The sequence below is a fragment of the Spinacia oleracea genome, chromosome 5, assembly GCF_020520425.1.
Source record: "Spinacia oleracea cultivar Varoflay chromosome 5, BTI_SOV_V1, whole genome shotgun sequence".
In the NCBI taxonomy this organism is placed as follows: domain Eukaryota; kingdom Viridiplantae; phylum Streptophyta; class Magnoliopsida; order Caryophyllales; family Amaranthaceae; genus Spinacia; species Spinacia oleracea.
This window is the reverse complement of record NC_079491.1, coordinates 55,486,769-55,630,947: the sequence shown is the minus strand read 5'-3', so window position 1 is coordinate 55,630,947 and position 144,179 is coordinate 55,486,769. Positions and strand designations below refer to the sequence as shown.

Sequence of the window (144,179 nt, the reverse complement as noted above, 5' to 3'; positions counted from 1 at the left end):
GTATCCTTGTTAAATAACTTTAACTTAGAATCAGGTCGCGCGTAGTTCTAGCTAGAATGAATTTTAGGATGTCGGATTCGATAAGTATGTTCTGAGATGGAAACATATTATTTGAAACGGTAGAATAGGCGATGTTTATTTTGATCTGCTGCTTTGCCGTAAGTCGAAATTTGCTTTATGATTTTTTTGAGTACCTTTGTTTTGCGCATTGTTGTTTTTTTTCATGTTTTTTTTTTGGTATATAAACCTGAATACGTGAACACGTGTTGTACCCCCCACGTGTTTGTTATTTTTCCGTGTATGTGCGGATAAAATGTCGAGCACTTCTGGGTAAACTTTGGCAAGCAGAGAGTTTCAACGCCCAGACTAGGGCGATAATGATTTCGGCGCCCAGCTCTGGGCGCTGAAAATGATTTCTGTGGTGATTTTTGGGCGTGTTGCTTCTTTTCTTTCACATATTTCTTGCTTTTATTTCTTTTTTGTTCTTACTTTTTATTCGTTAGAAATCAATTTTGACACTATTTCGGAAGCTTTTTGGACTGTTAGCGTGAGATGCATTTTCGTCCGGATTAATTTTATCTATTCGTGACTCAAAACGGTTTTGAAAACGGAGTTAGGGTTTGAAAGATGTGAAGATATTTGTGTAGGGTTTTTGGGTGGGTTGAGGCGCGTGTTGTTAATGGTGGGAATGATGGGTTCATGTTTTATGAAATTTTTTTGTTGAGCAACATTTGCATTGTTTGATTTCTTTTCTTTTTGATTTCTTCGGGTTGCATGGGTTGACTTTTATGATTGCACGGATTGACCTTTATGTCTTGGAAGTACGGTTTATTTTGTGGATTTCGAGAATTGGTTTTGATGTCACGATTCAAGACCGAGTGGGCCTTGCTATTGGGCCTAAAGTGGGCCGCTTCCTTATATTTTTTGTTTTTGTTTTTGCGAATATGACTAGTGCTTGTTTAGTGTTAGAGCAATTTTTAGGAGAAATCTTACGCCTTTATTAATTTGGAAAGTAAGGAAAACACACTGAAAATAAATTAACCTATATTCTAAGGGGTCCTAGGACCATCTCTAGAGTTTTATTATTTCTATCATCTAAAGAACTACTAGGCGTTTTGCTAAAGTGCTCTCTATGGCTCAAGCCTTGGGTTTAGTCTCGTAGAACTTTGGTCCTTCGCCTGTACTCATCTTGAATTCTATTCCCTTTGCATTGACCCACTGATATGTCTTCACCCATCCGTTCTCGGTCTCTTCTGGTGGCGATGTAGGAGTGATTAACCGGGTTGGATTGAAACCTTCATCTTGCAGGGCTAGGGTGGTTATTACAGTCTCGTCCTCCATAGGCCTCGATTCGTTAAACAATGTCCATAGATCTTGGTTGTCTAATATTTCAGCTGTTTCGGTCTTGGTGAGGTGGGGTGCCTCATCCATAGTATGACAGTCATGGAAAATCTCAAATCCGGGTTTTAACAGGCCATTCTGAACAAAGGGCTCTGGGAAGTCGCAGCATGGGTGTTATTCTCCTTCTCGGACAAACATACCGTTAAGGGTTCTTTGGTATGGGGGAAGAAGGGTGGTTTGTTTTGTCTTGGCTGGCTTAAGGCGTAGCCTAGACAAGTGGTCAGCAATATCTTCCTCCGTTGGTGTATAGCCTAGACCAAAGGGAGTAGTTTTGTTGGGTGGGGGATGGAACATGTTGTCCTTCTTCCTTATTCCCAATGGAGTTCCCGGGAAATAGCCTTGAGCCAGCAACATTTTAGGGATGACCCTGGACGCTCGCGGATCTAGAAATGCTAAATTGTAGTCCTCAATTACTTGGATGACTTCATCCACTTGAAAACCGTAAAGGTCTTCTGCAGCATCGGTCGTTCCGACCATAGTACAACTGACATCAAGAGGAGGGGCGCGTATTTCCAGAATTATCCCGTTATGGTTAAGTTTAACCATCTGGTGCAAGGTAGAAGCCACACCTCCTAAGTCATGGAGCCAAGGGCGCCCTAAGAGGAGGTTGAAAGTGGGCTTGATGTCAATTATCTGAAACTCCGTGGTGCGTGCCACAGGCCCGGTTTGTATTGTGAGGTTGATTTTTCCCAACACAGGCCTTCGAGAGTTATCATAGGCTCGCACCCCTTGCGTGGAGGTTTGGAAGTCATCATTTCCTAGCCCCAAGCAATGGGCGGTTCGCAATGGGCAAACATTTACCGCTAAACCGTTATCTACGAGTGCTAGGGGGATGTTTTGTCCTTTGCATCCAACCACTAGATAGAGAGCCTTATTGTGGACGCCTCCTTCTTTAGGTAAGTCTTTGTCAGTAAAAACTATTGCTTTTTCCACAACGTCTCTCGTGACGTGGCTAACCAGCGAGTCAGGTGTGATGTCCGTAGGGACTGAGATGAGGTCAAGTGAGCGAATAAGTTTTTCACGATGTTCCTTTGAAGTGCACATGAGATCCCAGATGGTAATCTCGGCTTTGGTTCTTTTTAGTTGCTTCAAGAGAGGATTTTCGATGACTTCTGCGACGGTGATGTGCCGTACGTTTTCAGGAGTCTGTCTGACTGGGATGTCGTCCATAAGGAACGGGCAAATATCCTGTTGGTATACCCTTTCGGACCGAGTGAGATTGTCAACTTCGGGCTCTTGAGGGGTGGTATCAATGGGAGCATGCCCGGGCCAAGTTTCGGTAAAGAGGTCCTGGCCCGATACTTGGGATAGGTAGATATCTTCAGCATCATCATCCCACACACCGCACACTTCTCTCTCGATTTGACCTATAGGGACCATGGCGAGTGGTGCACCTTGGGGCGTAATATACACCGTAGGGTCAAAGTTCATATTTTCCGGTTGATCGAGAGAGATGTGACAAGAGCCGAGTGGGATCTTGTTGTTGTTGGGTTTGCCAACGTTAGGGAGGGGTATTATTTCATCCTCTATCATATCCTGGATCGTGTTTTTTAGATTCCAGCAGTTTTCAGTATCATGCCCATTTCCTTGATGCAACTCGTAGTGGGCGCCCTCGACCAAGTATTTACTTTTGAATGGAGGGTCGGGTGTGGGGCCTATGGGCCTTAGTTTTCCTTGTTTGGTTAGTCTTTGGAAGGCTTGTACTAGATTCGACCCGAGTGGGGCAAACTTTCGGTCTCGGGTCCACCTCCCGGGGCTCCTTCGGGTTGGGGTTTCTTCTACGGCGTGGACCTCTTGGGCTTGAGGCGTGTGGCCCCTGTTGTAGGTATTACTTTTGTATGCAGGCTTGCTTTGTAATGTTTTTGTGAGGTCATCCTCGATCTTTATTCCTACATCGTAAACCCTCTTGAAGGTATCAAGGCCCAAGTATCTAAGATGTTGTTTATAAGCTGGGTCTAGGTTGTCAATGAATTTTTGGACCAATTCAGTTTCGGGAGGCCTATTGATTAGTTGGGCCGCTTGGTCCCTCCATCTAGCAAAGTAGGTCGTGAAACCTTCATTTTTCTTTTGGAAGAGGACTTCCAGCTCGCGTATGGTGACTTAAAAATCCATGTTCGACGAGTATTGCTTGATGAAGACATTGACAAAGTCCTCCCAAGTGGGGAAGAGCTTAGGGTCCTGGTGGTAGTACCATTTGAGTGGCACAGGTTCCAAGGACAAAGGAATGGCAGGCAGATACATGGACTTGTCCACACCTTTCAAGTTCATGGCATTCACAAAGCTCAAGAGATGATCACGGGGATTGTCCGTGGCTTTAAACTTCGGTAAGTCGGATGAACTAAACTTTTCCGGTAGTTTGCCGGGAAAAGGTTCAGGATCGAGGGAGAAATACTTGCTCCCCATAGTTTGCTGCAGAACCATTTTTTCGATCTTCTTCTCGTTATCGAGGTCATGTTTGGCTTGCGCAGCCGCTAAGGATTCGTTTTCCATTTTCAGTTGATTCATAAGTAGGGTCATTTGGGCCATTTGGTCCCGCATCTCTTCCATGGACATGTTTGAGGGTGCGAATCGAGGTTGGGGAATCGGAGATCCTTGAAAGGGGGAGTGACAGATGGAGCTTGGAGTTGCTAAACCTTGTGTTGGTGATGTATCTATGAGACGTACTAACCTTTGATTTTCAGATCGACACCAAGTGGCAGAACCAACCCTATGCATAAGACAAGCTAAAGTTTAGGCCCAAAGTTAAGCATTACTTAGTTTAGACTTTTGACTCTTCCTATCAGTTTTCTATTCTCACTCTTGTTGGTATATTTTGGCTTTTCTTTTGGTCATTCTTTAGATTTTCGAAACACTTGCCCGCGTGACATTCAAGGTCATATTAATTGGCATGTTTGGTTTTGGTGCCGAACATTGTCGTCATAGGAGGCCTAATGACGACGTAAGGAGTTATTTATTTTGTAAGTCGTTTTTAGAATTGAGTGCCTTTTCCATACGCCCTCTTAGAAAATTTGTTACGAATTTTTTTATTGCTACGTATATTTTGTGCGCGGGTACCGAGGCTGCGGTGCCTGACCAAGAGGCCAGGCAGCAACTTCAGCGCCCAGCGGAGGGCGTGGAAATGTTTGGCGCCCAGCCAGGGGCGCTGAAAATGCGTCCCTGGCTGGTACTCGTATTCTGTTCGTGTATCTTTTTTGTACATGTGACTTAATTTTGCGTGCTTGCCTAATAACTGAAGGAAATAATGCCCTTGGTCCAAGTATGCATTCTATGTTAAGTCTAATAAATGCGGTTCAGTATTAATTAACAAGTTAATAATTCAGTGAGATCAAGTGAGCTGAATGCCTAGCTAGAGGCCGCTTTAGTTCAAGTGGAATAAATGATATTAATCCACAGCTTACTCTTGACTGAACCCGTAGGGTCACACAAATAGTACGTAAACGGATCAAGTATTTAATAGCATTAAATACTCCATCTATGAATATTCGGAACCGACGGATCTTGGTTTCAGTGGGAGCTAAGATCGTCACAGGCAAGGAATGAATACTCCGGAAACGAGGATATTGCCGGAAACGGAAATATGGATCGTATCGGAAATATAAATATTATCCAAGTCGTGTAAGGTTATGATTCATATGACAGTTCATAAATCATGCGGAAAAACCATAAAGCCAGGAAACATATTATTTACACATAATCATTTAGCATAGTTTAGATGCATACTCTTTGTTGCGTGCCTTCCCTAGCTGCGCCCGAACCGAACAAGAACAAGTCTTTAGGACTCCAAGTGTCGTCCCTCCGTAGATAGTCCACAGCACGTCCGGATCCGCCTTAAGATTGACCAACTAGAATCGCCCTTAAGGTTCTAATATTTTCGGTTAGGTAGGCAAGAATATTGGCTGATTTTTCTGCTTAAAAATCTTAGTTTTGAATACTTAAAACTTGTGTGTAAATAATGACCCCTAGGCCTTTATTTATAGAGTTATGGAAAAGGAATCGTAATCCTAGTAGGATACGAATTAATTGAAATTAGAATCCTACATGAATTCTATTTAATTAATTTATCCAATTAGGAATAGGAATTTAATCATACACTAACTCTTGTAGATTTAGGAATCACGCATGAGCACAAACTCACACACACACGGCAGCCACAAGGGCTGCCCATGCGCGTGCGAGCAGCAGCCCACGCAGCGCGGCCCACGCATCCGTGGCCTTGGCGCGCGCTGGGCCTGCCTTGCGGTAGGCCTGGGCGCTGCCTTGGCTGGGCTTGTGGCGCGCGTGCTTGCTGGGCGATGGCCCGGCTTCGTGCTGGGCCTTCGTCCGGCAGGCCTCGTCCGATGCTAATTCGTACGATACGCTTCCGATTAAATTTCCAGTTCCGGAATTTATTTCCGATACGAACAATATTTAATATTTCCGATTCCGGAATTAATTTCCGTTTCGAACAAATATTTAATATTTCCGTTTCCGGAATTATTTTCCGATTCCGGTAATATTTCCGATTTTGACAATATTTCCGTTTCCGGCAATATTTCCGATTCTGGTAATATTTCCATTTCCAATAATATTTTCCGATACGTACCATGTTTCCGTTTCCGGTAACATCTACGACTTGGATAATATTCATATTTCCGATACGATCCATATTTCCGTTTCCGGCAATATCATCGTTTCCGGAGTATTCATTTCTTGCCTGTGACGATCTTAGCTCCCACTGAAACCAAGATCCGTCGGTTCCGAATATTCATAGATGGAGTATTTAATGCCATTAAATACTTGATCCGTTTACGTACTATTTGTGTGACCCTACGGGTTCAGTCAAGAGTAAGCTGTGGATTAATATCATTAATTCCACTTGAACTGAAGCGGCCTCTAGCTAGGCATTCAGCTCACTTGATCTCACTGAATTATTAACTTGTTAATTAATACTGAACCGCATTTATTAGACTTAACATAGAATGCATACTTGGACCAAGGGCATTATTTCCTTCAGTCTCCCACTTGTCCTTAGGGACAAGTGTGCATTTCCTAATTCCTTTGTCGCTCGATACTTGCTCTTGAACATAAGGTAAGAGTTGTCATCCTTATTATGTCCAGAGGTGTTCCTCGGTTTCAGAGTTCAACTGATCAAATAAACAGATAATCATAGCCTATGATTCATCCGAGCACGGCCATGCATTTCACAGTTTCTAGCTCTCCGAGTGGCCTTGTACAACTTTTAAGCATCTCATCCCGATTTATGGGAGGACAATCCCAATCTTGCGATCTTGAGATTAGACTTCCTTTTATAGGTGATTACCTGAGCGTTGCCTTTATAGCCTCCTTTTACGGTGCGACGGTTGGTCAACGTCAAAGCAACCAGTTCTCAAACAAGTAATCTCAAATCACTCAGGTATTGAGGATTTAGTGTCTAATAATTTAATGAAATTTACTTATGACAGACTTTCATCTCTTACAGTAAAGTTTCATAGGTCTCGTCCGATACTAGTCTTCCCAAAGTAAGTATCTATGCAAATGATTATGACATTGCCATGTCCACATAGTTCAAGAAACAGAACTACTAGTCATCTTGCATTCTAATCGTCTAACGTTTTCTATGCGTCCAATTTTATAGAAAACTCCGATTAGGGACCATTTTCAACCTTTGACATTCAAGTTCACTTGATAGACATTTCTTAGTCACAGGACTGGTCCTGACAGTCTATCTTGAATATATCGTCAGGTTGAAGGGACTCATCATTTAATAAACCACAAATTAAATGGAAAAATGAATTCCTTTCATTTATTGTGAATGATTAACCAATAATGTTTTACAAAGATTTAAACTCTAAAACTTTAAAACATTAAACAGAGACATCAAAGCCATTCTCCAATATGCTTGATTCCCATAGCTGCAGTGTGCGAGTTGTGCTTCGCTTGCGGCAGAGGTTTAGTTAATGGATCTGATATGTTGTCATCAGTTCCAATTTTGCTTATCTCGACTTCTTTTCTTTCAACGAACTCTCGTAGAAGGTGAAATCTACGAAGTACATGCTTGACTCTCTGGTGGTGTCTCGGCTCTTTTGCCTGTGCAATAGCTCCGTTATTATCACAATACAGGGCTATTGGTCCTTTAATGGAGGGGACTACACCTAGTTCTCCTATGAACTTCCTTAGCCATATAGCTTCCTTTGCTGCTTCATGTGCAGCAATGTACTCCGCTTCAGTTGTAGAATCCGCAATGGTGCTTTGCTTAGCACTTTTCCAGCTTACTGCTCCTCCGTTGAGGCAGAAGACAAACCCAGACTGTGATCTGAAATCATCTTTGTCGGTTTGGAAACTTGCGTCCGTATAGCCTTTAACAATTAATTCATCATCTCCACCATAGACCAGGAAGTCATCTTTGTGCCTTTTCAGGTACTTCAGAATGTTCTTGGCAGCAGTCCAATGCGCCTCTCCTGGGTCTGACTGGTATCTGCTCGTAGCACTGAGTGCGTACGCAACATCCGGGCGTGTACATATCATAGCATACATTATTGAACCAATCAATGATGCATATGGAATCCCATTCATTCGTCTACGCTCATCAAGTGTTTTTGGGCACTGAGTCTTGCTTAGAGTCATTCCATGAGACATGGGTAGGTAGCCTCGCTTGGAGTCCGCCATCTTGAACCTATCAAGCACCTTATTGATATAAGTGCTTTGACTAAGTCCAATCATCTTTTTAGATCTATCTCTGTAAATCTTGATGCCCAATATGTACTGTGCTTCTCCTAGATCCTTCATCGAAAAACATTTCCCAAGCCAAATCTTGACAGAGTTCAACATAGGAATGTCATTTCCGATAAGCAATATGTCGTCGACATATAATACTAGGAAAGCAATTTTGCTCCCACTGACCTTCTTGTATACACAAGATTCGTCCGCGTTCTTGATGAAACCAAAGTCACTGACTGCTTCATCAAAACGTATATTCCAGCTCCTGGATGCCTGCTTCAATCCGTAGATTGACTTCTTTAGCTTGCATACCTTTTTAGCATTCTTTGGATCCTCAAAACCTTCAGGCTGTGTCATAAACACAGTTTCTGTTAAAACGCCGTTTAAGAAAGCAGTTTTGACATCCATCTGCCATATTTCGTAATCGTAATATGCAGCGATTGCTAACATTATTCGAATAGACTTTAGCATTGCAACTGGTGAAAAGGTTTCATCGTAATCCACACCGTGGACTTGCCTGTAACCTTTTGCAACCAATCTAGCTTTGAAAACTTCAAGTTTCCCATCCTTGTCCTTTTTCAGTTTGAAAACCCATTTGCTTCCAATGGCTTGGTAGCCATCTGGCAAATCGACCAAATCCCATACTTGGTTTTCAGACATGGAGTCTAATTCAGATTGCATGGCTTCTTGCCATTGCTTGGAGCTAGGGCTCGTCATAGCTTGCTTGTAAGTCGCAGGTTCATCACTTTCAAGTAATAGAACGTCATAGCTCTCGTTCGTCAAAATACCTAAGTACCTTTCCGGTTGAGATCTATATCTTTGCGATCTACGCGGGGTAACATTTCTAGATTGACCATGATTCTCACCAGATTCTTCTAAAGATCTCTGAGTTTCATCTTGAATGTCATCTTGAGCATTCTCTAGAGTTTGTTGTTCGACTCGAATTTCTTCGAGGTCTACTTTTCTCCCACTTGTCATTTTGGAAATGTGATCTTTCTCCAAAAAGACACCATCTCGAGCAACAAACACTTTGTTCTCAGATGTATTGTAGAAGTAATACCCCTTTGTTTCCTTTGGATAGCCCACAAGGATACATTTGTCAGATTTTGGATGAAGTTTGTCTGAAATTAATCGTTTGACGTATACTTCACATCCCCAAATCTTAAGAAAAGACACATTTGGAGGCTTTCCAAACCATAATTCGTATGGAGTCTTTTCGACAGCTTTAGACGGAGCTCTATTTATAGTGAGTGCAGCTGTATTTAGTGCATGTCCCCAAAATTCTAATGGAAGTTCGGCCTGACCCATCATTGACCTGACCATGTCTAGCAAGGTTCTGTTCCTCCGTTCTGACACACCGTTCCATTGTGGTGTTCCAGGAGGAGTCAATTCTGATAGAATTCCACATTCTTTCAGATGGTCATCAAATTCATAGCTCAGATATTCACCGCCTCTATCAGACCGCAGTGCCTTAATCTTCTTGCCTAATTGATTCTCTACTTCACTCTGAAATTCCTTGAATTTGTCAAAGGATTCAGACTTATGCTTCATTAGGTAGACATAACCATACCTACTGAAGTCATCAGTGAAAGTGATAAAGTAGTGAAACCACCTCTAGCATTTGTACTCATTGGTCCACATACATCTGTATGGATTAAACCCAATAGTTCATTTGCTCTTTCTCCAACTTTAGAGAAAGGTTGCTTTGTCATTTTGCCAAGTAAACATGATTCGCATTTACCATAATCCTCTAAGTCAAATGGTTCTAGAATTCCTTCCCTTTGAAGTCTTTCTAAGCGTTTCAAGTTTATATGGCCTAATCGACAATGCCACAGATAGGTGAGATCTGAATCATCCTTTTTGGCCTTTTTGGTATTTATGTTATATACTTGTTTGTCGTGATCTAATAAATAAAGTCCATTGACTAATCTAGCAGATCCATAAAACATCTCTTTAAAATAAAACGAACAACTATTGTCTTTTATTATAAAGGAAAATCCCTTAGCATCTAAGCAAGAAACTGAAATGATGTTTTTAGTAAGACTTGGAACATGGAAACATTCTTCCAGTTCCAAAACTAGCCCGGAGGGCAACGACAAATAGTAAGTTCCTACAGCTAATGCAGCAATCCGTGCTCCATTTCCCACTCGTAGGTCGACTTCACCCTTGCTTAACTTTCTACTTCTTCTTAGTCCCTGTGGATTGGAACATAAGTGTGAGCCACAACCTGTATCTAATACCCAAGAAGTTGAATTAGCAAGTATACAGTCTATAACGAAAATACCTGAAGATGGAACGACTGTTCCGTTCTTCTGATCTTCCTTTAGCTTCAAGCAATCTCTCTTCCAATGCCCCTTCTTCTTGCAGTAGAAGCATTCGGATTCAGAAGTGGGTTGACTGACCTTCCTCTTTGCAGATTTGGCGCCAGTTTGCTTAGTTGGGCTGGCCTTGTTGCCACCTTTCTTAGCATTCCTCTTCTTTCCAGATTTCTTGAACTTGCCCCCACGCACCATAAGCACATCCTGCTTATCACTTTTGAGCGTCTTTTCAGCGGTCTTCAGCATACCGTGAAGCTCAGTGAGCGTTTTGTCCAGACTATTCATACTGTAGTTCAGTTTGAACTGATCATACCCGCTATGAAGAGAATGGAGGATGGTGTCTATAGCCATTTCCTGAGAAAATTGCTGATCCAGCCGACTCATATTCTCAATGAGTCCAATCATTTTGAGAACATGTGGACTTACGGGCTCGCCTTTCTTAAGCTTGGTCTCAAGAATTTGCCTATGAGTCTCGAATCTTTCGACTCGAGCCAGATCTTGGAACATGTTCTTCAACTCACTGATGATTGTGAAAGCATCTGAGTTGATGAACGTTTTCTGCAGATCCGCACTCATGGTGGCGAGCATTAGACATTTCACATCCTTGTTGGCATCAATCCAACGATTGAGGGCTGCTTGAGTGACCCCGTCGCCTGGAGCTTCGGGCATCGCCTCATCTAGGACATACTCCTTTTCTTCCTGCATAAGAACTATTTGCAAGTTCCTTTGCCAGTCAAGGAAGTTTTTCCCGTTCAACTTCTCCTTTTCGAGAATTGATCGAATGTTGAATGAATTGTTGTTTGCCATATTAAAAACTACAATTGAAAAGAATAAACAAATAAATAACCATTCACAGTTTCTCTTAATAAACTTAAATTCTAGCATACATGCATAATTCAATGTTTATTAAGCATTTTATTCAAGTTATGTGTTCCGGCAGGTGTGAATAAAATGATTCCAAGATCCTAAAATCATTGAAGAACTAAGCACAGTTTGTCGACTTAATCCTAGAACATCTTAGGTAAGCAAAAGCCTTTTGCTAATAGTCTAGAAACTATTCTTGGTTGATAGGTACGTCTAAGAACTTATTAGGTAAACCTATCGAATTTGCCACGACATAAAAGGACTCCTTACTTATATCGTTGAGTTTCACCAAAACTAACATGTACTCACAATTATTTGTGTACCTTGCCCCTTTAGGACCAATAAGTAACACCTCGCTGAGCGAAAACTATTACTAGATTGATGTAAAGGATATCCAAGCAAGTGTATATTTTGGCATGGCACCTTTTAACTCAATTTTTTAAGTTTGGAACTTAAGGCTCTTACTATGTTGGTTAGATTTTAAGTGAACTAAAATCCTTAATCATGCAACATAATTAAGCTTTTGATCTCATGCATTTTAAGACATATTTAAAGCAATAAATAACTTAAAACATGCATAAGATATTTGTGATCTAGTATGGCCCGACTTCATCTTGAAGCTTTGACTTCAAAGTCCGTCTTGAAAATCTCCGTGGGAGGCACCATTTTCTTCAAATAGGATAAGCTATGACTAATTACAACTATTTGATGGTTCGCAGACCATATTTGAATTGAAAAATAACTTTGGTACTTTAGACCAATTACATTCAAATTAATGGTACGCAGACCATATTTTCTATCCTATTTGGGCCATACTAGTCACTTCATAACCTGCAAAACAGTACATATACAATATATACCATTCACCCATTCATTATCATGAATGGCCCACATAGCTGGTTAGTAAAACACATTATGCATCACGTAAACATTTGCAGCAATTAATCAAGGGCACCAATAATCTACCAATTATTCAGTCCTTATTAATTCTAATCAAGTTGTTTTAACCTTAAGGATTTGTAGACCTAATCAAGAGTTTATGACTAAAAAGCGCTCCCACTTAAACCAATAAATTCATATGCTTTACCAATTTTAAACATAAAAATGTATTTCTAGTCCAACCGGAAACATACAAATTTAATTAAAATTTAAAGCTCATATCAATTTATAATTGAATCCAAAAATTTAATTTAATTTCAGTCGTATTTAAATTAATTCATGATTTTAATTTTAGTAAAATAATTAGAATAAATAACATTTATTATAATTATAATATTCAAAATTAAAATCCAAGAAAATAATTCAAATTATTAATTTTAAAATCAATTAAAATTACGTGAACTGAAATTTTCAAATTAAACATTCAAAACGATCTAATCGTAACGCAAACACCCTACGCGTTGCACGCCCATGGGCCGTACGCACACAGCCATTGCTGGCCATGTGCGCGCAGCCCATGCGCTCGTCGCATAGCTGCTGCTTCCCTATCGCAAGCCTCCGCACGCATTGGTGCTCGCTGCGTGCGCCAGCGCTCATCGCACGCGAGCTATCGCTCGCAGTGCGCGCACGCGACATCGCTCGCTGGGCGCGCGACATCGCTCGCTGGGCGCGCGAGCCATCGCTCGCTGGGCGCGCGACATCGCTCGCTGTGCGCGCGAGTCATCGCTCGCTGGCGCGAGCCATCGCTCGCTGGGGCGCGACATCGCTCGCTGGGCGGGCGACATCGCGCGCTGTGCGCGCGAGTAATGCTGGGCGCAGCGCTCGTGGCACGCGAGCTTGCGCTCGCTGCGCGCGAGGCTGCGCGCTCTTGTGCGAGGCAGCGCGCGTTGTGGCGCAGCTCGCTTGCTGCCCACACGCGACTGCCTTGGCTCGCCCTTCGCCCATGCCCATTCGTTCATTGCTCGTGGCACACGACACAAGGCAGGGCTGCTGCCTTGTGCTCGTGCACTACGCCCTTGCTCATTGCATTCGTGCCGCACGGGCGACGAGCTCCCTTGCTCGTCGTCGCATGCCCGCATTATACAACACCCCTTAAGGGTAACACGAAGCGTCCATTGCTTCGTGCGTGCAAGTTATATGAACGAATCGCATAAAAATTTAAAATTTATATTTAAAATTAATGACAAATTAATAAATATTATTAATTTCATAATTTTAGGGCGAAAAAATCGAAAATTTATTATCCAATTGATTTCCGATTGTTATGGATTCAAGTCTAGGTCATAAAAATTTAAAATTTATCGTAAATTTACAATTTTTATGGTGGTTTTTAATCATAGGTTTCTAATTAAATTACAATTAATTATGAAAATCAAATTAATTCTAAATTATTCTAATTTTCAACAAATTAATCATAATTACAAATTAGATTGCATAATTAACAAGACTAGGCATTCAAACTTGTTAAACATATGCAGTAGGTCAATCAAAAATTCAAGATTTATCAACAAGAATCGCAAATATTTAATTTAACATCTTAAATTTACGAAATTTTGCATTCGAAAAATTAAAACCTTCGAAAAGTCATAGTTAGGCTTCGAATTTGAGAATTCTGGGTTCGGCAGAAAAATATTATTTTTGTCAAAATTTTAGAATGCCTTTTACATGCGGAATTGACACAAAAATCACTCGATTTGGATGAGTAACGAAGAAACTGCCGAAAAACTGCGTACGTATAATTAAATAAACGCAATTTGCAATTAATTAACAATTACGAAAATTAATCACCCCTTTTAATTCTTGCAAATTTGTAATATTTAACCATGTTCATGCAATTTAGATTATGAAAATAATAAGGGGCTCGTGATACCACTGTAAGGTTATGATTCATATGACAGTTCATAAATCATGCGGAAAAACCATAAAGCCAGGAAACATATTATTTACACATAATCATTTAGCATAGTTTAGATGCATACTCTTTGTTGCGTGCCTTCCCTAGCTGCGCCCGAACCGAACAAGAACAAGTCTTTAGGACTCCAAGTGTCGTCCCTCCGTAGATAGTCCACAGCACGTCCGGATCCGCCTTAAGATTGACCAACTAGAATCGCCCTTAAGGTTCTAATATTTTCGGTTAGGTAGGCAAGAATATTGGCTGATTTTTCTGCTTAAAAATCTTAGTTTTGAATACTTAAAACTTGTGTGTAAATAATGACCCCTAGGCCTTTATTTATAGAGTTATGGAAAAGGAATCGTAATCCTAGTAGGATACGAATTAATTGAAATTAGAATCCTACATGAATTCTATTTAATTAATTTATCCAATTAGGAATAGGAATTTAATCATACACTAACTCTTGTAGATTTAGGAATCACGCATGAGCACAAACTCACACACACACGGCAGCCACAAGGGCTGCCCATGCGCGTGCGAGCAGCAGCCCACGCAGCGCGGCCCACGCATCCGTGGCCTTGGCGCGCGCTGGGCCTGCCTTGCGGTAGGCCTGGGCGCTGCCTTGGCTGGGCTTGTGGCGCGCGTGCTTGCTGGGCGATGGCCCGGCTTCGTGCTGGGCCTTCGTCCGGCAGGCCTCGTCCGATGCTAATTCGTACGATACGCTTCCGATTAAATTTCCAGTTCCGGAATTTATTTCCGATACGAACAATATTTAATATTTCCGATTCCGGAATTAATTTCCGTTTCGAACAAATATTTAATATTTCCGTTTCCGGAATTATTTTCCGATTCCGGTAATATTTCCGATTCTGACAATATTTCCGTTTCCGGCAATATTTCCGATTCTGGTAATATTTCCATTTCCAATAATATTTTCCGATACGTACCATGTTTCCGTTTCCGGTAACATCTACGACTTGGATAATATTCATATTTCCGATACGATCCATATTTCCGTTTCCGGCAATATCATCGTTTCCGGAGTATTCATTTCTTGCCTGTGACGATCTTAGCTCCCACTGAAACCAAGATCTGTCGGTTCCGAATATTCATAGATGGAGTATTTAATGCCATTAAATACTTGATCCGTTTACGTACTATTTGTGTGACCCTACGGGTTCAGTCAAGAGTAAGCTGTGGATTAATATCATTAATTCCACTTGAACTGAAGCGGCCTCTAGCTAGGCATTCAGCTCACTTGATCTCACTGAATTATTAACTTGTTAATTAATACTGAACCGCATTTATTAGACTTAACATAGAATGCATACTTGGACCAAGGGCATTATTTCCTTCTAGTCGTAGATGTTGCCGGAAACGGAAACTTGGTACGTGTCGGAAAATATTATCGGAAATGGAAATATTGCCAGAATCGGAAATATTGCCGGAAACGGAAATATTGTCAGAATCGGAAATATTACCGGAATCGGAAAATAATTCCGGAAACGGAAATATTAAATATTTGTTCGAAACGGAAATTAATTCCGGAATCGGAAATATTAAATATTGTTCGTATCGGAAATGAATTCCGGAATCGGAAAATTTAATCGGAAGCGCATCGTACGAATAAGCATCGGACGAGGCCTGCCGGACGAGGCCCAGCACGAAGCCAGGCCATCGCCCAGCAAGCCAAGCGCGCCGCACAAACAGCCACGCCAGGCCCAGCGCAAGGCCAGGCCCAGCAGGCTGCGCGCAGCGCGCAGCGCGCACAGCGCGCACAGCACGCGCAGCGCACAGCGCGCACAGCACGCGCAGCGCGCAGCGCGCGCGGGCGCTGAGTGGGCTGCTGCTCGCGCGCACGCATGGGGCCCATCGTGGCTGCCGTGCGTGTGTGTGCAAGTGTTTGTGTTCGTGCACGTTTCCTAAAACATGCAGAGTTCGGTTAATGATTAAATTCCTAATTCTATTTGATAAATTAATTAAATTAGAGTTCTTGTAGGATTCTAGGTTTAATTAATTTGTATCTGAATAGGATTTCGATTCCCTTTCCATACCGCTATAAATATGAGGCTAGGGCTCACAATTTATAACACAAGTTTCAAAGTATTCAAAGTGAGTTTTTGAGAGAAAAATTCAGTCACACATTTGCCTATAAAGTGCCGAAAATAATAGTACCTTAAGGGCGATTCTAGTTGGTCAATCTTAAGGCGGATCCGGACGTGCTGTGGACTATCTACGGAGGGACGACACTTGGAGTCCTAAAGACTTGTTCTTGTTCGGTTCGGGCGCAGCTAGGGAAGGCACGCAACAAAGAGTATGCATCTAATCTATGCTAAATGATTATGTGTAAATAATATGTTTTCCTGGGTTTATGGTTTTTCCGCATGATTTATGAATTGTCATATGTATCATAACCTAACAGTGGTATCACTAGCCCCTTATTATTTTCATAATCTAAATTGCATGAACATGGTTAAATATTACAAATTTGCAAGAATTAAAAGGGGTGATTAATTTTCGTAATTGTTAATTAATTGCAAATTGCGTTTATTTAATTATACGTACGCAGTTTTTCGGCAGTTTCTTCGTTACTCATCCGAATTGAGTGATTTTTGTGTTAATTCCGCATGTAAAAGGCATTCTAAAATTTTGACAAAAAAAGTATTTTTCTGCCGAACCCAGAATTCTCAAATTCGAAGCCTAACTATGACTTTTCGAAGGTTTTAGTTTTTCGAATGCAAAATTTCGTAAATTTAAGATGTTAAATTAAATATTTGCGATTCTTGTTGATAAATCTTGAATTTTTGATTGACCTACTGCATATGTTTAACAAGTTTGAATGCCTAGTCTTGTTAATTATGCAATCTAATTATTAATTATGATTAATTTGTTGAAAATTAGAATAATTTAGAATTAATTTGATTTTCATAATTAATTGTAATTTAATTAGAAACCTATGATTAAAAACCACCATAAAAATTGTAAATTTACGATAAATTTTAAATTTTTATGACCTAGACTTGAATCCATAACAATCGGAAATCAATTGGATAATAAATTTTCGATTTTTCGCCCTAAAATTATGAAATTAATATTATTTATTAATTTGTCATTAATTTTAAATATAAATTTTAAATTTTTATGCGATTCGTTCATATAACTTGCACGCACGAAGCAATGGACGCTTCGTGTTACCCTTAAGGGGTGTTGTATAATGCGGGCATGCGACGACGAGCAAGGGAGCTCGTCGCCCGTGCGGCACGAATGCAATGAGCAAGGGCGTAGTGCACGAGCACAAGGCAGCAGCCCTGCCTTGTGTCGTGTGCCACGACCAATGGACGAATGGGCATGGGCGTAGGGCAAGCCAAGGCAGTCGCGTGTGGGCAGCAAGCGAGCTGCGCCACAACGCGCGCTGCCTCGCACAAGAGCGCGCAGCCTCGCGCGCAGCGAGCGCAAGCTCGCGTGCCACGAGCGCTGCGCCTAGCATTGCTCGCGCGCACAGCGAGTGATGGCTCGCGCGCCCAGCGAGCGATGTCGCGCGCCCAGCGAGCGATGGCTCGCGCGCCCAGCGAGCGATGTCGCGCGCCCAGCGAGCGATGGCTCGCGCGCCCAGCGAGCGATGTCGCGCGCCCAGCGAGCGATGTCGCGCGCCCAGCGAGCGATGTCGCGCGCGCACTGCGAGCGATAGCCCGCGTGCGATGAGCGCTGGCGCGCGCAGCGAGCACCAATGCGTGCGGAGGCTTGCGATAGGGATGCAGCAGCTATGCGACGAGCGCATGGGCTGCGCGCGCATGGCCAGCGATGGCTGTGTGCGTGCGGCCCATGGGCGTGCAACGCGTAGGGTGTTTGCGTTACGATTAGATCGTTTTGAATGTTTAATTTGAAAATTTCAGTTCACGTAATTTTAATTAATTTTAAAATTAATAATTTAAATTATTTTCTTGGATTTTAATTTTGAATATTATAATTATAATAAATGTTATTTATTCTAATTATTTTACTAAAATTAAAATCATGAATTAATTTAAATGCGACTGAAATTAAATTAAACTTTTTGGATTCAATTATAAATTTATATGAGCTTTAAATTTTAATTAAATTTGTATGTTTCCGGTTAGACTAGAAATATATTTTTATGTTTAAAATTGGTAAAGCATATGAATTTATTGGTTTAAGTGGGAGCGCTTTTTAGTCATAAACTCTTGATTAGGTCTACAAATCCTTAAGGTTAAATCAACTTGATTAGAATTAATAAGGACTGAATAATTGGTAGATTATTGGTGCCCTTGATTAATTGTTGCAAATGTTTACGTGATGCATAATGTGTTTTACTAACCAGCTATGTGGGCCATTCATGATAATCAATGGGTGAATGGTATATATTGTATATGTACTGTTTTGCAGGTTATGAAGTGACTAGTATGGCCCAAATAGGATAGAAAATATGGTCTGCGTACCATTAATTTGAATGTAATTGGTCTAAAGTACCAAAGTTATTTTTCAATTCAAATATGGTCTGCGAACCATCAAATAGTTGTAATTAGTTATAGCTTATCCTATTTGAAGAAAATGGTGCCTCCCACGGAGATTTTCAAGACGGACTTTGAAGTCAAAGCTTCAAGATGAAGTCGGGCCATACTAGATCACAAATATCTTATGCATGTTTTAAGTTATTTATTGTTTTAAATATGTCTTAAAATGCATGAGATCAAAAGCTTGATTATGTTGCATGATTAAGGATTTTAGTTCACTTAAAATCTAACCAACATAGTAAGAGCCTTAAGTTCCAAACTTAAAAATTGAGTTAAAAGGTGCCATGCCAAAATATACACTTGCTTGGATATCCTTTACATCAATCTAGTAATAGTTTTCGCTCAGCGAGGTGTTACTTATTGGTCCTAAAGGGGCAAGGTACACAAATAATTGTGAGTACATGTTAGTTTTGGTGAAACTCAACGATATAAGTAAGGAGTCCTTTTATGTCGTGGCAAATTCGATAGGTTTACCTAATAAGTTCTTAGACGTACCTATCAACCAAGAATAGTTTCTAGACTATTAGCAAAAGGCTTTTGCTTACCTAAGATGTTCTAGGATTAAGTCGACAAACTGTGCTTAGTTCTTCAATGATTTTAGGATCTTGGAATCATTTTATTCACACCTGCCGGAACACATAATTTGAATAAAATGCTTAATAAACATTGAATTATGCATGTATGCTAGAATTTAAGTTTATTAAGAGAAACTGTGAATGGTTATTTATTTGTTTATTCTTTTCAATTGTAGTTTTAATATGGCAAACAACAATCAAAACATCATCATGGGTTCTGAGCTTATGGTCAAGCTGAACCTGACAAATTTTCTTGAATGGGAAGCTAAGCTAGTTGAAATAGTCAAACTCAATGGGCTTGAGTATGTACTGTCACATCCCATGCCATGCTACTATGCCAGAGACATGACCCCTGAGAGATTTTACGCCTGGGATGCGGATCTCAAAAAGGTTATGAGTCTCATGCTGAACAATATCCCTGATGATTGGGCTAGAAGGTTTGTAGCCTATGAACCTTTTACGCTCATCAAAAATCTGAGGGATATCTGTCGTGGAAGTACGGAGGACAGGGACCTGAACGTCCATGAGTTGATTGAATCAATGTCTGGTCTAAAGGTTAGTTCTCCCAACAGGTGTTATAGGATGGAGGTCCAAGAAACACATGTTCAGCTCCTTCGCACTAAACAAAGGGTAGGCGTCCCACTGAGGTTCCATGTGGATCTTATGTGTTCATATTTTGATCGCCTAAGTCTACTAGGAACACCAATAAGCGAAAGGATGGCAGTCTCTGTCTTGCTCAATTCACTACACAGTGGGTTTGGTCGCTTCAAGCAACTATACCTAAGTGAACCAAGAGAAGAAACAGTTGCAGAATTTATTCACCTTGTCAGAAAGGCTGAAATAGTACTGGACTGTGAAGCCAAAGATTTACTCAAGGCTAGAAAGAGACCATTCAAGAAAGGTGGAAAGTCCAAGGGCAATGCTAAATCAAAGCAGGACAAGTCCACATCAAGCTGTCTTTATTGTGATGGAATAGGCCATTACAAAAGAGAATGTCCAAAGCTAAAGGAAGATCAGAAGAACGGAACAGTCGTTCCATCTTCGGGTATTTTCGTTATAGACTGTATACTTGCTAATTCAACTTCTTGGGTATTAGATACAGGTTGTGGCTCACACTTATGTTCCAATCCACAGGGACTAAGAAGAAGTAGAAAGTTAAGCAAGGGTGAAGTCGACCTACGAGTGGGAAATGGAGCACGGATTGCTGCATTAGCTGTAGGAACTTACTATTTATCGTTGCCCTCCGGGCTAGTTTTGGAACTGGAAGAATGTTTCCATGTTCCAAGTCTTACTAAAAACATCATTTCAATTTCTTGCTTAGATGCTAAGGGATTTTCCTTTATAATAAAAGACAATAGTTGTTCGTTTTATTTTAAAGAGATGTTTTATGGATCTGCTAGATTAGTCAATGGACTTTATTTATTAGATCACGACAAACAAGTATATAACATAAATACCAAAAAGGCCAAAAAGAATGATTCAGATCTCACCTATCTGTGGCATTGTCGATTAGGCCATATAAACTTGAAACGCTTAGAAAGACTTCAAAGAGAAGGAATTCTAGAACCATTTGACTTAGAGGATTATGGTAAATGCGAATCATGTTTACTTGGCAAAATGACAAAGCAACCTTTCTCTAAAGTTGGAGAAAGAGCAAATGAACTATTGGGTTTAATCCATACAGATGTATGTGGACCAATGAGTACAAATGCTAGAGGTGGTTTCAGCTACTTTATCACTTTCACTGATGACTTCAGTAGGTATGGTTATGTCTACCTAATGAAGCATAAGTCTGAATCCTTTGACAAATTCAAGGAATTTCAGAGTGAAGTAGAGAATCAATTAGGCAAGAAGATTAAGGCACTGCGGTCTGATAGAGGCGGTGAATATCTGAGCTATGAATTTGATGACCATCTGAAAGAATGTGGAATTCTATCAGAATTGACTCCTCCTGGAACACCACAATGGAACGGTGTGTCAGAACGGAGGAACAGAACCTTGCTAGACATGGTCAGGTCAATGATGGGTCAGGCCGAACTTCCATTAGAATTTTGGGGACATGCACTAAATACAGCTGCACTCACTATAAATAGAGCTCCGTCTAAAGCTGTCGAAAAGACTCCATACGAATTATGGTTTGGAAAGCCTCCAAATGTGTCTTTTCTTAAGATTTGGGGATGTGAAGTATACGTCAAACGATTAATTTCAGACAAACTTCATCCAAAATCTGACAAATGTATCCTTGTGGGCTATCCAAAGGAAACAAAGGGGTATTACTTCTACAATACATCTGAGAACAAAGTGTTTGTTGCTCGAGATGGTGTCTTTTTGGAGAAGGATCACATTTCCAAAATGACAAGTGGGAGAAAAGTAGACCTCGAAGAAATTCGAGTCGAACAACTAACTCTAGAGAATGCTCAAGATGACATTCAGGATGAAACTCAGAGATCTTTAGAAGAATCTGGTGAGAATCATGGTCAATCTAGAAATGTTACCCCGCGTAGATCGCAAAGATATAGATCTCAACCGGAAAGATACTTAGGTATTTTGACGAACGAGAGCTATGACGTTCTATTACTTGAAAGTGATGAACCTGCGACTTACAAGCAAGCTATGACGAGCCCTAGCTCCAAGCAATGGCAAGAAGCCATGCAATCTGAATTAGACTCCATGTCTGAAAACCAAGTATGGGATTTGGTCGATTTGCCAGATGGCTACCAAGCCATTGGAAGCAAATGGGTTTTCAAATTGAAAAGGGACAAGGATGGGAAACTTGAAGTTTTCAAAGCTAGATTGGTTGCAAAAGGTTACAGGCAAGTCCACGGTGTGGATTACGATGAAACCTTTTCACCAGTTGCAATGCTAAAGTCTATTCGAATAATGTTAGCAATCGCTGCATATTACGATTACGAAATATGGCAGATGGATGTCAAAACTGCTTTCTTAAACGGCGTTTTAACAGAAACTGTGTTTATGACACAGCCTGAAGGTTTTGAGGATCCAAAGAATGCTAAAAAGGTATGCAAGCTAAAGAAGTCAATCTACGGATTGAAGCAGGCATCCAGGAGCTGGAATATACGTTTTGATGAAGCAGTCAGTGACTTTGGTTTCATCAAGAACGCGGACGAATCTTGTGTATACAAGAAGGTCAGTGGGAGCAAAATTGATTTCCTAGTATTATATGTCGACGACATATTGCTTATCGGAAATGACATTCCTATGTTGAACTCTGTCAAGATTTGGCTTGGGAAATGTTTTTCGATGAAGGATCTAGGAGAAGCACAGTACATATTGGGCATCAAGATTTACAGAGATAGATCTAAAAAGATGATTGGACTTAGTCAAAGCACTTATATCAATAAGGTGCTTGATAGGTTCAAGATGGCGGACTCCAAGCGAGGCTACCTACCCATGTCTCATGGAATGACTCTAAGCAAGACTCAGTGCCCAAAAACACTTGATGAGCGTAGACGAATGAATGGGATTCCATATGCATCATTGATTGGTTCAATAATGTATGCTATGATATGTACACGCCCGGATGTTACGTACGCACTCAGTGCTACTAGAAGATACCAGTCAGACCCAGGAGAGGCGCATTGGACTGCTGCCAAGAATATTCTGAAGTACCTGAAAAGGCGCAAAGATGACTTCCTGGTCTATGGTGGAGATGATGAATTAATTGTTAAAGGCTATACGGACGCAAGTTTCCAAACCGACAAAGATGATTTCAGATCACAGTCTGGGTTTGTCTTCTGCCTCAACGGAGGAGCAGTAAGCTGGAAAAGTGCTAAGCAAAGCACCATTGCGGATTCTACAACTGAAGCGGAGTACATTGCTGCACATGAAGCAGCAAAGGAAGCTATATGGCTAAGGAAGTTCATAGGAGAACTTGGTGTAGTCCCCTCCATTAAAGGACCAATAGCCCTGTATTGTGATAATAACGGAGCTATTGCACAGGCAAAAAGAGCCTAGACACCACCAGAGAGTCAAGCATGTACTTCGTAGATTTCACCTTCTACGAGAGTTCGTTGAAAGAAAAGAAGTCGAGATAAGCAAAATTGGAACTGATGACAACATATCAGATCCATTAACTAAACCTCTGCCGCAGGCGAAGCACAACTCGCACACTGCAGCTATGGGAATCAAGCATATTGGAGAATGGCTTTGATGTCTCTGTTTAATGTTTTAAAGTTTTAGAGTTTAAATCTTTGTAAAACATTATCGGTTAATCATTCACAATAAATGAAAAGAATTCATTTTTCCATTTAATTTGTGGTTTATTAAATGATGAGTCCCTTCAATTTGACGATATATTCAAGATAGACTGTCAGGACCAGTCCTGTGACTAAGAAATGTCTATCAAGTGAACTTGAATGTCAAAGGTTGAAAATGGTCCCTAATCGGAGTTTTCTATAAAATTGGACGCATAGAAAACGTTAGACGATTAGAATGCAAGATGACTAGTAGTTCTGTTTCTTGAACTATGTGGACATGGCAATGTCATAATCATTTGCATAGATACTTACTTTGGGAAGACTAGTATCGGACGAGACCTATGAAACTTTACTGTAAGAGATGAAAGTCTGTCATAAGTAAATTTCATTAAATTATTAGACACTAAATCCTCAATACCTGAGTGATTTGAAGATTACTTGTTTGAGAACTGGTTGCTTTGACGTTGACCAACCGTCGCACCGTAAAAGGAGGCTATAAAGGCAACGCTCAGGTAATCACCTATCAAACGAAGTCTAATCTCAAGATCGCAAGATTGGGATTGTCCTCCCATAAATCGGGATGAGATGCTTAAAAGTTGTACAAGGCCACTCGGAGAGCTAGAAACTGTGAAATGCATGGCCGTGCTCGGATGAATCATAGGCTATGATTATCTGTTTATTTGATCAGTTGAACTCTGAAACCGAGGAACACCTCTGGACATAATAAGGATGACAACTCTTACCTTATGTTCAAGAGCAAGCATCGAGCGACAAAGGAATTAGGAAATGCACACTTGTCCCTAAGGACAAGTGGAGACTGAAGGAAATAATGCCCTTGGTCCAAGTATGCATTCTATGTTAAGTCTAATAAATGCGGTTCAGTATTAATTAACAAGTTAATAATTCAGTGAGATCAAGTGAGCTGAATGCCTAGCTAGAGGCCGCTTTAGTTCAAGTGGAATTAATGATATTAATCCACAGCTTACTCTTGACTGAACCCGTAGGGTCACACAAATAGTACGTAAACGGATCAAGTATTTAATAGCATTAAATACTCCATCTATGAATATTCGGAACCGACGGATCTTGGTTTCAGTGGGAGCTAAGATCGTCACAGGCAAGGAATGAATACTCCGGAAACGATGATATTGCCGGAAACGGAAATATGGATCGTATCGGAAATATAAATATTATCCAAGTCGTAGATGTTGCCGGAAACGGAAACTTGGTACGTGTCGGAAAATATTATCGGAAATGGAAATATTGCCAGAATCGGAAATATTGCCGGAAACGGAAATATTGTCAGAATCGGAAATATTACCGGAATCGGAAAATAATTCCGGAAACGGAAATATTAAATATTTGTTCGAAACGGAAATTAATTCCGGAATCGGAAATATTAAATATTGTTCGTATCGGAAATGAATTCCGGAATCGGAAAATTTAATCGGAAGCGCATCGTACGAATAAGCATCGGACGAGGCCTGCCGGACGAGGCCCAGCACGAAGCCAGGCCATCGCCCAGCAAGCCAAGCGCGCCGCACAAACAGCCACGCCAGGCCCAGCAGGCTGCGCGCAGCGCGCAGCGCGCACAGCGCGCACAGCACGCGCAGCGCACAGCGCGCGCAGCGCGCAGCGCGCGCGGGCGCTGAGTGGGCTGCTGCTCGCGCGCACGCATGGGGCCCATCGTGGCTGCCGTGCGTGTGTGTGCAAGTGTTTGTGTTCGTGCACGTTTCCTAAAACGTGCAGAGTTCGGTTAATGATTAAATTCCTAATTCTATTTGATAAATTAATTAAATTAGAGTTCTTGTAGGATTCTAGGTTTAATTAATTTGTATCTGAATAGGATTTCGATTCCCTTTCCATACCGCTATAAATATGAGGCTAGGGCTCACAATTTATAACACAAGTTTCAAAGTATTCAAAGTGAGTTTTTGAGAGAAAAATTCAGTCACACATTTGCCTATAAAGTGCCGAAAATAATAGTACCTTAAGGGCGATTCTAGTTGGTCAATCTTAAGGCGGATCCGGACGTGCTGTGGACTATCTACGGAGGGACGACACTTGGAGTCCTAAAGACTTGTTCTTGTTCGGTTCGGGCGCAGCTAGGGAAGGCACGCAACAAAGAGTATGCATCTAATCTATGCTAAATGATTATGTGTAAATAATATGTTTTCCTGGGTTTATGGTTTTTCCGCATGATTTATGAATTGTCATATGTATCATAACCTAACAATAACGTCCTTTACGCGTTGTGCAGCGTTGTGGGATCCGTTACGGGCCATCCTAGGCTTCGCTTATTTCTGTGGCGATCGCCCGGGGTTGCGAAACACGTATTTTGGTATAACTCTTTGGCCAATCGGTGTGTATGAATGTTTGGGTAATTTTTAGGGTCGTTGGTTTTCTAGCGTTATTTGTCACACACAATCACAACATAATCACATAATTCGCTACACATAACTAGCATTGCAACATGAAGCAAAAAAATAATAATATGTCACGTAGTTTATGATAGGCTTCTATGGGTAATATTTGCGCCTGGCTTGGTACCGCTTCTATCGTAGATCCAACACATGCCCCGGTCGAGGTAGTGCATCCAACAGACGAATTTCGTCCCAAGAGGCCAATCACGATGTAAGCCAAGGGGGCATGCACCAATGAGAGGGACCTTAGTGGGCGAGCGATTGGGTTTGGGATGGGTGTACTACTAGCGACAAGTGCCGAGTGGACAACATTCGAAGCGTATGCACCCCCCGGTTGGCGATGGGTATCCTTAGTCCCAACTCCCGAGATGAAACATGCCAAGGGAGTCGAGATTCGTTATGCGGTTCTGTCCGTTCACATTAATATACTGATTTTCAGGTCGTCCCAACTTGATAAGGAAATAAACGCGGAGTAGGATCGTTTCACCCTTCGGCTATTTTGATTACCTACGAGCACGAGTATTTCATTAACGTTCCCCAGCGGAGTCGCCACTGTGAGGGGGTCGAAAAAGCACGAGGCTAATGCATGACCTCGTCCCTCGTGGGCGTGACGTCGTCAGATCAAGTGTAGTTAGATTTCCTGTGAGTTTACACCCAATCGACTAGTAATATAGGAGTCGCCATTCAGTTTTTAACGACAATGAGAAAAACTGACAAAACCCGGTTATCGTGACATAAAGGGAGTGCAATTATGTTCGACCACGACGGCCATAGGTTCCCTTGTGATCCCTGGTGTGGGGATCGCCCAACGTACACCCGCAAGGCAGAGATTGAGAGTTCGAGGAACTGTAACTACCGAGAGGAGTGCTCATCGATAACTCCAGAGGCAGGTTATCCTTACTAGCTCAGCATAAATAATTGAAGGGACATGTGTTTAAACTATTAAACTACTCTGAATTGATTTTAGCAATATGCAACACATAATACTAAATCGATCGTGATTATCTTATTTAGATTGATTTAAGGTGCCTAGCATGATAGTTCAATTGTCCAAGGTATTATCTTTATTAGGCGTGATAGATCAATCAAATTAATAGTTTAACAATTTTATAAAAGGGTGATGAAAGCGATTAAATCATGCGAAGGGACACATTACAACGCACCCTTGAGAGGTGCGTCACGGTTCTCAGAAAACTAACCACTTGGCTTTGCTATTTCTCCTTTTATTTAACGAATATCGGGTTTCTGAGCAGTGTTCCAGTATTTAGGCTTAATTCATCAGCTATAAGGGACAGGATACGTTCTGTTCGACTTTTGGGTCGATTGCGAAAGAACGCGGGATCAATTTCGCAGCGTGAGGCTTAGGCTTAGGGTTGGAGTGAAGGAAATAATGCCCTTGGTCCAAGTATGCATTCTATGTTAAGTCTAATAAGTGCGGTTCAGTATTAATTAAGAAGTTAATAATTCAGTGACATCAAGTGAGCTGAATGCCTAGCTAGAGGCCGCTTCAGTTCAAGTGGAATTAATGATATTAATCCACAGCTTACTCTTGACTGACCCGTAGGGTCACACAAATAGTACGTAAACGGATCAAGTATTTAATGGCATTAAATACTCCGTCTATGGATATTCGGAATCGACGGATCTTGGTTTCAGTGGGAGCTGAGATCGTCACAGGCAAGAAAAGAATACTCCGGAAACGATGATATTGCCGGAAACGGAAATATGGATCGTATCGGAAATATAAATATTATCCAAGTCGTAGATGTTGCCGGAAACGGAATCATGGTACGTATCGGAAAATATTATCGGAAATGGAAATATTGCCGGAATCGGAAATATTGCCGGAAACGGAAATATTGTCAGAAACGGAAATATTATCGGAATCGGAAAATAATTCCGGAAACGGAAATATTAAATATTTGTTCGAAACGGAAATTAATTCCGGAATCGGAAATATTAAATATTGTTCGTATCGGAAATGAATTCCGGAATCGAGAATTTAATCGGAAGCGTATCGTACGAGTTAGCATCGGACGAGGCCTGCCAGACGAAGGCCCAGCACGAAGCCGGGCCATCGCCTAGCAAGCCAAGCGCAACAACCACACGCCAAGCATACGACCAGGCCCAGCGCAAAAGCCAGGCCCAGCCGTAGCTTGGGCGCGCGCGCGGGCAAGGCTGCGACAGTGGGCCTTGCGCGGTGCGCTCGGCGTGGGCCGCAAGGCCTGCGTGCGGGCGTGCGGTGCTTGTGCGCCACTCGTGTGTGTTACTCGGAATCCTAAGGCTACCAGGATTCGTAATATGATTAAATCTAATCCTAATAGATAAACTTTGTTTAATTAGAATCCTAGTAGGATTATAATTAAATAGATTTGTATTCTAATAGGATTATAATTCCTTTCCATAAACTCTATAAATAAGTACCTAGGGTCACACATTTAAAATGAGTTTTTTAAGTATTCAAAGTGAGTTTTTGAGAGAAAAATTCAGTCACATAATTGCCTAAAAGTGCCGAAAATAATAGTATCTTAAGGGCGATTCTAGTTGGTCAATCTTAAGGCGGATCCGGACGTGCTGTGGACTATCTACGGAGGGACGACACTTGGAGTCCTAAAGACTTGTTCTTGTTCGGTTCGGGCGCAGCTAGGGAAGGCACGCAACAAAGAGTATGCATCTAAATTGTGCTAAATGATTATGTGTAAATAATATGTATTCCTGCCTTAATGGTTGTTTCCGCATGATTTATGAATTGTCATATGTATCATAACCTAACAGTGGTATCACGAGCCTCTTATTATTTTCATAATCTAAATTGCATGAACATGGTTAAATATTACAAATTTGCAAGAATTAAAAGGGGTGATTAATTTTCGTAATTGTTAATTAATTGCAAATTGCATTTATTTAATTATACGTACGCAGTTTTTCGGCAGTTTCTTGGTTACTCATCCAAATCGAGTGATTTTTGTGTCAATTCCGCATGTAAAAGGCATTCTAAAATTTTGACAAAAATATTCTTTTTCGGCCGAACCCAGAATTCTCAAATTCGAAGCCTAACTATGACTTTTCGGAGGTTTTAGTTTTTCGAATGCAAAATTTCGTAAATTTAAGATGTTAAATTAAATATTTGCGATTCTTGTTGATAAATCTTGAATTTTTGATTGACCTACTGTATATGTTTAACAAGTTTGAATGCCTAGCCTTGTTAATTATGCAATCTAATTTGTAATTATGATTAATTTGTTGAAAATTGGAATAATTTAGAATTAATTTGATTTTCATAATTAGTTATAATTTAATTAGATACCTATGATTAAAAACCACCATAAAAATTGTAAATTTATGTTAAATTTTAAATTTTTATGACCTAGACTTGAATCCATTTAATCAAGATGCAATTATGGTTTCTCTTGGTATTTCTAAAGGCAGTCTTCCTTTTAAATACTTAGGAGTTCCACTTTCTAGTGCCAAACTTACCATTAACCAGTGTAAACCTCTCATTGATAAATTCTACTCTAGAGTTTCTTCTTGGGTTGCTAAGAAATTGTCCTATGCTGGAAGGTTACAGTTGGTGAAGGTGATCTTGTTTAGCCTTCAAACCTACTGGAGCCAAATATTTATGCTCCCTAAAAAGGTTCTCGGAGAGATAGAAAGAATTTGTAGGACCTATCTGTGGACTGGTGACACCAAAACCTCTAGGAAAGCTCCCATTGCTTGGGATTCAGTGTGTAAACCTAGAGTTGCTGGTGGGCAAAATGTGAAAAACTTCTATCTTTGGAACAAAGCTGCTATTCTGAAGCTTTTGTGGGCTTTGGCTTTCAAACCTGATGCTCTATGGGTTAAATGGGTCAATGCATACTATATCAAGGGCAAGGATTTGTTCACCATGGCTCTGCCAGGTTCTGCTTCTTGGGTTCTTAAGAAGATTTGGGGGTGTAGAGATTTGCTGGATAGGGATCCTATGTGCAAGCAACTGTTTTTTGCTACTGGTGGTTACTCTATCAAGAAGATGTACCTATGTTTGTTGGGTCAGTTTCCTAAAGTTCAGTGGAGGAGAGTGGTTTGTAATAACTTTGCTAGCCCTAAAAGTCTTTTCATTTTGTGGCTTGCTGTTCATGGGAGGCTTTCTACCAAAGACAGACTCATGCAGTGGGGCATAGCTACTGATGGTGTTTGCAGTTTATGTGGTGTTGATCCAGAATCAGTGCAGCACTTGTTCTTTCAGTGTTCTTATGCTAGACAAGTCTGGCAGAAATTCCTACAGATTCTGAATATCAATAGGAGCAGCCAAGCTTTTGATCAGGAGCTCCAATTTTCTATGAGAATGAGTAAAAAATGTACTGCTGTGAGCAAACTTCTCCTTGCTGGTTTTGCTGAAGCAGTTTATTGCCTGTGGATTCAAAGGAATCAAAGAGTCTTTGCTGGTCATGTTCAATCAGCTGAGCAAATTGTTAAAGAAATTGTGTTTAAGGTTGCTTGCAGATGTAGAGATTCAGACATTGCTTTGTTGCTGTATTAGGCCTGTTGCTGTCAGGTTCTAGTTTAGGTGGTTTTGTTTTGTTCCTGTTGGGGAACTAGTGCTCCAGTTGTTCTGGTGCTTGTAATCTTTGAGCTGTTGCTCTTTCCTTTTGGTTTATAAAATTTTTATTTGCCAAAAAAAAATCAATTAAATGATAAATTTTTGATTTTTCGCCCTAAAATTATGAAATTAATATTATTTATTAATTTGTCATTAATTTTGAATATAAATTTTAAATTTTTATGCGATTCACTCATATAACTTGCACGCACAAAGCAATGGACGCTACGTGTTACCCTTAAGGGGTGTTGTATAGTGCGGGCATGTGACGACGAGCAAGGGAGCTCGTCGCCCATGCGGTACGAATGCAATGAGCAAGGCCATGGTGCACGAGCACAAGGCAGCAGCCCTGCCTTGTGTCGTGGGCTGTGTGCGATGGGCGAATGGGCGAGGGCGAGAGCAAGGCACGAGCAGTCGCGTGTGGGCAGCAAGCGAGCTGCGCCACAGCGCGCACTGCCTCGCGCAAGTGTGCGGAGCCTCACGCGCAGCGAGCGCAAGCTCGCGTGCCACGAGTGCTACGCCCAGCATCGATCGCTCGCGCGCAGCGAGCGCTATTGTGCGTGCGACAAGCGCTGCGCCCAGCGATGGCGTGCAGCGTGCTTGTTGCGACGTGCGACGAGCGCTGCGCCCAGCGATGGCAAGCAGCTTGCTTGTTGCGATGTGCGACGAGCGCTGCGCCCAGCGATGGCTGTGTGCGTGTGGCCCATGGGCGTGCGTTGCGTAGGATTGTTGCGTTGCGATTAAATCGTTTTGAAATTTTAATTTGAAATTTTCAGTTTACGTAATTTTAATTAATTTTAAAATTAATAATTTAAATTATTTTCTTGGATTTTAATTTTGAATATTGTAATTATAATAAATTTTATTTATTCTAATTATTTTACTAAAATTAAAATCATGAATTAATTTAAATACGACTGAAATTAAATTAAACTTTTTGGATTCAATTATAAATTTATATGAGCTTTAAATTTTAATTAAATTTGTATGTTTCCGGTTAGACTAGAAATACATTTTTATGTTTAAAATTAGTAAAGCATATGAATTTATTGGTTTAAGTGGGAGCCCTTTTTAGTCACAAACTCTTGATTAGGTCTACAAATCCTTAAGGTTAAAACAACTTGATTAGAATTAATAAGGACTGAATAATTTGTAGATTATTGGTGCCCTTGATTAATTGCTGCAAATGTTTATGTGATGCATAATGTGTTTTATTAACCAGCTATGTGGGCCATTCATGATAATGAATGGGTGAATGGTATATATTGTATATGTACTGTTTTGCAGGTTATGAAGTGACTAGTATGGCCCAAATAGGATAGAAAATATGGTCTGCGTACCATTAATTTGAATGTAATTGGTCTAAAGTACCAAAGTTGTTTTTCAATTCAAATATGGTCTGCGTACCATCAAATAGTTGTAATTAGTTTTAATTATAGCTTATCCTATTTGAAGAAAATGGTGCCTCCCATGGAGATTTTCAAGACGGACTTTGAAGTTAAAGCTTCAAGATGAAGTCGGGCCATACTAGATCACATTTATCTTATGCATGTTTTAAGTTATTTATTGCTTTTAAATAGGTCTTAAAATGCATGAGATCAAAGCTTGATTATGTTGCATGATTAAGGATTTTAGTTCACTTAAAATCTAACCAACATAGTAAGAGCCTTAAGTTCCAAACTTAAAAATTGAGTTAAAAGGTGCCATGCCAAAATATACACTTGCTTGGATATCCTTTACATCAATCTAGTAATAGTTTTCGCTCAGCGAGGTGTTACTTATTGGTCCTAAAGGGGCAAGGTACACAAATAATTGTGAGTACATGTTAGTTTTGGTGAAACTCAACGATATAAGTAAGGAGTCCTTTTATGTCGTGGCAAAATCGATAGGTTTACCTAATAAGTTCTTAGACGTACCTATCAACCAAGAGTAGTTTCTAGACTATTAGCAAAAGGCTTTTGCTTACCTAAAATGTTTTAGAATTGAGTCGACAAACTGTGCTTAATTCTTCAATGGTTTTAGGGTCTTGGAATCATTTTATTCACACCTGCCGGAACACATAATTCGAATAAAATGCTAATGACTTGTTTAAATTGCATGATTGCTTTCATTTTCAAGTTATTATTCATGATAAATGTTTAGACTTTGCATGCTTCAATGTATGTTTTAATTATTGTTTATAATTAAATATCTTGCACTGCAATAAATCCTTTTAGAAAGGTAACAGTAAATTTCCTCGATTGGTAGTGAATCCAAGAACGATTCACGGAAATGAGAGAAAGTGAGCAATTTAAAATGTACGTTTCTTATAGCGACTTTTATGGTTGTTTTCGAACATCAAAGTCGAATGGCAAACCAATTGGTGCTTGTGAATTCAAAATACACTGTAGTTTTGAGATCATAAAGCATTGAGTTTAATACGCTCAGCTTTACCAATGGTTAACAACCTAATATCTTTGTCCATTTAATTCTCGAATGAGTCTAGTCCCTAGACATTCGAATAGATCGATGCTTAGAGAACTTTAGAAGCTTCTGGTAAGATCATCTAGTTGAAACTTAATATTCAACATAAATTAAATGGTAAGAACCTTGTTGGGGTGACATTGGACATGTCTAACAAAGTATAAAAGTCAACACTAAAGAATTCAATTCTTAAGACTATAAGAAAGGGTACAAGAAATAGGAAAACAAGGAACAAATGAAAGGAATTTACGATTCCATTTCTACCTATAAGTTTATGTTTAAAGAGAAGTGACCTAGCAATCAAACTTCCTTGGTATCATATACCGCTTGAGGTTCTTACTTCGGTAATAACTCAAACAATGGAAGCTAGGATACACTAATGGCCTACAAGTGGGGAAATGAATCATGGCAATGCTAGATTAGTTGTAGGGTCATCTAGTTTGTTTTAAGTCCTTTCAAAGGCTGGAACTTAATGGCTATTTTGTTCCACAATCAACATACCTAAATTTCTGTTTTCAAACACAGAAAGACTCACATTCAAGAAAAACAAAAATAATGTTTGTTTGTTTATTTGAATGAAATGGTCAATTACAGGTTGAGTCAATATGCTTGATTAAAACAAACAACTCTTTAAAGAACTTTACTAGGTTCAAATCAACCCCTTGATTTGAGTTCCACTAATCTTTGGCATTGTTGCTTAGACCATATCAACAAGTTAAAATTCAAAAGCTCTATTTTGATGGAATTTTAAAAGTTGATTGATTTCTTGATCAATTTAAGACAACTAGTCTTACTTGTTGAAAGTAACAAAAGATATGAACTATTGTTAGAACGCCTAGACAATAGAGTTCAAAGCTAAAGAAAGATTTTATGACTTTATTATTTCACATTTGAGTGAATATAGGTTTATTTACTCAAATGTGATATAAGTTGAATCTGTTTGGCTAGTTCAAAGATTCAGAAGTATAAAATCCACTTGGCAAGAAATCATAAAGATCTAGGTTAGATCATGTTGATGATTACTTGAGACCAAATATGATCATCAATAATTGTGTGTTGTAATTTCACAATCTAGGTCCATAAGATATGGCATATCTTAGTTGGAATAATCGAAGTCAATTAGTACTTGATTCGATCAATGATGAATCATAAAGACTTTTCCTATAATTTCTAAAACAAAATGCTCAACTACCACCAAACTAAACCAAATTCGTCAAAGCTATTGAAAAGTAATTTCAGGATATCTTTTCAATTATATATATCTAAAGAGTTGCTAAACTCAGTGGGAGCTTAGTGTTTGTTATTCAACAAACTAAGGCCCAAGTCTAGATATATGTTTCATTGTGATTTATTCAAATGAGACACAAGGGTATTGTTTCTACCAAGAATTTTTGAGAACATAATGTTTGTTTGCTCGAAATAATGTCCTTTTGGAGATTCGTTTCCAAAATGACAAGTGGGAGAAAATAGACCTCGAAAGTCTTCGAGGCGAACAACAAACATAGACGGACATTCCGGAGGATTTTCGAAGTTCTTTAGAAAATCCGAACACGTATTCTTTAAGGACTTTAGAAGTGGCTTTAAAGAATAGACATCTCTTAGAAGACTTTACAAGTGCTTCAAGGAGAACAGAATATTCAAAGGACCCTCAAAGTGCCTGTTGATATTCTATTGTTTGATACCCAAGTAGGCATAGAGTTCAGGTCAATGAAACTATGAGATTCTTCTATTAATAGTGAAGAAACCTACAACTTGCAGTCAAACTATTAATGAGTTTGTGACCTGTAAGAAAGCTATGACGAAACCCAGATTCCCTAAAATGGTTAGAGGCCATATATAGACTCAAATGTTTTAGATGGTTAAAGGCCATAAAACATAACCAATGTTTTGATGACAAAATTGAAATTTTGTTGATTTGCAAGAATAATTTCACACCTATTGGTTGCAAGTTTGTTTTAAGGATAAAAACCATCAAACATGGAATTGTGTTCACACACAAAGCTAGATTAGTTGCTAAAGGTTACAAGCAAATTCATGGCATGAATTGTGTTGAAACCTCATGCATAATCGTAATGCTCAAGTCTATAACTCAAGCAATGATTGCATATTGGTACATATGACAATTGGATGACAAAATGTATTCCTCAATCAAATGTTGGAAGAAAACTATGTACATGGCATGTCATAGGATTTGTGGATCCAAATAAATGCTTGAAAAGGAATGCTAACTTATGAAATTTAAGTACAGATTTAAGCAAGCAATTGGGAATTGGAACTGTATTTTAGTGAAGCTAATAAGCATTTTAGTTTCATAAAATATACATGATTCTTATAGATATATAAGAAGTTTAGTGGGAGTACGTAAAACTTATTTGGTCCTATGTGTATCACACATATCTCTCTATTGTGAAATAACATTCAAATGCTAATGACTTAGGTTTGAAATTATTCATCAATGATGGACCAAGGCGAAACTTAGTACATACTGGGTATTAAGATCTATTTACAAAGATCTTATGATATTGTTTCGTAATGGCATTTACTAAATCAAACACGAAAGACTCCATTGGAGATATTCGATCCATATGAATAAATCTAAGTAATGAATGTTTGAACTATGTATAAGCATTTACTAAGTTAAACATCAAAGAATCTAATGAGATTCTTCACCTATATTATATGTCAAAAATTTAGTTGGATTCAGTATCTACTGTAACTGAATGAGCTAAAGTTACATGAATAGAATTCAATTGGGAATTATTCTGCAAAATAATTTATCATGTATATAATATAATATGAGGATCGCCAAAAACGTATCGTATGACTTTAGGCATGACGAACATATACCAATCTCTATTGATCTAAGTGAAGATCAACTAGATTGAGATCAAGAACACTTATGGTACTTGAAAAGGTACATAGGAATAGTTCTTGATTCAAGGAAATAAAGATATGCTAAATATTGATGCTACATGCATAAACACTGGCAAAGGATCAAGCAAGACCCTTTGGAGTTAACCATTGACAAGGACGAGCTAAAGAGCATCGTGTTTTGAAATGGCAACATGGATTGAAGACCATGAGTTGTTGCGTGGGAAATTAAAATAATAATTTCTATGTTCTAAGATATAGTTGGAGAGTCTTCCACATATCTGTGAACTGCTTGGATAAGTAGATCCAAACAAAGCATCACTAGCAACCTATACAGTTGAAGTAAAAGTAATTATTGCCTAAGAAGCAATAAAATAGAGTTGTTTATATGAGTTCTTCATTGAACTTGGGAAGATCACATGTCTGTTGACTTAATGGTTCTTCATTACAAAATGCGTAGAACCACTAATGTAGCAAGAAAGACTAGATCACAAAATAAACATACTCAAAAGTTCTTATCATCATATCTCGAAGAACATTCGATGAAAAGGATGTTAAGATTGGCAAAGCGTGATAATTAAACCTATGCAACAAGTGAGAAGCAACACTCACGTTGTAGCACTGGAAATCAAGCATAGCTTTGAATTCCATGAACTGTTTTAAAGATGAGTTTGAGGCCCATGGTTGTAAAACAATGGGGTTGAACATTTATCATATATGAAATGTATTTTCATATTCCATTTAATCTTGGTTTAGTATTAAATGATGAGTCCCTTCAATTTGACGATATATTCAAGATAGACTGTCAGGACCAGTCCTGTGACTAAGAAATGTCTATCAAGTGAACTTGAATGTCAAAGGTTGAAAATGGTCCCTAGTCGGAGTTTTCTATAAAATTGCACGCATAGAAAACGTTAGACGATTAGAATGCAAGATGACTAGTAGATCTGTTTCTTGAACTATGTGGACATGGCAATGTCATAATCATTTGCATAGATACTTACTTTGGGAAGACTAGTATCGGACAAGACCTATGAAACTTTACTGTAAGAGATGAAAATCTGTCATAAGTAAATTTCATTAAAATTATTAGACATTAAATCCTCAATACCTGAGTGATTTGAGATTACTTGTTTGAGAACTGGTTGCTTTGACGTTGACCAACCGTCGCACCGTAAAAGGAGGCTATAAAGGCAACGCTCAGGTAATCACCTATCAAACGAAGTCTAATCTCAAGATCGCAAGATTGGGATTGTCCTCCCATAAATCGGGATGAGATGCTTAAAAGTTGTACAAGGCCACTCGGAGAGCTAGAAACTGTGAAATGCATGGCCGTGCTCGGATGAATCATAGGCTATGATTATCTGTTTATTTGATCAGTTGAACTCTGAAACCGAGGAACACCTCTGGACATAATAAGGATGACAACTCTTACCTTATGTTCAAGAGCAAGCATCGAGTGACAAAGGAATTAGGAAATGCACACTTTTCCCTTGGTCCAAGTATGCATTCTATGTTAAGTCTAATAAGTGCGGTTCAGTATTAATTAAGAAGTTAATAATTCAGTGACATCAAGTGAGCTGAATGCCTAGCTAGAGGCCGCTTCAGTTCAAGTGGAATTAATGATATTAATCCACAGCTTACTCTTGACTGAACCCGTAGGGTCACACAAATAGTACGTAAACGGATCAAGTATTTAATGGCATTAAATACTCCATCTATGGATATTCGGAATCGACGGATCTTGGTTTCAGTGGGAGCTGAGATCGTCACAGGCAAGAAAAGAATACTCCGGAAACTATGATATTGCCGGAAACGGAAATATGGATCGTATCGGAAATATAAATATTATCCAAGTCGTAGATGTTGCCGGAAACGGAATCATGGTATGTATCGGAAAATATTATCGGAAATGGAAATATTGCCGGAATCGAAAATATTGCCGGAAACGGAAATATTGTCAGAAACGGAAATATTATCGGAATCGGAAAATAATTCCGGAAACGGAAATATTAAATATTTGTTCGAAACGGAAATTAATTCCGGAATCGGAAATATTAAATATTGTTCGTATCGGAAATGAATTCCGAAATCGAGAATTTAATCGGAAGCGTATCGTACGAGTTAGCATCAGACGAGGCCTGCCAGACGAAGGCCCAGCACGAAGCCGGGCCATCGCCTAGCAAGCCAAGCGCAACAACCACACGCCAAGCATACGACCAGGCCCAGCGCAAAAGCCAGGCCCAGCCGTGAAGGAAATAATGCCCTTGGTCCAAGTATGCATTCTATGTTAAGTCTAATAAATGCGGTTCAGTATTAATTAACAAGTTAATAATTCAGTGAGATCAAGTGAGCTGAATGCCTAGCTAGAGGCCGCTTCAGTTCAAGTGGAATTAATGATATTAATCCACAGCTTACTCTTGACTGAACCCGTAGGGTCACACAAATAGTACGTAAACGGATCAAGTATTTAATGGCATTAAATACTCCATCTATGAATATTCGGAACCGACGGATCTTGGTTTCAGTGGGAGCTAAGATCGTCACAGGCAAGAAATGAATACTCCGGAAACGATGATATTGCCGGAAACGGAAATATGGATCGTATCGGAAATATGAATATTATCCAAGTCGTAGATGTTGCCGGAAACGGAAACATGGTACGTATCGGAAAATATTATTGGAAATGGAAATATTACCAGAATCGGAAATATTGCCGGAAACGGAAATATTGTCAGAATCGGAAATATTACCGGAATCGGAAAATAATTCCGGAAACGGAAATATTAAATATTTGTTCGAAACGGAAATAAATTCCGGAATCGGAAATATTAAATATTGTTCGTATCGGAAATAAATTCCGGAACTGGAAATTTAATCGGAAGCGTATCGTACGAATTAGCATCGGACGAGGCCTGCCGGACGAAGGCCCAGCACGAAGCCGGGCCATCGCCCAGCAAGCACGCGCGCCACAAGCCCAGCCAAGGCAGCGCCCAGGCCTACCGCAAGGCAGGCCCAGCGCGCGCCAAGGCCACGGATGCGTGGGCCGCGCTGCGTGGGCTGCTGCTCGCACGCGCATGGGCAGCCCTTGTGGCTGCCGTGTGTGTGTGAGTTTGTGCTCATGCGTGATTCCTAAATCTACAAGAGTCAGTGTATGATTAAATTTCTATTCCTAATTGGATAAATTAATTAAATAGAATTCATGTAGGATTCTAATTTCAATTAATTCGTATCCTACTAGGATTACGATTCCTTTTCCATAACTCTATAAATAAAGGCCTAGGGGTCATTATTTATACACAAGTTTTAAGTATTCAAAACTAAGATTTTTAAGCAGAAAAATCAGCCAATATTCTTGCCTACCTAACCGAAAATATTAGAACCTTAAGGGCGATTCTAGTTGGTCAATCTTAAGGCGGATCCGGACGTGCTGTGGACTATCTACGGAGGGACGACACTTGGAGTCCTAAAGACTTGTTCTTGTTCGGTTCGGGCGCAGCTAGGGAAGGCACGCAACAAAGAGTATGCATCTAAACTATGCTAAATGATTATGTGTAAATAATATGTTTCCTGGCTTTATGGTTTTTCCGCATGATTTATGAACTGTCATATGAATCATAACCTTACAGTGGTATCAGAGCCCCTTATTATTTTCATAATCTAAATTGCATGAACATGGTTAAATATTACAAATTTGCAAGAATTAAAAGGGGTGATTAATTTTCGAAATTGTTAATTAATTGCAAATTGCGTTTATTTAATTATACGTACGCAGTTTTTCGGAAGTTTCTTCGTTACTCATCCAAATCGAGTGATTTTTGTGTCAATTCCGCATGTAAAAGGCATTCTAAAATTTTGACAAAAATAATATTTTTCTGCCGAACCCAGAATTCTCAAATTCGAAGCCTAACTATGACTTTTCGAAGGTTTTAGTTTTTCGAATGCAAAATTTTGTAAATTTAAGATGTTAAATTAAATATTTGCGATTCTTGTTGATAAATCTTGAATTTTTGATTGACCTACTGCATATGTTTAACAAGTTTGAATGCCTAGTCTTGTTAATTATGCAATCTAATTTGTAATTATGATTAATTTGTTAAAAATTAGAATAATTTAGAATTAATTTGATTTTCATAATTAATTGTAATTTAATTAGAAACCTATGATTAAAAACCACCATAAAAAATTGTAAATTTACGATAAATTTTAAATTTTTATGACCTAGACTTGAATCCATAACAATCGGAAATCAATTGGATAATAAATTTTCGATTTTTCGCCCTAAAATTATGAAATTAATAATATTTATTAATTTGTCATTAATTTTAAATATAAATTTTAAATTTTTATGCGATTCGTTCATATAACTTGCACGCACGAAGCAATGGATGCTTCGTGTTACCCTTAAGGGGTGTTGTATAATGCGGGCATGCGACGACGAGCAAGGGAGCTCGTCGCCCGTGCGGCACAAATGCAATGAGCAAGGGCGTAGTGCACGAGCACAAGGCAGCAGCCCTGCCTTGTGTCGTGTGCCACAAGCAATGAACGAATGGGCATGGGCGAAGGGCGAGCCAAGGCAATCGCGTGTGGGCAGCAAGCGAGCTGCGCCACAGCGCGCGCTGCCTCGCACAAGAGCGCGCAGCCTCGCGCGCAGCGAGCGCAAGCTCGCGTGCCACGAGCGCTGCGCCCAGCATTACTCGCGCGCACAGCGCGCGATGTCGCGCGCACAGCGAGCGATGTCGCGCGCCCAGCGAGCGATGGCTCGCGCGCCCAGCGAGCGATGTCGCGCGCCCAGCGAGCGATGTCGCGCGCGCGCACTGCGAGCGATAGCTCGCGTGCGATGAGCGCTGGCGCGCGCAGCGAGCACCAATGCGTGCGGAGGCTTGCGATAGGGCAGCAGCAGCTATGCGACGAGCGCATGGGCTGCGCGCACATGGCCAGCAATGGCTGTGTGCGTACGGCCCATGGGCGTGCAACGCGTAGGGTGTTTGCGTTACGATTAGATCGTTTTGAATGTTTAATTTGAAAATTTCAGTTCACGTAATTTTAATTGATTTTAAAATTAATAATTTGAATTATTTTCTTGGATTTTAATTTTGAATATTATAATTATAATAAATGTTATTTATTCTAATTATTTTATTAAAATTAAAATCATGAATTAATTTAAATACGACTGAAATTAAATTAAATTTTGGATTCAATTATAAATTGATATGAGCTTTAAATTTTAATTAAATTTGTATGTTTCCGGTTGGACTAGAAATAAATTTTTATGTTTAAAATTGGTAAAGCATATGAATTTATTGGTTTAAGTGGGAGCGCTTTTTAGTCATAAACTCTTGATTAGGTCTACAAATCCTTAAGGTTAAAACAACTTGATTAGAATTAATAAGGACTGAATAATTGGTAGATTATTGGTGCCCTTGATTAATTGCTGCAAATGTTTACGTGATGCATAATGTGTTTTACTAACCAGCTATGTGGGCCATTCATGATAATGAATGGATGAATGGTATATATTGTATATGTACTGTTTTGCAGGTTATGAAGTGACTAGTATGGCCCAAATAGGATAGAAAATATGGTCTGCGTACCATTAATTTGAATGTAATTGGTCTAAAGTACCAAAGTTATTTTTCAATTCAAATATGGTCTGCGAACCATCAAATAGTTGTAATTAGTTATAGCTTATCCTATTTGAAGAAAATGGTGCCTCCCACGGAGATTTTCAAGACGGACTTTGAAGTCAAAGCTTCAAGATGAAGTCGGGCCATACTAGATCACAAATATCTTATGCATGTTTTAAGTTATTTATTGCTTTAAATATGTCTTAAAATGCATGAGATCAAAAGCTTGATTATGTTGCATGATTAAGGATTTTAGTTCACTTAAAATCTAACCAACATAGTAAGAGCCTTAAGTTCCAAACTTAAAAATTGAGTTAAAAGGTGCCATGCCAAAATATACACTTGCTTGGATATCCTTTACATCAATCTAGTAATAGTTTTCGCTCAGCGAGGTGTTACTTATTGGTCCTAAAGGGGCAAGGTACACAAATAATTGTGAGTACATGTTAGTTTTGGTGAAACTCAACGATATAAGTAAGGAGTCCTTTTATGTCGTGGCAAATTCGATAGGTTTACCTAATAAGTTCTTAGACGTACCTATCAACCAAGAGTAGTTTCTAGACTATTAGCAAAAGGCTTTTGCTTACCTAAGATGTTTTAGGATTAAGTCGACAAACTGTGCTTAGTTCTTCAATGATTTTAGGGTCTTGGAATCATTTTATTCACACCTGCCGGAACAATAAAATCGAATAAAATGCTAATAACTTGTTTGAATTGCATGGTTGCTTTAATTTCAAGTTATTATTCATGATAAATGTTTAGACTTTGCATGCTTCAATGTATGTTTTAATTATTGTTTATAATTAAATATCTTGCACTGCAATAAATCCTTTTAGAAAGGTAACAGTAAATTTCCTCGATTGGTAGTGAATCCAAGAACGATTCACGGAAATGAGAGAAAATGAGCAATTTAAAATGTACGTTTCTTATATCGACTTTTATGGTTGTTTTCGAGAATCAAAATCGAATGGCAAACCGATTGGTGATTGTGAATTCAAAATACAATGTAGTTTTGAGATCATAAAGCATTGAGTTTAATACGCTCAGCTTTACCAATGGTTAACAACCTAATATCTTTGTCCATTTAATTCTCGAATGAGTCTAGTCCCTAGACATTCGAATAGATCGATGCTTAGAGAACTTTAGAAGCTTCTGGTAAGATCATCTAGTTGAAACAAAATATTCAACATAAATTAAAATGGTAAAGAACCTTGTTGGTGACATTGGACATGTCTAACAAAGTATAAAAGTCAACACTAAAGAATTCAATTCTTAAGACTATAAGAAAGGGTACAAGAAATAGGAAAACAAAGGAACACATGAAAGGAATTTACGATTCCGTTTCTACCTATAAGTTTATGTTTAAAGAGAAGTAACCTAGCAATCAAACTTCCTTGGTATCATATACCGCTTGAGGTTCTTACTTCGATAATAACTCAAACAATGGAAGCTAGGATACACTAATGACCTACAAGTGGAAAATGAAGCATGGCAATGCTACATTAGTTGTAGGGTCATCTAGTTTGTTTTAAGTCCTTTCAAAGAATGAACTTAATGGCTATTTTGTTCCATAATCAGCATACCTAAATTTCTGCTTCAAACACAGAAAGACTCACATTCAGAAGAACAAAAACAATGCTTGATTGTTTGTTCATTTGAATGAAATGGTCATTTACAGAATGAGTCAATATGCTTGATTAAAACAAACAACTCTTTAAAGAACTTTACTAGGTTCAAATCAACCCCTTGATTTGAGTTCCACTAATCTTTGGCATTGTTGCTTAGACCATATCAACAAGTTAACATTCAAAAGCTCTATTTTAACGGACTTTTAAAAGTTGGTTGATTTCTAGATCAACTTAAGACAAGCAAGTCTTACTTGTTGAAAGTAACAAAAGATATGAACTATTGTTAGAACGCCTAGACGATAGAGTTCAAAGCTAAAGAAAGATTTTATGACTTTATTATTTCACATGGATTTGAGTGAATATAGGTTTATTTACTCAAATGTGATATAAGTTGAATCTGTTTGGCTAGTTCAAAGATTCAGAAGTATAAAATCCACTTGGCAAGAAATCATAAAGATCTAGGTTAGATCATGTTGATGATTACTTGAGACCAAATATGATCATCAATGATTGTGTGTTGTAATTTCACAATCTAGCTCCATAAGATATGGCATATCTAAGTTGGAATGATCGAAGTCGATTAGTACTTGATTCAATCAATGATGGATCATAAAGACTTTTCCTATAATTTCTAAAACAAAATGCTCAACTACCACCAAACTAAACCAAATTCGTCAAAGCTATTGAAAAGTAATTTCAGAATATCTTTTCATAATATATCTAAAGAGTTCTTAAACTCAGTGGGAGCTTAGTGTTTGTTATTCAACAAACTAAGGTCCAAGTATAGATATATGTTTCATTGTGATTTATTCAAATGAGACACAAGGGTATTGTTTCTACCACGAATTTTTGAGAACATAATGTTTGTTTGCTCGAAATAATGTCCTTTTGGAGATTCGTTTCCAAAATGACAAGTGGGAGAAAATAGACCTCGAAAGTCTTCGAGGCGAACAACAAACATAAACGGACATTCCGGAGGCTTTTCGAAGTGCTTCAGAAAATCCGAACTTATTCTTTAAGGACTTTAGAAGTGGCTTTAAAGAATAGATATCTCTTAGAAGACTTTACAAGTGCTTCAAGGAGAACAGAATATTCAAAGGACTTTCAAGTGGCTATTGATATTCTATTGTTTGATGTTCTATACCCAAGTAGGCATAGAATTCAAGTCACTGAAACTATGAGATTCTTCTATTAGATAGTGAAGAAACATAGAGATCAGGTCAATGAAACTATGAGATTCTTCTATTAAATAGTGAAGAAACCTACAACTTGCAGTCAAACTATTATCATGTAGATTAATGAGTTTGTGACTTGTAAGAAAGCTATGACGAAACCCAGATTCCCTAAAATGGTTAGAGGCCATATATAGACTCAAATGTTTTAAATGGTTAGAGGCCATAAAACATACTCAATGTTTTGATGACAAAATTGAAATTTTGTTGATTTGCAAGAATAGTTTCACACCTATTGGTTGCAAGTTTGTTTTAAGGATAAAAACCATCAAACATGGAATTGTGTTCACACACAAAGCTAGATTAGTTGCTAAAGGTTACAAGAAAATTCATGGCATGGATTGTGTTGAAACCTCATGCAAAATCGTAATGCTTAAGTCTATAATTCAAGCAATGTTTGCATATTGGTACATATGGCAATTGGATGACAAAACGTATTCCTCAATCAAATGATGGAATACAATATGTACATGGTATGTCATAGAGTTTGTGGATCCAAATAAATGCTTGAAAAGGAAAGCTAGCTTATAAAATCTAAGTACAGATTTAAGCAAGCAATTGGGAATTGGAACTGTATTTTAGTGAAACTAATAAGTATTTTAGTTTCATAAAATATACATGATTCTTATAGATATATAAGAAGTTTAGTGGGAGTACTTAAAACTTAATTGGTCCTATGTGTATCACACACATATCTCTCTATTGTGAAATAACATTCAAATGCTAATGACTTAGATTTGAAATTATTCATCAATAATGGACCATGGCGAAACTTAGTACATACTGGGTATTAAGATCTATTTACAAAGATCTTATGATATTATTTTGGATTAAGTAATGGCATTTACTAAATCAAACACGAAAGTCTCCATTGGAGATATTCGACCCATGTGAATAAATCTAAGTAAAGAATGTTTGAACTATGTATAAGCATTTACTAAGTTAACATCAAAGAATCTAATGAGATTCTTCACCTATATTATATGTCAAAGAATTTAGTTGGATTCAGTATCTACTGAAATTGAATGAGCTAAAGTTACATGAATAGAATTCAATTGGGAATTATTCTACAAAAGAATTTATCATGTATGATATAATATGAGGATCGCCAAAAACGTATCGTATGACTTTAGGCATGACGAACATATACCAATCTCTATTGATCTAAGTGAAGATCAACTAGATTGAGATCAAGAATACTTATGGTACTTGAAAAGGTACATAGGAATAGTTCTTGATTCAAGGAAATAAAGATATGCTAAATATTGATGCTACACGCATAAACACTGGCAAAGGATCAAGCAAGACCCTTTGGAGTTAACCATTGATAAGGACGAGCTATAGAGCATCGTGTTTTGAAATGGCAACATGGATTGGAGACCATGAGTTGTTGCGTGGGAAATTAAAATAATAATTTCTATGTTCTAAGATATAGTTGGAGAGTCTTCCACATATCTATGAACTGCTTGGATAGGTAAATCCAAACAAAGCATCACTAGCAACCTATACAGTTGAAGTAAAAGTGATTATTGCCTAAGAAGCAATAAAACAGGGTTGTTTAAAGTTCTTCACTGAACTTGGGTAGATCACCTATCTGCTGGCTTGATGGTTCTTCATTGAAAAATGCGTAGAACCACTCTTGAAGCAAGAAAAACGTCTGCTAACTTGATGGTTCTTCATTGCAAAATGAGTAAAACCACCATCGAAGTAAGAAAGACTAGATCACATAATAAACAAACTCGAAAAGATCTTATCATCATATCTCGAAGAACATTCGATGAAAAGGATATTAAGATTGGCAAAGCATGATAACTAAACCTATGCAACAAGTGAGAAGCAACACTCACGTTGTAGCACTAGAAATCAAGCATAGCTTTGAATTCCATGAATTGTTTTAGAAGATGGGTTTGAGGCCCATGGTTATAAAACATTGGGGTTGAACATTTATCATATATGAAATGTGTTTTCATATTCCATTTAATCTTGGTTTAGTATTAAATGATGAGTCCCTTCAATTTGATAATATATTCAAGATAGACTGTCAGGACCAGTCCTGTGACTAAGAAATGTCTATCAAGTGAACTTGAATGTCAAAGGTTGAAAATGGTCCCTAGTCGGAGTTTTCTATAAAATTGGACGCATAGAAAACGTTAGACGATTAGAATGCAAGATGACTAGTAGTTCTGTTTCTTGAACTATGTGGACATGGCAATGTCATAATCATTTGCATAGATACTTACTTTGGGAAGACTAGTATCGGACAAGACCTATGAAACTTTACTGTAAGAGATGAAAGTCTGTCATAAGTAAATTTCATTAAATTATTAGACACTAAATCCTCAATACCTGAGTGATTTGAGATTACTTGTTTGAGAACTGGTTGCTTTGACGTTGACCAACCGTCGCACCGTAAAAGGAGGCTATAAAGGCAACGCTCAGGTAATCACCTATCAAACGAAGTCTAATCTCAAGATCGCAAGATTGGGATTGTCCTCCCATAAATCGGGAAGAGATGCTTAAAAGTTGTACAAGGCCACTCGGAGAGCTAGAAACTGTGAAATGCATGGCCGTGCTCGGATGAATCATAGGCTATGATTATCTGTTTATTTGATCAGTTGAACTCTGAAACCGAGGAACACCTCTGGACATAATAAGGATGACAACTCTTACCTTATGTTCAAGAGCAAGCATCGAGCGACAAAGGAATTAGGAAATGCACACTTGTCCCTAAGGACAAGTGGGAGACTGAAGGAAATAATGCCCTTGGTCCAAGTATGCATTCTATGTTAAGTCTAATAAATGCGGTTCAGTATTAATTAACAAGTTAATAATTCAGTGAGATCAAGTGAGCTGAATGCCTAGCTAGAGGCCGCTTCAGTTCAAGTGGAATTAATGATATTAATCCACAGCTTACTCTTGACTGAACCCGTAGGGTCACACAAATAGTACGTAAACGGATCAAGTATTTAATGGCATTAAATACTCCATCTATGAATATTCGGAACCGACGGATCTTGGTTTCAGTGGGAGCTAAGATCGTCACAGGCAAGAAATGAATACTCCGGAAACGATGATATTGCCGGAAACGGAAATATGGATCGTATCGGAAATATGAATATTATCCAAGTCGTAGATGTTGCCGGAAACGGAAACATGGTACGTATCGGAAAATATTATTGGAAATGGAAATATTACCAGAATCGGAAATATTGCCGGAAACGGAAATATTGTCAGAATCGGAAATATTACCGGAATCGGAAAATAATTCCGGAAACGGAAATATTAAATATTTGTTCGAAACGGAAATAAATTCCGGAATCGGAAATATTAAATATTGTTCGTATCGGAAATAAATTCCGGAACTGGAAATTTAATCGGAAGCGTATCGTACGAATTAGCATCGGACGAGGCCTGCCGGACGAAGGCCCAGCACGAAGCCGGGCCATCGCCCAGCAAGCACGCGCGCCACAAGCCCAGCCAAGGCAGCGCCCAGGCCTACCGCAAGGCAGGCCCAGCGCGCGCCAAGGCCACGGATGCGTGGGCCGCGCTGCGTGGGCTGCTGCTCGCACGCGCATGGGCAGCCCTTGTGGCTGCCGTGTGTGTGTGAGTTTGTGCTCATGCGTGATTCCTAAATCTACAAGAGTCAGTGTATGATTAAATTTCTATTCCTAATTGGATAAATTAATTAAATAGAATTCATGTAGGATTCTAATTTCAATTAATTCGTATCCTACTAGGATTACGATTCCTTTTCCATAACTCTATAAATAAAGGCCTAGGGGTCATTATTTATACACAAGTTTTAAGTATTCAAAACTAAGATTTTTAAGCAGAAAAATCAGCCAATATTCTTGCCTACCTAACCGAAAATATTAGAACCTTAAGGGCGATTCTAGTTGGTCAATCTTAAGGCGGATCCGGACGTGCTGTGGACTATCTACGGAGGGACGACACTTGGAGTCCTAAAGACTTGTTCTTGTTCGGTTCGGGCGCAGCTAGGGAAGGCACGCAACAAAGAGTATGCATCTAAACTATGCTAAATGATTATGTGTAAATAATATGTTTCCTGGCTTTATGGTTTTTCCGCATGATTTATGAACTGTCATATGAATCATAACCTTACAAGCTGTAGCTTGGGCGCGCGCGCGGGCAAGGCTGCGACAGTGGGCCTTGCGCTGTGCGCTCGGCGTGGGCCGCAAGGCCTGCGTGCGGGCGTGCGGTGCTTGTGCGCCACTCGTGTGTGTTACTCGGAATCCTAAGGCTACCAGGATTCGTAATATGATTAAATCTAATCCTAATAGATAAAATTTGTTTAATTAGAATCCTAGTAGGATTATAATTAAATAGATTTGTATTCTAATAGGATTATAATTCCTTTCCATAAAATCTATAAATAAGTACCTAGGGTCACATATTTAAAATGAGTTTTTTTAAGTATTCAAAGTGAGTTTTTGAGAGAAAAATTCAGTCACATAATTGCCTAAAAGTGCCGAAAATAATAGTACCTTAAGGGCGATTCTAGTTGGTCAATCTTAAGGCGGATCCGGACGTGCTGTGGACTATCTACGGAGGGACGACACTTGGAGTCCTAAAGACTTGTTCTTGTTCGGTTCGGGCGCAGCTAGGGAAGGCACGCAACAAAGAGTATGCATCTAAATTGTGCTAAATGATTATGTGTAAATAATATGTATTCCTGGCTTAATGGTTGTTTCCGCATGATTTATGAATTGTCATATGTATCATAACCTAACATGGAGTCAATACTCAGATTATGAATTGTGTGTCCTCTTCACGTTGGTTTTTAGGCTATATTTATAGGGAAGGAGTTTGTGGAAAGATAGATCTTTAGAATACGAATCCAAAGAGAATTCGAAGACGACACGGCCCCAGGTATTTTCAGCGACCAAGGCTGGGCGCCGAAGATTTCGGCGCCCAGACCCAGGCGTTGAAAATAGGATCTGAGCCGAGCTTTTTGTCAGATTTGGACTCTTAATCACGGAGCTTTTGAGACTTATCCGAGTTTCTTAGTGCGTATCAACTTATGACGGAATGCGTCTGGGCCCGTTACGGACTCTAGGTTCGCTAGGATTTAATTAATACGTAACTCTTTATTTTCGAATTGTATTAGGAATATAATCCCTATGTAAATTCTATCTCTTTTAGGATTTACGTTGGAGTGCAACACCTAATTCTGACAGGTTTCTATCTTTTATGATTTGCCACTTTTAACAACTACCCGTTATGGCAGTTACTATTTTTAGAAGGTTTCTATAAATAGCAGGTTTGGCCGAAATGAAAAGGGTATTTTAGATTCGTCATTTTATAGGAGATGCGTTGCCAAGTGGAGATTTATGTTCTCATCATCGAACCTCCCCTTTCGTGAATGGGGACAAAAGTAGGTGTCTACAATAGTCAATACCAATGCGATTGCAGTAATGTATACTTCATATTAATTTTGAAGACCCACAAATGAAGGGAAGGAAAAGATATATGCAAGGTGGCTGTTGCAGATGGTGGACAAAGCCCAAAAGATGTGGTAGATGGCGGAAGGGATGGAAAATGGCGGCAGAAAATGTGGTTGTTGCAGAGGTGCCGCAAAGGAGAGAGAAAAGCAGGACATGAGGGGTAAAAGGGAAGAAGGAACGAGGAGGAAAAACTACAATGTAAAGGGAAGGATAGAAGGTGGGCTGAACAATAGGTGGTGTCTTGTCACCGGTTGGGACTTGGGAGGCAGTGGTGGTTTTCCGGCAGACGGCAGTAGTTCCATGGTGGCGGTGGTTTAAATCCAAAACGAAAGGAACGTAAGGGAGGAAGGAAAGATAAAATATCCAGAAATAAGAAAAAAAAAAAGAAAGAAAAAAAAGAATTTTTTATTTTAAAAAAGTTATAACGAATGACTAAATGACACGTGTTCAAGTTACTTGTTTTATTGGTTTGGTGACCGGTTAGGTGCAATAAAAGTTAATGGTATGCAAAGGTTGGATTATTAGATAATAATCCATAGGTTGGATTAATAACGGAAAATCGTCGAAAGGTTGGATTATTTAAAGTAATTTTCCTTCATTTACTATGCGATTGGATTTGCGCAAGTCTAACTGTATTAGTCTAGCAATATCAAGTTAAGATTCGAGAGATGCAATTTGATGTTTAGGCTTGTTTCAATAGGTAGGATTGGGATTAATACGTAGCTAGAGCCCGTTAATTCTAAGTCTATGATTAGTATCGATTCGAGCATGCTAGTCTAATTAACTGTTTTATTGATTATTAATATTGTTTATCATCCGGGATTGTTGTTCATTAGTGAACCTATGCCCTAGACCTTTTAATATCTGAATTCTTAGTTGCATAATACTCGTCGTAGTTTAATATTCAACTCAAACCATTTTCTTGATTCCCAATAGTCTATACCTTAGTTTTAATAATAGAAAGAACGCCTGGTTCCGTGTGGATACGTACGATCCCTAATTCCCTTACTATCTTGATGGTGGACTTAAGTTTATCTTAGATTAGGTGATACGACTTTAAATCGCGCATCTGGGTCTTTGTATGTAACTTCCAATTTATTTTTTCATGAGTTGGTTAATGGTGCGGTACTTTTGAAAGAGTTACACTACTACAAAAACACCTTTATAAGTCGCCCTTTTAGAGTCGCCTCAAATTATTGTACGACACCAAAACATTTAGAGTCCCATTTTATAAAACAGGCGACACATAAAGTTGCTAGCAGATATTTCAAAGAGACTAGCGTGTCGCCTGGGTTTTAAAATGAGACTCTAAAAGTTTTGGTGTCGCACATTAGTAACAGGCGACACCTATTTCTTCTGAATTTTCTTTTCAATATTTCTTTCAAAATCAAATTAAATACTTTCAGTGTCGCATGTGATAAAAAGTTGGACTTTAAAAGTTTTGGTGTCGCACATTGATAACAGGCGACACCTATTTTATTTTTTTTAAAATGAAATGAAACACTTTTGGTGTCGCCTGTGATATAAAATGGGACTCTAAAAGAGTTGGTGTCGCACATTAAAATAGGCGACACCTATCCCCCTTAATTTTATTTTATTGTTTTCTTAAAAATCATGCGAAATAGTTTTAGTGTCAGCTGTTAATTATTTTACGAAATAATAAGAGACACTATATCATAACTAATAGCATACATTACATCAGACAAAACAATTAAAAAATAAAATTGCATAATTAAACCTAAAAAACTAATTAAAAAAAATAAATTCACGGGACGAATATTTTCTAAAGATTTTCCCATAAAAAAAATAAAAATTACCCTAAACATTTCCCAGGAATTGAACCCGCTTAAGTGCTTAACCTATTCTCAATCTGTCAGGCCTCTCGTAATCTCTTGTGTCCATGTGGACACAAGTGATCCAAATACAATTATCTTGAGTACCAATACATAATATGTCAGTAACAAAATGAAAAATTGCTTAGAAATACCACCAATATAAGTCATATGTGTTATTATTTGTATTCACATAATTTGTATTGGTACTAACATATTCTGTATTGGTACTCCAAATTCTGTATTGGTACTCACTTGTGTCCAATATGGACACAAGTCACTTGTGACAAAGACTTCCTCGTCATCATCATCCCCCCACCCCAATAATCTTCTTCTCGTAAGTCATCATCTCACTACAATTTTCCTCCCCTAAAACCTCTCGTAATCTTCGGTTCTCACAAGTCACCATCAATCATCCTCTCTCAAGATCAATTCGAGTAGTACGTTCATCATCTCCAGTAATTCATCATCTCACAAGCGCGCAATAACTGCTGGTTTACTACGCAAAGCGAACACAGCAAACAAGGTAAGGGATTTCTTTGATTCGTGAAACTTCTGCAAAATTGAAGTATTAATCTTAATTTTTTGTGTTTATGTTATTATTTTTGTTATCTCTTATCAGTTTAGGCGTTTTTTTTATCTTAAAGTTATTGAATTGATATGATTAAATTGATCGTTCTTTTATCAAAAAATTATTGAATTGATACGATTAAATTGGGCGTTTTTTTTCATTGAAGAATTATTGAATTGATATGATTATGATTATGATTATTGAATTGGGAGTTTGTAGTGTTTTAAATTGAATTGAATTGAATTGAATTCATATGATTACGATTATTGAATTATTGAATTGATATGATTAAATTGGGCGTTTTTTTAATTAAAGAATTATTGAATTGATATGATTGTTAAATTGGGCGTCTGTAGTGTTTTAAGTTGAGCGTTTTTTTCATCAAAACATTATTGAATTGTAGTATTTTCAGTTTTGCCTCTGTTTTTTGTAATCCACAAAGTCAGAAATCAGTTTATTACAAGTTCTTAGTGTGTGTGTGGGGGGTGGAAGGGGCGTTTATGGGACAGCAGGACCTCTGTTGGCTCTTGTTGGATGCTAATTTTACCCCTTCATATGGAGTGTGCCTCAGGTTATGTGGTTTGGGTGGGTTTGTTGCTTTAGGGGGATTCTGGGGTTGGGCGGAACTAGCATAGATGCAACACATAAAGTTGCTAGAAGATGATGGGTTGTTGAGCAAGATTGATGAGCAAGTACTTTGGGACCAGAACTCTGAAAAGTGAATAAGATTTCAGTTACTGAAGCTCCTTATTGCACCATGCATCCATATTGTTTCCCTCCATTGTCGATGTATATTGTGAACGTGGGCTTCAGTTTTGTCTACTTTCTACACCATTATAATGTGTGTATTGAGATAAGACATTTCTCCTTCACTCTACTCTATGAGTTTGCTGTGCAATATTATAGAGTATGGTCCTTGCCTCCTTGCTGTTGAGTTACGCGGTTTCTTTTACATTATTGTTCTTTTTTGTTTAAAACTGTTTTTGGTGGCTGAACAACTGATGCACCTTTGTTTTGTTGATAGCTTTCTCACTGAACAGATTGTTATAATGTTATACTGCGAGTAATATGTTTGTTGTGTTGTGAGAGACTTCTATGGAGCGAGCTTAATGTGCTACACTGATACTTGACGACTGGGTTTTTTATACCTTTGCGAATTTTGAAACTGAAAACCCAATTGGAAGTTTGTAATAGGTGTCCCGAGTGTCTGTCCGGTATGACATTGTGTCTCTTTTGTTGTTGATCCTCCTTATTTGTGTTAGGTTTATAAAAGATATAAACTGTACTGCCAACAAATGCAATCAGTTGTTACATCATTTGAATCTGTCGCGAGCCTTGGAAATGCTGCCCCATTTTTATGCTTTGTTGTTAGAGCCATGTTTAGGCAGTTCCAGTGCTTAAAGAATGCCATTCTGGATCAAATTCGCGTCACTAGTAAAGCTTTTGGTAATGTAGACGCCAGGAGATATTCTACTCCAAGTTCCTGCTCAGACGACAAAGGTCTAACTTCTAACTTTCTTCAACATCCTGTGTGGCGATCCCAAAGAGGATTTCCTGATAAGACAGTTATTGTTTTGAGAAATTGGCTATTGTGCACTTTCAACTTTGTTCCTCAATACTGCATTTACTTCGGGAGACAAGAAGCTTCAAGTTATTTAGACTATTGTCACTAGTTTATGTTCATGAATCATGTTTTCTGAAGCTGTTGACCTCTTGATTTCAGTAATCTTACTGATTCTGACAAACAAATGTTGGCGGAGAAGACCGGCCTATCAAGAAGTCAGGTAAGCTCTTGTTCAAGTATTGCCTTGTTTTAAGCTGTGTAATTTTATACACTCTATCATATACATTGATCATACAAGTTACAATACTTTCTTTCAAACATTAAACTATCCTTTTGTTAATAAAAGATACACGAGCCTTTAGTACTCGGAATACTGGTTCAAGTTCACAAATTTCTCGATTATAATATCTAATTAGCATGATAATGATATGTTATTCAGAGTTGTCAAGTGTGCCATATAGTGTTAGTGAGTTCAGTTAAATCCAGATAAAGGTTTTTCAGGTAAAAAGTAGGTTGCATATAAACAGTAGCATCATATTCAAAAGGTCTTCATTTTTCCTATGGACGTACAGGTATCTAACTGGATCACCAGTGCAAGAGTGAGGCTGTGGAAGTCGTTGGTGGATGAAATGCACGCGCTTGAGAGACTGAAACTATTTGGTTTAATTTCATGTCTTTAACTTATATTTTGTAATAATGCATCTCCAATCGTTACTTATCTCTCTTGATAAAAAAAAACTTAATTAAAAAATAAGTAAGTAAATGAAGTAAATATGTTGTGTGACCTGCAGCAAGTAAACAGGAGAATCCAAAGCTCCATTGTGCAGCAGCTCAAAGTGAAGATGATCCTGAAACAGAAACGGGATATCCAGAATCATATCACTTTGAGCTCAAAGTGAACAGGAGAATCCAGAGCTCCATTGTGCAGCAGCTCACAGTGAAGATGATCCTGAAACAGAAACGAGATATCCAGAAACAGATCACTTTGAATTTCAGAATGACGCGGAACTAAAAACTGGTGATGATGACTATATTTTATTAGATATTTCATTGCACCCTAGCACATTGTCAGAGCATAGTTTGAAGTTCTTTTGTTTTTTCTTCTTTCTTGTGTGACTTGCAGAAAGTAAACAGGAGAATGGCATCGTGTCACTTGTCAAAGGAGAAGAGTTACGTTCTGCAACAGCTCAAACTGAAGATGATCGTGATACAGAAAAGAACAATCAAGGATCGGATAACTTTGAATATCAATATGATGTGAAACTAAAAACTGGGATGCAGACCACTGATTTAGGCAATAATCACGAGAGGGAGAAGAAGAAAAACGGTGCACATATCCTTAATTTAAGTGATGATGAGAGAGTGAAGAAGAGAGTCAGAAGATATGCACCTGTAGAAACAGAACAAAATGAATGGTATTGTATGGGTGCACTTGGAGACATCAGGGGACCCTATAAAATGTCAATGCTCAAGCAATAGAATGAATTAGCTGCTCCATTTGCTAACAAGTTCAAAGTTTGGAAGATAGGCCAGTGTGAAAAAGATAGAGTGCCGTTGCCAGATGCTTGTCGCTTAGTCTCCACAAGTAAGTAATCGTATCTTTCCAATCTGTACAGAGAAAGTAGATAATTGTTCTTGCTGGCTTAACTACTTGATGCAAGTTTTTGCTCTAACTCTAATTTTTTGACCATTCAAAAGTCAGAACATTACAACGTAGGTAAGAAGAAGTCGCCATTCCTTTAAATACCTAATTTATCTAATGAGCTTACTACTCACATAAGGTTATTTTGGATTCTCCTATTTCTTCCGAGATTGTGACTTGTGTGTTCCTTTAGTTACTTTCCTGCGATCAAGTCATGTAAAATCTCTTCAATCAAGTGAAAACAGGTCTAGAGATCCCAAATGAAGTCTCTGTGGTGGCTTTGAGGAAGCCTTCCACCATATACATGAGATTTCTCAAAAGCGAAGGGGCATATCTGTACTTGTTGGCATATCTGTACCTGTTAGCATATCTGTACCTATTAGCATATCTGTACCTGTTGGCATAGTTGTACCTGTTGGCATACCAGCCTATTACTACTCTTTTACACAAGTAGTGCCTGTTGGAAGACCTATTTTCTTTCTTTCTTAAAGTAGAAGAAGTTAGCACTAGCCTGCTTTCTTTCTTTCTTCAAGCAAAGTAGTTAGCACTAGCCTGATTTCTTTCTTTCTTCAAGCAGTTAGCACTAGCCTGCTTTCTCTCTTTCTTCAAGCACAAGAAGTTCGCACTAGCCCTTCTTTCAGAAGCAGAAGCAATTGGCAGAATATGGAGTACATGTATCAAATAGTTTTACTTGGATTACAAAGTATTAGAAATATGGAAGAGGTATGTGTATGTGTATTTTTGTTATTATAGATTTATCTCATTTTTTACTATATATGCGCTATGTTTTATCCAAACTTTACTAATTAATACATTATTTTGTTGATGTACAGATATTTTCTCCAAACCCGTACACTCAAGAGAAGATCGATGATGTTCGAGAAAAATGGCGTAGATACTTTATTAGTAGTTGTTTGTAGTCATTTTCTAGTTTTCAGAGATAAAAATTAAACTATAACAAATTGTAGGTTATTTTTTGGAATACAATTATTTATACTTGTTGAACCAACTTTCTTGTTTGAATTAATACAAATATATTTTCGCAATTCTACAAATCTCAGCTCTATTTATTATTTTTGTGAATTTATTATTTATTTTATTACGTACGTAGAAATAATTTAAATTAGCAAGAACAAAAATAAAAAAAAAATTTAAAACATAACACACACTTTAGGCGTCGCCTCCTATAATTACATGCGACTCCATATGATTTAATTAATATATTTTTTAAAAAAAAAGTACTTTTCGTGTTGCCTTTTGGTATAACAGGCGACTCAAATGGGTAAAAAACGTTAAAAAAATAATTCGGAAAATACTTTTTGTGTCGCCTGTAACATTAAGAGGCGACTTTAAAGGTAATTAGCTTAATAAAAATAATTGTGCAAAACATCTTTCGTGTCGCCTCTTAGTATGTTAGGCGACTCGATTATTAATAAATTTAATAAAAATGTCCAGAAATATTTTTTCGTGTCGCCTATAAACTTTAGAGTCGACTCGTATAATTAAAAAATTATAAAAATAATTCCGGATAATATTTTCCGTGTCGCCTATAGAGATTAGAAGCGACGTTAAAGGTTAATTAATTCTTTTAAAATAATTAAAAAGTACTTTTCGTGTCGCCTCTTCGTATAATAGGCGACTCGAAATGATTAATTAATAAATTAATTTTTTTGCAAAACATATCTTCAGTGTCGCCTCTTCCATAACAGGCGACATGTATAATAATATTCGTGTCGCCTCAAAGGGGCGACTCCAAAACACCAAAAAGTTTTAGAGTCCCTAGCTTCAGAGTCGCACCATAGGCGACACTAAAGGCAATTTAGAGGCGACTCGCAAAGGTGTTTTTGTAGTAGTGTTAACATCGAGTGATGATCTAAATATGTGTCTTATGGCTTGTAAAATGAAGGAGAAGTATGAGAAATATTAGGGGGATCCTGAAAAAATTAACTTCCTCATTTTTGTTGTTGTTGTCTTTGATCCTCGATATAAATTTGATTATGTTGAGTGGATGTTGACTGAAATTGATGATGTTCTTATTGCATCTGTGTTGGTAAGAAATGTGAAAGATACATTGAGTGCTTTATTTGAGGAATATCGTATTTTGCCTCCAACTAATGTTGTTAGGGAGGAAGTATCATCCACTAAGGATGATACACAGTCAACTACCTCACATAAGAAGGTTGAGGTTTTGAAAAGTAAGTATAAGAAGCATAAGTGTGAGCTTAGTGGAGAGGCAAAAATTGAGTTAGATAAGTAATTGGATGAGGATATGGAGGAGGAAGATAATGACTTTGATATTTTGGGGTGGTGGAAGTTCAATAGTGCAATGTTTCCTACTATGGGAAGAGTTGCTCGTGATATACTTGTTGTTCCAACATCAATTGTGGCCTCCGAGAGTGCATTTTGTTAGGTTATGACAAATATAAATCATATATTTCATGCAGAAAAACCATAAAGCCAGGAATCCAAATTAGTTGCCACATAGTCAATTAGCATAATTTAGGATACATACATGTGATGCGTGCCTTCCCTAGTTGCTCCCGAACCGAACAAGAACAAGTTTAGGACTCCAAATGTCGCCCCTGCGTAGATAGTCCACAACACGTTCGGATCCTCCTTAGATTCAACCAACTAGGATATTCTCTAAGGTATTATGTTTCTTCGGAAAGGTTAATTATTAATTTAGACAAATTATTAAATTTCCACTTGAACTTAATCTATGTGAATACTTATGGAATTTTTGTCTATAAATTGTGATTATGAACCACGTATTTATAGGGTGGAAATAACGGACTTAGATTTCTACTAGGATTCAAATAACTAAATCCATTAGGATTCTAGTTAAATTAGTCCATTAGAATTTAATGTTTAATCAAACACCTAAGTGTTTCAGATTTAACAAAACATTCAAATCGAGTAGGATTAGGAAAACGATTGGTCGTATGTAGCGTCGCAGCCACGCAGCCCACAAGGGCGCTGGTGCTCGGCCCGGCCCAAGGCTGGGAGTTGGTGTAACACCTCGTATTTTTATAATATTTATAAGTATATTTTATTATATTTATAAAGCATTTTACGATTTTTGGAATTTATTTCGCATTTAAATATTATTTAAAGGAATTTTATTTAATTAGAATATTTATTATTTAAATAATTACGAAACGAAATTAAATTTTGAGTCGGAAAATTAAATGGGTCGCAAATAATTTTTAAAGGTTCGGGTTTTAAATGAAAAGTCCAATTCGTTTTATCAAACGAGCCCAATCAAAATAATTTAATTCAAGTCCTAAGCTAGCCCAATCATTTAATTCCCTAAGCCCAATTTTATTTTCCTAAGCCTAGCCCATTAAAAATAGGGAGCCTATAAATAGAACTCCTCATCATTAAATGAGCCCCTAAAACTAATAAACCCTCTTTTGCTTTTCTTACCCCTCACTCCAACTCCCTCTCCTCTCTCTTTGCTCGGCAGTCTCGCACGCCCAGCACCACACTCGGCCTCGAGTGTTGCGTGCCTTCGTGCCGTGTGCCCGCTCGTCGCCCACACTCTCTCTCGCCCTCCCTATTTTCTCGCAGCCCGCCCAGCCAGCACGCATCGATGCTGGTGTCGTGCTGCTGTGTTGTTGTTGCTTCGTGCGCAGCGCACACCCCAGCTCTCGTCTCTCACTCGCACGCTGCGCCCAGCCCGCGCACGCTGCCCTGTCGCTGCCCCTTGCTCGTCGCCCTTTGATGTGCGCGCACACACACGCGCGTGTGTGTGTGTGTGTTTGTGTTTGTTCGTTATTCAATTCTTTCGCCCAATCACAATTAATTCGTGGTTGTTCCGTGCTATAGGCCGGATTGGTATAATTCTCTTCTTCATTGCCTATTTTATTTCAATTCCGTATTTTAAATTATATCATTATTATTGTTTTGAATGATTAAAATGCTGGGAATCGGTTGTGAACACCGTGCTTTGAGGATTTACGTGTTGTGATTCATTAGGCTTGTTTTAATTATTAAAGTATGAATTTTCAGATTTGTTTATTTAATAAAGAATTGATTTTTATGATGATAAATTGGTTTTATTGGGATTTTCAAGTTAGAGTTTTAACCTAGACCTAATGAGTCAATTGATTAGCATAATTAGGTGATGATTTTAATTATGATAATCAATTATATTTTCAGATTTGAATAAAGGCTTAAAGTGTTGATTTTTATTGATTTTAAAGACGGAAAAAGTATGTTTTCGTACTAGGGATTGGTTTTACAAATTGAGACGATTACATTATTGAAAAACGATTGAATTCTAAAGTTTAAATGAGGTTTTAGATTTTATGAAGTTGCTGGAAATTTAATGAACATGGAAATAATTTAAGTTTCATTATTTTGTTAATAGGAGGTGATTTCTAAGTGAGTGCTCGTATTGCAAAGTGGCCCCTACGCTTAGGTATTCAAGGTACGTACAAGTCTAGGGCGACCACACCATTTGTCAAAGACATTACATGATTGTTGTTGATGTGAATTATATTATGTGGATTCATATTTGGTTTGGTGAACGATCATGTGGATTATTATATTGGAGTGTTAAATTGTTGGTTGAACAAGCGTGTTGAGATTATTATGAGTATGAATTTCATTGTCAATCATGTTGTTCAATATTTATGCATGTATGGTTTGTTTCACATGCAAGGGATGGATTATTTATTTGTATGCTATTGTACGGGGTGTCTAGCATACTTTGAGTCAATTATTCGTACTTCGTTGTACTATTTATTTTACCACATGTGAAGGGTTAGCTCACGTAAGCCACCGCACATGTAGGGTTCAGTTGGGGATATTTTGTATGAAATGAATTAGGATTTGTCGTGCAAGGGCACAACCCTCATGTTAATGGGCATGATGTGGAATCTCACTTTTGTGAGGAGGAACCTGGTAGTAATTTCACAAGTGTCTTGCTTTGTTGATCACAAGTCCTAAAGCATTAAAATAAGATTGTTTTGGTTGTTGTTTATTAATTGTATGTGTGTACGTTGTTGAGTCTTGAGTTCACCTTTAATAAAATATTAATAAACGTAAAGTGCAACCAGAACAAACTTCAAAACTCTTGGAACGTATATACCTTGAGTATGAGCAATGGGGGGAGTCTTGCCGGAAAGTTCGTACTCCTACTAATGATACAAGACGTTGTTTCATTTATATTATGCGCAGGAATTCCGTCGGTATGGCCCGACACTCGGTATGGCCCGATTTTATTATTTGGTGTATGGTTGGCTCCCATCACCTTTCCTTTATGGAATATTCTTTTGCCCCGTTCGAAGCTTATTCTAATTAAATTGTGAGTCAAGAGTCGAGTCTTGTATTCATGATTGGTTGTTAATTATTATATGGCTTTTGCATGTTGATTAGTACTTAGTGAGTGATGCATGTTTTTAGTTTTATTTCACTCTATTCTTGTAAGTATTCAGCTTTTGCTGACTACGTGCTTTGTGTTTCTTTGGTCATGGCCTTTGCCTTAATGACGCTATGATGATCTATCATATGCACTTGCATTGATGGGGAGTAGAATAATATAGCAGGTTGGTAGATCGGAATCATGTGGCTTGGGATGATCGAGAGAGTTGCATGTTTTCGTATTTTGAACTATTTATTTATACTTTAATTATGTTTGAGATCGTTGAACTTTTATACTTTGGTTTTTGGGCCGTCATGGTTCCAAATTGTAGGAGGCCTTGATATTTATCAATTATGTTTTTAAAAGTTAGTTGACATTAAATTCCGCTGCGTAATTCTGGTAATTGCCTTAACCGTTATCACAGTGGGGTAATACTTTAGTAATTCCTTTATTTTAAGTTGGAAAATGGTTTTATAAAAGCAAGGCATTATTAGGGTGTTACAGTTGGCAGCACGCGGCCCATCGTGGGTGCTGCTGCTAGGCCTGCCTTGCGCGCTTGCGCTGGGCTTGCCTTGCCGCTCGCTTGCGCGCGCGGGCTTCGCTAGGCGCGGGCCTGGCTTCGTGTTGGGCCTTGCGTCTAGCAAGCTCGTCCGTCAATCGTTTCGTACGTCGCGCTTCCGATTCGTTTTTCGATTCCGGAATTCATTTCCGATTCGAACAATATTTAATATTTCCGATTCCGGAATTTATTTCCGATTCGAACAAATATTTAATATTTCCGTTTCCAGAATTTATTTCCGATTCCGACAATATTTCCGATTCCGGTAATATTTTCCATTCCGGCAATATTTCCGATACCGGCAATATTTCTATTTCCGATAATATTTTCCGATACGTACCATGTTTCCGTTTCCTGCAACATCTACGACTTGGATAATATTTATATTTCCGTTATGATCCATATTTCCGTTTTCGGCAATATCATCATTTCCGGAGTATTCATATTTTGCCTTTTGACGATTTCAGCTCCCACTGGAACCGAGATCCGTCGATTCCAAATATTCATAAATAGAGTATTTGATTCACTTAAATACTTGATCCGTTCACGTACTATTTGTGTGACCATACGGGTTCAGTCTAGAGTAAGTTGTGGATTAATATTATTAATTCCACTCGAACTGAAGCGGCCTCTAGCTAGGCATACAGCTCACTTGATCTCACTGAATTATTAACTTGTATAATTAATTAATACTGAACCGCATTTATTAGACTTAGCATTGAATGCATACTTAGACCAAGGGCATTATTTCCTTCACATGTAGCACCGAAGGAAGGGTTCTTGATAATTTTAGAAGCAAGTCTGGTGGTCGTTCAAGGTCTTGTTGTTAGGTTATGATACATATGACAATTCATAAATCATGCGGAAAAACCATTTAGCCAGGAATACATATTATTTACACATAATCATATAGCATAATTTAGATGCATACTCTTTGTTGCGTGCCTTCCCTAGCTGTGCCCGAACCGAACAAGAACTTTAGGACTCCAAGTGTCGTCCCTCCGTAGATAGTCCACAGCACGTCCGGATCCGCCTTAAGATTGACCAACTAGAATCGCCCTTAAGGTACTAGAATTTTCGGCACTCTTAGGTAAGAAATATGGCTGAATTTTTCTCTCAAAACTCACTTTGAATACTTGAATTAATCTCTAAAAATATGTGACCCTAGGCACGTATTTATAGAGTTATGGAAAGGGAATTGGAATCCTAGTAGGATACGAATTAATTAAACTTAGAATCCTACAAGAACTCTAATTAATTAATTTATCCTTTTAGGAATAGGAATTTAATCATATACTAATTCTAATAGTTTTAGGAATCGTGCATGAACACAAACTCACACACACACGGCAGCCACGATGGGCCGCCCATGCGTGTGCGTGCGAGCAGCAGCCCACGCAGCGAGGCCATGGCCTTGGCGCGCGCTGGGCCTGCCTTGCGGTGGGCCTGGGCGCTGCCTTGGCTGGGCGCGCGTTTGGCTTGCTGGGCGATGGCCCGACTTCGTGCTGGGCCTTCGTCCGGCAGGCCTCGTCCGATGCTAATTCGTACGATACGATTCCGATTAAATTCCCGGTTCCGGAATTCATTTCCGATACGAACAATATTTAATATTTCCGATTCCGGAATCAATTTCCGTTTCGAACAAATATTTAATATTTCCGTTTCGGAATTATTTTCCGATTCCGATAATATTTCCGATTCTGACAATATTTCCGTTTCCGGCAATATTTCCGATTCTGGTAATATTTCCATTTCCGATAATATTTTCCGATACGTACCATGTTTCCGTTTCCGGCAACATCTACGACTTGGATAATATTTATATTTCCGATACGATCCATATTTTCGTTTCCGGCAATATCATCGTTTCCGGAGTATTCATTTCTTGCCTGTGACGATCTCAGCTCCCACTGAAACCAAGATCCGTCGATTCCGAATATCCATAGATGGAGTATCTAATGCCATTAAATACTTGATCCGTTTACGTACTATTTGTGTGACCCTACGGGTTCAGTCAAGAGTAAGCTGTGGATTAATATCATTAATTCCACTTGAACTGAAGCGGCCTCTAGCTAGGGATTCAGCTCACTTGATCTCACTGAATTATTAACTTGTTAATTAATACTGAACCGCATTTATTAGACTTAACATAGAATGCATACTTGGACCAAGGGCATTATTTCCTTCAGTCTCCCACTTGTCCTTAGGGACAAGTGTGCATTTCCTAATTCCTTTGTCGCTCGATGCTTGCTCTTGAACATAAGGTAAGAGTTGTCATCCTTATTATGTCCAGAGGTGTTCCTCGGTTTCAGAGTTCAACTGATCAAATAAACAGATAATCATAGCCTATGATTCATCCGAGCACGGCCATGCATTTCACAGTTTCTAGCTCTCCGAGTGGCCTTGTACAACTTTTAAGGATCTCATCCCGATTTATGGGAGGACAATCCCAATCTTGCGATCTTGAGATTAGACTTCGTTTGATAGGTGATTACCTGAGCGTTGCCTTTATAGCCTCCTTTTATGGTGCGAAGGTTGGTCAACGTCAAAGCAACCAGTTCTCAAACAAGTAATCTCAAATCACTCAGGTATTGAGGATTTAGTGTCTAATAATTTTAATGAAATTTACTTATGACAGATTTTCATCTCTTACAGTAAAGTTTCATAGGTCTTGTCCGATACTAGTCTTCCCAAAGTAAGTATCTATGCAAATGATTCTGACATTGCCATGTCCACATAGTTCAAGAAACAGAACTACTAGTCATCTTGCATTCTAATCGTCTAACGTTTTCTATGCGTCCAATTTTATAGAAAACTCCGAGTAGGGACCATTTTCAACCTTTGACATTCAAGTTCACTTGATAGACATTTCTTAGTCACAGGACTGGTCCTGACAGTCTATCTTGAATATATCGTCAAATTTGAAGGGACTCATCATTTAATACTAAACCAAGATTAAATGGAATATGAAAATACATTTCATATATGATAAATGTTCAACCCCAATGTTTTATAACCATGGGCCTCAAACCCATCTTCTAAAACAATTCATGGAATTCAAAGCTATGCTTGATTTCCAGTGCTACAACGTGAGTGTTGCTTCTCATTTGTTGCATAGGTTTAGTTATCATGCTTTGCCAATCTTAATATCCTTTTCATCGAATGTTCTTCGAGATATGATGATAAGATCTTTTCGAGTTTGTTTATTATGTGATCTAGTCTTTCTTACTTTGATGGTGGTTTTACTCATTTTGCAATGAAGAACCATCAAGTTAGCAGACGTTTTTCTTGCTTCAAGAGTGGTTCTACGCATTTTTCAATGAAGAACCATCAAGCCAGCAGATAGGTGATCTACCCAAGTTCAGTGAAGAACTTTAAACAACCCTGTTTTATTTGCTTCTTAGGCAATAATTACTTTTACTTCAACTGTATAGGTTGCTAGTGATGCTTTATTTGGATTTACCTATCCAGGCAGTTCATAGATATGTGGAAGATTCTCCAACTATATCTTAGAACATAGAAATTATTATTTTAATTTCCCACGCAACAACTCATGGTCTCCAACCCATGTTGCCATTTTCAAAACACGATGCTCTATAGCTCGTCCTTATCAATGGTTAACTCCAAAGGGTCTTGCTTGATCCTTTGCCAGTGTTTATGCGTGTAGCATCAATATTTAGCATATCTTTATTTCCTTGAATCAAGAACTATTCCTATGTACCATTTCAAGTACCATAAGTATTCTTGATCTCAATCTAGTTGATCTTCACTTAGGTCAATAGAGATTGGTATATGTTCGTCATGCCTAAAGTCATACGATACGTTTTTGGCGATCCTCATATTATATTATACATGATAAATTCTTTTGCAGAATAATTCCCAATTGAATTCTATTCATGTAACTTTAGCTTATCTAGTTTCAGTAGATACTAAATTCAGCTAAATTCTTTGACATATAATATAGGTTAAGAATCTCATTTAGACTCTTTGATGTTTAACTTAGTAAATGCTTATACATAGTTCAAACATCCTTTACTTAGATTTATTCACATGGGTCAAATATCTCCAATGGAGACTTTCGTGTTTGATTTAGTAAATGCCATTACTTAATCTAAAACAATATTATGAGATCTTTGTAACCAGATCTTAATACCCAGTATGTACTAAGTTTCGCCATGGTCCATCATTGATGAATAATTTCAAATCTAAGTCATTAGCATTTGAATGTTATTTCACAATAGAGAGATATGTGTGTAATACACATAGGACCAATTAAGTTTTACGTACTCCCACTAAACTTCTTATATATTTATAAGAATCATGTATATTTTATGAAACTAAAATGCTTATTAGCTTCACTAAAATACAGTTCCAATTCCCAACTGCTTGCTTAAATCTGTACTTAGATTTCATAAGTTAGCATTCCTTTTCAAGCATTTATTTGGATCCACAAATCCTATGACATACCATGTACATAGTTTATTCCAACATTTGATTGAGGAATAAGTTTTGTCATCCAATTGCTATATGTACCAATATGCAATCATTGCTTGAATATAGACTTGAGCATTACGATTATGCATGAGGTTTCAACACAATCCACACCGTGAATTTGCTTGTAACTTTTAGCAACTAATCTAGCTTTGTGTGTGAACACAATTCAATGTTTGATGGTTTTTATCCTTTAAAACAAACTTGCCACCAATAGGTGTGAAACTATTCTTGCAAATCAACAAAATTTCAATTTTGTCATCAAAACATTGAGTATGTTTTATGGCCTCTAACCATTTAAAACATTTGAGTCTATAAATGGCCTCTAACCATTTTAGGGAATCTGGGTTTCGTCATAGCTTTCTTACAGGTCACAAACTCATTAATCTACATGATAATAGTTTGACTGCAAGTTGTAGGTTTCTTCACTATCTAATAGAAGAATCTCATAGTTTCATTGACCTGATCTCTATGTTTCTTCACTATCTAATAGAAGAATCTCATAGTTTCAGTGATCTGAATTCTATGCCTACTTGGGTATAGAACATCAAACAATAGAATATCAATAGCCACTTGAAAGTCCTTTGAATATTCTGTTCTCCTTGAAGCACTTGTAAAGTTTTCTAAGAGATGTCTATTCTTTAAAGCCACTTCTAAAGTCTTCAAAGAATAAGTTCGGATTTTCTGAAGCACTTCGAAAAGCCTCCGAAATGTCCGTTTATGTTTGTTGTTCGCCTCGAAGACTTTCGAGGTCTATTTTCTCCCACTTGTCATTTTGGAAACGAATCTCCAAAAGGACATTATTTCGAGCAAACAAACATTATGTTCTCAAAAATTCGTGGTAGAAACAATACCCTTGTGTCTCATTTGAATAAATCATAATGAAACATATATCTAGACTTGGGCCTTAGTTTGTTGAATAACAAACACTAAGCTCCCACTGAGTTTAGCAACTCTTTAGATATATATAATTGAAAAGATATCCTGAAATTACTTTTCAATAGCTTTGACGAATTTGGTTTAGTTTGGTGGTAGTTGAGCATTTTGTTTTAGAAATTATAGGAAAAGTTTTTATGATTCATCATTAATCGAATCAAGTACCAATTGACTTTGATTATTCCAACTAAGATATGCCATATCTTATGGACCTAGATTGTGAAATTACAACACACAATCATTGATGATCATATTTGGTCTCAAGTAATCATCAACATGATCTAACCTAGATCTTTATGATTTCTTGCCAAGTGGATTTTATACTTCTGAATCTTTGAACTAGCCAAACAGATTCAACTTATATCACATTTGAGTAAATAAACCTATATTCACTCAAATCCATGTGAAATAATAAAGTCATAAAATCTTTCTTTAGCTTTGAACTCTATTGTCTAGGCGTTCTAACAATAGTTCATATCTTTTGTTACTTTCAACAAGTAAGACTAGTCGTCTTAAATTGATCTAGAAATCAATGAACTTTCAAAAGTCCATCAAAATAGAGCTTTTGAATGTTAATTTGTTGATATGGTCTAAGCAACAATGCCAAAGATTAGTGGAACTCAAATCAAGGGGTTGATTTGAACCTAGTAAAGTTCTTTAAAGAGTTGTTTGTTTTAATCAAGCATATTGACTCAACCTGTAATTGACCATTTCATTCAAATAAACAAACAAACATTGTTTTTGTTTTTCTTGAATGTGAGTCTTTTTGTGTTTGAAGACAGAAATTTAGGTATGTTGATTATGGAACAAAATAGCCATTAAGTTCCAACCTTTGAAAGGACTTAAAACAAACTAGATGACCCTACAACTAATGTAGCATTGCCATGCTTCATTTCCCACTTGTAGGTCATTAGTGTATCCTAGCTTCCATTGTTTGAGTTATTACCGAAGTAAGAACCTCAAGCGGTATATGATACCAAGTAAGTTTGATTGCTAGGTCACTTCTCTTTAAACATAAACTTATAGGTAGAAACGGAATCGTAAATTCCTTTCATTTGTTCCCCGTTTTCCTATTTCTTGTACCCTTTCTTATAGTCTTAAGAATCGATTTCTTTAGTGTTGACTTTTATAATTTGTTAGACATGTCCAATGTCACCAACAAGGTTTTTACCATTTTAATTTATGTTGAATATTTTGCTTCAACTAGATGATCTTACCAGAAGCTTCTAAAGTTCTCTAAGCATCGATCTATTCGAATGTCTAGGGACTAGACTCATTCGAGAATTAAATGGACAAGGATGTTTAGGTTGTTAACCATTGGTAAAGCTGAGCGTTTAAGCTCAATGCTTTATGATCTCAAAACTACAGTGTAGTTTGAATTCACAAGCACCAATTGGTTTGCCATTCGATTTTGATACTCGAAAACAACCATAAAATTCCCTATAAGAAACGTACATTTTAAATTGCTCATTTTCTCTCATTTCCGTGAATCGTTCTTGGATTCACTACCAATCGAGGAAATTTACTGTTACCTTTCTAAAAGGATTTACTGCAGTGCAAGATATTTAATTATAAACAATAATTAAAACATACATTGAAGCATGCAAAGTCTAAACATTTATCATGAGTAATAACTTGAAAATTAAAGCAATCATGCAATTTCAACAAGTTATTAGCATTTTATTCGAATTTATTGTTCCGGCAGGTGTGAATAAAATGATTCCAAGATCCTAAAATCATCGAAGAATTAAGCACAGTTTGTCGACTTAATTCTAAAACATCTTAGGTAAGCAAAAACCTTTTTCTAATAGTCTAGAAACTATTCTTGGTTGATAGGTACGTCTAAGAACTTATTAGGTAAACCTATCGATTTTGCCACGACATAAAAGGACTCCTTACTTATATCGTTGAGTTTCACCAAAACTAACATGTACTCACAATTATTTGTGTACCTTGCCCCTTTAGGACCAATAAGTAACACCTCGCTGAGCGAAAACTATTACTAGATTGATGTAAAGGATATCCAAGCAAGTGTATATTTTGGCATGGCACCTTATAACTCAATTTTTAAGTTTGGAACTTAAGGCTCTTACTATGTTGGTTAGATTTTAAGTGAACTAAAATCCTTAATCATGCAACATAATCAAGCCACAATCTCATGCATAATTAAGACATATTTAAAGCAATAAATAACTTAAAGCATGCATAAGATAAATGTGATCTAGTATGGCCCGACTTCATCTTGAAGCTTTAACTTCAAAGTCCGTCTTGAAAATCTCCGTGGGAGGCACCATTTTCTTCAAATAGGATAAGCTATAATTAAAACTAATTACAACTATTTGATGGTACGCAGACCATATTTGAATTGAAAAACAACTTTGGTACTTTAGACCAATTACATTCAAATTAATGGTACGCAGACCATATTTTCTATCCTATTTGGGCCATACTAGTCACTTCATAACCTGCAAAACAGTACATATACAATTTATACCATTCACCCATTCATTATCATGAATGGCCCACATAGCTGGTTAGTAAAACACATTATGCATCACGTAAACATTTGCAGCAATTAATCAAGGGCACCAATAATCTACCAATTATTCAGTCCTTATTAATTCTAATCAAGTTGTTTTAACCTTAAGGATTTGTAGACCTAATCAAGAGTTTATGACTAAAAAGGGCTCCCACTTAAACCAATAAATTCATATGCTTTACTAATTTTAAACATAAAAATGTATTTCAAGTCTAACCGGAAACATACAAATTTAATTAAAATTTAAAGCTCATATAAATTTATAATTGAATCCAAAAAGTTTAATTTAATTTCAGTCGTATTTAAATTAATTCATGATTTTAATTTTAGTAAAATAATTAGAATAAATAAAATTTATTATAATTACAATATTCAAAATTAAAATCCAAGAAAATAATTTAAATTATTAATTTTAAAATTAATTAAAATTACGTAAACTGAAAAATTTCAAATTAAACATTCAAAACGATCTAATCGCAACGCAAACACCCTACGCATCGCACTCCCATGGGCCGCACGCACACAGCCATCGCTGGCCATGTGCGCGCAGCCCATGCGCTCGTCGCATAGCTGCTGCATCTTCCATCGCAAGCCATCGCACGCTATGTTGCTCGCTGCGCGCGCGCCAGCGCTCGACGCACGCGAGCCATCGCTCGCTGTGCGCGCTCGCCAGCGCTCGCTGCGCGCGAGCCATCGCTCGCTGTGCGCGCGAGCCATCGCTCGCTGTGCGCGCGAGCCATCGCTCGCTGTGCGCGCGAGCCATCGCTCGCTGTGCGCGCGAGCCATCGCTCGCTGTGCGCACGAGCAATTGCGCGCGATCAATCGCTGGGCGCAGCGCTCGTGGCACGCGAGCTTGCGCTCGCTGCGCGCGAGGCTGCGCGCGCTTGCGCGAGGCAGTGCGCGTCGTGGCGCAGCTCGCTTGCTGCCCACACGCGACTGCCTTGGCTTGCCTTTCGCCCATGCCCATTTGTTCATAGCTCGTGGCCCACGACACAAGGCAGGGCTGCTGCCTTGTGCTCGTGCACCATGCCCTTGCTCATTGCATTCGTGCCGCACGGGCGACGAGCTCCCTTACTCGTCGTCGCATGCCCGCACTATACAACACCCCTTAAGGGTAACACGAAGCGTCCATTGCTTTGTGCGTGCAAGTTATATGAACGAATCGCATAAAAAATTAAAATTTATATTTAAAATTAATGACAAATTAATAAATAATATTAATTTCATAATTTTAGGGCGAAAAAATCGAAAATTTATTATTCAATTGATTTCCGATTATTATGGATTCAAGCCTAGGTCATAAAAATTTAAAATTTATCATAAATTTACAATTTTTATGGTGGTTTTTAATCATAGGTTTCTAATTAAATTATAATTAATTATGAAAATCAAATTAATTCTAAATTATTCTAATTTTCAACAAATTAATCATAATTACAAATTAGATTGCATAATTAACAAGGCTAGGAATTCAAACTTGTTAAACATATACAGTAGGTCAATCAAAAATTCAAGATTTATCAACAAGAATCGCAAATATTTAATTTAACATCTTAAATTTACGAAATTTTGCATTCGAAAAACTAAAACCTTCGAAAAGTCATAGTTAGGCTTCGAATTTGAGAATTCTGGGTTCGGCAGAAAAAGACTATTTTTGTCAAAATTTTAGAATGCCTTTTACATGCGGAATTGACACAAAAATCACTCGATTTGGATGAGTAACGAAGAAACTGCCGAAAAACTGCGTACGTATAATTAAATAAACGCAATTTGCAATTAATTAACAATTACGAAAATTAATCACCCCTTTTAATTCTTGCAAATTTGTAATATTTAACCATGTTCATGCAATTTAGATTATGAAAATAATAAGAGGCTCGTGATACCACTGTTAGGTTATGATACATATGACAATTCATAAATCATGCGGAAAAACCATTTAGCCAGGAATACATATTATTTACACAAAATCATATAGCATAATTTAGATGCATACTCTTTGTTGCGTGCCTTCCCTAGCTGCGCCCGAACCGAACAAGAACAAGTCTTTAGGACTCCAAGTGTCGTCCCTCCGTAGATAGTCCACAGCACGTCCGGATCCGCCTTAAGATTGACCAACTAGAATCGCCCTTAAGGTACTAGAATTTTCGGCACTCTTAGGTAAGAAATATGGCTGAATTTTTCTCTCAAAACTCACTTTGAATACTTGAATTAATCTCTAAAAATATGTGACCCTAGGCACGTATTTATAGAGTTATGGAAAGGGAATTGGAATCCTAGTAGGATACGAATTAATTAAACTTAGAATCCTACAAGAACTCTAATTAATTAATTTATCCTTTTAGGAATAGGAATTTAATCATATACTAATTCTAATAGTTTTAGGAATCGTGCATGAACACAAACTCACACACACACGGCAGCCACGATGGGCCGCCCATGCGTGTGCGTGCAAGCAGCAGCCCACGCAGCGAGGCCATGGCCTTGGCGCGTGTTGGGCCTGCCTTGCGGTGGGCCTGGGCGCTGCCTTGGCTGGGCGCGCGTTTGGCTTGCTGGGCGATGGCCCGACTTCGTGCTGGGCCTTCGTCCGGCAGGCCTCGTCCGATGCTTATTCGTACGATACGATTCCGATTAAATTCCCGGTTCCGGAATTCATTTCCGATACGAACAATATTTAATATTTCCGATTCCGGAATCAATTTCCGTTTCGAACAAATATTTAATATTTCCGTTTCCGGAATTATTTTCCGATTCCAATAATATTTCCGATTCTGACAATATTTCCGTTTCCGGCAATATTTCCGATTCTGGTAATATTTCCATTTCCGATAATATTTTCCGATACGTACCTTGTTTCCGTTTCCGGCAACATCTACGACTTGGATAATATTTATATTTCCGATACGATCCATATTTCCGTTTCCGGCAATATCATCGTTTCCGGAGTATTCATTTCTTGCCTGTGACGATCTCAGCTCCCACTGAAACCAAGATCCGTCGATTCCGAATATCCATAGATGGAGTATCTAATGCCATTAAATACTTGATCCGTTTACGTACTATTTGTGTGACCCTACGGGTTCAGTCAAGAGTAAGCTGTGGATTAATATCATTAATTCCACTTGAACTGAAGCGGCCTCTAGCTAGGCATTCAGCTCACTTGATCTCACTGAATTATTAACTTGTTAATTAATACTGAACCGCATTTATTAGACTTAACATAAAATGCATACTTGGACCAAGGGCATTATTTCCTTCACTTGTTTGTAATCAAAAGTGGTTACGTGCTGGTCCATTCCAAGGTGTTGAAGAGTGTTTGGAGGAACTGGAGCTTCTTGAAGAAGGTAACTTTTATTTTTATGTTATATTTTTTACTATTTTTTCTCCTTTTCAGTTTGTTTCATTCCATTTTCATATATGGATTCTTCTTTTATTGCAAGACTTAAATAAAATGTCCATAAACGATGTTGTCGATCATATGAAACAATTGAGATTGACGAGTAGGAATGTTGTTTGGTGTTACTGGCCTGCTGCTGCTATCTTGTTGTGTTGCTGACCTGCTGCTTGGTGTTTGATGTGCTGCTGATGCAATCTTTTGATGTTATGAATCTAAATTTAATTAAATTTCAGACTTTTCATTTGGTATTTTATGTATTTTTGTCATTCACACTTTAAATTTTAGTCTTTCAGAGTCATTTGGTATTTTGATGTAATTCAGTCATTCAGACTTTTAGTTTCAGTCTTTTAGACTTTTCGTTTAGTATTTTGATGTAATTTAGTCATTCAGAATTTTAATTTCACACTTTCAGACTTTTCATTTGGTATTTTGATGTAATTCAGTTATTCGGACTTTGGTGATTGGTATTTTGTTGAACTTCGAAGACATTTAACTTGTAAGGATTAATTTCAGACATTTGATTTGTGTTTGTTGTGGACTTGTGGGTAAACAGATAAAAAATTATAATGATGGCCTCGAAAGTTGGCTAAAAACAGGTATATTAGGCCCAAAAACAGACCCAAGTAAAAGGTCCATAAAAAATTCGATTTTACGATGTAGATTGGACTGAAAATTAAAAAGCCGGTTTGATTTGGTTTGGATTTGGTTTCAAAAATTAAAAACCGAATAAGTTCAGTTTGGATTCAATTTGGACCTTAATCCGAACCGAAAACCGAACTTTAACCCCTGGCTGTTCAGCATCACCCCATCAATTTATGAAGTGACCCGTAAAATTAATGAGTCATGACGACACAAAAATACCTATTTTTTCTGTAAAATATCAACCGCACATCCACAAACTCATTTGTCACATTTCCAAAAACGTTCGTTACCAGCAACATCCTCCTCCCTTAGAAGTCTTTCACATACAAATGGGGGCGGTGACGGCGGCGATCATAGCGGTGGTGGGTCTAGGATTGGGCTGGATAGCAATCGAGATGGCCTGCAAACCATGCCTTGAGAAAGGCCGTGAAGCCATCGATCGTAGCCTCAATCCCGATTACGACCCTGATGACAACGACAACATCCACACTCCTCTCAACCCTGCCTCTGATTCCTCCACCTCGCCACCGTCTCAGGCCGCCTGATTTGTTAACCTCCCTCAATTTTCTCTTACCTGATCTAAATCCAATCTTGTTGCTTCTTTTTACTTTGTGGGTCGAATTTGAGTTGTTTGTTACAGATGGGTGTTGTAATTTTGTTGTTCTGATGTAAATTTTCTTATCACAATGTCATCATGTCAACGGTTCTTTTTTCGATTGATAAATTATATACTTCTACGTTGTATTGTTGGTTTATTCTACTTACTATTTTATTTCTCAAATGTAGCATAACTTCGAAATCCTTGATCATAGTTTGAATTAAATAAATAAAATGGAATGTTTAACATCTCAATTTACATTGAATTTTATTGCTAAAAAAAAAAGCTGTTAAAGCATAGAAATTATTTTTCCCTGTTTCGGTATCTTCAAGTATTGCAAAAGTTCCCCTCAAAAAAAAAAAAATATTGCATAAGTTGAGCTTTGAGAGAGATAGCCTGATGCTCGTAGAATTACAAAGAGGTGACAGAATTTTTAGGACAAAAAATGTGATCGGTCAGGCTGGAAGGTGGTCAAGGGGAAGACAGTAATATTGTTTAGATAAGGCAAAGGATTGCTAAACCTCAAGTGACTTAGTGACCTAAAAATAACTATTTTTAGTACCAACACAACATATGTCAGTACCAATAATACAAATAATTTGTATTGGTACTTCTTAGCAATTAGGGATGTCAATGGGGCGGGGCGGGGCGGGGCGGATGCTGATGTAGGTCCCTCTATCCCCATCCCCGCCTAAAATTTTCATCTCCATCACCGCCCCATCACCCATGGCGGGTACAAAATCCATCCCCATCCCCGCCCCAACGGATATAAACTAAAATCCATTCCCGCCTCACCACCCAAATGGATATCCATCCCCTTCTTATCCCCACCCCATACCCGCGTCAACACCCGCGTCAATTTTCTTATTTAGCAAATATTTGTCATATATACGGAGTAATGAAAGTTAACTTTAGGGAAAAAAATACCTTAGGACTAAAGTAACAAATATAGTAAAAAAAAATACCCGTCATAACAATCCCAACAAAAAACTTAAAAATCTCACCTAAATTCATATTATCTCCTAGAAATGCAAATAAATTCACACTTACCCCCATCACCCATGGTGGGTATGAAGCGGGGAGAGTGGGGATGGGGCGGGGCGGATGGGGATGGGGCAGGTGTGGATTTTGTGTTGAACCCGACCCGCCCCATCACCCATGGCGGGTACGATTTTTATACCCATCCCCGCCCCATCACCCGCCAAATCTACCTCCATCCCCGCCTACTTGGAGCGGATGCGGGGCGGGTCTCCCACGAAATCCGCCCCACTGACATCCCTATTAGCAATGTATTGGTATAACAATACCATATTAGTCTTTACCAACACAACATATGTCAGTACCAATAACACAAATAATTTGTATTGGTACTTCTTAGCAATGTATTGGTATACCAATACCATATTAGTCTTAGTACCAATACCAAATTAGCAGGTACCAATTAAAAGCCACTTGTGTCCATATGGACACAAGTCCCTTGAGGCCAAGACTTCCTCAGATAAGGTACTTGGGGAGGAAGAAGCCGCAACGCAAATACAGGTTGAGAAGGTGTTTGGAAAATCTTTTCTCTCCAAGAACTTTGCTTTACTAATCTTTACTGATGTAAACGACAGAAACACCCCTCCAACAACTCTGCGTATTCGACAAATCTGGCTCACTTGCAAACTCGATACGTTGTATTTGAACTTTGGACTATTTTACGGTTTTTTCATAAAATGTCCTGAGGCTTCACGGAACGCACCGAATACACTTGTGTGTTTCAAATAACATAATATTTCCCTCTTTAAATTTATTTGCACCAAATATCCCTAGGCTTAACGGAAGTCTAACATTGTGTTGCCGAATTGTGACCATTTTTTTCACTTGTGTTGTCTGGATGCGTGGCTTAAGCTCAACGAGGCAAGAGCAGTTGCCCGCAAAGAGAACCGGGAGGGAGAGGAGGATAGAGAAGAGAACAAAAAAACCGAGAAAAAAGAAAATAAAAGTTAATTAAATGAAAATTAGATAATTAAATAATGATTAAATTTGGGGTTTATTGGGTTAGTTTAGGATTAATTATGTTGATTAAGGGTTAATCATGTTAATTAAGGGCTAATTCAAACTAAAGACTAACGGTGTTAGACTTCCGTTAAATCTAGGGGCATTTGGTCAAATAAATTTTAATGTGGGTATATTATGTTATTTGAAACACGCATGTGTATTTGGTGCATCCCGTGAAACATCATGGACATTTCACGAAAAAACTGTGCTTTTTACGGTGCACCAACACTTATATTGAGTTGATTCTGTACGGGGTGTCCTACCGGCACCACCTGGTACCGGCAGAACTCCCCGTATGTAAACTTAACCTGCAGGTAACCTGGTCATCTTAGGTAAATATCCTCTACCGGCATTTTTGCAAGACAGCCTACCGGCATTATCATGAAGACAACCAACCAAGGGTCACTATCAACAGGTCGCTATCTAACCACAAGGGACCTACCAGATCGTACCCTTGGATTGGTCTATATAAGGAGCACCTCATTTATTGCTATGAGGTACACAAAAACACTTAAACACACTTCTTTCTTACTCCCTAATCATCTCTTAATCTCTCAGTAATCTTACTTAAGCATCGGAGGGGGGATCCTCGAACCACCCCCGAGGCTAGTTAATCCATTCTGTTGTGCAGATATCAACCGGCAATCTCGACAGGAATCCAGTATCCCACAGTCAGCTGTTCTCATTCCACACCGGAACAATTGGCGCTAGAAGGAGGGGACCTTATCCCTTGAAACGGTAGAACAGTCAGCATGGATTTCTCACAGAAAGACGGTAAAAAATCAAAGAAAAGTCAAGAAAAAGCAACAACCCCACAACCGGCGACAACCTCCAAGTTTCAACCCTCACTTCTAAACCCCGTCCATCCGTCACAAGCACAATCAGTTATCAGCCCAATAACAAAAAACACCTCGATACCGGCACAAAGGGAATTCGCAGTGGAGGATGATGATGAGTTAGAAATAGAAAGCCCTGCCAGAGAGCAACCGAAAACTCCGCTGGAGCAGACGCTGCAGGAGCGCCTGTCTCCCCTGTCGGAAGTATTCACGGGAGAGCAATTGAAAACACTGTCAGCGGTGATGGCCGCTTTGTCAGAGCTACCAGCTTCGCAGCAGCCAGGGTCAATCGGCAGTCTAAGAAAGACCAGGTCGGCGGTCCCCCAGTTACCTGTTAGGGATCTCCTAACCGCCCTGAATCAAGAGAACACCCCAGAAAAAAGAAAGCGCTCGGATCCGGCGGAAACAGAATGGCCTGAAACAGAGCAAGTCCCCACCGCGGAATATGAACGAAGAGCGCCGGTTCTACAGATAGCTAGACGGCAGACAATCCAGCCAAAGGATTCTCCCCTGTGCCGAGAAATCCTAGAAGAAAGGATGGAAAGGATAAAAATCCCGACAGGAAGATACGATGGGACGACAGATCCGGAGGATCACTGCACCACATTCGAACAGCACATGATGCTGTACACTGATTCTGATGCCATGTGGTGCAAAGTATTCCCATCCACACTCCTAGGAGTGGCAGCGAGCTGGTATAAGGGCATAGAGGCACACTCCATATACAGTTTCCGACAGCTACAGGCGTCGTTTTTGTCACGATTTGTGAGCAAACAGAAGAGAAAGAAATCATCGGGAGAGTTGATGTCGTTCGCTCAAAGAGATAGAGAGCCGTTAAGGGATTATCTCACCCGCTTTAACAACGAGTCAATCACTATTCCCAATTTGCAGCAGGAGGTTGCTGTTCTGGCTCTTATGAGGGGAATGCAAGAGTGCGAATTCAAGAAATATCTCAGCCGGAAGTCATACACCAATCTGGGTGACGTCCTGCACAAGGCCAACGAGTACATCAGGGGGGAGGAAATGATGAAGATCTCCAATGTGGTAGTGGCAACCGGCGGAAATGTCGGGTACAATCCAGGCTATAACCCACAGACGGGAAAAGGAGGAAACAATTTTCATCAGAGCAATAATCAGCAAGGGGCAGGCCAGAGAAACCAGAATAACAGAAATGCCAATCCACAAGGGCAGAGAAGCCGGCAAGACAGAAGGGAGTCCAGAGGACTCTTTGATAACTACACTCCGCTGAACACACCGCGGACGGCAATTTATAACATAAACAACAAGATGGATGGCTGGAGAAGGCCGCCACCAATGCAGAGTAGGGAAAGGAATGTCAAGAAATTCTGTGACTTCCATAATGAGCACGGCCACCTAACAGAGGACTGCAGAGACCTCAAAGACAACATTGAGGATATGGTCAGAAAGGGGTATTTCTCACAGTATAGGGCAAGGCAGGGAAATGGTAACAACAACTCGGTGGGAGGAAACCCTAATTCATACCGGCCACAACAGCAAAATCAACAACAATACCCTAGAATCGAGCAACCATATCAGCCGCCTAGAATCGAGCAAAAACAGCCGGAAACCAGTGCCAGAGCAGAACAGAGGGATGGCGGGAAAAAACCACCCGTGTATGTAATTTCTGGCGGCCCAGTCCACGGAGGGACAATAAGCGGCGCCAGTAGAAGCTTGGAGGAACACAGGCACATGGTAAACTTACATAACACAAGAGTGTGGCCTAACCCACCCAGCATACCAGTGATGACATTCTCGGAATCGGATTGCAGAGGCATCATTTTCCCGCATGATGACCCACTAGTTCTTACAATTGATATAGCAAATGCCGATGTGAACAGAGTACTGGTAGACGGCGGCAGCTCAGCAAACATCATCTTCTGGGAAGCTTTCAAACAATTGCACATACCAGAGGACGAACTTCAAAGGGTAAACTACCCAGTAATCGGTTTCTCAAGATCTACAGTGTACCCAGAGGGTAGTATAAGGCTGCCGGTGAAAATCGGAGAAGGATCCGAAATGCGAGATCTCATGGTGGATTTCCTAATCATTAAAGTGCCAGCGGCCTACAATGTGATCATCGGTCGCCCATTCATACATGACGTGCAGGCGGTAGTCTCCACCTATCACTTGACAATGATATATATGTCGAACCTGGAAAGGCCGGCAAAGATAAGGGGAAGTCAGTTGGCGGCAAGGTCCTGTTACTTGACTGCTTTGAGAACACCGGGAAGAATGGTCCCAGAAGTGAACTTGACTACTGAGCCGGCAAGGCAAGAGATACACTTGACTACTAAGCCGGCAAGACAAGAACAACTGTCAAAAAGAAAGAGCTGCACAAAAAGGGGTCGAACCGACCTAAACATGGAACACTTTGATGAAAGGCCGGTATCAGCACCAAGACCAATGCCAGATGGTCTGACAGAAAATATCGAGCTGGAGGCTGGAAACATGGATAGAACAGTCGTGATCGGTACGGAAATGGGGAGTGACATGAAGGTCAACCTCATAAGCTTGCTGAGAGAGCACGCTGACATCTTCGCATTCTCGGCGGATGAGATGCCTGGTATCGATCCAGAGATAATGGTTCACCGATTAAACGCCGACAGAAATGTTAGGCCTGTACGGCAGAAAAAACGTAATTTCTCCACGGAAAAAATGACAGCAATACAAGAAGAGGTGGATAAACTTCTGGCGGCAGGTTTCATTGAGCCATGTGACTACCCCGAATGGTTGGCAAACGTGGTAATGGTAAAAAAGTCAAGTGGGTCATGGAGAATGTGCGTAGATTTCACCAACCTTAACAGAGCATGTCCGAAAGATTTCTACCCCCTGCCACGGATTGATAGGCTGGTAGACTCCACTAGCGGTCACGCAATGCTCAGTTTCCTAGATGCTTTCTCAGGGTATCATCAGGTCAGCCTGCATAAATCAGATAGGAAGAAGGCGGCCTTTATCACAGATGCAGGAGTTTTCTGTTATAAGGCGATGCCGTTCGGGTTGAAAAATGCAGGGGCAACATATCAAAGGCTGGTTGACAAGGTGTTCGCCGACCAAAAAGGCAGAAACGTGGAGGTCTATGTAGATGACTCTATCGTAAAAAGCCGGAAGGAGGAGGATCATGTTAGCGACCTCCGAGAAACTTTTGAAACTTTGAGAAAATACAGGATGAAATTAAACCCAAAAAAATGCGTCTTCGGAGTAAGGTCGGGAAAATTCCTGGGTTTCTTGGTCAGCGAGCGTGGCATAGACGCCAACCCTGAAAAAGTAGAAGCAATCATCAGTCTGCCGCAACCCAAGAGCGTAAAAGACATACAGCGGCTGACAGGAAAAATGGCCGCCTTAAACAGATTTGTGAGCAAGTCGGCAGATAAGCAAATGCCCTTCTTCACAACCCTGAGGCAAAACAAGAAGTTCAAATGGGGGCCGGCAGAGCAAGAGGCCTTTGAAGCTCTAAAAAGTCACTTAAAAAACCTGCCAACAATAGCAAGGGCAAAAGAGGGCGGCAAATTACAACTGTACATATCGGCGTCGCCAAAGACAGTTGCAGCAGTACTGGTAGCCGAAACAGAAAACAAAGGGCAGCAGCCGGTATATTTTGTGAGCCATGTGCTAAACGGCCCAGAAACAAGGTACACGTTGGTGGAAAAAATGGCATATGCAGTCCTCATCGCGGCTAGAAAGTTAAGACCATACTTTGATGCGCATACAATCGAAGTGCTAACAAACTTTCCTCTCGAAAAAGCCATCAGCAAGCTAGATACATCAGGCCGGTTGCTAAAATGGGCAATAGAGTTGTCCGAGTTTGACTTGGAATTCCGGCCAAGAACTGCAATCAAAGCCCAGGCATTGGCGGACTTCATAGTTGAAGCGTCATACCAAGAGGATGAAGTACAAGCTGAAGTATGGGATGTGTCAGTGGATGGTTCAGCTGCACAGACAGGCAGTGGGGCTGGAATAATCATGAAATCGCCAGCAGGAGACATTTTTGAGTATGCTATAAAGTTTACGTTCAACGCGTCAAATAACGAGGCAGAATACGAGGCAGCAATTGCCGGCATCCAAATGTGCCTCGCAGCAGATGCCAAAAGAGTAATACTGACAACAGACTCCCAGCTGGTAGCAAGTCAATTCAGCGGAGAATATGAGGCCAAAGAACCTTCGATGGTCAAATACCTGGAGAAGTTGAGGTCGGTGTCGGCTCAGCTAGAGAAATTCAGCATTAATCTGGTACCCCGAGCAGAGAACACACTGGCAGACGCCCTATCAAAGTTAGCAAGTTCAAATGTCGCCGACTTGAAAAGAACAGTCATGATGGAAGTCATGAATAAGAGAAGTACGGAGTCAGAGATAATACGGGTCATGGCCATCACAACTACCTCAGAATGGTACGATAATATCCAAACATACATACAGACTGGAGCGCTACCAGCAGATTTTGCAGAGGCCAAAAAGACAAGAAGGGACTCGGTTTGGTACATCATCCTGTGGGGACGGTTGTACAAAAAGTCATTTAGCCTGCCATTCTTAAGGTGCCTAACAGCATTCGAGTCAGCAAGGCTAATCGAAGAGATGCACGAAGGAACATGTGGGAACCATGCCGGTGGAAAACCCCTTGCCATCATCTGTCAAAGGCAAGGCTATTACTGGCCAACAATGTTAGAAGATTGTCGAGCTTATGTAAAAAAGTGCGAGAAATGTCAAAAGTTTTCAGCTGTGATAAACTTGCCGGCCAATGATTTGATGCCCATTCTGAACCCAATCCCATTCGCACAATGGGGAATGGATATTGTTGGACCATTCCCAATGGCGGCTGGAGGGCGCAAGTTCTTAATAGTAGCAGTGGACTACTTCACCAAGTGGATAGAAGCAGAGCCGGTAGCAAAAATAACGGCAAACCAGGTGAAAAAATTCATATGGAAAAATATAATAACAAGATTCGGGCTGCCGCAGGCAATAGTTTTTGACCATGGAGCACAGTTTGATTGTGCACCCATACAATGCTTCCTGGGATTATACAGAGTAAAGTTAGCTCACTCGTCAGTATGTCACCCACAGAGCAATGGGCAAGCAGAGGCGGCGAATAAGCAAATCCTGGCAGCACTGAAAAAGAAGCTAGAAGACTGTAAAGGCAAATGGGCAGATCTTATGCCAGAGATTCTGTGGTGCAACAGAACTGCTATCAAGGAGGCTACCGGCGAGAGTCCGTTCAAATTAAGCTTCGGGTCTGAGGCTGTTATACCGGCAGAAATGGCTCTGCCAACCATGCGAATCCAGCATTACGATGAGGAGAGAAACGATCAGCTGCTGCGACATCAGTTGGATTTCATGCCAGAAATCCGCATGAAAGCAGAAGTAAGTTCGTCAGCATACAAAAGCAGAATGAGCAGAGCATACAACAAGAAAGTGAAGCATCGGCCTCTAGGAGTAGGAGACCTGGTACTGCGGAGAACGGCGGCAACAGGAAAAGGAAATGCTCAAGGAAAGCTGACAGCCAATTGGGAAGGACCATACCAGATATGGGAGGAAATAGTTCCTGGATCATACTGGTTAATGCAAATGGATGGTACCACGCTCAAAAACTCCTGGAACGCCAGTACTCTGAGAAAGTACTATGTTTGAAAAAAAAACTGTAATGATGATGTATGAGCAGGCTGATTGCAATAGCAGTCTGCATTTTGCTGTTATGTATAATTAGGGCGGTCCTCAAATACGACCAGTCCATAAATGAAGGAAGAAAAAAGCAAAAAACAAACGCTGCATAAATCAACACGCAAAGGTAATGTATGGATGAGATCAGTAACAGTAAAGAAAATAAATGCCGTTTGGGCACTTTACTGCGAAACGTAGCAGTCCATAATAAAGTTGTTGTGATTAGTAGCTTTGGAGAAAATAAATGCCGTTAAGGGGCACTCCATTGTGAAGCGTAGCATTCAACGAAGTGTATGGATGTGATCAGTAACAGTAAAGAAAATAAATGCCGTTTGGGCACTTTACTGCGAAGCGTAGCAGTCCATAATAAAGTTGTTGTGATTAGTAGCCTTGGAGAAAATAAATGCCGTTAAGGGGCACTCCATTGTGAAGCGTAGCATTCAACGAAGTGTATGGATGTGATCAGTAACAGTAAAGAAAATAAATGCCGTTTGGGCACTTTACTGCGAAGCGTAGCAGTCCATAATAAAGTTGTTGTGATTAGTAGCCTTGGAGAAAATAAATGCCGTTAAGGGGCACTCCATTGTGAAGCGTAGCATTCAACGAAGTGTATGGATGTGATCAGTAACAGTAAAGAAAATAAATGCCGTTTGGGCACTTTACTGCGAAGCGTAGCAGTCCATAATAAAGTTGTTGTGATTAGTAGCTTTGGAGAAAATAAATGCCGTTAAGGGGCACTCCATTGTGAAGCGTAGCATTCAACGAAGTGTATGGATGTGATCAGTAACAGTAAAGAAAATAAATGCCGTTTGGGCACTTTACTGCGAAGCGTAGCAGTCCATAATAAAGTTGTTGTGATTAGTAGCTTTGGAGAAAATAAATGCCGTTAAGGGGCACTCCATTGTGAAGCGTAGCATTCAACGAAGTGTATGGATGTGATCAGTAACAGTAAAGAAAATAAATGCCGTTTGGGCACTTTACTGCGAAGCGTAGCAGTCCATAATAAAGTTGTTGTGATTAGTAGCTTTGGAGAAAATAAATGCCGTTAAGGGGCACTCCATTGTGAAGCGTAGCATTCAACGAAGTGTATGGATGTGATCAGTAACAGTAAAGAAAATAAATGCCGTTTGGGCACTTTACTGCGAAGCGTAGCAGTCCATAATAAAGTTGTTGTGATTAGTAGCTTTAGAGAAAATAAATGCCGTTAAGGCGCACTCCATTGTGAAGCGTAGCATTCAACGAATTGTATGGTGTGACTAGTAGCCGTACAGAAAATAAATGCCGTTTGAGCACTTGTACTGCGAAGCGTAGCAACCCATAATAATTTGTTGTAATTAAAAGTGTTAGAGAAAATAAACGATGTCAAGATGCACTCCATTTCGAAACATAACAATCATTTCGAAGTGTATCATTTCAACAAGATAGAAATATAGAAAGGCCGTCAACAAATAAGAGTTCATGCTAATAAAATGGAAGTATCATACACAAAACGAAGTAAACATACAATAAAAAAACTACTTGTTATAAATGCATGATTACAGCAGAAAAAACACTAAAAACCGACAGCCATCACCAAAAAATCTTGCGAAGTGATTAGCTGATCACAAGGCACAAAAGATGTCGATTAAAACCGACACCCCTACAATAAAACGATGTTCTAAGATATGTTACATCAACAATAAGTGCCCTAACAGCATCTGGCAAAAAGTCAAAAGCCAACCGCCTAAGCTAAAAAACCCTAACATGTACGAGGCCGGCTGGGAAAAGTAGAGGATCCGCAAGAAGAGGAGGGTGATGACTGCCAAGACCGTCAAACGGCACGCTCATCACCAGACCAGTAGGCATCTTCTGGAACTTGCAAGGGGGGCAAGGTTCTTTGATTGGCATTGCAAATCACAGCCTCGGGTAGCTCCTGAGGCTCAAAGCCGGTAGCAACCTTGTACAGCTCCTTCTCCTCATACCCAGCCTCAAATTCTTTCCACCCATCCTCATCCAGCTTCTTCACATGGCAAACGACCCGATGAACAGCGCACCAACCACCGTTATGGCGCAGAGTAAGAATATCATTAAACCAGTCAGACTGGAGAAGCTTATCAACAGCCCTCTTGGCGGCAGTCTTCTTCACCACAGGCAAACTCTGGTTAAGATCAGTCAGCTCCTCAGTCAGACCGTCTGCCCTCTCAGTTTCAGCCTTCAGCTTCGGCTCAACCTCTTCCAGCCTTCGGTTCGCCGCCTCCAAATTCGAAGAAGCACTCTCCAACTTCTTCTCATTAATCTTCAAAGCAGATTCAGCCGCCTCAGCCCGCTTCTTCAGCTCGGCAATATCAATGTTATTCTGCGTCAGCTGCATCTGGTTCCAACGATAGACATAGTACAAATCCATGCTGGATTGAACAGCCTAAGAAACAAAAAAAAAAAAACATGTAGCAAGTGAGTAATCAAAAAATAGTCGGATAGAAAGTTGTAGCAAACTAAGCAAGAAATACCTTATACAAATCGTTGAAATGCTGAGCAGCAGGGGCGTCAATCTGACCCAGTGGCCTGTCAGCAGGAGTAATCAGATCCCGAAAAGCACGGTAGCCCAAATCCCCACCGTCCTTAGCAGAATCCGTCGCCACCGACTCCCCACACAGCAGATCAATGTTTGGGTAGAACTGATCGGTGGGTTCGCCGCCAAAAGACCCGAACCATGATTTCATTGCTTCCGGGATCTTAAAGGGGGTATCCTCAATCCAACCGCCGGTACGAAGCGGCAGATGATAATTCAGTCGAGAATCACCAGACTTGTTCTCGCTGCGACTGACGGGAGGCATACTAGAGTTACCACCGGTAACAGCAGCAGAAGCAGCTTGCCGGTGGAAGTCCTCAATAAAACCGCCGACAGGACCCTCGTCCAAAATCTCAATAGAAGCTGGTGGAGACGGCTGCGCCTGAAGGGCGGTTTCAGTAGTTTTCTTGGCGGCAGACTCCAAGACCGGCTCATTTGCCTCGTGATCGGCGTAAGCATCATCCTCACCAGTGCCCCTTGCCCTCTTAGTCGGATTAGACCGACTGGAATTAAGAGACGACCTTTTCCGGCGGGTTCCACCTCGGCCTGTTGGATTGGACTGCATTGTGGATGAAGGCGGAGCTTGAGAAACAATGACAGAGGAGGATTTGGATTTGCAGGCGGCACTCACACGATTCTTTGCAACAGTGGTAGTAGAGCGACGAGAGGAAGCTCGGGTCGAATACGTTGCTATTGTGTCGTATTTAGCTTTAGGTTGAGGAGGCTGCGTGCACACAGGTCTCCAATTCTCGTCAAAACCAAGAAGGTCCCTATCCAAGGTTTTCGTACCTGAAAAAGACGACAAAGGAATTAATACCGGAAAGACACTTGTACAAAATAAAAAAAATTGATTATTTTCAGGCGGGCAAATCAACTAATGATGTGTTTACCAAAGCAATGAGTATTGCATAAGCCGACAGCAGACAACGGTTGGCTACCCAAAATATAATAGGCATTAGGAAGCCAATTTCTATTTACAGCCTGCTTCTTGCTGAGGCCGACATCAAGAATGTCGCACTCTAAATAATCAAATGCTTTTCTCTCCCGGCGGCCCAAACCACGCTGGTTATACTGCTCCATTCGAGGCCTAGGTTTGGTAAAAGTCCGCCGAAGAAGAAAAGTGTCGGGAACTTGAACAAAATAAAAACGATCCTGCCAGTCTTTACAACTCGACAGCGGAGGATGCACAGTCTTCCTTTTTGTTGCACTATAGGCCGACATCCACCCCGTCTCACCGTCCTTCTTTAGCCACAACAATCGCTTGAATAAATTTAATGTCAGCGGCTATTGCTTAAACAGACACAGCCAGACGAAAGAAATAACGGTTCTGATAGTAGTAGGTGTAACTTGGGCCAAACAAACATTCCAGGCGCGAAATATCTTCTCAACGAAAGGATGCAAAGGAAAGCGAAGCCCAAAATCAAAATGCTTCGCATAAACAACAATATGGCCGGGAGGGCAATCAAAAATTGTAGCACCTTCAGCCGGCACTACCAACTTATATTCAGCCGGCAAGCCAAGAAAAACCCCCCCATGTACTACATGATTCTTCTTAATAATCAAATCGCGCCATGTCGTCAAAATCTTTGTCGTGCGAGGAAGAGTCTCTAAAGGGGGAAGCTCTTCTTTCCTGTGAACGTCGTTGTGTACTCTTCTAACCTTCCGCAATGACTTCTGTATGTGGCCTGTTTCTGCATTTATATCACCATTTTGGTTTCTTTACCCTATCTAATCGAATTTGGTTTCATCTCTAAGTGTGTGGAGTAACACACACATGGTTATGTACTTCGTCTGAAAACTTGAACATGTCTGCTGCCAATCAATGTCTGTTTGGTCCGTCTGATCCAAAATGATTATAAGAAGAAAAAATTACTAAAGTGACAATTTCATCCGCCCTAGTCCAAAAACGCTGACCCATTGCCCTGCCCCAACCCCTAGAACAGGTTAGTTTGCCCTGCCCCAACCCCTAGAACAGGTTAGCCAATAGTAAGCCAAAACACATCTAGTTAACTTATATCACATAGCCATTGTACTGTCAAAGGTTTAGTTATTTGAAAAGGACGAAATAAACTTAACAAACCTTTTACGTTAAATCTATCGGCCCCTTAATATTCGCACCGCTTTCCTTTTCAGATCGTCTCTTAATACTTGCACCGCTTCTATAAATGGAAATTTTCACCAATATTATACTTCCTCCGATTATTACTCGCAACGTTTGAAATTTTTACACTATTCACATATTCTACCTTGATATTGGTGATTTATAAGTAAAATAAAACATAGTCATGTAAGATCTTGTTATATTCGTCTCAATGTGAACTTCCAAATATAATTATTATTATTTTGTAATTTTTGCTCTAAGATAATCAAAGATATTAATGATCAAAGTTATGCATTGACCTGCGTGAAAGTGAAAAATATTGCGAGTAAAATAAACAGATGAAGTATTATTTTTCACACATACCTACTAACCCACTCCCTACACAAAATTATTTAAAAATTCACACCCCACAACCCTTACACATTTCCCACTAACTATATTAAAAAAAATACCCACTATCAACTACCATTCATTAAATTAATAATTCAATTCAAGTGTCTTAAACTCCGCACCGATTGAGTAGTAAGGGACGGAGTAAATATATATATAAGAAGAAAAGACATAGATTTCCGACCATCAAAAGTGGAATGAAGTTAAAATAGGGTCCCAAATTTCTATTAATACTCCGTACTTATGTTGAGAGTTAACCATGTCTCGCTAATGTGAACAACTCAACCGATCACAGGGTTGTAACAACAGAGGGTTGTAGGAGTCGAACACTCAAACTGCATTCGCCCCACCAGGGTGAGGTGATACACGGCATGTGGACATTTGGACATTCAAGCAACCAACGGCTACTCAATACTGATTAGTGATTACCACATCGCTGATATTTTACAAAATATTGCTCTTTGTTTTAGAGAACCTTTTTAAATAAATTGCAAAAGCATAATCATCAAGATATGGGGAAAAAAATTACATCTACATTGTTTAAAAGGAAAGGGAATAAAAAAGGAAAGATACGTATTACTGTACATTATCAGACAACCAACGTTTACCTGACAGTACCAGGTTTTCCCTGTGTCGTCTAAAAGGATTGACTCAAAATCAACTGTTTATGCCAAGTAATTATATATTTGAGGATTATTCTTGTCTCTCTCCAAATATTCTCTGTCTATAAGGCTCTCAATTCTCTTCTTCAGATCAGCTGGTTTTATGGGAAATTTTAGCTGTTTCAAAAAACAAAAAAAACAATTAAAACAGCAGATACAGATGCAAATGGTAACCTGTCCAATGCGTTCAATATATTTAATTGCTTATAAGCTTTTCGAACATCAAAATACAGAGATAAGCAACTGGGAAGTGGTATTCAACCAACACACAGGTAGCCAATAAGTAACAGAAATTCAGTAAAAAAAATTACTTCGTATCACACTTGCGACCAAATATAAAAATTTCCCCTCTCCTACTTCCAGGCACTAAAACTGTCAAGAAGAAAGAAACTTCACCTGTTGGAAGAGTTCAGTTATCAGAAGAGTATGACTGAGCACCTTCCTTGTCTTCATGATACGAACTATAGCTGCATCAACCTACGATTTATGAAAATGTAAAAATGACTGATTAGTAACCCCAAGATTCAAAATCTCACCCTGGAACCCAATTTGCAAGCATTAAGAAAGAGGAGGAACAAACAGAAAAATAGGCAACCTGATACTGACGGTCCTGAAATACTCTCTCAGTGGTGCTTGTGTTCTCTTCCACCGTTTCCTTCATCTGGATTGCATTGACCTGCATCATTTATGAACAATCATGTCATTGTAGGAACAAATGGCACATGATCAGAAGGAAAAACAGGTAAAGGGGAAAGAGGGTGCTTAGATTTTAGACAATTGCTTTTCTGTCCATTAGAGGAAAAAAGATCAAATCAAGCAAACAACAATAGATTTTTCAAAATCCAACATTCACATACGTTATACTTCTCTATGACAAACAGAGGTTCCATTCCAAAGATAAAGAAAATTCCACATTAAAACAATTGACATATTTCCATGCCATCAGTAACGCACAAATTCACAAAAGGTTAAATCATTCACCACAAAGAAAATCTTCTGTTGGGGTTTTGGCCACGGCGTTGTCAATTTTCAGTTTGACCTTTTTGCATTTAATTACTCCCTCAGTTTATAATTTTTTGTTTCACTTTGACATACATCACTTTGACCATTGTTTCCTTCAAACCAGCGCATCTCCCTTATCTTGTTCTTAATCGGTGTATGGCCACACATCCAATGCAACCATACGCATCTCCGCCATATTCATCTTATGAATGTGACTTTATTTCACAATCGAACATTTTGTACCATATCATAGTGAATTTCCCCTTCAATCTATGGGGAAACCCTGAAGCAATCTTGCACTTCAACCAACCTGATTTAGTTCTATGGGTGACATCTCCATCCAACTCCCCACCCTTTTAGATGATAGATCTAGGTAGCGAAAATCTGAACCTACTCCACCTCATGTCCAAGATGATCGTCCCTGCCTCTCCCTCTCTACTCAACTTAAAGCCACGAGATTCCAAAGAATGTCTCCATAATTCCAATTTACTTTCCACACTTTCTTGTTTCGTCGACCAACACAATACAATCTGCAAACAACATGCACCACCGTAACTGTCTTGAATTGAACTTGTAACTATGGCCAAGAAAAAAGGGCTAAGTGTGGAACGTTGATGTACTCCAATCGTGATAGGAGCTCTCAACACTGCCTTCCCCGCACACTCCTGCTAGCTTCCTTATTCATGTCCTTAATGATGTCAATATATTTTTGCGAATTTCCTTTCCTTGTTAAAGCCCGCCAAAGTACTTCCTTGACACCATCTCCAAATACATGAAAACCACTGATTGTTCTCCATTAGTTGTTTCATAAGATGAATGGCCTCCATAGTTGATCTTCTTGGCATGAAGTCAATCTTCACACTCCTCCTTAACCTTTGTTCAATCACTCGCCCCCAAAGTTTCGTAGTGACTCATTAGTTTGATCCCTCGGTGGTTGGCAGAATCTTAGAGATCTCCTTTATTCTTGTATAAAGGGATTATCGTACTTTTCCTCCACTCCAATTGCATCTTGTTGCTTCTCCAAATTTTGTTGAAGAAATAGGGCAACCAATCGATTTCTCTCTCTCCCAAACATCTGTATCTCGATAGGGATACGATCAGGACCTATTGCTTTCTTCAATCCCATCTTTTTCAATGTCATTTTAACTTCTCCCTTATGACTTCTCTCCTATAAGATCATGATTGACCATATCATGAGAGATATTTATATCTCCAAAATCTTGCCCACGATCTCCATTAACTAGGTTGTCAAAATATGACCCTCATCTCTCTTTTATCTCCTTATCTCCAACAAGAACTCGTTGTTCCCAATCCTTTACACACCTAACCTTTCAACTATCTCTCGTCTTCTTATCTCTCATACGAGCCAATCTATAAATATCGTTTCTCCTTCCTTCGTATCCAAGCTTGCACAAAGATCCCGCTTCACCTTTTCTCTTACATCCTGTACAACCTTCTTTGCTTCCTTTTTTAGCCTAATATTTCTCATAGTTCTCATCGCTCCTACATCTCCCCGGTATTTTATAGCATTCACGTTTGCTCTTTATCGCTTGTCGCACTTCTTCGTTCAACCAAGATGTGTCCTTTACTTGGTCACATTTAAACCAACATTTTTCTTTAAAAAAAAAGATGTAAACTAACAATGATGCGTGTTATTATTACTCCCTATGCCCTAATTTCGTCGCAATTTCGTTTTTCTTCAGTCTCAATTTAATTGTCATACTTCGTTTTACGGCATGGAACCCCACTAATATTTTATTACCTCTCTTCAAACTACCAAAAGTTATCGCCCACATCTTCAATTAAAAAAACCCTTCCACTATCTCTCACCATACCTACTTTTCTATTAAACTATAATAGATAATCTCACAACAATTTATCGCATAAAACTCCTTGAAAAGTCTACGACGATTAAATTGGGACGAAGGGAGTAGTTAGAAGTGGTTTTCAGAACAAGACCCTTCATAAAGGACGGATTTGCATAAACATCTCTTGTAATCGCCTCAACAACACAACAAATACTTGGCCTCAACATCTCTTGTAATTGTCTCAACAACATAGCAAATACTTTGCCTCTAATAAAGATTCCAACTTGGCTGCGTCGGTTCATAGAAGCTCAATTAATTTGTAATTTGCTTTTTTTGTCTTCACAGATTGTCCTCTTGTGCGTTACTCCTTTCTCAGCCGTTAATATAATCCTTTTTTCTTAAGAATACAAATAACCACGCCGCTATTCTTAAAACAAACAGCTCCTTGACTCTCAAATCTCCACGGCATTAAGATAAGAGCTTTGTCAATTATAACAAAGTCAAGTATTCCAATCACTTTGGGACAAGTCCTCTAAAATACAACTTTTGAGTCCTTAACTAACACATTATCACCCGACGATAATTTTCACAACCTATTGCCTACCAGAACAGAAAGTGTTCAAAGATAAACGCCAAATAAAAAGGCACAACACACACCAGAGAGTTGAAATTTGGAACATCCTTTCTTTTATCTTACCATGTCGCATCTTTCAAACGAAACTTGCTTTAAGTTGGAATTTTACCCATTTCTAGAGACTGATTTTAGGTAGTCTTTCAAGCATTTTTTATAACAAAAACACAGCAAGTTCAATTACTTATAACTAAACTATAATCTTAAGAATAACAACTGGAAGTAAAATTGATCTCAATTTATACAAAAAAAAAAGTAAGAAAGAGACGGCCCAATTGAAACCCTACTATATATTCTCCTCCATTCAATATTTTTTCTAGAATAAATCTAGCTGTAAAGCCTTCAAAAATTTCCATTAAGTCAACTAGCTCTATTCCTAAACTCCAACTCTTCATAACCACTCCATTAATCTGCGTGCCTCCAAATGGACAGGTCCCAACATTCGGAAAATCCACACATGATATGCCAACAAAGCAACAGTTCCTCAAGAAAGCAATAATTTGGTTTCATTCTAGTCACCTGAAAAACCTAATCGCAACTTATTATCCCTAGTATGAACTTATTACAGTTATGAAATGAACTTGAGTAGCCTTTATCTGAAATTTATTATAGAAGTTGTGATCTGATCTAGAGCAGCCCTTATAAACTTATTGCTGTAATCTGAGTTATTGGCCGTTATCTGAAGTTGAGGCTCTTAAACTCTTTATTTTTGGTAAAAAGAAAAAATCCTCCAATAAAATCATGATTGCCAAAAGAGGATTTGTTAGCTTTTTTAGCAGAATTTTAATTTTATGAAACAGGGATTTGGGAAGAGCTTGAATTCTAATTAAAATGTTTTGTTACCTAAACAAGATTGTACAGTGGAAGTCAAAGATTCAATTAATTTACTGATAGTGCATACAAAATTATCACCAAAGTGAAGGCAATTCGGTTATGAGAGGTTCTTTCACATACCATTTCTCAGTTCCAATGTGCTGTTCTGGATGACAGACAAATTCTTGATGCCGTAATCATGGCCAATGAAGATGTGGGTAAAGCTAGTCGCAAGTCTTTTGAGGGGTTCGTTTTCAAGTTATATTTCGAGAAGGCATGTAATACTTTTAAAAGGCGCAAGGCGTGTGCCTTTTTGATAATTTATTTGTTTTTTGCTGGTATTTTATTTCCATTAAAAAAGCCTAAATCTAAGTTAAATTGATATTGTTCAAATACAGTAAATAGTTAAAAGTGCAACGGTGCTCTAAAATAAAGACGTTTGAATAAAAATAGGGAGGGAAAAAAATGATGTTTTACATACTCTCTAGCCTTTAGAGTTACATACTGTAGCTTGTACAGTCATGGCTGGTCAAAAAGGAAAAAGGTGGGAGTACCACCCATGGAATAAAAACTCGGCCGAGTTAACTAGATCGAAAATGCGGTATCGGTCACGGTTGCGGTATCGTCGCGGTGATGCGGTAACGGAACGGTTACGGTTGTCACGGATCGGCAGAAAAAAGTTGATAAGCACCCCCGTGAAGAAAGTTGATAAGCAGAAAAAATTATTGAAAAATAAAAAAGGTAACAGAAGCAAGAGAGATAAAGAGAAAAGAAGAATAAAAGATCGAAGATCGAAGATCGAAGACTAACCAGGAAACTGAAGAGAGAAGAGAAAACTTAACTGAAAACACTAACAGTCTACCAGAGACAACATCCAGATGATCCGACCACCATCAGAGAGGTGTCGCCGGAAATTTCTATTGTACCAACAAACTCCTAATTTTTCGATCGGTTCTCAGATGCGAATTAGGGTTTTTTTATAATGATGAATTTCAGTTTGGAGGATAAAATGAAGTAAAATCATGCAGTTGATAAGGGGTTTTGTTCGAATTTCCTTCTTAAAGACTGGGTAGGTGTTAATTTGGCAAAAACTTCGCATTTTTTACATTTTTAAATCATATCCTCTCTTTCTTAAAATCATATTTTCTCTCACCTCACCAAAGGCAGCCCAGGCGGTTCCCTTTGCACCTTGGCTGAGGCGGCATAACAGGCCTGCCTTTTGGCGCCTTCTGGAATGCGCTGAGCCTGTGAAGGTGGGGGCGCAATGACCTGCGCCTGAACTCGCCTGGCTCCTAGGGGCGCCTTGCACGCTTTTGAATACTAAGGTTTGGTGTTTTGTGACTTTCTTAATGTTTCGTCCTTGAGAAGAAGGGTATCAGTTTCTATTGTTAGCCTAACGCTTTCTTTGTAGTTACTGTAAATGATACTCCTAGGCAATGGGTTTTTTCGTGCAAAGGGAGATCCTTTGTCACCTTTTTTTATTCACCTTGCTTGGGAGTCTGGAGAAGGGGGATTCAAAAAGCTCATTTAAGGATTCAAGGCTGGGAGAAAGAAGGTTCAAGTGTCTCACTTGTAATATGTCAATGACACTCTGGAACCTGGTTTTGAGAATTTAAAGACGACGCTTACTGTCCTACATATTTTCAGGTGGTCTCTGGTTTGACAATATCTAAATGTACTTTTTTTACAAGAGTGTGTCAATCTAGTTTAGCTAGGATTCATATGCAACATTCTGTTGTTGAGAGCTATGCTTCTTTAGTGGGGCGTCAAGCAGAAATTTTCCTTTGAGTTATATTGGTTTGCCTCTAGTTTTTTGGAAAACTTCAAAAAGACTAGATGGGTGAAACTAGGTACACTTTTCCTTGGCGGGAGAATTACTCTTATTCAATCTTGTGAATCAAGCATACCCCAATATTTGCACATAACATTTAGAGACTGATGTGAGACTTCTTGCTTGTGGTCTGGAATAGGAAAGACAAGGAAGGATCATCTTTTTAGTAAACATTTAGTATGGCAACCGAAGGTGGAGCTAGGATTGTTTGAGAAGGTGATTACATAAAGCATCGCCTTAGTGTGTAGTGGAGGAGGTTTCTTCTTAAACCTTGTACTCTTTGGAATAATGTTGCTTACTGTCCCACAGATTTTTGGGGTGGTCTCTGGTTTGACAATATATAAATCTTTTTTTTTTACAGGAGTATCTAAATCTAGTTTGGCTAGGATTCGTATGCAACATTCTGTTTGTTGAGAGTTATGCTTCTTTAGTGGGGCATCAAGCAGAAATTTTCCTTTTTGAGTTATCCATGTTTGCCTCTAGTTCTTTTTGAAAACTTCAAAAGGCTAGAAGGGTGAAACAAGATACCTTTTTCCTTGGCGGGAGAATCTCTCTTATTCAATCTTGGGAGTCAAGCATACCCGAATGTTATCTTTCCCGATGACTATTGCACATAAGATTTAGAGACTGATGTGAGACTTCTTACTTGTTGTCTGGAGTAGGAAAGACAAGGAAGGATCATCTGGTTAGTTAAGATTTAGCATGTCAATCGAAGGTGGAGCTAAGATTATTTGAGAAGGTGATTGCATAAAACGTCGCTTTAGTGTGTGGTGGTAGAGGTTTCTTCTTAAACTTCGTCCTCTTATCAAAAGCATCACTTATGTCAAAACGGGTATCCACGGTTAGGAGAGCAATCTATCCACTGTTATTTTGTCAATCTTTTCTACAGGCCCGGTCCTGACTTTTTGGGGGCCCTAGGCGAAATAAGGGATTAGGGCCCCTTTCGAAATAATATGTCCGATACATAACTAAATATATCGTTTCACTATTGGGAAATAGACACATCAAAATTTTCTTCCAATCCACATATTCAAATTCAAATCAATAAAAATTATTTTATCTTCTTCTAGAATTTCATCGGTCTGCTGCCAAGTACTTGCAAACTATTAGTAAAATAGATAATCATTTTATTGTAGTATTGGGTATTCAATATAAATAATAAGGTTTGTTATTTGTTCAAAAATAAAATAAAATTAGTATCAATATATTTATTTTAGTAGTTATTTACTCTTGTTTTCATTAAAGTTCGAAATTTGATTTTTCAGTAATATGTAAGATAGACTCATAGTCCATCGTACCGGTAACTTTGCCCAGAAATATTACATGAATTATACCGAGTACAAAAATCTAAACTAGATATCAAGGACTACATACGTAAGCTAGGTGTGGACTTATTTGTCTTAAGTGTAGTACTTACATGAAAGAGAGAGTTTTAATAGGTTAAAAATGAACATACGCAAAATATACATGAGAAAATCAATTCCTAAAAAATAAACGTGTATTTAAAAAAAAAGCTAAAAAGCAAAACAAAATAAATGAAAAAGAATGCAGCAATTGTATAAAATTCGCTGGCGCGCGGACTCGAACCCAGGCCTCGAGAGTAAAACATGGAAGCACTTTACCATTGAGCCAAGGATATATTTTTGTTCTGTAGCGCGTTAATATAGTATTGTATTAACACATTGTACATATTTCAATTTTTGGGCCCCTTTTCGCCTTGGGCCCTAGGCGGTTGCACTCCTCGCCTACCCTCAGGGCCGGGGCTGCTTTTCTATTTGGTGCTTCGGTGTCTGCATTTCATCATGTCAACGAATGGGACATGCATTTCAAAACACCACCCCATGATCGTGATTTAGAGAAGGTTGCGTTTGTGTTAGATTTTGAATTACAGGATGTGGCAGTTTCTAGGGTATGGATGGCAACTCTTCTAGGGTTTTTTCATGCAAATCTTTTATATCTTTTTCGAAAAAAATCCTAAATACACAAATTTTCAATTAGAAAGTTCCATTCGGAAAGCCAAGATTCCTACGAGGGTGACAAACTTTCTCTGGACACTAACAACTTTAGGACGAATCAATACAAGATTGAAAGTTATGCTCAAAATTAAAGTGTTAGCGGTTTGTAATTGTAGGAACATGATTAATTATGAATATTATTAGTGGGTTATTTCACATTCTAGTAATGTAGTATGTTTTATGAGCTCATAAAAGGTCTTTTGATGTAACATAATTAATTGGACTGAATGGAGTTGTAGTATCATTTTCTTCTTCTTTCCCCTCACTCGTCTATTATGATACTTTCAACATGGTATTGGCGATCCCTTAAACAAAAGAAAAGAGAGAGAGAGGGAGAGAGAGAGAATAGGAAGTAAGCCATTGTATGCCATCTTCCGTGACAAGAGTGAAAAAATGAATAGGCAAACCACCATGGCAAGTATGGTTGAAAAAAACATGTTAACGATGATAATGTGCATCATAGTGAAGAGAAGTGTTTCAACAAAATTTGGCGTTGGTGATAATGTGCATCACAAAATTGTTTAGGCGATGAGATGTGCATCACAAATTGAATTGTCGGCAAGATGTTCTGAAAATTGACGAGAAGTGTGTCTCAAATAGAAGGGCAATTCTTCGATATGGTGTTGATGATAATGTGCATGAATAAACATTTTAGGTGATGAGAGGTGCAACACAAATAGATGAGTAGTCATTCATAATTTCTAGTAATTTCGAAGCGAATAAGTGAGTTAAAAGTTATGCTCAAAATTAATGTTAGTGGTCCCTAATTGTAGGAACAGTATTAGTTATGAATATTATTAGGGGGCAGTAATGGGTTAGTGGGGTAATTCCACATTCTAGCAACGTAGTATGTTTTATGAGCCTATAAAAGGTATTTTGATGTAACTTAATTAATCGGATTGAATGAAGATTGTAGTATTGTTTTCTTCTTCTTTCTCCTCTCTCGTCTATTATCATACTTTCAACACAAGTGACATTTGTTTGCATTGTCGAGCTAATAGTGAGTCATGCTCGCATGTTTCCCTTCACTGCGGTTAACATGTCATCTACGGAGGAGAATTTTTGCGGAGCATGAAGAGGATAGTGTCGGTCCATAGAATATTATAGATTGGTTACAAATTCATTTTGTGGGGATTGGAAGGATGACGAATAGGTTGTTGTAGAAAAATATTTTGATGGCTATCTTTTGGACCATTTCTCGGGAACAAATGGCTAAATGTTTAATGAAGTTGTGTCGTCCCATTATAGTTTATGGGACTTATTAGTGTCATAATGGCAAAGGTAGCTGGGGATTCCAAGCAACTAGAGTGTCATAATGGGCAAAGGTAGCTGGGGATTCCAAGCAACTAGAGTGTACTCAATTAGAGTGTACTCAATTTGGGGATTTTAGATTCCATGCAACTAGAGTGTACCCAATTTGCAGACAACCTTGGTTACAAAGCAAAAGTTGAGAGATATTGTTTACCCAATTTCGGCGTAAATGTTGAATTTATATGATGTGTGGGAAGTTTCCTTAATTTTTTTTAGGCTCAAAATTCCTCCATTCTTTTCGGGAGCACTCAACAAACCAAACTTTTTACTATTATATAGGATTGGGGACATGCAAAGAAATTCACCTAATTTGCAATAAAAAAAGGTTTTCGTAGAGGATACCATGTCCTCTTGCTCTTCCTCTTTGTGAGTTCAATAAAATTTTACTCTTAAAAAATTCACGATTACCATTTACCAAGCTTATATTCCGCAAAACCACTCATACACCAAACAAAATTGTTCGTATCCTCCACACCACTAGAATCAAAGCAAGCCATTGTAACTCTGATCCAAAAGCAAGTGCTATTGAGATTTTAGGAATTGTTCGATTGTGTTTGGTTTTGCAACGGTTATGAATTCAATGCATCACATTTGTGTCGATCTTGTTTTCTTAGAAGGCTTGGTGATGTCCGATTGAAGGTAATGATTTGCAAGTCAGAGCGGCGTGGGTGTTTGCGTAAACTTGAAAGTTTCCAGCAATTTCTAAGTATCACAACTCCAAGTCGGCCCACAACTATCACAACTGTTGCTACAGTTAATGCAAAGTGAGTTTAACTTGGACGTAACTTTGCTCTAATCTTATCCAAAGCATAGGAGGCTATATACTTGCACAACAAGTCTTGCATGGTTATTTGCCAACAAGGTTTTAGGAGCATTAGTAGCTAAAACTGTAGGTTCCTCTATTGGTGGGATATTTACATGTAGGAGCTGTTAGGAATTAGTAGCTAAAACCCTTAGTTTCTTTGTTTGTTTCTAGGTGTTTATCTTGAGTTAGAAAAGTGTCCTAACCAAAAAAAAAAATACAGGAACCTAATAAAAGACACCATAGATTGGACATAATGTCCGTACTTGAATTGATGAATTTGCATACTGCAGCCTAGCGGAAAATCTTCTATCCCATTGACAGAACCAAAGAACAGGTCAACCACTCAACCCCCCCCCCCCCCCACCCCCCAAACTGTTTGTCTTCCTTCCAATCCCAATTCTAGTAAGAATCACAACACTGCAAAAACCTGTCAATTTCTCCCTATCCAAAAAGACTCCGCAATTACCGAGTGCTGCCAAGAACCACTACGCTACATCATCCGTTAATCTCTCCCAACCCCAAAAAGAGTAACAACAATTAAACTCCAAACTAACCCCGCCCCAGCTACAAAATTTGAAACATATGTCCTTAGTTTTAAAAAGTGAAGCGCTGGGAGTGAAGAAGCGCACCTAGGAACGCTTCCGTTGGCAGAAGCAAGGCGAGGTACAGGAAGCGCGCGATTCCAAGCGCTTCTTGGGAGGCGCGCTTCGATGGAGGAGAGCGCTTCTATGGCCCTGGGCGCAGCTTTAGGAAAAACAGCTATTTTAAATGTAAAAAGGAGCACGAGAGTATCATGTGAGCCTTTTTTAATTGTTTATGACCTAGTGTACCTGGTCAGAATAGAAGTTTTAGGAGAGAAAGAAAATTAAACCCCGTATTTTGGGAGTTGTGGAGAAAACCCTAGCCGCAATTTCTTGCTGCCGGATTTCTCTTGCCTTCCGCCCCCTCCTTGCCGGAAAATTTCGAATCTTCAGGTATGTTCTTTTCATTTTCCATCTTCTTTTTCGATTTCTCAAAAAACAATTCTCATCTTTTTTATGTCTTCTTTTTTCATTTCTCCATCTTCTGTCATCATCTTTTTTCCGATATTTTTTATTTCTTTTTACAAAAAGTACAACTCTGTATTTATTGTTTTTTTTATTGTTTTCTAAACTCCAAACTTTCAAGAATAAATTAGATTCCTTGTATTTTTGTCCCCTGTTAAGGGATCTGTTTTTTTTCCCTTTCACTTCTGCTTTTTGTGTTTCAATTTTATTTATTTGTCTAAGGGCTCTTTTATTTATATAGCTTTTATTTTTATATTTTAAGGTTTTACAGGAAAGGTGTTTATTGATTAAGATGGCTACCAATGAGGGGTCAAGCACGCCTTCCTTAGGATCACTGGATTATGCGTTCTTTTGTTAATTTATGCATTTATAATATGAGTATCAGGTTGTTTTGAGTACAAAATATGTTCTAGAAATGATTTTGAAGGTTTTTGGCCCTTAAGGTGCGCTTCGCCTATGAAAGGCGTGCGCTTTCGCCTTGCGCCTAGGCTCCAGGACCCTTTTGCGCTTCGGTGCGCTTCGCGCTTTTCAAAACTAAGCATATGTCCCCCATAGAAACACAAGCAACCTAATGTTTAGGAACAATAAATTATCTGATGTAATACTTCAAAGGATCAACTAGCTTATTTGCTGTGTACTACTGTACTATATGGTTATGCATGTATGCACTTGTGAATTAGAAATCTTGTGTACCTTTATACGATAAAGCGGGGCAGCAAATCCATCATTGAACACAAAAGAGTCTTCATTCTCCACTTCTCTGCCTTTAGGAATCTGTAATTTTTTAACAAGAGTTTAATAAATTAACTCCAACATTAGCCAAAGAATTAGACTGATTGTTGGTCAATACCTTCTGAAGAACACGAACTTTGCCGCATGCAAGGGATTGGAGAGTTCTCCGCAACTCTTTATCTTCAATTCCAGTGGCATCCTTCATATCTTGGAAGCTCAGATTCTCAGCATCATTAAATAGCATCAAAACAACAGCCTAGAAAAGACAACTCATCAATTTGAGTCAGAATAATTCGTAAGTACTGGGTTAAACATAAATAAAGCTAAGAGATTGATCCTATAAAAATTAGATAAGTATAGGAGGAGACCAACCTGAAACAGAGAAACTGCAAGCTCCTTTTTACCTTTGGGGAAGTCTGCTTTCAGAACACAGTGACCCAGCGAATTTTGCCACATTAACCGTCTACCGCTGTATTTGCTAAGATAAAACTCTTTGAAAATATCCTGCACATCAAACCAGAATCAAAATACATGTATGGCAATGGGTTTGCACAGTCCCTGCTTCATAACTTGTGTCTGACCTGGTATACATTTAACTCATGTGGTAGCCGCACATCCATTGGGGGGTACGTTGGCCAGTAACTGCAGCAAAACAAAGAGAGAATTACGACAGAAACATGCAAAGAATTGGCAGGAGCACAGCCTACCGAACGACAATAACAACTCACCCTGTGGTTAAGACGTGGACACTCATCTCAATTCCTGATGGAAGTTTTGTCCTTGCTTGAGATGATTGTTTGAAAGACTCATTTATTTCTTTCGATAACTCAATATCCTGCAAAAACACGTCATACATGAGACGATAGACCGAACGAGAAAATACACCCAGATATGAAGGAATATATAATAATTTTACACTTAGCACCCAAAATTAGGATGCTTTGAGTACTTCCACTAACAGTAGACGTCATACACAATACTACAAATAGTAAACATACTAAAGACGTGTAAACATATGTTTGTTGATGATTTGCTTATGTTCTCAAGAGCTGATCCAGTTTCTACTTTCATGTTCCAAGGGTTTATGCTGTTTTCTAGAGCTTCAAAGCTGGAAGCTAATTTAGATAAGAGTAATGTCTACATCTGTGGTGTATCTGATGAGATTCAGGCTCAGATCATGGATACCTTGAAAATTCCAGCAGGTGAGTTTCCCTTCGGATCATAGAAAAAAAATGTGGATGCGGTCTCGTTCGCGGTAACGGCCGCGTTGTCGCGGAAACCGCTTGTAACGGAAGAATAGAAAGAATCGCGGTTGACGCGGTGTGAATTTTTTGAAAAAAACCACATTAACATGTCTAAGCCTTTTTATTACATTTTTAGTCTAAAAAGTATTATATCAACACAATATAACCAAATCTTTCCTAATATGAGTGAGTATTATAGAAATATAATGTTTCATAAACTAAATAACTAATTACGAAATATTTTTTATCAATTTATGTAAAAGAACGGTGTAACGGAGAAAAAAAAGTCTAACGCGGCGAGTCACCGTCACGTAACGGACGACGCGGGGAAAAAGACGTGATTTTTGTCAAACCGTAACATAACGGGGTTTCGCGGAACGGCAAATCCAAAATAGTGAGTTTTAATTCCATGCTTCGGATACGTAGAAGTTCCTCTACCCACTAAGAAGTTCTCTTAGATTCAGTGTAAACCTTTGACCGACAAAGTTCTAGCCAGAGCTAAGAGTTGGACAACTAGACATCTTTCTTATGCAGGAAGACTTCAATTGGTCAAAAAAATATTATGCTAAGTCTACAGTCTTTCTGACCCCAAGAAGGCCATTGAAGAGATTCAAAGGTACTGGAGAATCTTCTTATGGACAGGGGATATTGTTGCTCCCAAGAAAGCTTTGGTAGCCTGGGCTAACATGTGCTTACCTAGAACAGCTAGTGGTTGGAATATAGAAGACATGGAAGTTTGGAACAAAGCTGTTGTTTGTAAGCTTCTTTGGGCCATCACACATAAAAGGATAAGCTGTGGGTCAGATGGGTTGACAGTTATCATGTATGTGAAGGGCAGGTATCTTGTTTGTTTCCAATGCACTGCAAATATGTCTTGGTCTCTTAAAAAGATCCTGGGGTGTATGGACTTAGTGGAGAGTGTTGGAGGGTGGGCTGCAGCTCTGAAGCAAGGTGTTTTCTCTATTAGACTTATGTAACAAAAGCTATGTGGTCTGCACTCTAAAGTTCCTTGGAGAAGAGTGATCTGCAATAATCAAGCAACTCCTAAGAGTCTCTTTATTCTTTGGATTGCCATCTGGAGAAGGTTGCCTACTAGTCTAGACAGATTACTGCTCTGGAGAGTTGTTTCTTCTGATGTTTGTCATCTCTGTGGCAGTTGTTCTGAATCAGTAGAACATCTGTTCTTTGATTATAATTTATCAGCTAAGTTGTGCAGAAAGTTCTGAACCTTCTACACTTTAGCAGAGCCCCTGGATCCTTTACTGCTGAGTTGAGCTGGGTGATTAAGAGCAGCAAAAGAGTTGGTAGCAGACAACATTGTTTTTGATGTTCTTCTCCGAAAGTGTCTATTCCATCTGGCTGAATAGGAATGATAAACTTTACAATCAGCACTACAAAGCTCCTTCTGAACTGTTTAGGGAAATACAGTTTAGAGTGGCTAGTAGAATTTCTGATGAGCTTAACTCTTTCTTGTTAGATTTGAGTATCTAGATGTTTTGTTGAGGCTTAGTTGCTTTTGTGGCTTCGTGCTTGTAAAGGATGCTGCCTAATCTTTCTCCTTCCTATTGGTAATAATATTCTTTATTTGCCAAAAAAAAGACTTGTCCTTAGGGTTCCGATAAACTTGGATTAATGGATTGTTTCAGCATATGGAACTTTACTGGCACGCAGAGCTTTATCTAGCATTAATAAGAATCTGAAAACTCAATGTACACCAGTTGAGGAAACTGCTGGAGTGCAATCGTGATAAGATCGAATCTCTACATGTCAGTTTTTTAGAACTTTTGGACCTTTGCTATTGGCTACTAACCTGAACCGGGAATGGAGATAGACATGCAGCTTTCATTTTCAAGGTGCAGCCACTTGCTGAGCAGAGGTACAGAAAGCTTAATCTTACCATACTAAGATGAAGATATAAACAGAATAAAAAGTTGGAGATCAATATTAGTTTTAAAAAGCACGCTTAAGCGCGCTTAAAGCCCTGGAAGCTCGGAAGCTCACAGAAGAACGCTTCTGCCAGCCGAAGCCTAGCGACATACAGGAAGCGGTCCTGGCGCTTCTGTGCTTCTGCGCTCCCTGTAGTCTGGGCACAATAGACCCTTCTTTTTAATAAAAAAATAAAGCCACGTGACTCTAATCTTCTTTTTTAGAGTATCACGTGATTTCTTTTTTTGAAAAAGAGAATATTTGGGGGGTTTTTGAAAACTCTAGTGCAATTTTCTTCCGTAGCCGGATTTCTCTAGCCTTCTCGCTAGATTTCTCCAGTCAAATTCTGAATTTTCTTTCATCTTTTCGATTTCTCTTTTTTATTTTCATCTTTTCTTTCCATCTTTTCTGAACTTTTAAAATTTAATTATTTTTTCCCGGGTGCGCTTCGCCTACGAAAAGCGTGCGTTTTCGCTTAAGCTCCCGGGCCTTTTGCGCTTCGGTGCACTTCGCGCTTTTTAAAACTAAGAGATCAATCAGACAGGTCAAGATTTTATCAGAAATTCAGGATTCTTTTTCCTATATAATTTTGTGGGGGTGGGGGGGAACCAGAGATGGGAGCTGAAAAGAAGGCCAACACCTCAATTTCCTATGTAATGGAAATTACATGTATCTCCACTTACTAAAACAGTCACTATTATGTTCTAAAAACAAAACTCCAACAATAATGTAATGTTCAACATTTAACATGGACCATTGACACCATTCCAGTACCTGAAAAATGATGACGCAAACAAAAGACAGGAACAAAAGCTTAGCGGACAAGCTTATAACTATAACGAAACAAATATACATTGCATATATCCACAAGGTAAATGGTGCTAAATAATAGTATCTACAACCAACCCCCTTAAATTAACAAACAAATACCCTAGAATAAACCCAGCAAAATAGAAATCTGAACTAACCAAAGAGCCAGAAAACAACGCTTTTTTACGATGGATTGCAGCCAGAAAAAATAACACAGTTACTGTGGACTTATTGCTTAACTGCCAGAACAGTTGTAGCAGACCATATTTATCACAAAAGACAAAGACAGACGAAGGAGAGAAATAGAGATGAAGGAATGGGAAAAAGAAAGCACGATACGAGCATAGTCAGGGGTAGAAGCAGAGAACCGACTTTTGACATGATAGAATGTAGTTGACAGATCATCCAATAATGGTAGATTCAATTTATTTTAAGAGAGTCTTTTTCAATCTTAAAGGATATTAATTTGTAGATTTATCCTAGATCTTATAATTGCAAAGACAAACAATTTTTCAATGCTCCAGATATTATGTCTTTGTCAAAAGAAGGCTCTCTTTGCCTGTCTGAATTCCCCAAGTGATTTTATATCCAAGGTAACAATACGTTAAGTTACAAGAGATGGACTGAGAGGACGAGAGAGTGAAATCATATTTTATTTATTTAAAAAAGGAAGGAGTACCTTATACATAACCTTAGTACATAAATCATTCACGCAGACAATAGCAAGCCATAATATAACTCGCATCCAACATGATATTGTTCGCTATAAATGTAAAGGTGTTACCCCCTTGAACTCCTACATAAACCTTTTTTCAAAACCAAAAACAATAATTTTTGAAATTCAAATTCTAGATGTAGAACCAATTGCATATAATTGCAATACGCCTTAAGCATGGAAGTTATCTGCTGCCTCTTGTTAATTAAGAAAAAAAAAATTATTAAGACAGCAGAACAGGACATACAGCTGGAGGACAAGGTGTCCTCACAGGGGAACCCCTAACAAAATCCAATTATAATTTTTGCAATTCTTTTGTACCTCCCCTATTGAATATTTTGGGAAAGCTCCAGGCAGTTTAGTCCATAAAGATGCGAAAAAAGTTACTATATATGCCACCTTTTTAATTCCATAAAGACTCCATATATCTGCTATTAGAAGCAGGTATCCCTTCAACCTCTGAAAAAACTCAGAATCCATTTGAAATTTAGTGAAAGTCAGACCTATAATCTTTTCCGAAATAATTTCCGGTGGTAGAATTCTGAAGCAGTGTCAGAGGGATAAAACATTGCTTCAACACCATCTTCTGCAATAGCCTCAATATTTCTCGCGTACAGACCTACAAAATGCATCCTTTGTTCCCTTTCATCATATAGGGCCATCTTATATTAACTATGTTACCTTGGACATTATCCTTCCCTTTAGGTACACATAATCCACTGAATAAGAGAATACCACTTCAAGAATCTTCTACCCACTGATTTTCCCCTTTCCTCATTTTCTCAACTTTTGATTGAACTTGCTGATAACCAGTTTCAACACTCTCAAGGCCTTCAGTTCCTGGGGAAACTGGAACTTAGGCACTGGGCTCATCACTTATAAGTTATATCGTGCTCCTGAGAGGGCGTTGCCATCATGCTCCCAATTACTAACCTTTTGTATTATAACTACATGTTCTTTCCTTATACTTTCATGCTATTTTACTTACAGAAGGTTTCCCATCTTCTGACATCTCTTCAATCCACCATAAAGAAAAATGTCACAGGATCCACAGGCCATTTTCAAGATATTACTGCTCCATACCATTTTAACCAAACCATAAGTCTGTCCATTCCCTCCCTCCCCCCTCCCGATTTTCGCTTGATGGGAAAGATTAAAATGTGTGATTTTCAAACTAAAATCCAACAGCCCCCCAAAATGGGAATATGTTTTTCTCCAAAAAGATACACAATCTGATGCAAAACAAGGATGCTTGGAAAATGTAAAATGTACTCCCTTCGTCCCATATTAGTCGTCCTACTTAGAAAATGAAAAAGTAAAGGGAACATCATTTACAGTGATGTTTCCCACCAGTTATATTACTATTCTAATAAGAAAAACATGCATTAAAGTTGCACAAGTAGCAGTAAAAGTAGATCAAGAGGACAAGGTGTCCTCACAAAGAAACAGAAGTCCGTTTTTAAGTCTGGAACAGAGTATTTTGATACAGCCCCATCAGCCTTAGCCCCATAAACAAGCGAACAAAGTTACTTTATCCAAAATAAATCACTCGGGAGAGCGGCACCATTAAAACTATGTCCATTCCTCCCCTGCCAAACACTCTAAAAAATAGTTATCACCACATTCATCACCACATCCCACCAAAGCACTCCTTCTCCTTCCCTACACCAAACCCCACAAAGAAAATCTGTAACCAATCTGTAACCAAGCTTGGCCTCCCCTCTTGAAATCCCTATTATACCCTTACTAACGAGTCAAATTTGTTTAAATTAAAAATCAAAAATTCACCTTCCTTGGAAAAAATATCATTATTTTCAAACAAAAAATATATGTTTCAATTTATCAAGGGAACTACTCATCGTTTCAGTTTTTCATATAAAAGGTCACACACTCATCGCATAAACACTAGTCCTCTACACTCCAAAGTGTGACTCGAGCATTTTCATAAACTGCACAGATCATCCCCAAAGATAATAAACTATATCAAAATGAAGGGAAACATGCAAGCACGACTCACTTTTAGCCGGTAAAGCAAGCAAATGTCAGGTGATATAGCCATCCCCAACCTCTACTTTTGGACCATATTGTTCATATAGATCCTTCCCAAAACTTAAGTGCATGCAAAAGCTCTCAAATTAAGGGGAGCCTTCGACTTCCAAATGAAGTCCACTAATGGAAAAGCAGGACCAATAGCCACCATTCCACAAATAGTATAACGTTAACCATTTAAATTTCACAAATTTTGTGACGTTTCCCTTTAAGGAAATTCAACATTTCTTTTCATCCTGCAAATACTCAATATCCCTTGCTGACAACTCCTAAATTTCTTAGCCTACTTGGGTAGAGTAATTCACATGACTTTTGTGATCCTTTCTCACCTTTTACCCAATATCTTAACTTTTTGCACTCCCCCAATCTTACAATATTTTTGGAATGGATAAAGTATCAAATATTTTAGGTTATTATTATCAGAAACTTGAGAAACTTGACAACTAATTTGGAACTTCAAGAAAAAGAATACTTGAAAACTAGAAAAGGACAGACAGTGTAATTTCCAGAAAAATATTAACATTGGGATAAGCCTCATACTGTATGAAACTATAATTAATTTTCACATTGACGGTTACAGAATAATAAGGCCATAGATGTAATTTAAGATTAAAGTACAGCTTGCTTAATACGCTTGGGGTCCAAGCTAGTTTCAGGGGCACCATGCACTCTACGTATGCAATTGATGCCTAGAAAAATAAGCTTTTGGCAATCTCAACTTATTCCCATCTCCAGCTATAGGAAATGGTTCACCATATTAACTTCAAAAGGGGTGTTTGGTTCAAGCAAGGAAAATAAAAATAATAAAAAAGTGAACCTGGAAGAAAGGAAAGGAATACCCTGATTTTTCCTGTCTATTTGGTTCTGTTTCAGAAATGGAATGGAGTTTCCCCTACTTTCGTTAGTAGTTCTTTGATTTAGAGAACTCCATATGCAACCCATAAACCATAGAATATAAGTATATAACAAATGGCTTCCCTAGAGGTCAACAGCACAATTGAGCCTAGCACTATGAACATGATGACATTATTTTCCTAAAAGATATGCAGTCATGTAGATTAATATAGTTCCCGCAACAAATTCCACCATTTAATATTTTATTGCAAAACAAAAAGACATTCAAATTACAAGAATATAGGTCCTAGAAAACGTTAATGGTGCTAAGTAAGTAAACATTGAGAATGAACGAGAAGCTGAAGATAACCCAAATTTGCAACTTTTAAGTTTCAGAGCAAAAAAAATAATCAAACAGGAAAGAAAAGAAAATCCAGATTCTAGTCACAGCCTCTAAGGTCGCCAAACAAGGGCTATAACTGGTATAAGTAGACTGGCGAAAAAAGGAAAATCGCCAAGAGAAATACAAAATTACAAGCAAAGAGAGAGAGAAAAAAACGAAGAAGAGGAAGAAAAAGAATGAGGAGAGAGAGAGAGACCTCTTAGGATTGTATGGTAACTACAAAAAGAGTGTTTTTAAAAAAAGAAAGTAACAAAAACAAGTAAATCAAAAGAGGATTAGAAGTTCTCTCAAACTAGACAAAAAACTTGATCAAATCATGGTGTACATGACATAATTATATCTACACTAACATACTCCTTCAGTTTCGAAATAATGGGGACACTAACGCATTTCACAACAACCAAGACAAATGACTGGAAAGTAAGAAATAAGCACGGGTGGAATGTTATAAGAAAATAATAATACAAAATTAGTGAGTGGAGTAGTGTAAGAAATGAAGAATAAAAACATAGGTTGAGTGGAAAGTTATGAGTAAAAGGAGAATATAAAAATAGATTGAGTGGAATGTTGGAAGTAAAGTGGGAAAAAAAAAAATAGTGCGAATGTATTAAATATGGTGAGTCATCTACCAAAATAGAATAAAGCATAATGTCCCTATTATTCTGAAACGCCCATTTAAGGAAACCGTCCCCATTATTTCGAAACGGGGGGAGTATTAAAAGGTGTTGCTAAGAAAGTATAAGTGTCACGTGGCACCCCTATGCATTAGAAATATGGCACGTCATCTACTCAATTGTTAACATTTTTCATGACAATAAAAATGCTTATTATAGAGTTTGAACTCGAGACCGCCAAGAAATGAGGTAAAAGTTTTACCACCTTAGCTATCTTTTAATGTTGCATTCATACTAACTCAAATACCATCTAACTTGGTTGGAAAGATATTTGTTGCTCTCTCCGTATTTTATTAGGAGTCACACTTACCATTTCCGGTCGTATTTTATTAGGAGTCACACTTCCCTTTCTAGTAAATTTTCTACCCCACCTAATTATTTAATATATATAATTTCCTAGGGACCACCACTACAATAAACTCCCTCTCTACTTTGATTAAAATATGTTTCCCATCATCCTTCTTCTATTTATTTGTTATTCCCTCCCCCACTTGCTTTATTATTTTTATTAGATTCAACTATACTTCCTTAATATGCGTGACGGTCAACATGTGACTCTTAATCAAATACGGAGGGAGTAATTTCATCATGTTGTATAAATTTTGGAATTCAAACAAACCATCCCGAGCCACAAACTTGCTTATGGCCTTAGCCCCTCTTCTAATTGCCAATTTAAATTAATGTTGCCGGCATTAAAAAAAATTACTAGGAAGTGAACATACCTTGAACATCCCTTCCAGTTTATTCGTAAATTGACTACCGCACTCAGTTTTGAGCTGCAATGGAAAAAGAAAATGATCAGAAAGAATTAATAGACTTCAACTAATTTTATATTGATGAAGTTACCTTTGAGATCATAGACTTTTCAGCATCAATTGAAGCACTCTTTCCTAATAACAGCCTCTTTGCAAGATCCTTCTTGTAGAATGCTTCAAATACATCCTTACCCTAGATTTAACAGAAAAAGTTAGATATTGACTGAAGACTAGCATGGATGCAGATGTTAACAGAATGACAAAGAAAATTACTAGGATGCAGAGGTCTATTGCAACAGAAGGAATCCTTCGTAATTTCTTTTAGAGTGAACAAAATTACCTGAATAAATCGGAATAAGACCAAAACTTTATCAAGGGTGCCCTCCAATTCCTCTTCAGATGTTCCCTTATTCCCAGCTCGAAGCTTCTCATCCAAAAACTTTGCAATCAGCTCCGCAGGACGATTCTATCAAATTGAATATACAGTTAGAATTTCAGATGCATAAGCATAGTAAAATTATACAACGCACCTAGAGAACAAAGAACCATAAAAGTAATACACATACATGTCCAATATTAATTTTGTTAACAGCGAGCATGACTTCAAGTTGGTAACTGGAAAGGATTATTTTGAATTTTGCATACCTGACGTAGATTAATTAGGTACTCAAAAGAGTCCTTGATAGTGTTGCCAAAAGATTCGTTCTTTGAGAAGCTTTCTTCCCATATTTTATCAAGTGCTGCCTTGAACTCCAAGAGGCAAGAAACCATATCCTTATCCTTTTCTTCATCCATTACTGTAGCCTGACCAGCTTTCCGGATGTACGAACTTATTGCCTGCCTCAGAGACTCAAGGGCATTAACCCTGGTAAACAAATTGTACATCCTCTGGAGGTCATCAACACGACTTCCATCCATCAGCATCATGAAGCCCTGCTCAAGATGACAACACTTCAGTAAAAATAATATAAAAAAACACGGGCGATAATAACAGTAAAGGTTCCACATGTATTGCAGAAGCCATACCTTATCAAGTATTGCAGAAATATGACGCTCAAGAAGCTGCTTTTCGGCCGTTGAGATGAGTGGTTTTCTAGTACTTGCATCCAAGTAAAGTAGGCATCTTTCCTGTTCTTCATGCAATCTTATCTGCAAGGAAGCCTCGGTTTAAGATTTTCACCACAGAAAGGATGCTAAATTGGAACAATTGTAGTATAAGAACAGGCAGTTCCAAGATCATAATATGAATAACACGAGAAAAAAGCAAGGCGATACACTGGGATGAGATACTAAAGGAAAACACGTACTTCGACATGCTTCAAATAGTCTGGAACATCTGACTGCTGCATGTATTTAGCACCTTCAACAGCATAAAATTCCTCTGTGCAAACAAGGAATGGTTTTTCAAAGCTCTCTTGGTAAATTCCCAGAGCAGTAAACATCTTTAAAAGATGGTTGAGAAGAGTCCTATCAACAGCTTCACCTAATCTGAAAAAGAGTGACGAAGATGAAAAAAATGAACATCTTACAGCAGCATAAACTACTTTACTCAATCTGGTGATAGAATAGCAATAAAACACAAATTATACACAATCATATATGCGCAACTAGCGCGACCGGGGGGAGGGGGATGAAAGAAAGAAGCACAAATATAAACCATAGCAGGTGTACAAACAACATTTAGACCCTCTTCCTTTCCTGTGAAACAACATGACAAAGAAAAGAAAAGAAAATTAAACATGCCAAAGAACTGAATAATGAGATAATTAAACATATACTTGTAAGTTGTAACAACAAGAAGCAAACATTGTTCCCATAACCAGTATGGTCCAAAGAAGTTAAATGTAAATAGCCTAGCTCTCAACTATAAGGACTAGAGCAGAGTTCCTTCAATTTCATTATCCAAGAATAACATCCAGCAGACATTAAGATTACTTGTCCTCTCGTAGATATCTCACACAAATTCCACCCAATCGAATCTAGAAATAATCAGAGAAATTGTCTTTGTCCCATAATGGTCCATGACAAATTGATAATAGCACAGGAAAAAGGACCAAGACAGGGATGAAAAAAAAGTACAAAACCTAATCCCTGTAGGATGAAAAATAGTGGAAAATATCAAGGTTCCAACAAATATGGTATTGAATATTTAAAGGCAGGCCGTATATCCATGTTTAGCACATAGTTTAGAACTAACGGCAAATATTAATTGAAGAAACATGCAAATTACCTTTCCCTCTCGATCATTCTCAAAAGACCAGTAACAGTTTTGTGCTCAACTTCAGGGCATAAGGAAAGATGTTTACGAAAAAGCTGCAATCCCATGTCCCACAATGACTTCACATTTGGGGTTTGTTTCACATATGTCCTATCAAGATACAATGCTATGCCACGAATCATTAGCATTTGGTCACAAAGGTCCTGCCAGCATTTTTCAACAAGTGACAGAAAAACCACTAGATCCGGGCTTTGGCCAACCAATGACTGCAGAACCGCAGAAACATGGGCTTCACACTCCTTCTCTATACGTTGATAAAGACTCCCCCCCATCTTGTGCAGGCAAAGATCATTAACAGCCTAAAACATTGAAATTTTACAAGTGTGAATAGTGTTCCAGCAGAAGGGACAAGACAGATTGTTCCCCTTGCCCTTTCAGGAAAGACTAAGAAGGCCATGGGTATATTACCTGATAAAGTTTCTCCAGGTCACAAGAATCAGGCTGCTTCAAGAATATAGCATTTATTGCTGACTTCAGGATTGCCCAAGTATCTTCCTCGAAATTAGGGGGGAGTGTTGGTTTAGCTGTTTCACAATTACCAAAGAAGAATAAAGTCAAATCAGTATTTTAAATAGTACGTATCCGTTAATAAAATCTGCAATTCCATTTGATAAAAACCAATGAGAACATAAACACCCAGATGAAAATGTGGACCCAGCTGTTTTGCTTCCAAATGCAATGATAATCCAATAATAATAGAACACATGCAGTTTAGACAGAACAGCATTGTCATTTGCATCAGCTTCCAGAGGATGTTTGAAGAGTAAACTTTAGAGAAATTGCAAGCTAAACACTTACACATTTATGTACTTAAAATACATTTGATGCCCGTAAGCCGTAAATCTAACTGAAGGAAGTACGGAATGAATAATAAGGCCAAGGAAAAAGTTGCTCATGAAACAAATGCCCACAAAATATTTAATTTTCTCTTCCTCAACAATGTTAAAAAAAGAAACAAGACATGGCCGATAGCTGAAAAAAATCTATAAAGACCCACCCATCTCTCTTCAGAACAATCACTCAGCAATTCAGCATTCTCAAAACCTTATTCTTGATTATGCAAATAGTAATTTAGAACTAATGATGAATCTTCTTTTGTCTTTGTTTCTCTTCATAGTTATTAATTCAAACATTCCAAATTCCAGTAATAATTCGTGCTTTCATTTTGATGCATTCACTCAAACCTATCACCCTTAATTTCCCGAGTCATTTTGATCCTATAAAAAATATTGCAGTAGAATCTATGAATCCATCATTCTTCTTCTGACGTAACCTAAGTTACTTGGACACTTTGGTTGAGAGAGGGTGTCGGTGTCGGAACCTCCGATACTTTGACACCCAAATATATAGCGGCCTTGTATGAAATTTATTACATCTAGAGTGTCGGATCCTCCGAATTACTGCATTCATAATTGTATGTTGGATTTTTTTTTTTTTGTAGTATAGTGATCAGAAAAATATTTCTCTAGTAGCCAACTCTTTGTTTGAATAGGGTATGCTATGTCAACCCATCTACAGATGTTTAAATGGCTTTGATCCCAACATCAGTATCAACAGAAAGATAGTGACCAAGAATTGCCTAGTATTGGGATAAATCTACTAAAACTGTCCTACGAGAACTAAATATAAATAGTTTCTTTAAGAAGATAAATTTACTAGCAGTTGTTTCTTAAATGTTATAATAGTACAAGGACCAGAGAAGCTTCTTCACTTCATTTTAGAGAATATTTAGCAGTGTTGTAACATGGAAAGATACTTCCACTACCCTACTCTTGTATAGGACAAATTTTACGCCCGATGAAGGCCTACAATTAGATATTATAGGTTATTCTGGTAGGTAGATCTGTCCCGTTAAAGCTGGTCTTTTGCCGTAATTACTCAGTTCCCAAAAGAGTTCTTTAAGCGATTCAGAGACTTCAGCCCCAGGGAAGTGTGACCCGATGGACGATGCATTTATGTTAAGCTCTAACAAAAAGTAACATAAATCTAATATTTGGAAGTTATTTTAAAATCCTTCTTAATTATCAGCAAGCTTAATTCTTAAATGGACCTAGTCCACACTAAATTTATTGTGGTTAAAAAAAATTAACAACTAAATTCTAATTTATTTTGACGTGTTTATTAGAATTATTATGAAAAAAGTATCAAACTGTTGTTGTTAGTACATGTTGTACTTGAATAATGTGATTTTAAGTTACAATTCTCTTTTAAAAACATAGGGTTACTGTGATTCAAAAAATGGTTATTATACAACAACAACAAAGCCTTAGTCCCAAAATGACTTGGGGTCGGCTAACATGAATCGTCATAGGAGATCGTCATTGTGACAAATCAAACCAGAAAGGAGCGGGAAGTTAAAAGAATAAACAATGAAAAGGAAGAAAGTGAAATTAATGAAAGTAAGATTAGAGGAATATATATATATATATATATATATATATATATGTATATATATATATATATATATATAAATATTATAAGGGATAATAAAATAAATAAAGTTTAAAATAAATATAAGTAAAATAAGCGCATTTCAAAATAGCATTTTAATAAAAAAAATTAAAAAAAAGGAACGCAAGTAAAAGTAAGAAAGTCAAAATGGAAGATTTATAAATCAAATGAAGTCATCAACGTATATTCTCTACCTCCACTCTGTCCTATCCAACGCCATATTCGCCTCAATCCCAAATAGGCTCATATTGTGCTCAATCACCTTCCTCCAAGTTTTCTTAGGTCTTCCCCTACCCCTTGCAATTCTATCACTTTGCCACCCTTCTAGCCTCCTAACCGGGGCATCACTTGATCTTCTGCTTAGCTGGCCAAACCATCTAAACGATTTTCCATCATCTTAAACTCAATCGGTACAACCCCTACTTTCTTTCTATAATCTAATTCCTCAAACGATCCTTTCTTGTATGCCTACACATCCAACGTAACATGCGCATCTCCGCCACATTCATCTTGTGCACGTGGCATTGTTTCACTGCCCAACATTCTCTGTCGTATAACAACGCCGGTCGAATTGCCGTGTGGTAGAATTTTCCCTTCAAACATTGCTGGATCACATAGGAACCCCGTGGCGCTTTTCCACTTTAACCAACCTGCTTTGATTCTATGAGCCACATCGCCATCCAATTCCCCATCGTTTTGGAAAATAGATCCTAAATAACGGAACATTTTAGAACCTTGGACAATTTTCCCATCTAAGGTAATTGCCCCTGCCTCTCTGTCTTGGACTCCACTAAACTTACACTTCATATATTTCGTCTTGTTTCTACTCAGCCTAAAACCCTGAGATTCCAAAGGTTATTATATCTAAGAAAATTGGTGTTTAATTTATTATAGTCACTATTTGAACAATAAAGGTCACTGTGTGTGTAAAAGGGGGATAGAGTAAATTGTTGGCTTTGGGTTCATATTGGCTTTGGGTTCGCAGTAATATTATTGTTGACCAAATCCACGCAAGAATAATCCTATCAACAATGATGTCCAACAATGCATTTCCTAGATAAATATACCCCCATCCTGACTTACTTCCTACCTAGAAGATGCACCACCATCTTTACTTTAGTCCACGATCTTCACCCTCGATACCTTTATGAGAGATATGGTTCATATGAAGATATACAATCTCCAACACACATAAACACCACTTTCGATTGATCACCGGGCAGTTCAAAAGATCTCCAAACTTAATTCTCACAACTGTAGTCGTTAATCCAACATTCCAACTTAAATAATCCATAGCATACTACACGGCCAAAATAATCACTACCACACAAGATTTTCTTTGAAAAAATATACTACCGGCCAAAATGTTAAATTTACTAATTAACCAACAAGTGTTCCTTCTTCATAAACAGCTTCCACCACATCAAGATAAACAGATTTTGAAAAAGATACTACAAGCCAAAATGTTAAATTTACTAATTAACCAACCTGAGTTCCTTCTTGATAAACAGCTTCTACCACATTAAAATAAACAGATAACGAATGAAAAACTAAGCAAGCAAGTCTTGTCCAAGAACAATCTAGATAATCCATAGTATACTACACGGCCAAAATAAGCACTACCACACAAGATGTTTTTGTACGGCCAACATAATCACTGCCACACAAGATGTTTTTTGAAAAAAGATAGGACCAGCCAAAATGTTAAATTTACCAATTAACCAACATGTGTTCCTTCTTGATAAACAACTTCCACCACATCAAAATAAACAGATAACGAACGCAAAAACAAGCAAGCAAGTCTTGTCCGGGAACAACTTAAATAATCCACAGTATACTACACGGCCAAAATAATCACTACCACACAATATGTTTTTTGTACGGCCAAAATAATCACTACCACACAAGATGTTTTTTAAAAAAGATACTGCCGAGCCAAAATGTTAAATTTACGAATTAACCAACACGTGTTCCTTCTTGATAAACAGCTTCCACCACATCAAAATAAACAGATAACGAAAGAAAAACCAAGCAAGCATCTCCAAGAAGAAGTTGGATTGAGGGCTCTCGACTAGCAATATCCCTAACAAACTATGTTTTCCACCAGCTGTGTGGTACCTAAACAAAACTCAGAGGCTAAGCCATTGGAATCACAATAGATGATGATCACAGTGGAATAACAATAGAAGTAGTAATTGCATAGAGTTACTAAACGTAGAAATTGTAAAAGAATTAGACGAGAAAACTGCAAAACCTATTGTGATGATATAAAATGACACAGAATCATGCTGAAGCCTGATGACAATATTAGACAACAAAACCAACACAGATACTTATGACTGCGATGCCAAAGCAATGGTTTGACAGCCTGAATGCCCTAATCCTATATTTCTTCTCTCCTTTTCTTAGTGCAAGGGAGATGGTTATAGTTTAACTATTACATTGCTTTACTATACTCAATAGCATTTCAATAGCAATCAAAATCTTAAGACATAGAAGAACAACAATGACAAATGTGGATGCCACTAATGACATGCATAAGGATCTAAACTATGCATCAAGTCTTTAGCCGCCAAACAAAATCTTGATCCAAATTATAAAAAGCAGCAACACTAATGTATATCCTAACATTGGAATGTCAGCAGTTTCAGAATTCCAGATGATAAAATGGCTTACCTAATTCAGTCAGCCATTGTTAGGAACGAAATTTTACATCTCTAACTTCCTAAAGAAGAGAAACCTTGATCCTATTAATCTCTTAACTAATTATCCTTTAAAATGCAAATAGCATAACAAGTTACAGATTGGGAACTTTGACTGTTAGAAGTCTTAGAACCAGAATTTCCCAAAATCCAATATATTTCAGTGCATAAACATAATTTACAAATGGCTAATGGCTAATGGTTGAAACAATAATATCCTCGACAACAGCATCATATTCCAAATTCTCAAACATGTTCCCTTAAACCTACGTTCTTAAACCTCCACCCACAACCCGAATTCAAGTGGCATCATCCTCACTGGTACTCTTGCCTTAACCTCATTAAAACAATGATAGAAAAGACGCCATCTTCTCTACTAAGCTTAAATATTTTAAAAACTTGCAAACTACGAGTCGAACTCCATAAATTACCGCCATTTCTACCTCAATTCAATAAATCGCCCACTATCATAAGCAATACTACAGAAAACAAAAAACCTTACGCCCATTTCCCAGTTCGATTGCTCAATCTACCGCTTAAAATCTAACAATAATCACATGATTTAAGACAGGAAAACACAACGAAATTCCAGTTTTTTCAAAAACCCTAACAATACAAAACCAAAGTTACCAAAAATCAAGAGGAGATAGAAAAACCTTTAACAAGCTTGATGACGAGCTTCTTGGTGGAGGGATTAGGAGGTGTGGCCTTCTTACGGGATAAATTAGCCGTAACACCGGCGGTGATCGGAGCACGGGAATTGGAGGAGGGGGAAACGATACCGTCAGGCTTGAGATCGTCATCCATAATCATGGAACCACCGTGGTCATCGGCGTCGTCGGTAGCGGAGTTGAAGGAGTGGTGAAGGCCGTTCTTGGAGTCGAGAGACTGAGAGTGAGGCTTGGGCTTCTTCATCGGCGGCGAAAAGGAGGTGCCGGTGGCGGATGTTAGGTTACTGTTGCTGGTGGCAGTGGAAGCGGAGGCGGGGCGCTTGTGGTTGGGGGGAGACATGAAATGAGGGGAGGTTGAGTGGGAATGGGATGGGGGGCTCTCAGCTGAGGCTCATGGTATTGATGTTGGTAAGAGAGAGAGACAGAAATTCGAGATATCGAGATACGGAAAGAGCAGTGACTACGTCGGGGAGACTATAGGGGGTGCGGCGAAAGTTAAAATGTATTTTTTTTTTTTTTTTTTTGATGTTAATAAGGGAAGAGCCCCGACAATTAAAATAAATGAAACAACTAAAGGTGGTGTCGTAGCACCTACAAAGTCTTCCCGCAAGAGATTAGCTACTTATCCGAAGGAATTATCAAAGAATAATAGTCTTTTCTCTTGACAAACCCCAATTTTAGCAAGTTTGTCGGCCACTTTGTTCCCTTCTCTATAGGAGTGGGTGCGGCAAAGTTAATTTTTTTTTTTTTTGTATACAAGAATGTCAGTGGGGGCAAAACTGTTTTTCTAGTATTATATGTCAATGACATATTACTTATCGGAAATGACATTCCTATGTTGAACTCTGTCAAGACTTGGCTTGGGAAATGTTTTTCGATGAAGGATCTAGGAGAAGCACAGTACATACTGGGCATCAAGATTTACAAAAATAGATCTAAAATGATGATTGGACTTAGTCAAAACACTTATATCAATAAGGTGCTTGAAAAGTTCAATATGGCAGACTCCAAGAGAAGCTACCTACCCATGTCTCATGGAATGACTCTAAGCAAAACTCAGTGCCCAAAAACACTTGATGAGCGTAGACGAATGAATGGGATTGTAATCCCCCGTAATTTTATATATTTTGTTTATATATTTTAACGTATATTAATATATTTAAATATAATTTACGGATTTCAGAAATGAATATGTAATTAAAATATAATTATTTTATTTCATTTTGAATAATTTTAATGATTTATGAAATCAAAATGTATTTTTGAATTTTACGTTAAAACGAATTCGAATTTCGAAATCACGTTCGATTGAAATTAGCAAGCAATCCTAACCATTTTGGATTCAATAACCTAAATCCTACTCCTAGCCCAATTGGGTAAAGCCCAAACCAATAAAACCCAAAACAAATACTCCCTCCCCTTTTCTAATTCACGTGAACCCAAAGAAACCAAAAAAAAAAGAGAAAACCCTCCTCCTGCTTCTTCACTGTTCACGTAACAAAGTGCCAAACCCTCAACACCCTCCTCCTTGCTGCCGCTGCTCACGCCGCCGGACCCACCGGCACGTCACCGACATCCCGTCGCCGCTGGTAACGCTCACCTCCCCTCTCGTCGTTCTCTTTTTCATTATTTCTTTTTCTCTTTTTCGTTTTTCTTGATCTCCTCCTCAACCGGTTCTTGTTCTCGCACAGCACCACCACCACGCTGAGCGTTCGTGGCCCTGCAATAACCGCCGTCCTCGCCGTCCACCCTTGCACGGTAGATTCCTCCTCCTTATTTCCTTTCTCCCGTCGTTCTTTTCCTTTTCTTTCGTTTCCTTTTCATGGCTTCTCAAACCATGCTTTGATTTTTTTGCCAGCAACACCACCTCGCCGCACCGCCATGTGCCGCCCAGCCCTCCTTGTCGCCGGCAGTTCTCTCCCTTCCCTTATTCGGTTAAACCCTTAAACCTTAGACTAATTGAATGTCTTAATTATATATATATTTTTTAGCTTAAATTATGATTCTTGAATTTAGATTATAAGTTTCATGATTTAATTTGCAAATTTCAGATTTTTACACTTGCGTAATTGAATTATTAATTTTCAGATTTGTATATTATAATTTAAACAATATTATTTTATTTTCAGATTATATAAATGCATTGAAATATTAATTTTTGATTGTTTAAAGTATGAAATTCAAGGTTTTTATGATTGTAAATCATGGTAGGTTGAGTATGGATTATTAAATTTATTGTTTCAATGTACTAGGGACGTAGATTGACCATGGTGAAGCTTTTAAATGAATTTATATTGCTGAAAATTTAAAGTACGATGTTTGCAAAAGTTTTCAACGAATTTCAATCACTAATTCAATAATTATGATTCTAGGAAATCAAATGTTTAAGTTTTGATATTGGGGAAAGTTCTAAATATGCTTAGGATGCATCTAGAATGCTTTATTATGGTTGTCAATGATTAGAAATTGATTGAGATTATTTATTGGTTGTTTTAGGCGGAGAATTCTCTTTAGGCGACTTTTGAAAGTGTTAAAGTGGCCTATCAGTTTGTTTACACAAGGTACGTACATACCTGTGTGCTTGGAATGTGTGCTAATTGTCGAAACCATGTTGAATTGTTGATGAACTTGGTTATGTTGATATCGTTGATGAATTTAGTCATGTTGAATATTGCATGTTTAATACTGTTGGTTAGACATATTGAACCTATATTGCATCTTGAGGGTTATAGCATGTTAGTATGGATGGTTGATACAAACATGTTTGATTGGGAACACTAGATTACTTTGTATATAATTCAGATCAGTGGATTGTTGTTCCCTTTTAGCTTTTCACTACTTTATGAGGGCCGAGGACCTCATTTAGTAAGTTGAAACCTTATACCCATATACAGGGTTGATCAGTATTAAAGGAAGGATTGGAGTTAATTGGAATGAGTCTTGTTTGATGCCTTTGTGATCACTTACTTAATTCCAAGATAAAAACAGTTGTAAATAAATGTGGATTGTATGCCTTATGTGATTGTTGAGTCATAATAGGGTGTCAATTTGTAAATCATGTAAAGTGAAACTGAGTAGCAATAGCTTTAGACTGTGCACGTCTAAAGTGACGGACAAACATGAGTCGGGGTTCATGGTGGTAGCCCATGGCCTTTAATTCGGACCGGATTGATCACCGTGTCCTATTTTTTATTCAAACGTTCCTTGATATCGCAGGTCACTGAGGTTACGGAGTCGCGCCCGTACCTCGTCTTCCTTAGTGAAGCCTCTAGCTAGAAAACTCGGTCCATTGTCTATTTCAACTAAAATAATATTATTGTTATAAAAGTCCAGTCCAGTCTAGCCTAGTCTAGTTAAGTATGGTCGTCAAACTATCATGTTTGGTCTCCCCTTGTTTATGTTCATTAGTATCATGTTAGGGTTGTTCGTTACTAGTATCATGTTAGGATTATTATTGTTTTAGTATGTAGTACTCAGCTTTGCTGATTACGTGCTTTGTTTGTGTGTGTTGATCATGGCTATGCCTTATTGATCCTGTGATGACCCATCTTTGGTGAGCAGTCTCTAAGGATCAATAAGCGTTGCTCATCTACAGGTTTGAAGATGATGCATCATTGGGATCGGGATTAGAGAGCTTGTAGTTATATTTGCTTTATTAAGTAATTTGGTTTGTTAACTTAAATTTGAAATTTGTCGTACTATTCGTATTTCCTTATTTCAGTTAATTGATTTTGGACCTAATATGTAATAAGATTATTTATGAACCTAAAAGTTAGTTTTATGTTTTCCGCTGCAAAATTCTGAATAAGCCGTTACGTTTTCACACGGGCGATAATACTTTGATAATTCCCTACAGTTATATTTAAAAAGGGTTATTTTAGAAAATGGGAATTGTCGGGGTGTTACAGGGATTCCATATGTAATACCTCGTATTTTTATATAATTATAAATATATTTTATTATATTTATAAAGCATTTCGTTGTATTTTTATAAATCAATTTCATTTAATGAGAATTAAATGCGCTTTTAATTTAAATATTAATTATTTTGAAAACCGGATTTTATTAAATAAATTCAAGGAATTTATTTAATCGGGAATTGTTGGGTCGTATTTCAAAAATAAATTTAATAAACTTAAAGCCCGGTCGTTTTGTTTTATTTAAACCCAACAAAGCTTGCAAGGAAATTAATGGACTAAGCCCGAAAGCAAGCCCAACTCAAAAGTACCCTAACCTAGCCCACAAAGGAGAGGAACCTATAAATAAGACCCCATGTCAAACCCTCACAACCAAAAATTCAAAAATCTCTCTCTCCTCTTCCCCTCTCCTTGCGGCACACTCAACCCTCACGCCTCTCTCCTTCTTCGCCCTTGCTTGCGGCGCAAGGAAGCTCGCCCGTCTCTCCCTCTCGCCTTCCCCCCGCCGCAGCGTAGCATATTGTGCCTGCGTGTTGTGCGGTGGTGCCTTGCTGCTCGCCCACTCGTCCCTTGCTCGCCCTCGTCCCGCGTCGCGTCGCAGCACAACAGCAGTGCTGTGTGTGCGCGCGCTGTGTCCCGCCTGTGCCCAACGCCTCTCACTTGTCCCTTGCGCGCACGCTGTGTGCGTGCGTGTGTCTTGATGTGCCCAACGCCCTCGTCGCCTGCACCGTCCCTTGCGCGCGTGCGCCCTTGCCGTGGTGCGTTGCGTCGCTGCTGCTATTATTGTTGTTGTCGTGTGTGTTGGTCGGCACACATACACACGATTAATTAATCGTTGTGTGTGTGTGTGTTGATCAATTGTTTAATCAAATTTTGTTTTCAAAAATATTATTTTTCAGTTTTAAATCGATTTAATTATTGTGATTAGTTTAATTACTGGATTGTTTAGATTAATTAAAACGGTTATGAACACCGTATTGGGTTAGTAGTATGTTTTAATTAAAGAAATTGGTTTTGATGTTTGAAATTATAATTTTCAGATTATATATGTTTATAAAGTGTGGATTTTTGAAGTCAAAACATGTTTTCGGATTAAACTATTGCTAGGGTTTTGGTTTCAAATTGATTGAGCAATTGATTTACATAATTTCATGACAATTTAAATTATGGGAATCAATCTAAATTTTCAGAATGTTTATAAGTTTTAAAAGGTTGGTTTTTAAGGGTTTTAAAGCTAAAAAGTCAATGTTTTTATGATAGGACTTGAGTTGACTATTTGAGACTATTAAATTACCAATTAATGAATGAATTTTAATTAAACTAAGAGCTTTAGTTTCTTAAATAGTTGCTGGAAATTTAGTAAGCATGGATAATAATTTAGTTCTCTTATTTTGTTTTATAGGAGTTGATTTCTAGTGAGTCGTGATTCGCACAGTGGCCCCGTACTTAGGTATTCCAGGTACGTACAAGACTAGGGTGACCACCCATCCCTTGAGGACTTTGTGAAGTGTATTGAATGCGAATCATGTGAATTTATATGCTATGAATTCATGTTTGATGATTGGGAATGATTATGCTGTTATGAATTCATGTTTAATGTTGAGAACGAGCATGTTATTACTATTGTTGAATCTATGTGAACGAGCAAGTTATGAATTGGATTATGCTTTGTAGATTCTATTGAACTATCATGTTATGGACTTTTATAATCGTTGAATTATGTCAAGCATGTTGTTCAAGTTGGTTTGCATGTATGAGTAGTGCGCATGCAAGTTGTTATTATTGTTATGCTATAGTACAGGATGTCTAGCATAATGATTGAGCCAGTCGAATATTGCCAGTGAGCAATATATATTCTACCAAATGGGTAGACTATGTTAGAGAGTCTATGTGAATTGAATTAAGGACAATTCGTGCTAAGGGCACACCCCGCTTGTTAATAGGCAATGCCGGGTTATCTCAAACAGTGTTTTTGAGAAGGAACAATGGGAGTAATTTCACTTGAGTCTTGTTTGATCGCAAGTCCTAAAGAAGTAAAATATTAAAGAGTCATTGCGGAATTGTTTAATTGTTTGTATGTTGTGTCTTGAGTAGAGTCTTGAGTCGCCCTGAACATAATATACTAGTTAACGTAAAGTGTAACCCAAAGAGCTTCAAAACTCTTGGATCGTATATACCTTGAGTATGAACAATGGGGGAGTCTTGCCGGAAAACTTGTACTCCTAGAATGATACAAGACGTTGTTTCATTCTCTTTTATGTCGTTGTGCATTGGAATTCCTGTCGGTATGGCCCGACTGTCGGTAGTAGCCCGACTTATTTTGGTGTATGGTTGGCTCCCATCACCCTTTTCTTTCCTTTTGAGGATACCTTACTTTACCCGTTCGAAGCTACTTTTTTATTAAACTGTGAGTCAAGAGTCGTGTCAAGTGTCGAGTCTTGTCTCCATGTTTACTTGTTTATTTTATGGCTTTTGCATGTGGATTATTTAAATTGTCGAGTGAAGCATGTTAGGATAAAATGTTATTCTAGCTTGTTCGTACTCAACTTTCGCCGACTTCGTGCTTTATGTCTTTTGGTCATGGCCTTGGCCTTAATGACCCTATGATGATCCATCAATTGCATTTGCGTTGTTGGGGAGTAGAATTTTAATAAAGCATGTTTGTAGAGATAACTTGCGGGAGAAGTTATCATGGGATTCGAGTTGAGAGTTTATTCTTCCGTAATACTTAAACTCTATTTTTATTTATAGTCATGACTACTACTACTTTTTTCAGTTAATGGATTTCAAACGGTTTGTTTTAGTTTGGGCCAAAACGGTTCCAACTTGTTTTAATTACCATTAACTATTTATTTAATGTGTTTGAAAGTTAGTTAATTCCGCTGCGTAATTCTGGTAAATAGCCTTAGCCGTTATCACGGTAGCGGTAATATCTTGGTAATTCCTGTGTTTTAAGTCGGAAAATGTTTTATAAAAAGCAAGGAATTATTAGGGTGTTACAAAGTGGTATTTGCAGAGCTCTAGTTTGAGAGCTGCTTTGCATTAATTAATAGTGCAAAGTGGTAACTCCTTAAACTACGATTGCAGAACTTTAGGATTTTCGAAAACTATTTTCCTAAAGTCAAAACGTTATTTATGAGTACTCAAAATTTTGAAAAGCCAAATACCAATTATTTCTAGTAATTGAAAATTATTTTAATAAAATTTTGAATTATTTTTTTGAGTTTCCGAAATATTTTCGGATTTTTTTTTAAAAAAAAATTATTTTCAGATTTTTCCGAATTTTCGAAAAAAAAGTTTAATAATAATAAAATATTTTTCGAAAATTCCGAATTATTTATTTATTTATTGAATTCTTTTAATTATTTTTGAAAATAATCGAATTAATTAAATTATTCGATTAATTATTTTAAATTTTCAATTTTAATTTTAATAATTTCGTGTATATTTGAAGTTATTTATTTAAATTAATTTCGAAATTTTTTATTTCTTTTCTAAGTGAGGAATGGGTAGAATAAGAAGGGTATAATTAGTCTAAGTATGTGTTGTTAAGTATGCCTTTCTAACCAAGTGTTATGTGATTATGCCTTGATTTTTGTGATCTTTTAATTAAAGTTTGATCATGTTTTGTTTTATTTATGTGATTAATTGCATCACGATTCATGATTAAGCATGTACTTGTGCATTGAAATTGTATGGCTCAACGAACTTACTTTGTTTTTGGAACACTTTAGTAAGACTTTGTAGTTGTTAACTTTCAGGATTAAGATGTTGATTTCAAAGTACGCAAATCTAGGGAACCTAGAGAAGCTAGACTGTGAGACCCCACACATTTATGTCAAGAAGATTGAGTTTGCCTGCAATTACTTTGCTATAGTGCAGAACCTACCTGAATTAAGGAAGAAAGATGTTATGACAGACATGGTTATTCATTGCTTACCTTCCAAGAACCCATACATAGAGCTTAAGAACCGATTTCGAGACATGCATATGGAAAATGGTATTCCTAATTACTACAAGTATGGTACTCTAGATGGTAGATGGAGGTACGATTTGGAGATTATGACTACAGTCATAGAGTTAGCGGAGGAATGTTTCGTGGATGGCAAGATAGTGTCAAGTGTTCACAATGTAGGAGTATACCATGATACAGAGACTCAGATGGATGAGGATAGTGATGATGATGTTGTTGAGATTGAGAACCCTAATCCTATCATTCCTGAACCCACTATTGAGATCTCCAGTGATACAGAAATTGAGCCTGAAATCAACGATGATGAAGTGAACAGTGTGCTACAGCAAAACAATGAGGATATAGAGTATGAGTCTGATCCGGAGGAAGACTTTGATGACTTTGAAGACCATGAGCACTCTTCACCAGTTTGTAGAGGTGGTTGGATAGTAGAGTAGCCTTTTAAAGCTTTTGTAATAGCTAGTGCCTAGATTTAGTGAAGCAATAAAGTAGTACACTACTATTTATGGTTTTAGTAGTTCAGTTTTGTGATTTCCGAATAAAGTACGATCCAAAGGATGTATCATCTTTTTCCATTGAAGTAATAAAATCTAGAATTCCTTCTTATATCCTTAATTCTAAGTCTATACTATCTTTGAGCGATTATCGCGAAAGGAATTTTATGCATTTCTTCAATGAAATTGTACTTGCAAGGTGGTCCAATCTTTCACCACTTGAACTTTGTGATGCGGACTAAGGGGAAAAGCGGCCCATAAACAGGCGCCTATCCTGCTTAGGGTCCGAAATTTTTGTGTTTATGCACCGATGGAATGACTAGCTAGTGCAATGTGATAGTAAGGCAGTGTCCAACCTCAGTTGTTAAAGTAGTCTTTTGTTTTATTCAGGAGAAGGGAAATGGCTACCCAAGGAATTGCTGACGTGGTCAGGCAACTAGCCGAAGTAGTGCATAACTTAGCACAGAATAGGAATAACCAGGGAGTTGATCCAGCTGGTGAGATGTTTAAGAAGGTGGCCCAAAGTAAGCCTCCTTTCACTACTAGAAATGAGAGGTTTAACGACAAATTTATAACGACATGTAAAATCAATTGTCGTTAAAAGACTCAAATTTCCACAACATAAGTGAAAAACCAGCGCTAGGGTTTTTATTTAATTTAATGAAATAATTTGAGCGGCTTTTTCAATATCTGGTTCGTCGTTAATGTTCAGAGAAGAAAAATAATATGGAAAACTTCACCCTAAATCTCCAAACCTTTATGTAATTTTCCTTTCTCTTATTTCTACAATTCAAGCTCGAACGTAAAGCTTTACCAGATCTAAGAGGGGGCAACATCATAAGAGTGATTAAATTAAAAAAAAGAAGGTAATTTTTTTTCTCCTACTTGATGAGAATTCGATTTCTAGGGTTCTAGTTGATAAATTCAATAACGAATACCCGACTTTTTTGGGGTTCTCTAATTTCATTCTCTATCAAATGTGTTTTGTGAGGTTGGTTTTTATGAATTTCGAGCAATTTCCTAATTGCAATCGAAACCCATGTTATGAATTGGGTAATTTTCAATTTCTGCTTCTGGAGTTTGTACTTTTCGTTATTATACTCGCTGTACATCAATGGATTCTGTGTTTTTTTAATTTTTCTGTCAATTCTGATTGAATTTGTCACCAATTTCTCTTTGAATTGATGTTTAATTTTATATTTTGAATCGAAGAATAGTATTTTAGTTTTTATCTTCTTTGGATCATATTTAATGTTTCTTTTATAAGAGTATCTGGTTCAAAATTTTACTCTTTGTTAATTACATGGTATTGGATTTTTCATTGTTATTATCCGGAATATTGTTGTTGAAGCTTAAATTTCTTGATGGAATCAACAGGTGAGGCTGTAAAAAGGTGAGTTTTTGGGGATATTGTCTGCCCAAAAAAGATGTTTGGTTTCATAGAGATGATATGGTGGGCTATTTTTCCTTACACTGCAAGCTTTTTTTTATTATGTTAATTTATCAGCAAGTTTAATTTCTATTTTTTCAAACTCATTAGTATATTGCATTTTTATTAGCTTGCTTTTAAATTTGTTTATTGATATACTACTGTAAAATGTTAGGATTGGATCAACATTAAATTACACCTTGAAATGTGTTAGTTTTTCCTAATGTTGCATCCGTTACACATTATCTGATTGTATGTGATACATCAAAGAGAGTAAAGGAAGATTCGAGAATATTTTTTTCACTAGTTCTTCTACATAAACTCTAATAGTTTTATGCCATTTTAAATGGATATCAGGGCTAACAAAATTCTTCTCATGTAACTGACATTAATAGTGTTATGCCATTTTATGTTGATGTCATGGCTTACTTCTTTTACACAAGAGTGGTTGGTTAGCTTAATTACAATGCTAGATTTTGCTTTAAAGTTTTATGATGGCATAAACTCTTCTGACTTGCTCTTATTGGTGCATGGTAGTTGGAGCTTTGGAATATTTCTAATGCTTAATGCTATGGATATAGTGACTTCTCTCTAGTACACTTATCTTAGTAAAGCATCTCTGTAAATTTTTATAACAAGAAGATGCGTGAGTGTTGTTTTCCTTCCCCTCCATGAGTTACTTTGGGAGAAGTTAGTGGATAGTTTTTATTTTGCCTCATATATTCCTGACACTCATTTGTTCATGAAATCATGTTTCACGGTAGCAAGATGATCCTGGTAATTTATAAGTTGTAGGGGCTCGCCTCTTCGAGGTGGGAAGATAATTATGGCTTTATTTGATAGGCTAGTGTTTCAACTGTTTTTTTTTTCTTTCTTCTTTTTTCTTTCAATTTTTATAACATTTCCCTGGCTCTCGCCCCATTGTATTAAGTAATTATCTTTATTCATAATAGACCACCTGCAGCAACTAGATGAAGCATTTAGGAGGTCGAAGGAGAGCCAAGGTATTCAGATATGACACTTTTCTCGGTGACAGGGTAAGAACCATATGAGGTTAGTTATTATATATGTAGCTTCTATTGCTTATCAGTTGTCACTCTATTTATGCTTCTTTCCCTGGGATAGAAAGCAACAAGTTTTAGCCTATAAACAGAATACAATAGAAGAACGGATCTTAAGGTTTTTTATAATTATTTTTAAGAAGGTTAGGTGAACTAAAAAAAGACAAAATGATGAAACTATATAGTCTTTATTTCATCTGGCTAATGATCAGTTAAGATAGAGTAGAACTACGCTCTGTGGCTGATCAGTTTTAATGATCAGTAATGATCACTTGTTTGTTTCATGTCTTATACTTTAATGCTCCTGTTGATAACCGTATTGTTAATTTGTGATTTTATGATGACTATTACCTATTATGCATTTATAGGGAAATAATTTCTTGATTATCATTATAAAATAGACAAGGTTATGATTTGAATTGGTGTCTTATATAGTAATTGTTAGTTTATGATTCATATGACAGTTCATAAATCATGCGGAAAAACCATAAAGCCAGGAAACATATTATTTACACATAATCATTTAGCATAGTTTAGATGCATACTCTTTGTTGCGTGCCTTCCCTAGCTGCGCCCGAACCGAACAAGAACAAGTCTTTAGGACTCCAAGTGTCGTCCCTCCGTAGATAGTCCACAGCACGTCCGGATCCGCCTTAAGATTGACCAACTAGAATCGCCCTTAAGGTTCTAATATTTTCGGTTAGGTAGGCAAGAATATTGGCTGATTTTTCTGCTTAAAAATCTTAGTTTTGAATACTAAAAACTTGTGTATAAATAATGACCCCTAGGCCTTTATTTATAGAGTTATGGAAAAGGAATCGTAATCCTTGTAGGATACGAATTAATTGAAATCAGAATCCTACATGAATTCTATTTAATTAATTTATCCAATTAGGAATAGAAATTTAATCATACACTGACTCTTGTGGATTTAGGAATCACGCATGAGCACAAACTCACACACACACGGCAGCCACAAGGGCTGCCCATGCGCGTGCGAGCAGCAGCCCACGCAGCGCGGCCCACGCATCCGTGGCCTTGGCGCGCGCTGGGCCTGCCTTGCGGTAGGCCTGGGCGCTGCCTTGGCTGGGCTTGTGGCGCGCGTGCTTGCTGGGCGATGGCCCGGCTTCGTGCTGGGCCTTCGTCCGGCAGGCCTCGTCCGATGCTTAATTCGTACGATACGCTTCCGATTAAATTTCCAGTTCCGGAATTTATTTCCGATACGAACAATATTTAATATTTCCGATTCCGGAATTAATTTCCGTTTCGAACAAATATTTAATATTTCCGTTTCCGGAATTATTTTCCGATTCCGGTAATATTTCCGATTCTGACAATATTTCCGTTTCCGGTAATATTTCCGATTCTGGTAATATTTCCATTTCCAATAATATTTTCCGATACGTACCATGTTTCCGTTTCCGGCAACATCTACGACTTGGATAATATTCATATTTCCGATACGATCCATATTTCCGTTTCCGGCAATATCATCGTTTCCGGAGTATTCATTTCTTGCCTGTGACGATCTTAGCTCCCACTGAAACCAAGATCCGTCGGTTCCGAATATTCATAGATGGAGTATTTAATGCCATTAAATACTTGATCCGTTTACGTACTATTTGTGTGACCCTACGGGTTCAGTCAAGAGTAAGCTGTGGATTAATATCATTAATTCCACTTGAACTGAAGCGGCCTCTAGCTAGGCATTCAGCTCACTTGATCTCACTGAATTATTAACTTGTTAATTAATACTGAACCGTATTTATTAGACTTAACATAGAATGCATACTTGGACCAAGGGCATTATTTCCTTCAGTCTCCCACTTGTCCTTAGGGACAAGTGTGCATTTCCTAATTCCTTTGTCGCTCGATGCTTGCTCTTGAACATAAGGTAAGAGTTGTCATCCTTATTATGTCCAGAGGTGTTCCTCGGTTTCAGAGTTCAACTGATCAAATAAACAGATAATCATAGCCTATGATTCATCCGAGCACGGCCATGCATTTCACAGTTTCTAGCTCTCCGAGTGGCCTTGTACAACTTTTAAGCATCTCATCCCGATTTATGGGAGGACAATCCCAATCTTGCGATCTTGAGATTAGACTTCGTTTGATAGGTGATAACCTGAGCGTTGCCTTTATAGCCTCCTTTTACGGTGCGACGGTTGGTCAACGTCAAAGCAACCAGTTCTCAAACAAGTAATCTCAAATCACTCAGGTATTGAGGATTTAGTGTCTAATAATTTAATGAAATTTACTTATGACAGACTTTCATCTCTTACAGTAAAGTTTCATAGGTCTTGTCCGATACTAGTCTTCCCAAAGTAAGTATCTATGCAAATGATTATGACATTGCCATGTCCACATAGTTCAAGAAACAGAACTACTAGTCATCTTGCATTCTAATCGTCTAACGTTTTCTATGCGTCCAATTTTATAGAAAACTCCGATTAGGGACCACTTTCAACCTTTGACATTCAAGTTCACTTGATAGACATTTCTTAGTCACAGGACTGGTCCTGACAGTCTATCTTGAATATATCGTCAAGTTGAAGGGACTCATCATTTAATAAACCACAAATTAAATGGAAAAATGAATTCCTTTCATTTATTGTGAATGATTAACCAATAATGTTTTACAAAGATTTAAACTCTAAAACTTTAAAACATTAAACAGAGACATCAAAGCCATTCTCCAATATGCTTGATTCCCATAGCTGCAGTGTGCGAGTTGTGCTTCGCTTGCGGCAGAGGTTTAGTTAATGGATCTGATATGTTGTCATCAGTTCCAATTTTGCTTATCTCGACTTCTTTTCTTTCAACGAACTCTCGTAGAAGGTGAAATCTACGAAGTACATGCTTGACTCTCTGGTGGTGTCTAGGCTCTTTTGCCTGTGCAATAGCTCCGTTATTATCACAATACAGGGCTATTGGTCCTTTAATGGAGGGGACTACACCAAGTTCTCCTATGAACTTCCTTAGCCATATAGCTTCCTTTGCTGCTTCATGTGCAGCAATGTACTCCGCTTCAGTTGTAGAATCCGCAATGGTGCTTTGCTTAGCACTTTTCCAGCTTACTGCTCCTCCGTTGAGGCAGAAGACAAACCCAGACTGTGATCTGAAATCATCTTTGTCGGTTTGGAAACTTGCGTCCGTATAGCCTTTAACAATTAATTCATCATCTCCACCATAGACCAGGAAGTCATCTTTGTGCCTTTTCAGGTACTTCAGAATATTCTTGGCAGCAGTCCAATGCGCCTCTCCTGGGTCTGACTGGTATCTGCTCGTAGCACTGAGTGCGTACGCAACATCCGGGCGTGTACATATCATAGCATACATTATTGAACCAATCAATGATGCATATGGAATCCCATTCATTCGTCTACGCTCATCAAGTGTTTTTGGGCACTGAGTCTTGCTTAGAGTCATTCCATGAGACATGGGTAGGTAGCCTCGCTTGGAGTCCGCCATCTTGAACCTATCAAGCACCTTATTGATATAAGTGCTTTGACTAAGTCCAATCATCTTTTTAGATCTATCTCTGTAAATCTTGATGCCCAATATGTACTGTGCTTCTCCTAGATCCTTCATCGAAAAACATTTCCCAAGCCAAATCTTGACAGAGTTCAACATAGGAATGTCATTTCCGATAAGCAATATGTCGTCGACATATAATACTAGGAAAGCAATTTTGCTCCCACTGACCTTCTTGTATACACAAGATTCGTCCGCGTTCTTGATGAAACCAAAGTCACTGACTGCTTCATCAAAACGTATATTCCAGCTCCTGGATGCCTGCTTCAATCCGTAGATTGACTTCTTTAGCTTGCATACCTTTTTAGCATTCTTTGGATCCTCAAAACCTTCAGGCTGTGTCATAAACACAGTTTCTGTTAAAACGCCGTTTAAGAAAGCAGTTTTGACATCCATCTGCCATATTTCGTAATCGTAATATGCAGCGATTGCTAACATTATTCGAATAGACTTTAGCATTGCAACTGGTGAAAAGGTTTCATCGTAATCCACACCGTGGACTTGCCTGTAACCTTTTGCAACCAATCTAGCTTTGAAAACTTCAAGTTTCCCATCCTTGTCCTTTTTCAGTTTGAAAACCCATTTGCTTCCAATGGCTTGGTAGCCATCTGGCAAATCGACCAAATCCCATACTTGGTTTTCAGACATGGAGTCTAATTCAGATTGCATGGCTTCTTGCCATTGCTTGGAGCTAGGGCTCGTCATAGCTTGCTTGTAAGTCGCAGGTTCATCACTTTCAAGTAATAGAACGTCATAGCTCTCGTTCGTCAAAATACCCAAGTACCTTTCCGGTTGAGATCTATATCTTTGCGATCTACGCGGGGTAACATTTCTAGATTGACCATGATTCTCACCAGATTCTTCTAAAGATCTCTGAGTTTCATCTTGAATGTCATCTTGAGCATTCTCTAGAGTTTGTTGTTCGACTCGAATTTCTTCGAGGTCTACTTTTCTCCCACTTGTCATTTTGGAAATGTGATCCTTCTCCAAAAAGACACCATCTCGAGCAACAAACACTTTGTTCTCAGATGTATTGTAGAAGTAATACCCCTTTGTTTCCTTTGGATAGCCCACAAGGATACATTTGTCAGATTTTGGATGAAGTTTGTCTGAAATTAATCGTTTGACGTATACTTCACATCCCCAAATCTTAAGAAAAGATACATTTGGAGGCTTTCCAAACCATAATTCGTATGGAGTCTTTTCGACAGCTTTTGACGGAGCTCTATTTATAGTGAGTGCAGCTGTATTTAGTGCATGTCCCCAAAATTCTAATGGAAGTTCGGCCTGACCCATCATTGACCTGACCATGTCTAGCAAGGTTCTGTTCCTCCGTTCTGACACACCGTTCCATTGTGGTGTTCCAGGAGGAGTCAATTCTGATAGAATTCCACATTCTTTCAGATGGTCATCAAATTCATAGCTCAGATATTCACCGCCTCTATCAGACCGCAGTGCCTTAATCTTCTTGCCTAATTGATTCTCTACTTCACTCTGAAATTCCTTGAATTTGTCAAAGGATTCAGACTTATGCTTCATTAGGTAGACATAACCATACCTACTGAAGTCATCAGTGAAAGTGATAAAGTAGCTGAAACCACCTCTAGCATTTGTACTCATTGGTCCACATACATCTGTATGGATTAAACCCAATAGTTCATTTGCTCTTTCTCCATCTTTAGAGAAAGGTTGCTTTGTCATTTTGCCAAGTAAACATGATTCGCATTTACCATAATCCTCTAAGTTAAATGGTTCTAGAATTCCTTCCCTTTGAAGTCTTTCTAAGCGTTTCAAGTTTATATGGCCTAATCGACAATGCCACAGATAGGTGAGATCTGAATCATCCTTTTTGGCCTTTTTGGTATTTATGTTATATACTTGTTTGTCGTGATCTAATAAATAAAGTCCATTGACTAATCTAGCAGATCCATAAAACATCTCTTTAAAATAAAACGAACAACTATTGTCTTTTATTATAAAGGAAAATCCCTTAGCATCTAAGCAAGAAACTGAAATGATGTTTTTAGTAAGACTTGGAACATGGAAACATTCTTCCAGTTCCAAAACTAGCCCGGAGGGCAACGACAAATAGTAAGTTCCTACAGCTAATGCAGCAATCCGTGCTCCATTTCCCACTCGTAGGTCGACTTCACCCTTGCTTAACTTTCTACTTCTTCTTAGTCCCTGTGGATTGGAACATAAGTGTGAGCCACAACCTGTATCTAATACCCAAGAAGTTGAATTAGCAAGTATACAGTCTATAACGAAAATACCTGAAGATGGAACGACTGTTCCGTTCTTCTGATCTTCCTTTAGCTTCAAGCAATCTCTCTTCCAATGCCCCTTCTTCTTGCAGTAGAAGCATTCGGATTCAGAAGTGGGTTGACTGACCTTCCTCTTTGCAGATTTGGCGCCAGTTTGCTTAGTTGGGCTGGCCTTGTTGCCACCTTTCTTAGCATTCCTCTTCTTTCCAGATTTCTTGAACTTGCCCCCACGCACCATAAGCACATCCTGCTTATCACTTTTGAGCGTCTTTTCAGCGGTCTTCAGCATACCGTGAAGCTCAGTGAGCGTTTTGTCCAGACTATTCATACTGTAGTTCAGTTTGAACTGATCATACCCGCTATGAAGAGAATGGAGGATGGTGTCTATAGCCATTTCCTGAGAAAATTGCTGATCCAGCCGACTCATATTCTCAATGAGTCCAATCATTTTGAGAACATGTGGACTTACGGGCTCGCCTTTCTTAAGCTTGGTCTCAAGAATTTGCCTATGAGTCTCGAATCTTTCGACTCGAGCCAGATCTTGGAACATGTTCTTCAACTCACTGATGATTGTGAAAGCATCTGAGTTGATGAACGTTTTCTGCAGATCCGCACTCATGGTGGCGAGCATTAGACATTTCACATCCTTGTTGGCATCAATCCAACGATTGAGGGCTGCCTGAGTGACCCCGTCGCCTGGAGCTTCGGGCATCGCCTCATCTAGGACATACTCCTTTTCTTCCTGCATAAGAACTATTTGCAAGTTCCTTTGCCAGTCAAGGAAGTTTTTCCCGTTCAACTTCTCCTTTTCGAGAATTGATCGAATGTTGAATGAATTGTTGTTTGCCATATTAAAAACTACAATTGAAAAGAATAAACAAATAAATAACCATTCACAGTTTCTCTTAATAAACTTAAATTCTAGCATACATGCATAATTCAATGTTTATTAAGCATTTTATTCAAGTTATGTGTTCCGGCAGGTGTGAATAAAATGATTCCAAGATCCTAAAATCATTGAAGAACTAAGCACAGTTTGTCGACTTAATCCTAGAACATCTTAGGTAAGCAAAAGCCTTTTGCTAATAGTCTAGAAACTATTCTTGGTTGATAGGTACGTCTAAGAACTTATTAGGTAAACCTATCGAATTTGCCACGACATAAAAGGACTCCTTACTTATATCGTTGAGTTTCACCAAAACTAACATGTACTCACAATTATTTGTGTACCTTGCCCCTTTAGGACCAATAAGTAACACCTCGCTGAGCGAAAACTATTACTAGATTGATGTAAAGGATATCCAAGCAAGTGTATATTTTGGCATGGCACCTTTTAACTCAATTTTTAAGTTTGGAACTTAAGGCTCTTACTATGTTGGTTAGATTTTAAGTGAACTAAAATCCTTAATCATGCAACATAATCAAGCTTTTGATCTCATGCATTTTAAGACATATTTAAAGCAATAAATAACTTAAAACATGCATAAGATATTTGTGATCTAGTATGGCCCGACTTCATCTTGAAGCTTTGACTTCAAAGTCCGTCTTGAAAATCTCCGTGGGAGGCACCATTTTCTTCAAATAGGATAAGCTATAACTAATTACAACTATTTGATGGTTCGCAGACCATATTTGAATTGAAAAATAACTTTGGTACTTTAGACCAATTACATTCAAATTAATGGTACGCAGACCATATTTTCTATCCTATTTGGGCCATACTAGTCACTTCATAACCTGCAAAACAGTACATATACAATATATACCATTCACCCATTCATTATCATGAATGGCCCACATAGCTGGTTAGTAAAACACATTATGCATCACGTAAACATTTGCAGCAATTAATCAAGGGCACCAATAATCTACCAATTATTCAGTCCTTATTAATTCTAATCAAGTTGTTTTAACCTTAAGGATTTGTAGACCTAATCAAGAGTTTATGACTAAAAAGTGCTCCCACTTAAACCAATAAATTCATATGCTTTACCAATTTTAAACATAAAAATGTATTTCTAGTCCAACCGGAAACATACAAATTTAATTAAAATTTAAAGCTCATACCAATTTATAATTGAATCCAAAAAAAAATAATTTAATTTAATTTCAGTCGTATTTAAATTAATTCATGATTTTAATTTTAGTAAAATAATTAGAATAAATAACATTTATTATAATTATAATATTCAAAATTAAAATCCAAGAAAATAATTCAAATTATTAATTTTAAAATCAATTAAAATTACGTGAACTGAAATTTTCAAATTAAACATTCAAAACGATCTAATCGTAACGCAAACACCCTACGCGTTGCACGCCCATGGGCCGTACGCACACAGCCATTGCTGGCCATGTGCGCGCAGCCCATGCGCTCGTCGCATAGCTGCTGCTGCCCTATCGCAAGCCTCCGCACGCATTGGTGCTCGCTGCGCGCGCCAGCGCTCATCGCACGCGAGCTATCGCTCGCTGTGCGCGCGCGCGACATCGCTCGCTGGGCGCGCGAGCCATCGCTCGCTGGACGCGCGACATCGCTCGCTGGGCGCGCGACATCGCTCGCTGTGCGCGCGAGCCATCGCTCGCTGGGGCGCGACATCGCTCGCTGGGCGGGCGACATCGCGCGCTGTGCGCGCGAGTAATGCTGGGCGCAGCGCTCGTGGCACGCGAGCTTGCGCTCGCTGCGCGCGAGGCTGCGCGCTCTTGTGCGAGGCAGCGCGCGCTGTGGCGCAGCTCGCTTGCTGCCCACACGCGACTGCCTTGGCTCGCCCTTCGCCCATGCCCATTCGTTCATTGCTTGTGGCACACGACACAAGGCAGGGCTGCTGCCTTGTGCTCGTGCACTACGCCCTTGCTCATTGCATTCGTGCCGCACGGGCGACGAGCTCCCTTGCTCGTCGTCGCATGCCCGCATTATACAACACCCCTTAAGGGTAACACGAAGCGTCCATTGCTTCGTGCGTGCAAGTTATATGAACGAATCGCATAAAAATTTAAAATTTATATTTAAAATTAATGACAAATTAATAAATATTATTAATTTCATAATTTTAGGGCGAAAAATCGAAAATTTATTATCCAATTGATTTCCGATTTATGGATTCAAGTCAGGTCATAAAAATTTAAAATTTATCGTAAATTTACAATTTTTATGGTGGTTTTTAATCATAGGTTTCTAATTAAATTACAATTAATTATGAAAATCAAATTAATTCTAAATTATTCTAATTTTCAACAAATTAATCATAATTACAAATTAGATTGCATAATTAACAAGACTAGGCATTCGAACTTGTTAAACATATGCAGTAGGTCAATCAAAAATTCAAGATTTATCAACAAGAATCGCAAATATTTAATTTAACATCTTAAATTTACGAAATTTTTGCATTCGAAAAACTAAAACCTTCGATAAGTCATAGTTAGGCTTCGAATTTGAGAATTCTGGGTTCGGCAGAAAAATACTGTTTTTGTCAAAATTTTAGAATGCCTTTTACATGCGGAATTGACACAAAAATCACTCGATTTGGATGAGTAACGAAGAAACTGCCGAAAAACTGCGTACGTATAATTAAATAAACGCAATTTGCAATTAATTAACAATTACGAAAATTAATCACCCCTTTTAATTCTTGCAAATTTGTAATATTTAACCATGTTCATGCAATTTAGATTATGAAAATAATAAGGGGCTCTGGTACCACTGTTAGTTTATGATTCATATGACAGTTCATAAATCATGCGGAAAAACCATAAAGCCAGGAAACATATTATTTACACATAATCATTTAGCATAGTTTAGATGCATACTCTTTGTTGCGTGCCTTCCCTAGCTGCGCCCGAACCGAACAAGAACAAGTCTTTAGGACTCCAAGTGTCGTCCCTCCGTAGATAGTCCACAGCACGTCCGGATCCGCCTTAAGATTGACCAACTAGAATCGCCCTTAAGGTTCTAATATTTTCGGTTAGGTAGGCAAGAATATTGGCTGATTTTTCTGCTTAAAAATCTTAGTTTTGAATACTAAAAACTTGTGTATAAATAATGACCCCTAGGCCTTTATTTATAGAGTTATGGAAAAGGAATCGTAATCCTTGTAGGATACGAATTAATTGAAATCAGAATCCTACACGAATTCTATTTAATTAATTTATCCAATTAGGAATAGAAATTTAATCATACACTGACTCTTGTGGATTTAGGAATCACGCATGAGCACAAACTCACACACACACGGCAGCCACAAGGGCTGCCCATGCGCGTGCGAGCAGCAGCCCACGCAGCGCGGCCCACGCATCCGTGGCCTTGGCGCGCGCTGGGCCTGCCTTGCGGTAGGCCTGGGCGCTGCCTTGGCTGGGCTTGTGGCGCGCGTGCTTGCTGGGCGATGGCCCGGCTTCGTGCTGGGCCTTCGTCCGGCAGGCCTCGTCCGATGCTTAATTCGTACGATACGCTTCCGATTAAATTTCCAGTTCCGGAATTTATTTCCGATACGAACAATATTTAATATTTCCGATTCCGGAATTAATTTCCGTTTCGAACAAATATTTAATATTTCCGTTTCCGGAATTATTTTCCGATTCCGGTAATATTTCCGATTCTGACAATATTTCCGTTTCCGGTAATATTTCCGATTCTGGTAATATTTCCATTTCCAATAATATTTTCCGATACGTACCATGTTTCCGTTTCCGGCAACATCTACGACTTGGATAATATTCATATTTCCGATACGATCCATATTTCCGTTTCCGGCAATATCATCGTTTCCGGAGTATTCATTTCTTGCCTGTGACGATCTTAGCTCCCACTGAAACCAAGATCCGTCGGTTCCGAATATTCATAGATGGAGTATTTAATGCCATTAAATACTTGATCCGTTTACGTACTATTTGTGTGACCCTACGGGTTCAGTCAAGAGTAAGCTGTGGATTAATATCATTAATTCCACTTGAACTGAAGCGGCCTCTAGCTAGGCATTCAGCTCACTTGATCTCACTGAATTATTAACTTGTTAATTAATACTGAACCGTATTTATTAGACTTAACATAGAATGCATACTTGGACCAAGGGCATTATTTCCTTCAGTAATATCTTTTCCAATTTGGAGTCTTTAGTGATACTCTGTAACTTTTAACCCCGAACGTAGTAGATATGATCTATGTATAAATATATATTTTTTTACATATTTTTTTTATCAGGGTGGAATATTAATTAAAGGAGATATACAAGCAGTATCATCTAAAAGCTATGAAAAAATACCCAAGGGGTTGCAGGTAAGTTGATCTCTAGTCTTGCACTTGTTAGCAGTAAGATGAACCAGTATGTGAGGATTTTCATTTCACATGCAGAATAGTTTGGGAGATTTAAGCTTTTCATGCCTATCATCCAACCTGTGGTAGTGGTAGACTGGTAGTCTCCTAACAATTTTAATACTCCGAGCCTTAATATTGATTTACCATTGAGTGGCTCTGCTAATACCGATGCAATCCTAGTGCAGATTCTACCACCACTGCGGAGCATGTCCTTTCTACTGATGGAGATTGGAAAATTTACAATAAGACGGGAAAAAGATGGCTATAGTTGGATGGGTGATTGTTCTGGATGATTTTGTCCATGTTAGGGGAAGAACGATGATTTATGTCCGTTCTCCCTTACAAGCTGAAGGAATGGCAATTTTACATGGTTTGAAGGCTGTTGTAGGCATCAATATAAGCACTATCAAGATCCATGTGGACTCGGCTCTTCTTTGTGCTGTTTTAAAGAGATGGTCTGCTTGTCTGCAAAATTTGGTTTCTACTACTCCTGACATTAGGCTTACATCAAGTTGTTTCCTACTATAGTATTTGTATGGTTAGGAGTAGTGTCTCTGCTGCTCACCAGTTGGTTGTCATGGCTAGAAAAGGTGAGCTTATGTATTTTTTTATTGATTTTCTCTGTTTGTAAACCTTGTGAAAAAAAAGAAGCTGCTATGAGTCTGGACTAGTTTCTGTTTGATTTATTTTGTTTTTTTTCTCTTTTGTTTAAGAATAGGAAATGTATACATTCTAGACATAAGATTTTATTGTACATCAATGTGAATGATTATTGGCTTCAATTTGTATGAAGATTGATTTTCATTTTCAAATTTGTTGTAATTACCTTATTAATTAAATTATTGTCTAATTTTTAATTCAATTTTATTGTTTTCAATTTCGTTCAATAGATCTTCTATCCAAAGAAAGATTTACGGAGTAATAGCTTGAAAAATAATGTTTGAGGGAAAAATATCCTTATGATATAATTTTAATATCAATGACGTAATAGTTGGTCGTTATTGTTCAACGGATATTATTGTGTCAATTTGATTTTATTTTTACGTCAACTTTGTTTGTCGTTATTTGTTGTTTTTTCGACGTCATTGAATTCATAATAACGACAAACAATCATTTTGTCGTTAATAAATAACGACGAACAAACTTGTCGTTAATAAGTAACGACAAACAATGATTTCGTCGTGTAAAATTCACGACGAACGTTGACGTTAATGCTAATAACGTCGGAAGCTATTACGACAAAATTCACGACGAACTTTGTTCGTCGTTAAAGGTTTTAACGACGACCTTTTAGACTTATAACGACGAAAATGTTTGTCGTTATAAACCTTTTTTCTAGTAGTGTTTCTACCAAGGGGAGATAGACCCAACTGTACTTGAGAATTGGCTAAGGGAGTTCGATAAGCTTATCGTAGCTGTCAATTGCCCAGAGAACCTTAGGGTCAATAGTGTTGTTTATTACCTTAGGGGAGAAGCCAATTTATGGTGGCAAAGATGTGAGAATGCTTTGAGAGCTACACCTGGATTTGGATGGGAATCATTCAAGGTAGCCTTAAGAAACAAGTTTTACCCACCATACCTGAAGAAGCAGAAAGCTCAAGAGTTCATCGAGTTGAAAATGGATGGTATGTCTGTGACAGAGTATTATTCGAAGTTCATCGAGTTGTCTAGGTTTTCACCGGAAGTGGTGGCAACGGAGGAGCTTAGAGCCTAGAGATTTGAGAGTGGATTGACTATGGACTTGCAACTAATGCTTGCTGGAGAAACCTTTACATCTCTTGACACCCTATATGGAAAGGTTGCCCATTTGTATGGTCTGCAGCAAAGAAAGAATGGGATTCGTGAAAAGAGGAAGGATGTTGGTAGCCATAACCAAGGTGGTGGTCTGCAGAACCAAGGGAATTTTAAGAAAAACAAGGGAAACAACCATTTCCAGTTCAAGGGAAACCAGGGTGGAAGTAGGAACAACTTCCACAATAACAATGGAGATAGGAATCAGTCTGCAGGGAATGGAACGAGAGTCTATGAGTGTAGACGTTGCCATACTAATCACCCAGGTCGAGACTGTAATGGAAACCAAGTTGTCTGTAGGTTTTGTGAGAAGCTAGGCCATAGAGAATTTGAGTGTTGGGCCAAGAATGGGAAACCCAACCAAGTCAACCAAGGTAACCGCCAGAACAACAACCAGAATAACCAAAACCGGAATGGAGGAAATAATGGTGGAAACCAAAGGGGTAACCAGAATGGTAACAATGGCAATAGTGGTCAGGGTAATGGAAAGCCCGGAGGGAACTATCAGCAAAATGGGAACCGAAATGCCAATGGAAATGCCAATGGAATTGAAGTGGCTATAACAAGGGAGTTGCCCAAGGGAAGCTGAATGTGATCACTAGGCAGGAAGCCGAAAACTCGTCTGACGTCATAGCTAGTACTTTTTCTATTAACTCCGTTTTAGTTAAAGTACTATTTGATTCTGGTGCGACTTATTCATTTATATCAAAGGGTATCTTAGAGAAGTTAGAACTTGAAGAACCTGAAGAGATAGAAGTACCCATAGTGACACCAACCGGTGAGATCGTGAAATGCACCAAGATCCATAGGAATGTACCTTTAACCATAACCAAGACCATATTCTTGTCTAGCCTAATTGAGTTCGAATTAGGAGATTTAGATGTCATTTTGGGAATGGATTGGTTGGCCATGTTCAAAGCTAAGATTGACTGTGAGAAGCAGAAGATCCACTTGAAGTCTAGTCTAGGAAAGGTTGTATCGTATCGCCGTTTTGGGAAGCCTAGGAATGTAGGAATATGTGAGGGGGTCGAAAAAGCGCGAGGCTAATGCGTGACCTTGTCCCTCGTGGGTGTGACGATTCTTTTCATTCAATCAAGTGTAATTGGATTTCCTGTGAGTATACACCCAATTGACTAGTAATATAGGAGTCGCCATTCAGTTTTTAACGACAATGAGAAAAACTGACAAAACCCGGTTATCGTGACATAAAAGGAGTGCAATTATGTTTGACCACGACGGCCGTAGGTTCCCTTGTGATCCCTGGTGTGGGGATCTCTCAATATACACCCGCAAGGTAGAGATTGAGGGTTCGGGGGACTGTAACTACCGAGAGGAGTACTTCGCTCGTCGATAACTCCAGAGGTAGGATATCCTTACTAGCTCAGCATAAATAATTGAAGGGACATGCGTTAACTATTAAACTAATCTGAATTGATTTTAGCAATTTGCAACATATAATACTAATTCGATCGTGATTATCTGATTTAAATAGCATTAAGGGACCTAGCATGATAATCCGATTTCCCAAAAATATTATATTCGTTAGGCGTGATAGAACAATCAGATTAGGTTAGTTTAACAGTTCATAAAAAGGGCGAGGAAAGCAGTTAAATCATCGAAAAGGGACACATTACGACGCACCCTTGAGAGGTGCGTCACGGTTCTCAGAAAACTAACCACTTTGACTTTGCTATTTCTCCTTTTTATTTAACGAATCTCAATTATGGGACAGGATACGTTCTGTTCGATTTATGGATCGATTGCGACAGAACGCGTGAACAATTTCGCAGCGAGAGGCTTAGGCTAAGGGTTGGAGTCAATACTCAGAACATGATTATGTGTTGTTGTGTGTCCTTTCACGTCGAATTTAGGGGCCTATTTATAGGGAAGAGTTCGTGGAAAGATAGAATTGCAGAGTTCTAATCCACAAAGAATTAGGAAAAAACACGTACCTAGGTATTTTCAGCGCCCAGGCCTGGGCGCCGAAGATTTCGGCGCCCAGAGCCAGGCGTTGAAAATAAGGTCTGGGCTGTTTTCTTTAGTCAGATTCAGATTCCTGAAATCCGTAGAGCTTGAGATTAATTCGAGTCTTTTAGCGCGTATCAATTTTATGACGGAATGCGTCTGGGCCCGTTACGAACTCTAGGCTCGTTAGGATTTTAATTAATACGTAACTCTTATTTCTGAATAATATTAGGAATAGGATTCTCGCAGTTTTCTATCTCATTTAGGATTTATGTTGGAATGCAACACCTAATTCTGACAGGTTTCTATCTTTTATGATTTGCCACTTTTAGAAGCTACCTTTTACGGCAGTTACTATTTTTAGCAGGTTTCCATAAATAGCAGGTTTCGGGTGAAATGAAATGGGGAATCGAGATTCGTTTATTATAGGAGATGCGTTGTCAAGTGGAGATTTACGTCTTCATCATCGAACCTTTCCCTTGCGGGAACGGGGACAAAAGTAGGTGTCTACAGTTAGCCCCCACTTTGACTGAGTCTTGGAGTAAGACGATGGTCAAAGTATTAGACGGAGTGCATCACACAAGCCATGGTGTATGTGACCTGTTTTGCGAGGGTCTCACGAGCCCCCGAGTGATAACATTTGACTTAAGGGTCATCACTTGAAGTGTTGACATATCCCTCACGTGTCATTGGGATTTGTCAACTGATAGTATAGAAACTTCCTCACTTTGTCATTGGAAGAATCTAAAGGTGCGTAGAAACTCCCTCACTTTGTCATTGGGAGTAACTAAAGATGTTTTCGAAATCAAAGCTATAAAGTGTAA

General features: G+C 38.4%; 5 protein-coding genes across 5 annotated transcripts; 3 read left to right on the top strand and 2 right to left on the bottom strand.

Annotated features, from left to right (window-relative positions):
* The first annotated feature begins 49,802 nt into the window (after positions 1-49,802).
* On the top strand, positions 49,803-56,391 carry LOC110792206 (BEL1-like homeodomain protein 8). Its single transcript, XM_021997017.2, has 9 exons — positions 49,803-49,944; positions 51,946-52,085; positions 53,393-53,721; positions 53,854-53,914; positions 54,267-54,354; positions 54,486-54,712; positions 54,818-55,279; positions 55,914-56,059; positions 56,170-56,391. The coding sequence occupies exons 1-6, from the start codon at positions 49,803-49,805 to the stop codon at positions 54,704-54,706; spliced, it is 981 nt and encodes a 326-aa protein (XP_021852709.2). The 3' UTR covers positions 54,707-54,712; positions 54,818-55,279; positions 55,914-56,059; positions 56,170-56,391.
* Positions 56,392-73,499: 17,108 nt separating this feature from the next.
* On the top strand, positions 73,500-74,023 carry LOC110792203 (uncharacterized). Its single transcript, XM_021997015.2, has one exon. The coding sequence runs from the start codon at positions 73,598-73,600 to the stop codon at positions 73,811-73,813; it is 216 nt and encodes a 71-aa protein (XP_021852707.1). The 5' UTR covers positions 73,500-73,597; the 3' UTR covers positions 73,814-74,023.
* Positions 74,024-76,658: 2,635 nt separating this feature from the next.
* Positions 76,659-82,382, top strand: LOC130461523 (uncharacterized). The gene has a single exon (XM_056829658.1). It carries the CDS (start codon positions 76,659-76,661, stop codon positions 82,380-82,382), a length of 5,724 nt encoding a protein of 1,907 aa, XP_056685636.1.
* Positions 82,383-83,846: 1,464 nt separating this feature from the next.
* On the bottom strand, positions 83,847-87,695 carry LOC130462084 (uncharacterized). The gene is made up of 2 exons (XM_056830440.1): positions 84,899-87,695; positions 83,847-84,810 (listed from the first exon to the last, which is right to left on the bottom strand). Exons 1-2 carry the CDS (start codon positions 85,523-85,525, stop codon positions 84,223-84,225), a joined length of 1,215 nt encoding a protein of 404 aa, XP_056686418.1. The 5' UTR covers positions 85,526-87,695; the 3' UTR covers positions 83,847-84,222.
* Positions 87,696-87,831: 136 nt separating this feature from the next.
* LOC110792205 (cullin-4) lies at positions 87,832-118,152 on the bottom strand. Its single transcript, XM_021997016.2, has 17 exons — positions 117,605-118,152; positions 112,204-112,319; positions 111,748-112,094; positions 110,825-111,005; positions 110,544-110,666; positions 110,163-110,450; positions 109,858-109,983; positions 109,609-109,710; positions 109,485-109,538; positions 100,836-100,942; positions 100,689-100,749; positions 100,480-100,611; positions 100,226-100,363; positions 100,069-100,149; positions 88,709-88,789; positions 88,510-88,590; positions 87,832-88,230 (listed from the first exon to the last, which is right to left on the bottom strand). Exons 1-17 carry the CDS (start codon positions 117,957-117,959, stop codon positions 88,117-88,119), a joined length of 2,487 nt encoding a protein of 828 aa, XP_021852708.1. The 5' UTR covers positions 117,960-118,152; the 3' UTR covers positions 87,832-88,116.
* Between the last annotated feature and the right edge of the window lie 26,027 nt (positions 118,153-144,179).

Bases quoted from the DNA above. Each gene is read 5' to 3' on its own strand.
- LOC110792206 (XM_021997017.2), top strand. From the start codon at position 49,803: ATGGCGGAAGGGATGGAAAATGGCGGCAGAAAATGTGGTTGTTGCAGA. The intron at 49,945-51,945 runs GTGGGCTGAACA...ACCTCTCGTAAT, and splicing joins TGTAAAGGGAAGGATAGAAG to CTTCGGTTCTCACAAGTCAC. The intron at 53,915-54,266 runs GTAAGCTCTTGT...ATGGACGTACAG, and splicing joins CCGGCCTATCAAGAAGTCAG to GTATCTAACTGGATCACCAG.
- LOC110792203 (XM_021997015.2), top strand. From the start codon at position 73,598: ATGGGGGCGGTGACGGCGGCGATCATAGCGGTGGTGGGTCTAGGATTG.
- LOC130461523 (XM_056829658.1), top strand. From the start codon at position 76,659: ATGGATTTCTCACAGAAAGACGGTAAAAAATCAAAGAAAAGTCAAGAA.
- LOC130462084 (XM_056830440.1), bottom strand. From the start codon at position 85,525: ATGCAGTCCAATCCAACAGGCCGAGGTGGAACCCGCCGGAAAAGGTCG. The intron at 84,811-84,898 runs GTATTTCTTGCT...TTTGTTTCTTAG, and splicing joins ATTTCAACGATTTGTATAAG to GCTGTTCAATCCAGCATGGA.
- LOC110792205 (XM_021997016.2), bottom strand. From the start codon at position 117,959: ATGTCTCCCCCCAACCACAAGCGCCCCGCCTCCGCTTCCACTGCCACC. The intron at 100,612-100,688 runs GTCAGACACAAG...TTTGATGTGCAG, and splicing joins ATGAGTTAAATGTATACCAG to GATATTTTCAAAGAGTTTTA. The intron at 88,231-88,509 runs GTGAAGTTTCTT...TTTTTGAAACAG, and splicing joins TAACTGAACTCTTCCAACAG to CTAAAATTTCCCATAAAACC.